We start from the raw sequence: 144,179 nt of genomic DNA, 5'->3' as shown, positions 1-144,179 counted from the left end.
AACAACACACAGTCTTCATGTTTGGCTTGCCTTATAAGCATTCTTGCCACATCAAGTCAAAAGCTCATTTTCCCCCAATATTTCTTCCACAAACATCATCCACTCCATCTCCCCTAAAACTCTGCATCATAATCTTTCATCCCATCATCTGAACCACTACAGAAATGTGTCTCAGAGCCATCCTCAGTGACTCACGTTCCCCACAACAGATTCTCTGTGGGCACTTGACAGTCTCTCCTTTGAAATTGCCTTCCAAAGACTAATTAGCCCTCAGTCTCCCAGGGAACAGTTCTCTCTTCTCTGTCACTCTGTGTGGACTCTCTATTTCCTTCTCTTGTATCTGTCTCTGTCCTTGTAAGGCTTTAAAACCAACCAAGATCCGGGCTGAGGAATGAGGTTAATTACTTGCCTTTAGCATGCCACTTGTTTCATGCAGGCTCAAGGCTAGCCCCCCATTTTTACCAGGCCAAGACATCTCATGATGGCACTGTTCCCCTTCTTGGACCTTCAGGTAATAGCAGCTGTCACCCACCCCAAAGTTAATTTAACTTTTAATTTTAAGCGTGTCTTTCCAGCAATCACACTCTGCTCAAGCCATCTCACTCTCCCCCAGTATGCACATCTGGAACCATTCACAAAGTGGTGGTTGAAATTTCCACTAATTCAAATGGAATGCTAGGGATGGAGGCCACTGGGAGGCCCTCAGCTTCCCCCAGGTCTCAGGCAAGTAGTTTTTCTCTAAGAAATGCACACCTCAATAAACATCCTAGAGCGTGCCCACTGGGGACAGAATCCTGAACCAGGGGCACTGGAGCTCTGTATGTGGTGGCCCAACAGACAGTGCTATGGACTGAACAGTGGTCCCCCAAAAACCCTATGGTGAAACCCTATCCGAGTGTGACTTTATCTAGAGACAGGGTCTTTAAGAAGTAAGGAAGGTGAGGTGGGACCATAAGGGTGGGACCATAAGGCCAACAAGACTATGGCCTGTAAGAAGAGAAAGAAGTCTCCCAATCTCTTCTCTCCTCACCATGTGAGGACATGACCAGAAGGTGGTATCTGCAAGCCAGGAAGAGAATGCCAACCCGAAACCAGTCATGCTGCTACCTTGATCCTGGGCTGCCCAGCACTGAGGACTGTGAAAAATAAATTTCTGTTGTTTAAGCCACCCAGCCTACAGTATTGTGTGGTGGCAGGCTCAGCTGACTAACACGGACAACCAACTCTTACTGTCCACATCCAGTTAATGTGGTTCAAGGGAAAACCAGGAATCCAGAGCTTCTGCTCTCCTCATCTACCTAGTCACTCTGCCCAGGAAGGGTCCAGAAATCAGAGAGGGCAGCAGAAATACCAGGGAGAAACACATATGAAAACAGATTCATTCTTCCATTGATGCACCAATAAGCATTTATGGGATGACTATTACATACAATTATAAATACTTTCAAACACAATATAGTCACATTTGTTTATAAATACATGGAAGAAAGATGTGGAAACACATGTACTAAATGGATATGGGTCACCTTTGGGGTAGAGAATAGAAGTAGGGAAGGGAGAAAAGGGGCGAGGATGGTGAAAAGGCGCTTTTAATGATGTAAAACTGTTAATGTGTTCACCCATAAAATAGAAACATACATGCTTGCAAATACCTGCTGAATGAGAAAGAAAGGCACACTGGATCTGGCTTTCCTGTTCGATAGACCGATAGACAATCCTACTCCCTGAGCCTTTTATCGGGAACCTGTGAACGTAATCATTTTGGGAAGGCACCAAGAGCTTGCCTATCCTGTGAACAGCTGTATCCCTGTACCTAGTAAGGTGACGGGCACAGAGTAAATGCTCATTTACTCACTGGCTGCTTGGATGCATGCATGAATGAATGAGTGCATGAATGAATGAATGGGGCCCAGAGTCTAATGGGAAAATTCTGTAGGAAGGTTTAACCCAGGCCAGGAGATTTAGTTGAAGCCTCAGGAGATAAATCTGAGAGTTTATGGGGCATCTGTATGACTCAGAAGTTGAAATGATTCAAAGGACTCTGGGTGGCACATGCCTCAAAAGAAGGGCCAGTAGACCAGAACTCCAGAACTAGGGTCTAAGTTTCCAGCACTTCCAAGGGACACTTTATCCCCAACAAAAGAGTATGCCTCCTCTGCTACCAGACAACCAGTGCCCACCAGATCCCATGTGGTCCTTGTAGAGACCCTGCTCTCCCCAAAAAGGCAGGAGTCTGGAATAGAAATGACTTGTTGCAATGCCATAGTGACACTTAGCATGAGAGGAAGGTTAAAAGCACAAGCTCTAGCTCCATCACTTAAATGAGTTGTTAACTTCTCTGTGCTAGGTGTTCCCACCTGTGAAATAAGAATGGTCCACTTAGACCTAGGAAAGAGGGGGGAGTTTAATAAAATGTGGATTAATTTGAAGATAGCCAAATAAAACCATGTGACTTCATTCATGCAGAGTTCGTCATTCCAACTGCTAAAAATAAGATGCATTAAGACCTACATTTGATGCATCATTGTGATGGTCTTCAGATAGGTTACCCTGGCTAGACCAAATGACAAGGAAAGAAGAGGGTAGAACTATTTTGTAGCATAAATACACCTTCTACCAGCTAGTCAATCAAACACTTAAATAGGTGCTTCTCTGAAGGGATTTTACAGATGTGATTAAAGGCTCTCATCAGCTGACATCAAACCAGGAAGACTATCTTCAGTGGGTCTAACCTAACCAGGTGAGCCCTTAAAAGAAGCTGAGTTTTTAAAAGAAGCTGCTTTCCCTCCCCTGGACTCCTCTTCCTAACTGCCTGTGGACAACAGTTCCCATAGATTCCAGTTGGCTTGCGATCTTTCCCCTTCCTAATGGGCTGCCCCACAGATTCTGGGCTCACTTAGCCACCCTCCACATTTATGTATGTCAATTCCTTGTAATACATATTTTAAAATAGATACCCCCTGCTGGTTTTGCTTCTCTGGTTGAATCTTGACTGATAGAATCATTTCTCAGGAGGGCTAACATGGGGGTATCACGAAGTCACTTTCCCTTTTCCAGATCAAACACTGTTGCAGATTGAAGGTCTGAACGTGTGTCCCAGAACACAGTCAGTTCTCACTATTCATGGGCTTTTCTTCCATAAAGTGACCACAAACACTGAATTTACAAATAGTGACCTATAGCTCCTAGGCAGAAATACAGGGTTAGGTTCCTGCGAGCCTCTGGCCACATTTTCATCAACTCATCAATGCCTAACTAACTTTGTTTTATGTGTATTTCTACTCAAAGACCTTAATTAATACATATTGTTGATTCATTCGCATTGAACCCATGGTTAGGAGCATTGTTAATGATGCCTGCAGGAAGCTTATCTGACATAAGTATTTTCTCTGTAAGGCACATCACAGCCTTCGTACACTTAGGAATACTAGACAGCCCTTCAGCACTACATCTGGGGGCCATTTCAAATAGTGAATTCACCAACAAAAAAATACAAGAAAAATGTGTCACAAAACTAATAAAAAGGATACTTGCTTGCAGCACACAAGGGCTGAACCTAGAAGGCAGAGCATCCCTTCCATCCACCTCAGCCAAGAAAGCACACATCACAGAACTCAAACTTGTGCCACTCAGGGCATGTCCACACATGACCACAAAAGCATCACCAGTACTGATTTTCAGTTTACAAACAAATTTTAGCAAGTAGGCAAAGTTATAACTATAGAACCTGTGAATAATGAGAATCGACGGTATTTTGTCATCTTTCTCCTTTTCAAACTCTTTTTTTGTTTGTTTGTTTGTTTGTTTAATTCGAGAGAGAGAGAGAGAGAGAGAGAGAGAGGCAGAGACATAGGCAGAGGGAGAAGCAGGCTCCAAGCAGGGAACCCAAGGGGGTACTTGATCCCGGGACTCCAGGATCACACCCTGGGCCAAAGGCAAACACTCAACCACTGAGCCACCCAGGCATTCCTCCTTTTCAAACTTTTTTTTTTTTTTTAATTTTTATTTATTTATGATAGTCACACAGAGAATGAGAGAGAGAGAGGCAGAGACATAGGCAGAGGGAGAAGCAGGCTCCATGCACCGGGAGCCCGACGTGGGATTCGATCCCGGGCCTCCAGGATCGCACCCTGGGCCAAAGGCAGGCGCTAAACCGCTGCGCCACCCAGGGATCCCTTTTTCAAACTCTTAAAGACAGTTTCTTTTCTCTTTCCCATCCAAGGCACGAATACTGTAGGGTGTGAATCTGCCCTCATCTACCTCCCTTACTGTCCCATTTCTTCCTCATTGCCAGGCCTCAGAAACCACACTGGACGCCCTCTGCTTCCTGCCTTGAGAACCTCGATTAAAGATGGGATCTGAGGCTGTGAGTGATCAGAGCAGGAGCCAATGGAACCTGAGGGAAGCCAGCAGCAGAGAAGTCTAGGAGCAACACCAGAGGAGGCAGACCCTTGCTTGGTAAACGCTGGAGGGCTGGGAGTGTAGAAGATGAAACTGAAGCTGACTGAAATTACACATCTCCAGGAAGTAGTGAGGAACTGTGAGTTTCAGAGTAAAATGATGTAGGTATCTGAAGGAAGGTAATGAGTCTTTTTTGGAACCCATTAAGTCTAAAGTGCCCACAACATCCAGATGGTATATATATATATATCAATCGGTGCTCTGAGCGGCAGAGACAAGAAAGCAATTCTGGAGAATTCAAGCAAAGACCTTATTAAAGGATATCTGACAATTCACAGAATTTCTGTAACAGCTAAAGAACCAAGGCCACCACCTCTGCTGCCAGGAACAAGCACCAAATTCATTCTGGATCTAGTCCAGGGAAGGATCCCTTGTTGATACCTCTGGAAATAGACAGTGTAGTTCACAGTTCTGACCCAGGCCTCTGCTTCTAGAAAATGGCTGCTGCCCCACCAAGAAGCCTGGATGTGTCCATCACTACCATCCTTACAAGGATGGATTTTGTATGGGCCCTGCTTCTAATCTGAATCAGGCCACAGGCTCTAGCTGTCAGGTTGGAGATGGCATTGGGGAGGAGTCTCTGCCACTGGCCGTGTGTGGAGTGTGAAATAAGTCCTGCCTCATAAGACAGGGGACATTCAACATAGAGGAATGATGCTTGGATGCTGGGAAGACCGACAGGATAACAAATGTCTGCTACAATATATTCAGAAGGGTTAGAAACAGGACTGGTAATAACAGCTCCTACTTTAAAGCACTTACCATGTGTCAAGCACCATATAATATGGTTAACATGCATTCAGAGTTTGAACTATAAAGTATAAAGTGAGTATTTAGAAAGAAGAGGTGGAGGGAGGGCAGAGCAATTTATGAGGGTAGCCAACCATGCTGGTTTGCCCAGGACTGAGGGGTTTCCTGGTGAGCAGGACTGCCAGTACTAATACCAGGAAAATCTCAGGAAAACAGGGCAGTTGGTCAGTCTAGTCCTATCAGCCTGACCTGGGCCCCAAATCTGGCTTGTGTAAACAGGGTAAAAGTGGCTAAATTTCTTATAACCTCAATTTCCACATTTATAAAATGAATATAACAATTCCCCCAATATCTCCCTCATAGAACTGTTGTGGAAAATTAGAGATGATATGTATGAAGTACTTGTCACATCACCAGGTATATCATAAGAGGACCAAAAAAATGTTAGAAACTATTCCTATTAACTCCCCCAAAACTTGAGTTCCCCCACATCAAAACAAATAGTCGAAATGAGGCTTCTAGCCAGGCCTGAACAACTCCATACTCTGGATGCCTAAGCATTTATTGCATCCCCATCCAGATGGTGGCTCAAGTTAGGGGAGGATGGAAGAAATTAGCACTACTAGCTAACATAACCCTCAAGGCAGGAAAAAGAGGCAGAGGCAGCAAAGAAGAAGAGAAGAAATAGATCACAGATGAAGAAGATATTATTGTGGAAGTAGAATAATTATAAAATCAGGATAGGCAAGTCAGATGCACTGCTACAGACAAACCAGTAGGTTAGAAACACAGTCCACAGTGTAACCAGGGAAAATGAAAAGACCTCCTGATATATGGAGCATCAGGTGGGGCAAGAGGATACTGTTTCAAAACTGAGCCCAAATTAGCTTAAAACAGATACTGCCAACTTTTTCTTAAAGGATCAGACACTACATATTTTAGATTTATAGGCCTTACAGCCTCTGCCACAACTATTCAGGTCTACAGCTGAAACACAAAAGCAGCCACCAACAATATGTAAACAAACGCGAGTGGCTGTGTTCCAGTAAGATTTTATTTCCCAAAACAGGCAGCTGGCCTGTGGGCCACAGTTTGCCAACCCCTGGCTTACACTAAAGCCAGTCTTCTGGACTCACCCTAACAAAGCTGGTGAAGAAGCCTCAAAAGAATCAAACTAATTCCAAGGACCTTAACTGCATCCCAGAGCAACAAAGCCCAACAATATATACAGAATGCAAAGAACTCCATCCAACACTCAACAATATGAAATACACAGTATCTGGAATCCAATCACTAGTCATGCAAAGAAGTGAAAATATACTCCATTATGAGGAAGGGAAAAAAAATCAATCACAAGGAACATCACAGAATCAGAAAAAGCATACAAAACACTCAAACATTATTAACTATGTAAGTTCCAGGAAGTTAAAGGAAAGCCTGAGCATGTTAAGAAGAAACATGAAAGATAGAAAAAGTTAAGCCTAACTTCTAGAAATGAAAAATACAGTATCTGAGATGTGAAACAAACTGGATGGAATCAAGGAGATCAGACATTGAAGGAAAAAAAATAATGAATTTAAAGACAGAGTGATAGAAATCATCCAAAGTGAAATACTGACAGGAAAGAAAAATCCACCAGATACACGCCTGGGTGGCTCAGCAGTTGAGCATCTGCCTTCAACCCAGGGCATGATCCTGGAGTCCCACGTTTGAGTCCCACATTGGGCTCCCTATATGGAGCCTGCTTCTCTCTCTGCCTATGTCTCTGCCTCTCTCTCTCTCTGTGTCTCTCATGAATAAATAAATAAAATCTTAAATATATATATATATATATATATATATATATATATATATATATGTGTGTGTGTGTGTGTGTATTTGAAGAGAGGATGCCTAGCTGGCTCAGTTGTGTAACACACAACTCGATCTCAGAGTTGTGAGTTCAAGCCCCACACATTGGGTGTGGAGCCTACTTTTAAGTATAAATTTTTTAATCTTATAAACATTTTAATAATATTTTATAAATATTTTACATATATATTTGAAGAAATACTGGCCAAGAGGTTTCCAAATTTGATGAAACCTATAAACCTACAGATGCATAAGCTCAGGAAATCTCAAACAGAAGGCATATCAGAATCACATTGCTTATAACTGATGATAAAGAGAAAATTTTTTAAATAGCCAGAGGAAAAAGACAAAAGGGAATAAAGATTGATGGCGGACTTCTTGTCAGAAACAATACAATCCAAAAGATAGTAATACCTCTAAAGTGCTAAATGAAAACAGAACTCTTAACCTAGAATTGTGTACCCAGCAAAAATATTTTACAAAAGCAAAGGTAAAATAAAGACACTTTTGAGCACAGAATGAAAAAAATCATCATAAACAGACCTCTACTATGAGAAATGTTAAAGCAAGTCTTTGAGACTAAAGATTAGTGATAAGAAATGGAAATGTGAGGTCTACACAAAGGAACAAGAACACCACACATAAAATGTATATGGGTAAATATACTTTCTTATTACTTAAAAAAAAAAATCTCTCAAGGTGCCTGGGTGGCTCAGTCGGTTAAACGTCTGCCTTTGGCTCAGGTCATGATCCCAGTGTCCTAGTATGGAGTCCCAAGAAGGGCTCCGAGAAGAGTCTGCTTCTCCTTCTCCCTCTGTCCCTTCCCACCACTCATGCTCTCTTGGTCTCTCTCTCTCTAATAAATAAATAAACTCTCTCATATGGGGAATTTAAAAAACAAAACAATGGAGCAAAGGGACAAAAAAATAGATGGGCGTTGGGGGGCCGGGGGGGTGGGAACCAAGAAACAGACTCATAACTATAGAGAACAAACTGATGGTTACCAGACAGGAGGTGGAGGGGATGGGTGAAAAAGGTGATGAGGATGAAGGAGGGCACTTGTCATGATGAGCACTGGGTGACGTATGGAAGTACTGAGTCACTAGAGTCACTATACTGTACACCTGAAACTAATATAACACTGTATGCTAACTAGATTTAAAATAAAAACTTTAAAAAAATCTCTTTTAAGAAGTGACTGTTCAAAGGAAAAAATATCAAGAATGCTTTTGAGGGGTTGGTTCATAGCACATGGAGAAACAAATGAGTAACAAGAGCACAAAAAGGGAAGGAAGAGAGGAAGGGGTGGAAATATACTTTCATATGACTCTTATACTAAATGTATATTACTTGAAGAAAGACTGTAGTAAGTTAGAGGTGGATTTAGTAAACCCTACAGGTATCTCTAAGAAAATAAAAACAAATACAGCTGATTAAACCAGTAAAGGAGATAAAAAAGGAATTATATTGATTGCAAATAGGCACAAGAGATCCTTTTGGGGTGTCAGAGATATTTTAGAACTAGATTGTAGTGATGGTTGTATAACTCTAAGTTCTCTAAAACTCTGAGGCACCTGTCTGGCTCAGTTGGTGGAGTGTGCAACTCTTGATCTCCACTCAGGTTTTGATCTCAGGGCCATGAGTCCAAGGGTCTCCACGCTGGGTGTGGTGCCTACTTAAAAAAAAGGACTGACAGTATCAAGTGTTGACAAGGATATGCAAGCAACTAAGTGTCTCATACCTTGCTAATCAGGATGAAAAATGGTACAGCCACTTTACAAAATTTGACAGTTTCTTATAAAGTTAAGCATACACTTAGCAGACAACCCAGGAATTCTACTCCTTCATATTTATCCAAGAAAAACCAAAACAAGTATCTAAATAAACACTTAACATGTCAATTCTCATAGCAGCTTTAGCCTTCATAGCCAAACACTAGAGACCATTTAAGTGCCCATCAACAGGTAAATGGATAAACACATTGTGGTATTCATATAGTGGTAACTACTTAGCCATTAAAATGAATCAACTACCGGGTCACCTAGCTGGCTCAGTCGGAGGAGCATGCAACTCTTGATCTTTAGGTCATGAGTTTGAGCCCCATGTTGGGTGTAGAGATGACTCAATAAATAGATATTTTTAAAAATGTGAACATAAAAATAAATAAAGAAAGAAAATGAATGACCTGCCAACACTTGCAGCAGCATGGCTGAATCTCAAAAGCATCAGGGCAAATATAAGGAGCCGGATATGCAGAAAACTACCTACTATGCAATTTAACTTATATGAAATTCTAGAAAGGGCAAAATTCGGGCAATAAAAAGCAGATCAGTGGTTGCCAGGAGCCAGGGTAACAGGGAAAGGAGAAACTAAGAAAGAGGAATATGGAATCTTTCTGAGGTGGTATAATATTTTGTATTATGAATGGGCTAGTGGTTTTAAGACTGCATACACTTACCTAAACTCACTGAATTTGGGCATCCCTGGGTGGCTCAGCAGTTTAGCTCCTGCCTTCGGCCCATTCATGACCCTGGAGTCCCCAGATCGAGTCCCACTTCGGGCTTCCTGCATGGAGCCTGCTTCTCCCTCTGCCTGTGTCTCTGCCTCTGTGTGTGTATGAGTCTCTCATGAATAAATAAATAAAATCTTTTAAAAAATAAACTCACTGAATTTACATGAGTTGTACACTTAAAATTCATCTTATTTACTTATTTATACCTCAATAAAGTTGACAACAAAATCAAATAAAATACACTGGAATCAGTAATGAGACCAAAGCATGCAGGAGACTATCCTCTTAGGGAAAATATTTGACCTTCTACATTTAAATCATCTTTTAAGTCATTTGTTTTGATTTATATTTTATAGTATATATGTTTTATACTAGCATATGTATATAATTTATAAATGAATATTCATACACTGAGACACATACTCAATTTTTTTTTTCATTGATAGGGATTAACCATTTAAAACATTTGGAAAGAGGTGCCTGGATGGCTTTGTCAGTTAAGCTTCCGACTCTCGATGTCAGCTCAGGTCTTAATCTCAGGGTCACGAGTTCAAGTTCCATGTTGGGCTCCAAACTGGAGCAACCTACTACTACTACTATTACTAGTACTACTACTACTAATAATAATAAAAACATTTGGAGACCTTTGAGTTGTTGTAAACCTAGAAGGGCAATTTCAGTAATGCGGTAGAAACAGAAACCAAATTGTAACTGCTGTTGAAAAGTGGGGATTAAAAAAAAAAAAAAGAAAAGAAAAGTGGGGATAGGTTGGGCAGCCTGGGTAGCTCAGCAGTTTAGTGCCGCCTTCAGCCCAGACATAATCCTGGAGACCTGGGATCAAGTCCCACGTCAGGCTTCCTGCATGGAGCCTGCTTCTCCCTCTGCCTGTGTCTCTACCTCTCTGTCTCTCTGTTTCTCATGAATAAATAAATAAAATCTTTAAAAAAAAAAAAAAAAAGAAAGCTGGGGATAATAAGCAGATTTCTCTTTCGAGAGATTTGGTGGAAAGGGTATAGCCACAGGCATAGTAGAGAGTTAGAGAAGGTGATTATTTGTAGAATGAGTCATTTCAACATAGGTTTAACGAAAGAAGTCAGAAAAAATAAATCAATAATATAGTAGGGGGAGAGAGAGAAGAAAAAATTGTGGATAAAATAACCACAGTTTGCAGAAAGAGATGGTTCTGGGACCTCTGGGCAGAACAGAGGGACAGGAAGGTTATCAACTTGATGGTCTCATTCATTAATAAACTATTAAGCAAGGTCATCAATGCATGGAAGAATCTGGGATAGGAGTCTTTAGAAGAACCAGCACGGCCAATAATATGTAAACTGACGCGATCCATACACATGTGTAGATAATTAGTTGTAAGAAAGCAGCTGAGCTTCTATCATGAAGTTGTTTTTATGGCAATGGTAATCTACCACACACTCACATTTCCAAGCTAACTCTGAAATGGTTCCCTGGAGTTAGTGGCTCAAACTTGGCCACTCAAAGAAAAGTCTCTTAATGTCTACTGTAGACAAGAGATGGCCCAGGAGGTGGAATGTGGTAGGGACCTAAACGGAAACTGGTAAACTGGTATCCATGCCCCTGGGTCCCTTTGTAATTTATCTACCACCCACAGGACCTTAGACCAAGATTCGCATTTTGCCTCAGATGCTAATTTTGGTCCTACTGGTCAGTGCTAACCTGGGTGTGGTGGTTGTGTGGGTGGGACCACCGGGAAGTGGAGGAAGTGGGACTGGTGAATCAGGCAGGGGCCCCACTACAGCATGGCCTGACTCACCCAGGACCATGGGAATGGGTACTTCGGGTTGGTGGCGCCATCTCTGAGCAGTACCAGGGCCTTGAGGGGCATCATTAGTGGTTGTGAATGCTTGCTTAGCACTTCTCACAAGGTGGCCTCAGGGCCTGCCCACATGCCATCTGGATAATTACGTCCTATTTACCTTCCTGTAGATCCAGAAGAACTAGTACTTGACTTCCGGACTTAACCTCTCTTACTGTTGCCCTGAATGCTAGTGAGTGCCTTAAAGATGGTGCCTTCCAAAACTATTCATCCCTCTTCCCTTACTATTCCATGCTAAAGGATTCAATAGGACTTAGGGGTGGGGCCTCTGACCACCTTCTCATTTCTTTTATCAGTTGCAATGTTCTTCTTCCCAAGCAATCCAGATAGCTTCTACTGCCAGTATGGACACTCAATGTCGTTTCTCTATTACTTTGAGTAACTCTACTTTTTTGCTCTGAAGAAACCACCTTCCTTCACTTTTCAGTTGATATGGTTCAGGCAGTGCCAACTCTACTTCTAGCCCCAGGGTAGACACATATGAACCTGCCTGGCTTGTCGGAACATCACCATCTCTTGGCCACCATAACTGGTTTGACAATGGATATGTGAACTGAAAAGAATCAACAAGACCCAATTCTGAGAGTTCTGTGGGACTCCTAGGAGAATCATTCTCTGCTGGGGTTACTGAGAACACTGTATAGAGGCCTAAAGTTACTGGCAGCTGTTTTCTAAGTTAAATAACTCTAAGTGCCAAGAACTGTTTTAAGTGTCTCTCTATATATATTATTACCTCATTTAATTCCTACATCAGTCCCTGGAGTTGCAAGTTCTATTATATGAGGAGCACAGTTTGGAGGTCAATAGTAATGCACTTGAATTCTGGCTACATCATGTATTAGTTGTGTAATAGGCAAGTTATTTAAACCTTCTATACCTCAGTTTCCCCATCTATATAATGGGGCTAATAACAGTACCTACATCTCATAGGTTGTTGTAAAGATTAGTCAATTTATCTCTTTGCAGTCTTTAGAAGAATACCAGGCACACACCAAGGGTTCGTAAATTTTAACTATGACTACCACCATCACCATCATCATCTCCAGCATAAAGACGAGGAAAACAAGGCACAGAGATGTTAAGAAACTAATCTAAGGTTGTACAGCTAGTAAGTGATGGACTGGGGATTTGAATCAAGGCTGCTTCTGGCTCTGAGACTGTATTTTAAACCGTGAAACAATACTTCCTATGCTCCAGCACCTTAGGGAAGAGTCTGGCCAAAAACAAAGAACATGCACAAAGCAGACCTGAGAGTTGGACAGGTTAGAACAGAGTCCTGGAGACACTGTCAGAGCCCTTGAATCCGCTTAGTCCGTTCTTGCTGCTATGACAAAAACACCATAAACTGAGTGGCATATAACCAACAGAAATTTATTTCTCACAGCTCTGAGGATGGGAAGTCCAGGATCAAGGTGCTGGCAAATTTAATGTCTGGTGAGGGTTTCCTAGTCTACTAACAGCCATCTTCTCCCTGTAACCTCCAAGGGCAGAAGGGACTAGAAAGGTCCCTGGGTAACAGTATTAATCCCATTCAGAAGGGTTCCACCCTCATGACCTAATCACATCCCAAAGGGCCCGTCTCCTAATACCATCACACTGAGTGTTAGGATTGTTGTCATGTATGAATTTTACAGGGACACATTTAGTCTATTTCATCAGTCAAACCAGAAGTCAAATCTACCTTTGAAGTTTTGAATACTTTCATCAACAAAATTCCTTCTATCTCAGTCCAGTTTGAGTTGAGGTATCTGTCTCTTGAGATGAAATCCCTTCCAGACTCAAAGGCTTGCCTAACATAGCAATTCAGATCTTATCCTAAAGACTATCCTCATATTCTGGACATCAATGGCCCAAGGACAACAACAGGAAACATTCTCATAAAGGAATCTACTCTAGGGTTACAAAACAAAGCTGTTCATCTGTTCCATCATTCATTCATTTCATCCAAGCATCTGCCATGTGCCAGGCACTAGTTAGTTGTCCAAACACTCTGGGTGGACTGGGCATAAAGCATTCTAAAGTATCAAAGTATCAATTGTGTTTCCATGAGTATATCAATTAGGTCCCACTCCCACCTCGAATGGAATCTCTGTTCGGTCAGAACAGAAGTCTCTGGGATCTTATGATCTATGCCACATCTTTTCTGAGCTCTGTACATCCACTGCTACAAGTGAACTCTTATTTGTCTTTAAATGGAAAAGGTAATGGGGGACTTCTGCACAGACTAAATTATTCATCTCCATCGAACCACATAAGCAGCATTCAATCTCCATCTCTGGACACAGTCTTCCCAGATCAAAATATTCGATCGAGGTCCAAATAGGAAATGCAGATGCAAACGTGTGACTTAGGATGCCAGAGTAAAGCCTTCTACCAGCAAGATGAGTTTTCTCCTTCTTTGCATCAGATGTACACACACACACACACACACACACAGCCCTTGAGAGCTGAGATTACATTTGATTTTTACATCACAAGCGTCACAGAAAATATACAATGAAAAACCCAGTGATCCCTTGGAGAGTTCATCACTCTCCCCCATCGTCTTTGATTCCCCTGCCTCCTCTCCACATCCTTTGAACTTCTAAAAAGACACTTTGAAGGCACGTCATAAAGCAGTTTTTCATTCATGCTCTTTTCTTTGATGATCTTGCTGTTTGTCTGAACTGCAGCGTCCACAGGATGTCAGGCAGGCGAGCTGAAAGCCAACACTGATGAGGAAGGGCCGAGTGAGGATGAGCCCAAGGTGCATTTGTCAATAACAAGAAAGGAGAATGAAGGAAAGAATGAAACCAGAAGGGACCAAGCAGAATTTCTGGTCTTGCCTGTATGCCCTACCCTTCAAAGGTGTCCACCTGTGAGAAAGGTCAAGGTACCACAGCCCAGTAACAGTTCACAGCCTGCAAAATGTTTTGTTCGGAGGCTTCCCTCCAGCTCTGGCCTCAAACACAAGAGCTCTCTGCTAACCCCAGGACTGCAATAACCCAGCTTCCCCTAGATGAAAAGTACTATCAGTTTTTATTTTTCCCAACTTTTCCCATTTTCCCTATCAAAAGATTCATTCATTTCAATGCTAACAAGATACCATGAGGCAGGGAAAGGAAGGAGAGAGAGAAAAAGCAAACAAGCAGGCCCACAGGCATGTCTTTCTTTTCCTTGCCCATGAAATTAATGGTTGAGAACTAAGACTCTATAGGACTCTCGAGAACCCTAAAATACTCAGGAAATAGCCATGGCCCTCAAAGCAGCAGCCCTGACTCCCCAGACCTGGGGTAGGGTAACTATGGTGAAGGCAGACAAGAACTTTCCCTGAACCTGAGTGTTCCTAGATCCAAAGGGAAAATAAACCGCTCTCTGCCATGATGCAGTGAGTCTGAGTTGTGCCAAAGAAGAAGTTATGAGGGTCAGGGTGAAAAGAAAAGCCTTCATCCACTTATAAATACTAAACACGTTAGAACCTATCACTCTGGAGGATTCTACTGTCATGGGGAGGGTGAAGAACTCACTCACTCATTCATAAATGTTAGCGACGGCCTGATAAGCTCTGGGAGCGGGAGTGCAAGAGTGAGCAAAAGCGATGGGGTCTCTGCCCTCGTGCAGCTAACAGTTTAATGAGAGGTCAGACCTTGAACAGTTCCACCTATTTATGTGTAATTATAAATTAGGGCATATGCCTTGAAGGAAGAGTATAAATAGGGTGTTATGAGAACATTTAGCAGAGAGACAGCATGTGGACATGGGGGTTAGGTTCCACAGAGATCTGGGAAGGCCTGTCTAAAGGAGTGACATCTAAGCTGAGACCTGAAGGGGACAGTAAGCTCAGCAGGGAAAGAGCAGGGAACACTATGCTATGCAGTTGGAACTGCATTTAATGCAAAAGCATATGAGAAGGTCTAGGTCAAGGGGAAACAGGAAGGGTCAACAGCAGAAGCCAGGGACCAGTTAGGAGTAAGGATTGAACAAATGTGTAATACACCTCCCAACATGCCAGATGCTCTTCTCAGAAATGGGAACATAGCACCAAACACCATTCACAAAGTCCTTGTCCTCCTAGAGTTTTCCTCCCAGATGTTACCTCTTCAGAAACCAGATTCTAGCAGAGTTCCCACTAATTCAGGCTACATGGCCATGAGGAGGGAAAGGACAGGGCTACTTCATATGTTACAGGGTTTTCTCATTTGAAAGGCTCACAGCGTGTGCCTCCAAACTTAAAAGGAACAGCTACTCTCATTCCTCACCTGCTCAGAGGTACACCAGACCAAGATCACCAAGGAATGCAGTAGGCTACAGGGCAACCAAAGCAGACATGGGCATCATCTACCCTCTGTGCTGGTAGTAATTCTGGCTCACCATGGCAAGGGGCCTGGCATGATTCTGAGCTTCTCCATTGACCAGTTCTAAGTTCTGCAGATCATTCTCATACAGAGCATCATGATTGGCAGCGTGGCATTTTTGAGTCAAGCAGTCCTGGCTTCTTGTCTCAACTCTGCCACTTGCCAGCTGGGCCCAGAACTTAACCTCTGTGATCCTGATCCTTGATCTATAAAAGAGAGTTAATTGGACCTTGACTACAGGGTAGTTGTTAGGATTAAAAGAGTGAGGGCATGTGAAGTGCTGAGCACTCTGTGCAGCACATGGCAAATGCTCACTCAGCATCACGACCATGGTTATTATGACTGTGATATATCCTGCTTGCCTGACTCAAGGCGCCTGGCTTAGTGTAATTTTTATGTATCACAGAATTACAGCACAGGCAATTAAACGCAATGCACAGCCCTCTCCCCTTGATTCACTCATTGCCAGGGAAACCAAGGCAGAGTTCAGCCTCTAGCCCGGCATAACCCCAGGACTTCAAAGTCAGGAATGTTCATTTCTGAGAACAGTGAAGCAACCACAGGAAGCATGCTGCAGAAGGAACAACTGGCTGAATTAGTCCCATGGGAATGACTCGGAAATATCTTCCATTCAAAAAGACTTTGTGAATTTTCCATTGCAAATATTTAATATTGAACTGGGTTCTCTCTTCCTCCTTTGTCAGTGGAGCGCTCAAAATAATTTTAGTATTAGCCTAAGCCTAGTAAAATTAGCAAGATAAATCTACAGCACTTCCTTTCCCTTCTCCCTCTCTCTACCTGCCCACAATGGATTTCAAAGACAAACTTGAAGGACATGAAGTCTTCCACAGCTCAGTAGCACTGCAGTGAAGCAGTTGTTTTTACAACAGATGACACGGCTTGAACATTGGCCCTGCTACTTATGTGTTTTATGATTTATGTGAATAACTTGTGCTCTTCAAGACTGTTTCTTTTTTTTTAAATTTAAATTCAATTTGCCAACATATAGTATAACACCCAGTGCTTATCCCATCAAGTGCCCTCCTTAGCGCCCGTCACCCAGTGACCCCATCCCCTCACCTACCTCCCCTTCCGCAACCTTTTGTTTTTTCCCAAAGTTGGGAGTCTCTCATGGTTTGTCTCTCTCTCTAATTTTTCCCACTCAGTTCCCCTCCTTTCCCTTATAATCCCTTTAATTATTTCTTATATTCCACATATGAGTGAAAACATATGAGGATTGTCATTCTCTGATTGACTTACTTCACTCAGCATAATACCCTCCAGTTCCATCTATGTCAAAGCAAATGTGGGTATTCATCCTTTTTAATGGCTGAGTAATATTCCATTGTCTATATAGACCACATCTTCTTTATTCATTCATCTGTCGAAGGACATAGTGGCTCCTTCCACAGTTTAGCTATTGTGGACATTGCTGCTATAAACATTGGGGTGCAGGTGTCCCGGTGTTTCACTACATCAGTATCTTTGGGGTAAATACCCAGTAGTACAATTGCTGAGTTGTAGGGTAGCTCTATTTTTAACTCTTTGAGGAACCTCCACAGTTTTCCAGAGTGGCTGTACCAGCTTGCATTCCCACCAATGGTGCAAGAGGGTTCCCCTTCTCCACATCCTCTCCAACATTTGTTGTTTCCTGTCTTGTTAATTTTCACCATTCTGGGCAGCCCCAGTGGTGCAGCAGTTTGGCACCGCCTGCAGCCTGGGGTGTGATCCTGGAGACCCAAGATCGGGTCCCGCATCGGGCTCCCTACATGGAGCCTGCTTCTCCCTCTGCCTGTGTCTCTGCCTCTCTCTCTGTGTGTCTATGAATAAATAAAATCTTTAAAAAAAATTTTTTTCACCATTCTCACTGGTGTGAGGTGGTATCTCATTGTAGTTTTTATTTGTAATTCCCTGATGGCAAGTGATGCGGAGCATTTTTTCATATGCTTGTTGGCCATCTGTAGGTCTTCTTTGGAGAAACGTATGTTCATGTCTTCTGCTCATTTCATGACTGGATTGTTTCTTAGGTATCGAGTTTGATAAGTTCTTTATAGATCTTGGATACTAGCACTTTACCTGATATGTTATTTGCAAATATCTTCTCCCATTCTGTAGGTTATGTTTTAGTTTTGTTGACTTTCTTTTGCTGTGTAGAAACTTTTTATCTCAAGTCTCAATAGTTCATTTTTGCCTTTGTTTCCCTTGCCATATGTATCTTGCAAGAAGTTGCTGTGGCCAAGTTCAAAACGGTTGTTGCCTATGTTCTCCTCTAGGATTTTGATGGATTCTTGTCTTACATTTAGATCTTTCAACCATTTTGAGTTTATCTTTGTGTATGGTGTAAGAGAATGGTCTAATCTCATTCTTCTGCATGTGGCTGTCCAATTTTCCCAACACCATTTATTGAAGAGACTGTCCTTTTTCTAGTGGATATTTTTTCCTCCTTTGTCTAAGATGAGTTGACCATGGAGTTGAGGGTCCATTTCTGGGTTCTCAATTCTGTTCCATTGATCTATATGCCTGTTTTTGTGCCAGTACCATACTGTCTTGATGATCACAGCTTTGTAATACAGCTTGAAACCCGGCATTGTGATGCCCCCAGCATTGGTTTTCTTCTTCAATATTCCTCTGGCTATCCAGGGTAAGCCTCAGTTTCTTCCTCTGTAGAATGGGGGCAATAAGAGCACTCACAGAGTTACTGGCACATGGAAAAAGGGTTGCAGATGAATGCTGGTTGCTATTTCTACTATTGTTCTGTCCCCACCCTGATCCAGGTTATCCAGAGATGAGCTGGGTACAGCCAGGCCAGCAGGCTCCGAGTGGTGACCAGCTGCCCAAGGAGAAACACATCCTCTACTGGAATTAGAATGGGATGAAAAGGCTCTGTCTCCTTCTTGGAGATTGATAGGCCACACAGATGGAAAGTTCTGTGTGAAATTAAGAGACTCCATTCATGACCAAGTCAAACCACACTGATACAGAGAGAGCAGCCTGCCTCAATTTCTGACAGTTTCCAACTCACAATCAGATGTGAAACCTGATTAAAATCCTCAACTTAAAAAAAAAAAATTTATTTATTTAATCATGAAAGACAGAGAGAGAAAGAGAGAGAGAGAGAGGCACAGGTAGAGGGAGAAGCAGGCTCATGCAGGGAGCCCAACGTGGGACTCAATCCCGGGTCTCCATAATCATGCCCCGAGCCGAAGGCGGCACTAAATCTCTGAGCCACGGGGGCTGCCCATAAAATCCTCAACTTTTAACCGGGTTTTCTTTTACCCCTCTCCCTAAAGAGGACCATACAAAAATCTCTGACTTCATGGAACTTCCAGTCTAGGAAGGAAGAAAACAGACCATACATAATGTGAGGAGTGATGGAAAACAAACCAAGGGACAGCATGGAGAAGGAGTAAGGATGGAGAAGCACCTCAGATAGGATGGTCAAGGAAGCTGCCCCCAAGAAGTGACAGATGGCCCCAGCCTGCACCAGTCATGATCAATAGGTTATCTTGCTAATGCTTTATTTTCAAGGTCAAAAAATAGGCCCACAAGAGTAAGTAAAGCATTAGAACCAGGTAAGAGGAGAAGTACTGAACCAAATGTCTTTCCTTGTAATGCTCCCTTGCCACCACTAACTCACGTAACAGTGCAGGAATGTCTACTTCTCCCCACAGATAGCCCAACAGCATTACCAGAAACACAGGTCTCTCAAATTTGTGCCAGATCCACCACGAGACTAATAATAATCATGACAGCAATGATCCTTCCCTGAGTAGCACTCTATGTTTCCTGTATATTCCCTCACTGCATCTCCCTACAAAGGATTTGAATGGGGATGAGGGTATTACCATCACCACCCACATTTTACTTAAAGGGACATCCAAGCTTAGGGAGGTTACTTGGCTCAGGGGAACACAGCTAATACAAGGTGAGGCAGGGATGATGCCAAATAGATACTATCTATTACCAGCCCCATTTTACAGTTGAAGAAATGAAGAATACAAAGAAGTAAAGTGACCTGTTCAACATGGTACAGCCCATAATGGGTAGAGAGAGGATTTAAACAAGGTAGACAATGCCAGAGTCCATGCATTTAAAGACTCTAATGTGTGTGCATGGACCAGTGAGCCATTCCATTTCTCTGCAGCAGCTCAAGTAGTGAAGAGGCTACAGTCATTCGGTAAACATGAAACATACACAGAACAGCCAGGCCTGGTACCATCTTTTTTTTTTTTTTTTTTTTTTTTTTTTGCCTGGTACCATCTTCCCAGCACTTTAGTGCAAAAAGAAAGCCAGAAACGGACACACACACAAATAATTCATTATTGCTGGAGTAAAAGCGAAAAGTTTTAGGTGCAATAAGCAGATAAGGGGTTGATTAGAGAAATCTCAATTGAGGCAGAAACATTTAAGGGTTAGCTGAGTGAAGAAAAGGGACACCAACATGCCAAGTATCAGGATCCTGGAAAGAACATGGCAGACATGAGGAAGTGAAAGAGACCAAAGGGGCCTGGGGCAGTACATGAGAGGAGGGAAGCAGGGATAAGAGGAGAGGAGTCTGGACAGGCTGGTGAGAAGATGAAGCAAGTGATGCAGCCAGGTTGTGGGGAGCTCCTAAGGCCAGTCTAGGAAACCTCTACCCATTGGTCATGGGGAACTAAAGACTTCCATCATAAGCAGAGCTACACCTTAGGAAGGTGGTCTGGAGACCTTCGTCAGGTAATTCAGGAGGAAGCAGGACTGGTGGTATAGAAACACATAATCCAGGTAAAAGGTAATGAGTACCTCAAGGGAATGATGGCAGGAAATGTAAAGAGGAGGGAAGGAATTTAAGGGATAGTGGTAAAATGGGGGACAGGACCTGGACAAGGCCTAGAGGTCAAGGAAGAAGGCAGAGTCAAATCTGGTGACTAGGAGTGTGGGGATGTTGAACAACCAGCAGGAAGACTGGGCGCCACGACCAGTTCTGTTTGATCATGTTGCAGGTGAGGCCTGCTGGAGTGACAGCCACTGGGCACTATGCAGGGCACCTTGATGGGCTCTAAGAAACAAATGTCACCTTCTCATTTCCCACTTTGGAAAGGTGAGATTCAAGGAGGTGGAGTGGCTGGGCAATTCACACACTCGTGCATGGCACCACTTGGCCAAAGTCCATCTCCCTCTACAACCCCATGCAGCTTCCCTGCAGCTTTTTGGCTAAAATCCTTCACTCATTTATATCCATTTGCTTGTATTCTGCTATCTGAAGAAGTGGCGCCTTTCCAATGACTCACCCTGCCCTGGCCCAGGGACTGCTAACTCTTGGGCAAAACCTAACTCCCAGATAAGTTCTTTTTGAACCACACAGAGTATTTCACACCACGGGTTTGTTGTCAACACTTAAAAATTAGAAAATTGTATTTTTATTTTTTAAATATTTTATTTATTTATTCATGAGAATACACAGTGAAGAGAGAGAGAGAGGCAGAGACACAGGCAGAGGGAGAAGCAGGCTCCATGCAGGGAGCCCAACGTGGGACTTGATCCCGGGGCCTCCAGGATCACTCCCTCGGCTGAAGGCGGCGCTAAACCACTGAGCCACCTGGGCTGCCCCAAATTAGAAAATTTTATATACAAATCCAGATATCAAGTTTTTCTGAAAACCTAAATCATCTGGTGACATGGGTCCCTAATCTCAGCTGAAAAGCGGCAGCCCTCTTGAGTAACCACAAGCTTTCTAGTTCACCATAGTTTCCACCCCAAACATCTAACAACCAAAATAGAAACTGAGATGTGTGACCACCTAAGAAGTTGGTTCCTTCGAAACAGGCAGTCATTTTTAATCTTAGGGACAAACGGGAGTAGGGGCGTGGAAGGGGGGGTCTGCTGAACAGGAGAATACACTCTTCACCTGCAGGAGAGCTCTATCTACCTTAGTCCTTATAGTCATTTGAGTCTCTGACTGAGCCTGTGCACTGTTGATAATTTATTTGTATTAGATGGTAAAGGAGAAGGGCCAGTTGGGCCCGTGCTTGACACCCAGCTTGCTTGGGACCACTCAGCAACAGTCTCTTTTTCCGTGTTACAATCACCCTATCTCCACCCAATTCCTGAGTTATTCGCCTGCTGCCACACAGATTCTAAGACTTAATTCAAAATGTTCAAAAGGACATCCCAGGGCAGTGGGGTCACAGAAGTGTATTTGCCCAGAACCATTTGGGAATAAATACAATTCAAAGGCTCATGCTGAAGCTCGCTTGGGTATTCAATGAAATGGGACATTCTTTCAGAGCAGTATCCTAACAAAAGAGCCAAGGAGAGAGAACACCATCTGATTACAGAGCTTCCTTCCCCTCGCTGAGACTTGGCATGGAGCAGAAAAGTGAAGCATGCCCCTTGCTCCTCCCTAGAAAATCCTACTATGGGCAAGGGGAGCCAACACGTAGAAGGTGATGGGGTTGAGACATCAGTGAAACAAAGTGCCTTGTGGCCTTCTCTGAAGGTAAATGGGTAGCTACTATTTCGGGGGGCCTGAGTTCTTGCTGTTTAGAGAGTCAGGAAATGCCCAATGTCTGCCAACACTTTCTCCTGTTCAGCGTTTCAGCCCTCTCTCATTTCCATCGGACTGGATTCTTTCATATCTGCAGAGGTTGTGACAACAGAGTCGCTCATACTGGTTGAACAGAGAGCCCTGCCCTGCAGCCCTCAGGAGCTGCCCACTGTGCACACAATCCCTAAGCATCCGCATAAGCACCAGCAACTAGCAACTCCCCGGAGAGCTCAATCACTAAAGGGTTAAGCATGGGTTACACTGGGGTTACATGATGAGCAACCATAGACATGTTCCTGCCACAGTCAGAGTTTATAGTCAAGTAGGAAACACAAATTTTTTCATTACTATGAAATAATTACACGCATATATGCATGTGTTATTCAAAACAGAACTATGGAGGCACCTGGCTGGCTCACTTGTTAGAGCATGCAACTCTTGTTCTCGGGGTCCTGAGCTAAGACCCACATTGGGCACAGATTACTTTAAAAATAAAATAAAGGGGATCCCTGGGTGGCTCGGCAGTTTAGCGCCTGCCTTCGGCCCAGGGAATGATCCTGGAGTCCCGGGATCGAGTCCCACGTCAGGCTCCCTGCATGGAGCCTGTTTCTCCCTCTGCCTGTGTCTCTGCCTCTCCCTCATGAATAAATAATTTATAAATAAATAAATAAATAAATAAATAAATAAATAAAATGGGCACCTGGGTGGTTCAGTGATTGAACTTCTGCCTTTGGGTTGGATCATGATCCTGGGGTCCTGGGATCGAGTCCCACATTGGGCTCCCTGCAGGGAGTCTGCTTCTCCCTTTGTCTATGTCTCTGCCTCTCTGTGCCTCTCATGAATAAATAAATAAAATATTTAAAAAATAAATAAAAATAAAAATTAAATAAAACAAACCAAACAGAACAATGTACTCTGAAGTAAACAGTCCCATGCACGCATATGATCAATCCATCAGACATAGGGTGGTCAGAAAAGGAAGGCTTCCCAGGGTAGGAGTTGGCTGGTTGAAGGGGTGGGGCAGAAAAGTATTCTAGCAGTGGGAAGAGCAGGTGCCAAGAGTCTAAATAAGTAGGGAGCATGGAATGTTCCAAGACCTGAGATATGACTACTACAGTTGAGTGTGGCTATGGGAGGTGGGGGAGCCCTTCATCTGACAAGCCAGGGGGTAGGTTCTACAGCTGATAGACCCCTCCCTGCCTACAATTCAACTTTAGCTGTTCTAACCAGCCCCAGATTCTGAGTTAATGCTCATTCTTCAGTGACCTCCCCGAGCTCCTAACACAGTCCTCAGTCCAGAGTAGGGATAAGCAGAATGAGTATAGAAAATCAACACTGAGGACAGACTTTGTGGAGGGCACATGAGGAGAGGAATTAATGCACATCTGTGAATTAAATATCCAGCATAAAACTGGATATCCAGCATAAAGCCAGTATGAGCGGCTCTCTGTCTTATGTCAGGAGCTGATGGTAAAGGTAACTTTAACTTCAGTGCGACTAAACTCCGGAGACCATCTTCTACAGAGAAGGATTCTTTTCTCTCTGTCTCTGAAGCTTTGAGCTGGTTGCCAGGTTCTTGTGGCTCCTGGCACCTGGCACCACTGACTTGGAGCTTCTGGCTGCTCTGGGCCTGCCCAAGAACAGGTGGGTACCTTGCTGTTGGGTTTCTTCTGAAGCTTTGCTCCAGTTCCAGTGTGATCAACTTGAAGGAACTGAGAAAACATGGGTGGGGGGAGAGCCAGTGGGAGGCAGGGGCCTCATAGACAAGGGTGGCAGGACTCCCCAGAGATGCTAGCCCACCACCAAATTACAAGGTACCTAGCAGGTGACAGGACCACTAGGTTGTTTCTAGAGCATAATAATGTTGGCTCTATTAACCGACAAACCAAAGGCAAATAAGGAAATAAGACATGGCTCCACCAACCTCTCCAAAAGGCCAAGTGCATGCCTAATTATAATTTCAATTATAAAAATAAATTTTAAATTTAAATCTTCCTTTGTGATACCTCTAAGTACTTGCAAACAATACCCTGAATGTATAATACCCTCATTAACTTGTAGAAGAGATTTTATCCCAACCTGGCAGCAACCCTTGAGGTGCTTCAAAAGCAGAATACTTTAGGGCACCTGAGTGGCTCAGATAATTAAGCATCTGTCTTCCGCTCAAGTTATGATCTCTGGGTCCTGGGATAGAGCCCCACATCAGGCTCCTGGCTCAGCAGGGAGTCTGCTTCTCCCTCTACCTCTCCCATGTGCTCATGCACTCACTCTCCCTCCCTCTCTCTGTACCAAATGAATAAATAAAATCTTTAAAAAAAACAAAGAAGGAAAGAATACTTCATTTCAGGATGCTCCTCTGTTATCAACTCTCCAGGGACTTCCCATAGCATCTAAATTTAGCCCCACCAGCCCCTACCCACAGGGTCAACCCCATGTCATAACTCCTTCCCCCTGCTCACCACTCTGCAGGTAAAATGCTTCTTCTAAGTTCCTCAACCAAGCCACACACTTCTCAGCTGCCAGGCCTTTGCACATGCTGTTCCCTCTTCCAGGCAGCATGTCACCAACACTCTACACCTTCTTCTTCATTGGTACCTCCTCATCCTTCAGCTCTCAACTTAAATATCACCACCTCAAAGAGATGCCCTCCCTCCATCATTCATCAACATTCTTTCTTCTCTGTCTTATGTCAGGTCTATTTTATTTCTTCATTTTTTAGAACAGATAGTCTAACCAGGAACTCTTCTTAGTCCCTCACAGCACTTTTCACTTTTCTGTAACTTGCTTGTGTATCATCAGGCTCTCCCACTAAACTGTGAGCTCCAAAAGGGAAATGACCATATCCACCTTGTTCACAATATTGTCCTATCCCCAGCACTGGCCCCCACGTGGTGTGCAATCACTGCTAACCTCAATGAATAAGCTGGATCATCTGCAAGATGTCTGGCTTGGGCTCCTCAAAAACGTCGGCTCATGAAGGAAGGAAGAAGGCTAGGGACCCACTCTTCATGAAAGGACACCAAAGAAGGATGACAATTTAATGCAGTAAGTGTCCTTGAATGGATGATTGGAAATAAAAAATACTAATAATAAAGGACGTGACTGAGACAGTAGAACCATTTGAATCTGAACTGTATGTGAGAGAAGAGTATCAGAGCTAGATTTCCTGAGTTTGATGATTCCGCCACTGTTAGAGAAGACACAAAGATGTGTATTACAGTACGTTAGGATGGAAATGTCATGCTATCTGCAGCTTACTCTCACACTGTTCAGCAAAAATCAGTGTGTGTGTGTGTGTCTGTGTCTACATATACCTACATATGATATTGTTCTAGTCTTATGGTTTTCCCCACAGGTTTTAGATTTTTTTTTTAATTTTTATTTATTTATGATAGACACACAGAGAGAGAGAGGAGAGAGGCAGAGACACAGGCAGAGGGAGAAGCAGGCTCCACGCACCGGGAGCCTGACATGGGATTCGATCCCGGGTCTCCAGGATCGCGCCCTGGGCCAAAGGCAGGCGCTAAACCGCTGCGGCACCCAGGGATCCCCAGATTTTTTAAAAAATAAAAAGTTAGGGCCATGAAGGCAAATAATAGACAGCTTAAATAAGCAAAAAAAGTTCTACTTATTTTTCATTGAAGGGCTGTGATATATCCAAGATCATGTGGATAACCTTTGGCAATGGAAACAATAACCAATATTCCAAAGTCCCAGACTTTTTGAATTTTCATTACATAAAATGACTCACCTGGTGGACTTCTGACAATTTCAAAAAAGTAACTTTCAGGGCCCTGAATTATATTACTAGTTAGATATGCACAATCAACTTAAAAAAAATCAAAACAATCCTAGGTAATTTTAATCTGGAACTTTTTTTAAGAAAAAAGATTTTATTTATTTATCTGAGAAAGAACAAGAGAGGGAAAGAATGCAGAGGGAGAAGGAGAAGCAGACTCTGCTGAGCAGAGAGCCTGATGAGAGGCTCGGACCCAGGACCATAAGATCATGAGATCATGACTTGAGCTAAAGGCAGAAGCAAGCTTAACCGATTGAGCCCTCCAGGAGCCCCTGGGACTTTGACTTCCAGGCATTTCACCTTACAAGATAAAAGCTTTCTGGTGTGCATACATCTAGACCTGAGACAACCAAATATCAGCACTTTCCACCTGAATCCACCACATGCTCTATGAATAACTCTATCAATAGGGATCTAGAGAATTATGGGGAGCAGGAAGGGAGTCTAGTACCAAAGTTTTAATTTTCCATTTTTATCAAAATATTAAGCTTAAATTTCCATTTTCTTTTCAACCTAGACATTTGGAGCCTGTGTGTGGTTCAACTCCTATTCATCCTTCAAGTCCCAGCCTAGATTCTGCTTCCTCCAGGAAGCCTTCCTGGACGTTTCCAGGACAGTTTAGGAGCATTTCACCTCGGCTTCCTCAACCCCTCTCTGTTCTCTAGAAAAAACTAAATCTCATCACACTTATTTTTATTGTCTGCTTGCTTATCCAACTTCATCCCTGGACCATAGCCTTCACAAGGGCAGGAGTTGGGATGTCTGCCAAGCCTGTGCCCAACCCATACAGAACACCTGATAATCCACTGAGCTGAACTCTACTGCAACAGTTGGCCCAACCCGCTGCTGACCAGATCTTAGCTGACTTGCGGAGGGCAGGCTGCGGCCAGCTCTCCCAAAACAGCTCTAGTGAAGTTTTCCTTTTGCCTGTTGTTTCAGGTGTCCTGTATCACACATCCCCTTTGGGACAGGAAGTGTCCTGTGTCACTGTTTTCTCCTCTTGTTCTGATATCAAAGGCTGGACCAGGGAGTTCCTGAGTGAAGATCAGGGGGCTTGGGTCCAGTTACCCACCACCTGCTAGAACAGCAACTTGGCCGCAATGCCAAGCAGAGAACAACACACGCTTTATTAAATAATAACAACACAATACACACTGCTCAGTCTATTCAGTCATTTCAGCCCAAGGGTCGTATCTGGAGTCTCACCAGGGTGGGACAAACAGAATGGGCTTCATGGGCTGAGGTAGGGGCATAAGATTTGCAGGATGCAAATTATTTGGATTTTGTGGATTTGACTGAGGAGTGATTTTTCACTGTCTATCCCTTCCCACAAGGACTCCACACAAGAACTCTCCCCTGTAGGTGGTACACAGGGTGAGGGCAGAGGCTGCATATCTTTTTCTCATCCCCCTCCTCCTTCCTGGGTCCCAGGTTTTCACAAGCCCAGCAGCTGACAAGGTGATGCTCTTCCCTCAAGGTCCCAGCAAGTTGAAAGGACTGATTTTTTGCCTATCACTGTCTGTTTAGAAACACACACACCAGCATACATCAGCAACCCAGAATTTAGCCCCTAGGGCTTTGTGTTTCTGTTTAAGGAAATGTTTGCCTACATGAGGCTCTCTTGGTTCCTGAACCGAACTCAGAACTCAGGACACATCAGAGTGAGAGTGGGTGGGTCGAGTCAATGCCAAGGTCATGGAATAGTGCCTATGTCCCCAGTGTTCCAGCATCCCTGAAAGTCCACCTCCCATGGGATCTGTCCCCCATGGAGCCTTTCTCCATCAAGCACTTCTCTCATCAATCCCCTCCTTTCCACACCAACCACCACAGCCCTACTGTTTGCCCTCATTATCTTTCATCTAGATGGGAGCAACAGCCTCCTGACAGTCTTCCTTTGTGTGGCATGCCATTACCCCACCCCCCACCCCAGATCAGACCACAGAACTCCCTTGCTGAAATCCTTCAGTGATCCCCACGGCCCACAGGCTCCATCCCACACTCCCCAGGAAGGCAAACCAGCCCTGTCTCATTCTGCAGTTTCAGCCCCCACATGGTACATTCCTCCCTCATATCAAACTGCTTGTGGTTCCCCCACTCCCAAGCCCTTAGTAACTCTTCCTCCCTCCTGGAAAGTTCTTCCCATCCTTGGTTAATTCTTATTATCTTCACGAGTCATTCAGGCATCACTGCCTCTAGAATATTCTCTCTGAAGCCCCAGTTTGAGCTATGACCCTTCCTCTGGTCTCATAGAACCCAGCTTAACTACATTAAAGTGGAGTTGTGGTTACCTCAGCCTGAGTCCTCAACTAGACGGTTCCTTCCCTGGGGGAATGAGTGGGCTGATCCTGTATGGCTCCCCAACACCTAGCACAGTGCCTAAACATTGGAGATGTCCAATAAATATTTGCTGTATTGAAACAAACTTCAATCCCCAAAGAGAACCACAATGGGGAGTTCAGCTGAGAGCCCACTCCATCTAAGGAAAGAAAAAAACAGAAAGTTTCCCAGTTGTTGGAGCCCACATGTGGCCCTAGGGTTCCCTGGGCCTAGAAGTTCAGAGCAACAGGAGGATATCCAAGTATCACCTGATGGGGAAACCACTTTTATTCATGAACCTGCCCCAAGCCTGGTCAGCTGTCCCAGCCACTCTAGCCAGGGACTATCCATCTCAAAATGGCATTTGCACAATCAATTTAATACTTTAAAATTTCCTTTAAATAGCTAACGTTTACTGAGTATTGACTATATTCCAGGCTTCTGCACATGTCCTTAAAGCCACTTTATAGAAAAAGACAATGGAGTTAGGTCTACATTTTGTATGCTTTTTGGAAAATACAAGACTTCAACATTCAAACCTTGCTTACCCTTCCAAACTCTTCTCCACCTCCCTCTCTACTCTACTCTGGATTCCTCTGTTTCTGGAAAGTGCCAAGCTCATTTCTGCCAAGGAAACTCCACACATACACACCCCTCTACTGACAATGCTCTACAGACCCTGCCAGCTCTCCAGTTGGCAGCTCCTTACCCTTCCCATCTGGGCTTACACATCACTATTTCCGGTGGGCCTGGCCTGGCAACCCTCTTGGGGTCTCCCTTTGCTTCTCTGTCCCAGCAACTCCACCATTCTATCCACGGCAGGATTCTCAGTGGTTGGGTTGCTTTCCACATCTTGATTGTCTGTCTCCCTGATGGCACAGTAAGCATCATGAAGGCAGGAAGTGTTCTGTTTTGTTCACTCAGCATTTGGCAATGAAGTGTCCAAGAAATACCTATTAAATAAAGAAACAAATGGATGAATTAAAGAATGAACTAATTAACCAAAGAAAGGAAGGGAAGAATTGCCACCTTGGGCTTTTCAACTCTGGGAGAGATAGATTCATTAAAATAGTGGCATTTTGGTAGAACAATTATTTTTAATAAAGATTTTCATTTATTTATTCATGAGACAAGGAGAGAGAGAGAGAGAGAGAGAGAGAGAGATTGGCAGAGACACAGGCAGAGGGAGAAGCAGGCTCCATGCAGGGAGCCCAAAGTGGGACTCGATCCCAGGTCTCCAGGATCACGACCCGGGCTGAAGGTGGCACTAAACCGCTGAGCCACCCGGGCTGCCCTTGGTAGAACAATTTGAGACTAAAATTCAGGATTATGAATCCATTGTTTTGGAAGAAGTGACATAGGGAGAACTCTCTCCAGTTCATCTGTTCTGGGGGTTTGTGCAAACATGAACTTTGCATTCTGCAGAGACACAATCCTTAGGATCATGGAGTTTCCCGGGCCTCCAAAGATGACCTTGTATGGCCTCAGGCAAGGCTCAACAGGCAAGCATCCCCACTGTTGCTTGAAACATGTAATCCAACTCCACAGGGTCGGAAGGGTCTAGAATCTCTAGATCAACTCCCATGAGAATGAGCTCACAGAATCACCATTAACCCTCAAACCTAACTTATGAGCGTGTACCATCCAAACCCAAGGCTACAGTTCACGGTGCAAAAAGGAGGTCACAGTGCAGAAATCTGGAGGCTGCCACCCCCCCTCACCCCCAGGAAAGAGCCCACGGAGGGAGGGGGGTTGGGTGGCTCAAGCCTCAAACAGAGCTAACCTTTCCAAGACATAATGGGCACACCTGAAGCTTTTCCACCCAGCCTTAGGAAAATGTTTATGAAGAGCAGCAGAGGGGAAGGGGGTGGGATACAAATTGTTATTAAAAAGACAACTAGAGCCACAGGAGAGGAAATGTCTCTGCTATTACTCCCAGCAGGTCACTATTGTGGAAGAGAAGTAATACCATTTTAAAAGTGCCAAACAGGAAGGAAGAGCCTGGGGGATGGGGGGCAGGGGGAGGAGATAAATGAGATCAGAGCAGGTAAAAAAAAAAATTAAAGAAATAAACTCCTCTGGGAGCAAAAATTGTTCTGTGTGGAGACACACCCCTTGGCAAGTGAGTCTCCCTCTGTTTTAAAGAATTTTTTTTCCTGGTGTACTTACTGTGTTTGTATTTGTAAAAAAAATTTTCCCCCAGGGAAAGATGGTCTTTCTTGGTTTTTCTCCCCCTTTCTTTTCCCTCTTTTCTTTTTGGCTCCCTGACCAGGCCTCCTACACCTTCTGGGTTCCAAGAGCATCCTGAAGATATTTACTAACAGGAAGCCAGACAAGAAGGGAATTGACACAGTCATTAGGTGACATAAGCCTACTGACAAGCTGCCAACTCAGCCTATTGAAGATATAACTGAAAAGCCAGCATTTCACTCAAACTAGGTCACCTCCAAGTGCTGTGAATGTCAGCTGGGAATTTGCACAGACCAAGAACCGAGAGGCCAAGAGGTCAGTGGTTTCCCCTGGGGATAAGCAGAGGTCAAGGGGACAAGGGGAAGATGAAGACCAAGAAGGGAATTTGTGACAACGGGTAAAGGAGAAGAATGGCAGGGAGACATTCATGGGCAAGTGGATTTCCAAAAGCAAGCTGTAGAGATCTGGCTGTCAGGGTCTGAGCAGGCCACTAATGTGGCAGCTGGCATTCTACTTTCAAGCATTGGCTTTCATTTGCCTAGTAAGTATTCTGTTCATTAAAGTGCAAAACCTCCCCCAAATAAAGTGTCACTCCCTTAAAGGAATGGACTATGACTTCAATTTCACCAAATACGATGCTGTAACAAAGTCAACATTTAATAAACTACATAATTATGAAAAAAAACAAAACAGTGAATGGTTGAGCACACAGACTCTCTGGGGTCAGTCAATGGTGGGTTTGATGCCCAGCTCCGTCTCTCGTTTGCTGTGTCCACATTAATAAGTCTTCCATGCTCTTGATGGTTTAGACCCTTCATTCATAAAATAGGGACAACAGTATTTCCCAACTCACATATGGTTCCTATGAGGAAAAAGCAAGGTATGACCTAAGAAGCACCAAGTGATGTGCTTGCTGGGCACAAAGTAAATGTTCAGAACTGTGAGTTATTATTACTAGTCTTTTCAATCACTTATTGTGAATGATGATAGACTATCTTCCCCCTGGCTTTGGGTTTCCCAGAGCACCCTCAAGTACATCTGGATTCTGCTTTTACCAAAATACCTGAAAAATACCCATTCAAGGCACTCAGGTTTCACTTCATCTATTTAGGATGAGGGCAGCCCCCGGGGGAAACAGTGTTCAGTTGAGAATAATCTCCCTTCTGAATGGGTGATAGACCGTCAAGATCAACTAGTTTTCAGCAAGGCTACTTACGACGTCTTTCATTTTAACCTTGTGGTCAACAATGAATGGAAGGATCTGGGCCAGATGATAAAACAAATAACTGATCATTGGAATATCTACATGAACGTTTGACTGTGCTCTCTAGAACATACGTTTACAATTACTAGAAGTAACATAGCAGGGCAGGGGAGGAGAATTTCACGGTCACATATAGTTGGAAAACTATTTCTAACACTCTCTTCCATCAGAATTTTTAATATACTGCTAAGCATCGTGGGTCCTTGAGAAAGGTATGTAGCATATCCAAATCTGATTGATTATAGGAGTCCATTTTTGAGGGCCATCCTACAGACTAGATTCCCTCAGAATGCACTCTGAGATATGCTCATCCACATTCAAAGGTATATAACATCAACACTGGCAGGAGCATCTGGGGGGCATGTTGTGGCCCTGGCCTTGAACTTAATCTGGTTCAACATCCTTAATTTGGTGGCACACTGATCAGATTTGAAGATGATCCTAAACAGGACTCGGAGACTGAGGAGGAGACGGTACAATCAGGACTATGGTCTTTTTTTTTTTTTAAGATTATTTATTTATTTGACAGAGAGAAAGAGAGAGTAAGCAGGGGGGCGCTACAGGCAGAGGGAGAGGGAGAAGCAGGCTCCACACCAAGCAGGGAGCCGGATGTAGGGCTCATCCCGGGATTTCGGGATCATGACCTGAGCCAAAGACAGACGTTCAATGATTGAGCCACCCAGGTGCCACAAGTAAAACACATTTAAAAAGAGACAAGAGATATGGAGACTGAAGGTCTAGCCTTCCAAACAGATTCGTGAGAGATACAACATTCTATGAAAAAGAATCCAATGATTCTTAATCTTCTAGAGAGAACAAACAGACACCCTTGAAATACCACTGAAAACTATGGAAACTCTCCCCAGGAAAATGTACATGCAAACAAAATTCTATAGATATTCTCAGGCGGGTGCTGCCCTGACCTCCCACCGCCCTGTGGAAGCCCATCCGTGACTTCCCCCATAGAAGACAAAACCAGGTTAAAAGCCTCCTCAGGATTAGGCATTATCTGTGTCATGTCCCCACCCCTACTGCTGTCAAAGTAATGAATGAGGATCAATGGATGGCTCTATCAGCCCAGTAAAAGATACACATTCTCATCACGCCTGCCATCTGGATACAGAAAGAGCTTGTCATCTTTAGAAGTATTCAAGCAGGAATTGAATGAGCAGTTTCACCAAAATGCTGTAGAGAGGTTGCAACCATGCTACAGGACTTGAGAACTCAGGCCTTTGCAACTTAAAATGTGGTCTGAGGGCCAGCAACATCACCTGGGAACTTGTTAGAAATGCAGAATCTCAGGTGACTCATATGCACGTCAGTGTTTAAGAAATATTGCTCTAGGATTTCTAAGATTCTCTAAGGTGCAAAAAATAAACTATTCTGATGCTTCAGCAGCAGTCTTCCACTCAAGTCTTCGGACAATTGATCTTCTATGGTTTTTAAGTAAGTATGGGTTTTGAGGGCAGAGTCAAAGGCCTTTCTCTAAGTCCTCATCCCTCCCCCTACTGCACTGCATGAGTTATTTATCTTCTCAAAGACTGAGATGAGAATCAAGGGAGAAGAATGGAATAATTCCTACTTTGTCTTTAGTCCAGGTCCAGAATTCAGAGAAGGAAAAAGCCATTTAAAATATTTATCTTCAGGGCAGTCCGGGTGGCTCAGCGGTTTAGCGCCCCCTTCAGCCCAGGGCGTGATCCTGGAGACCCGGGATTGGGTCCCACATCAGGCTCCCTGCATGGAGCCTGCTTCTCCCTCTGCCTGTGTCTCTGCCTCTCTCTGTCTCTGTGTCTCTCATGAATAAATAAATAAAATATTTTAAAATAAAATAAAATATTTATCTTCATGATCATCTCCTTTAATAATACAAGATTTGATTTACTGTGCACTCGCATGCGCCATATACACTAAGTGGTTTCTTATCCTCCATCTTACTTAGTTTTCACAATAATCCTATAGGTACTATCATCTTTTTTCTCCCCATTTTATGGGTGATTTCTGAGGCTCAGAAAGGGTAAGTGACTTACTCAAAACCCACACAGCTAAGTAAATGGAGGAGCCTGGTCTTGACACTGACGTTCAAGTCCTTAACCACTAAGCCACACACCTATCTACTTTAGAGAAGATCTCTTGCCATCTACTCTTTTCAGTAAGCTCTAAATGTGCCCTGAGGCTGCTGGGTTCCCACAGAGCTTATTCAAGTTATGCAAAGATGCAGCCAGGCTGGGGAGCTATAGACACAGGTGCGCCCGGGTCTCAGATCTCAGCCCTCCATTATACTCTGTTCATTACACAGGAAGACTTGGAGGTCACGCTTTCAAACCCTGGCCCTTCCTCATTATCTGTTCCAGCATCAGAGTTCTCCCGGTCCTGTATTGACTTGCTCTATCTCCTGGCTGCTGTCCCATCTCCATTAGATCCCAGGCATTTAAGCAAAGTACACAGCTATCCAGTTCTGGCTGAACAGAACTAACTCGCCATTCCTTCTCTATAATTTTGGGCATAGTCTGAGAGGATTTAGAAGGTGTCATTGACTTGGAATTACAGTTCTTTGTTACAGAATGAATTTCCGGACCTCGCTAGAGAGACAAGCACTCCCCCTTACGCTTACACAGGCAGCTTTGTTCCCCCTCGAAGTGCCCCTCTAACTGCACTGCACACACTCCTTCTGGGCTGTGCTGCTGCTCACGGAGGGACCTTAGCAGAGAGAACTCAGACCTCCGGCACTCCACACCGGCAGCCTTCCTTTGGAAATGAATCGTGGCTGCATGCTCTCCCTTCTACTTACCCTTACTACGTTTTATTTTACTTTCTGTGGCTGTCATACTTTTTGTATGCTTTTGTCTGACATGTCCAGCCAGGTTCCCTAAGGTAGGCGCCACATTTCGATTATCTTTCTGCTGCATACTCTAGCACACTGCCTGGCCTGTATTAGATGCTCAATGACCACATAATTGATTGATAACCAACTGATTGCATTTTACATATTACCAGGCACATCTGTTGTTATGTCCAAAGTGAATTCACTCTTCCAGATACTGAACTTATTTGGAGAGAAGGACTCGGGGGGGGACAAAAAAAAACTCTAAGTAAGCATGTTGAGATCCTGAAGCAGATGGTGCTGTGTAAAAAACCATAGCATTATGGTTTCAGCCTTATAAGAGGTAATAATAAAACTTGCTCCCATGAGGTGGGACTAAGCCACTAATCCCCTGGTACAGCTGGAAACACAAAAGCTTCTTAAAGTTCAAGGACCCCAGCCCACCTGGTTAGACAATAACCAGGCCAAAACCTCATTTCTCAGCTGTGCTTGCTATCACTAGCTCCAAACTTCAAACCACTTAAAGAGAATTCTGGGAACTTTAAAATAAACTTTCCTAGAAATGGGCCAGGATTGTATCATTTTCTTACAAAAAAAAAAAAAAAAAAAAATTCCTCAGTGATACCTGGCTAGAAAAAGGCCATTTCGTCCCATAATAAAGGTGAAGGGAAAAGGTTCGGTAAATTAAAATTTTTTAAACATATACTAGGGGCCAATTCATTTCTCGAACTGTTCTCAGATTTCTCTCTTCAAGAATAATTCTTTCTGGAGTGCCTGGCTGGCTCCAGTCAGGGCAGTGTGTAATTCTTGATCTCGGGGTTTTCAGTTCTAGCCACACATTGGACATACAGTTTACTTAAATAAACCAACTCTCTTTGGTCTATTTTCCAGCCCATACATAGGTCTAGAGAAATGATTATGCTCGATAGCTATCCACTCTGTGTACAGACAGAAACAGACATGGGCTGTTAGGTTGACTTTTTCATACTTGGTTTCTATAGTACCACAATTTCTTCTGCTCTGATTACCAACTTTACCCCAGAATTTCTAACATAGGGGGAGAAACCCCCAGACCTTAAGGGAACAAGGCTTAATACAGTTACCAAAGCACAGACTCTGAGTCAAGGCAAAGCTCAAACTCTGTCTGCACTATTTCACATGAGTATTTGCCCTCTCCATGCTGCTAGGACCCTGCACAGAAAACGAGGATGAAAACGGTCCCTATCTTGGAGGAAAAATGCTTGACATTTTTATAAAGGTCCCCATCTGTGAATACTACACAACCTTAACGCAGGGCTTGAAAATGAAAGTATCTGCAAGTATGCCAATACAAATAAGGATGGGAACTGGGTTAAGAGAACAGGACTCAGAGTTGGGCAGGCGCAAACAGGGGTAAAGCAGAGACCACATAAGAGGCAAACGTGACTGGTTACCAGTCAGCTGTTACCACAGGGGATGCAGCCCTGTATCCCCAGTTCTTCATTCTATAGAAGTCAGCTCTCTAGATTTTGATATGAAATTTCCCAGTTTTGAAATATTGGCCCAAACAAATTAAGCTGCAACAGAGTATTAAGAGGAGCTTGGGGTCTTGAGCCAGAGCAGCTGTATTTTGAGTCCCAATTCTGCCATTTACCTGCATGTGACCTTGGACAACTTACTAATAAGCCTCTTCATGCCTCATGCTCTCCAATTGAAAAACCGCTACCATGAGAGATAATACTAGTGCCTATTTCATAGGGCTAGTGTGAGGAATAAAAGATATATTTGAATTTTAATATATAATTTATGTAATATACAGCAATTCTATGTATAGCTACATAAAATTCACATGTAATTATAATAGTGCCTGGTGTACAGTAAGCAATATGTAAAGTTTAGCTATTGCCATGATCATCACTTTTGCAAACTTGACCTATAACAAACTAAACATTTCTCTTAAGAGGGTCCTCTATTAGCCAACACCTTGCTGGTCCCTACGTTGTGTAGCCACACATCTCAGCCTCACATGGTTGTAAAGGTTGGGTTAGAAGGCCCCGTGCTTGCACCTGCCAGCCCAAGAGACTCAGGGATACCACACAGCAAGACCCAAAGACTACTGGGGGTACTGACACATTAATGGCATGTCAACTGCCTCTCCTTAGTCATCTCCTCTATCCCCACAGTGACAGCAGGCTGAGATGGCTCTGCCAGGCAGACAGAGTAGCTGAGGACCATTTCGCAGAAGCACTTGGAGTCACAGAGATGTTTTGGGTACCCAAAGGAGATGTTTTGGGTACTGGAAAGCTTGACCCTGCCTGGGAATTCATGGAGCTTTTAGCCCCAGGTCTAATGCACCAGTCTCACTAATAAAATTTTTGCTGACCAGTCACCCCACTGGGTGTACAGGAGTGGATCTGGCTTTCTGGGTTACTGCAGCACTGCAAAAGAGGGTTTCCAAGCCTCTTGGCCTATAAATGCTTTTCAGCAGTCCATGCAATTCTCTCAACCTAGCTCACAGTACAAAATATTTGCTTCAGGCCTTCCTACAATTCCTACTGAGCTAGTAGTGATGCATCTGCTAGCACTTAGCAAAGGCTTAATTTTTATTTTATTTTTTTATTTTTAAAAAATATTATTTATTTGAGAGAAAGCAAGGGGTGGGGGGAGAGAGAGAGAGAGAACACAAGAGAGGGAGAAGCAGACTCCCCGCTGAGCAGAGAGCCCCAACTGGGGCTCAATCCCAGGGCTCTGAGATCATGACCTCAGCCAAAGGCAGATGCTTAAACAACTGAGGCACCTAGGCACCCCGCGAAGGCTTAATTTTTACAAAGGAAGGCAGGGAAGAATAACAGAAATCAAGTTCTATTTTCAACCCATATTAAAAATTATCTTTTTGGGGTACCTGGGTGGTTCAGTGGGTTAAGCAGCTGACTCCTGATTTTGGCCCAGACCATGACCTCGGGGTCCTGGGATCGAGCCCCCAAAAGACTGCACTCAGCCTCTCATCCTGCTGCCTCTCCCTCTCTCCCTGTGACCCTCACTCTGCTCACACTTACACACACACTCTGAAGTAAATACATAAAATACTCTTCCAAAAAAATTGTCCTTTTTTGGGTGCTTGGGTGGTGGCGCTCAGTTGGTTAAGCCTTTGGCTCATGTCCTGATCCCAGGGTCCTGGGATGAGTCCTGTGTCGAGCTCCCTGCTCTGCGCGGAGCCTGCTTCTTCTATCTCTGCCTCTCTCTCTCATGAATAAGTAAATATAATCTTTTTTTTTTAATTGTCCTTTTTTTTTGTCACCTGTTTTCCTTTAATCTGGCCTCATTTCTCTCAGGCAATAGATTTTCCTTCATACAATAACCAGACTAACAAAAGCAAACCTTTGTTGAGTTTGTTTGTGACACTTTGCACCCAAGCCTCACCACCACCCTAGGACACATATACCACCAGCATCCTGATGCTGAAGACCAGGAAACCAAACTCAAAGCTGTTAAGATGCTCAGTCAAAGTCACATAGCTAATAGGCACCAAAAGTAGAGGTCAAAAAAGATCTGTGACCGCAAAGCCCGATCCAAGGAATTCAATCTCTCTATTTAATCCAGGTGGTAGCTAAGCTTTCCTAAAAAGCATACTGGGCTAGGAGCAGAAGGAAACTGTGGTCCACACTCCGGCTGGATCCACCCTTCCCACATGGGAGTTCCCTCCTCTCTCCACCTCCCCAAAGACATCTGAAGTTGAAAATAAGATCACAAGGTAATACACCTTGCAATTTAGGAAGATGCTATGTAAATCTAAAATGTTAGAATTATCCTAAGAGTTAATGTTTGGAGGTATGTGAAATAAATTCCTAACAGTAAGTATTACTAGTCAGGTATATGTTTTTAATCTGTGTGGGCATTTTTTTTTTTAATTTTTATTTATTTATGATAGTCACACACAGAGAAAGAGAGAGAGAGAGGCAGAGACACAGGCAGAGGGAGAAGCAGGCTCCATGCACCGGGAGCCCGACGTGGGATTCGATCCCAGGTCTCCAGGATCGTGCCCTGGGCCAAAGGCAGGCGCTAAACCGCTGCGCCACCCAGGGTTCCCTGTGTGGGCTTTTTAATTATTAAAACAAACCATGCTCATAATACATTCAAATACTGAAGCATATAAAGTTAAAGGGGGATTGTTTTCCTATCATGTCCCAACTCTCTGAGTGAATATCTTTCCAGGTTTTTTTTTTTTTTAAGATTTTATTTATTTATTCATGAGAGACTCAGAGAGAGAGGCAGAGACACAGGCAGAGGGAGAAACAGGCTCCATGCAGGGAGCCTGACAGGGGATTCGATCCAGGGACTCCAGGATCATGCCTTGGGCTGAAGGCAGCGCTAAACCGCTGAGCCACCCAGGCTACCCTATCTTTCCAGGTTTTGCTAAGAACATACTAACATGGTATATATATAGATCTATGTGCATATACAGTTTTCTTTCTCAAAATCAGGATCCTATCCTACAGTTTTGAAACTTTTTATTCAAAATTGTACTTATTTACATATCTCCACATTTGTTTGAAAAGACCTGAGTTGTTTTTTTTTTTTAAACCAACACTAAGAACTGCATTATATGAAACTGAGATTTATTTAATCAGTTCCTTGTTGAAGAATATTTGGGTTGTTATTATTTATGGTGCTGCAACAGTCATGCTCATTTTAAGAGTCTCTGGTCGATGGTACATGTCCTAGTGACCTATGAGATGATTAGGGTTACAACTTTGGTATTGGTGGGGAAATGGAGCTTCCCTTCAGTTAAAGGAAAGATACCACTCACCATGTAAAACCATCCCAGCTGCTGAGATTACTATTTTCTTTTTTTTTTTTTTTTTAAGATTTTATTATTTATTTATTTATGAGAGACAGAAAGAGAGAGGCAGAGACACAGGCAGAGGGAGAAGCATGTTCCATGCAGGGAGCCCGACGTGGGACTCGGTCCCGGGTCTCCAGGATCATACCCTGGGCCGAAGGCAGAGCTAAACCGCTGAGCCACCCGGGCTGCCCGAGATTACTATTTTCAATAGTAAAAGCAGAACTGAACACCAATTCATTCTTTTACTCATTCACTCATTCATTCAAGCATTTGTGGTCTACCAAGCTCTGTACTAAGTGCCAAGGATGAAAAAAAACAAACGACTAAGTCTCATTTCCTGGCCTTGAGGAAATGACAATTCAGGGGGCAGACGTACTCATAAATGAATTCTATAACTTCTTTAGGAGTCCTGCTAGGTTTACAAGGAGCATCTAACTCTGGAGGATATAAACGTGCCTTCAGGAGGGGTCTGACAGGATAAGAAAGCCAAAATAGGGGCGCCTGCCTAGTTCACTCAGTGGAACATGTGACTCTTGATCTTGGGGTCGTGAGATGAAGTCCCATATGGCGCGTAGACATTACATACATACATACATAAACTGAAAGAAAGAAATGAAGAACCCCAAAATAAAGGACAGTACAGCCAAGACATAATAGCTACAGTTGCAAAGCTTCATCTTTAACGGCATACAGAGTATGTAGAGCACGTAGAGGGCTCAATGTACAGGGTATAGAGGAGGGGAACATCCGGAGAAAAGGTGGAAAGGAAATCGATGTTGAAGGGCCTCAATCATGAAGGTCAGAAATTTGGACTTTAGGTTGTCAGAGGGGAAACACCCCTACCAGGGGAATTCTGGATATATTACAATGTGTTTATCCCACCAACTGTAAAAGTTAAGAAGACCATAAGGGGAAACACATTTACCTCACTAGACTGTATTTTATTGCAATACAGTATCTTTAAAAGTTCATGTTTAATTAACCCATGTTAATTTAATATAAAAATTCATATTTAATACAATATCTTAAAAAATCCATGTCTAGGGACACCCAGGTGGCCCAGTGGTTGAGTGTCTGCCTTTGGTTCAGGTTGTGATCCTGGGATCAAGTCCTGCATTGGGCTCCCCACAGGGAGCCTGCTTTTCCCTCTGCCTGTGTCTCTGCCTCTCTGTGTCTCTCATGAATAAATTTTAAAAAATCTTTTAAAAAATCCTTGTCTAGTTGGACCTGTGCAGTTCAAGGGTCAACTATATTACAAATAATCATGCTATGAATATTGGTATACAAGTCAGCTTACTTTTCTTTTCTCTTGGGTGAATACCTAGGAGAACAATGGATAGATCACATAGGAGATATATGCCTAGCTTTTTAAAAAACTACCAAACTGTATTCCAAAGTGGCTGTGCCCGTTTACCATCTCAATAACAGTGCGTCAGAGTTCTGGAACCCACACCTTGGCCAACACTTGGTATGTGGTCAGTCTTCCTAACTATAGAAATTACAACAGGTGCTGCTGGTATCTCACTGTAGTTTTATTTTGCATTTTCTTAGTGACTAATGCTGTTTAACATCTTCTCATGTGCTTATTTGCTTCCCATACATCTTTGATGAAATATCTTTTCATGTCATTTCATCATTTTTAAAAATTGGGTAGTTTTCTTATTACTTGGTTTTAAGAGTTCTTTATATATTCTAGATGTAAGTCCTTTACCAGAAATATGCTTTGCAAATATTTTTTCCTACTCTGTGGCTTATCCTTTCCTTCTCTTGACACTGCCTTTTGAGGGGCCCCTGGGTGGCGCAGTGGTTGAGTGTCTGCTTTTGGCTTAGGTCATGGATCCAGGGTCCTTGGATCAAGTCCTGCATCGGGCTCCCCATAGAGAGCCTGCTTCTCCCTCTGCCCATGTCTCTGCCTCTCTCTCTGTGTCTCTCATAAATGAAATCTTTAAAACAAAAACAGAACTGCCTTTTGAAAAGCAAAAGGTTTTAGTTTTGGTGAAGTCCAATTTATCCATTTCTGGTTTTATGACTCATCTTCTAGTGTTGCAGCTAAGATTTTTTTTTTCCTAAACAAAGGTCACAAAGTAATATGTATTTTGAGAAATGTTATGGTTTCAGGCTTTAGATTTAGGACTGTGATCCACTTCCAGGAGGTATTCTGTACACCGGTGGGGGCACTTTTGTATGTCGCAGTTGAGAATGGGACAGGAATAGTAGAGGTCCCACAATGGTCTGGAAACACACACATGCCCCGTAGAACTGTCAAATGTCTTGCTAAACATTCACACGAGAAAACTGTTTGTCACGTGGGTATCTATTTACCTCTTACTTGAAAATGCCAAAAGCTTTACAGAAAGTTTCCACAACAGTACTTAAATCTTTCCTTCTCTTAAATCTAGAGTTTTTCCTTAAAAGTGCATATTTCATTCTGTCTTCTAGCATATCTGTGCCTGTGCATTTACATATCAAATTACATCTTTTATTATACGCTAATTTCCTTTCATTTCTCCTTTTTAATTCAATTATGGCATTAATGTTTTATCTCATGTGTGTAGCTGGTTCTATTGTCATATATTAGCAACAAGAGGAGATTAAAAACATTGAGCTGAGTGAAAAAAATAATCAGAATGACATCTATAACCATACCATTTATATATTAAAATATTAAAATTATAGAATTAAAATTTTGAGAAACTTGCATACAAATTAACTATACACATTTTCTAAGAATGCATAAAAGAGAATATGCATTATACACAGTGGAACACTGTCTAAGGGAAGAAGGAAATGGGTCATTGTAAAGACTTTGGCTTTTACCCTAGTGACATGGTACAGCTTTTGAAGGATTTTGAGCAGAGAGTGGCATGACCTGACTCTACTAGGGAAGGACCATTCTGGCTGCCATGTTGAGAATGGCAGGTAACAGAAGCGCAGTGAGGAGTTGACCACAATGGTCTGGGCAAGAAACAGTGGCGGTTCAGACCACAGGTAGCAATGGTCATGAGAAGTGCAAAGAATGCAGATATATGATGAAGGCTGAGAAGACAGGATTTGCTGAAGCATTGAATGGGAGTGATCAGAGGACAGACGTCAAGGATGATTCCAAGGTTTACAGCTTGAATGCACCTTGGCTTGAATAACTATTTAGTAGAGTGAGGGGGGACTGAGAAGAACAAATTTGGGGGGAGAGGGGGTGGGGAAGAAGCAGGCAAATTTGATTGGGCTTTATTAATTTTACGATGTCTAATGGATATTGAGGGAGGGTGCTAAGCAGGTAGATGGATACACGAATCTGATAGGAGACAGGTCAGAGCTGCAGACGATGAACTCAGAGATGGTATTTACAGCTAGCGTGAGGAAAGAGATAAAAGATCCAAAGACAAAAGCCTGGGATGCCTCAACAGGGAAGCTCAGAACGAAGAGGGACAAGCAAGAGGTCTGAGAAGGAATCATGAGGCAGGCAGGAAGACCACCAGGAAAGCGGTTTCCAGGGAGTCAAGCGAAAAAACCATTTCAAGGAGAAGGATATAATCAGTTGTGCCAAATGCTGCTGATGAGTCAAGTAAGACAAGGTTTGAGAATGACCATTGAATCTGACCACAGAGGCTAGAAGTGGGGAAAGCAGCCAGGCTACGTGGGAGCTGTAAGGCATGGAGACAGGGATCTCTCATGAGCCCAGAAAGCTTTCATCCCTCTCTTTTCCACAAGTTCTCTCAACACCGCACCTTTGCATATGCTGCTGCTTTGCCCCTTTTTGAGTTGAGGTCTACTTAGCATCTTGACCTTGGTTCTTTCTCCTAGGAACCCCTCCCTAACAAGGCCAGATCCCCTCACCATAGACTCTCAAGTAACCTGTCTCCTTCCCAGCATAGGTCCCAAGACCATTTTCCTTTGTTGTGTTTGAGGCAGTGACCAGAGTCTTATTAGTCTACTCACCTGCACTCCAAGGGTGGGGATCATGTCCCTTCACCCATGGCCTTCCTCCATGCACCAAGGGCCGGACCTGGCAAAGAGCAAGCACTCAACAGATAAGTAGGAGATCAGGGACGAGAAAGACTCACAGGCACTAGTGTGATCAGGTATGGCAATAAAGATGGTCAAATGAGATATGTGTCCAATTCGAAAGGGAGAAGGAGATCTGGATTCCAAAGGAAGATAGGAAGGGCATGTAATAAAAGGAAAAGATGTCATTCCTCCAAAGCAAAGAGCTAGGCTAACTCAGGCACCAGAGACCACTCTAGGAGAGAGCTGATTACAGAACCTGGAGGAGCACTGGAGCGCTTTGAAATCCTGTCTGCTTAGTTTAGAATCTTGTCTTAGGCAGAGAAGACAGCATAGGTGGACTCTGTGATGAGAGGCTGGGAAGTCCACTGACCATCACTGCGGTAAGACAAATGTTAGGCTGCTGCACACATAAAGAGGAAAGACAGGTTTTGTCTGGGGACAGAAATGCATCGTGCGTACCGCTGCAAATTAAGAATCAGGAGGGTTAGTAGATCAAATGTTCACCATTGTAGGAAGAATAATAACCTTATCAAGTACCTCTCATATGCTGTCCAGGAGTTATCTCCCGTGATCCTCAACTCCCCGACTGCCCTATGTACCATCACTCTCTCCTATCACCCCATTTATTCCCTGCAAAGCATTTTATCACCATGGTAGTTACCTTATTTGTATGTTTCTTTACTGTTTATCATTCACTCTTCCCACGGAATTTAAGCTCCTCAGGGCAGTTAGCTTGTCTGACCTTACACTACACCCCTCTGTTAGCAGAGCTCCAGGCACACGGTATGTAGCAAAACTTTACCAAGAGAATGAAAAAGTTTTGTAGCCCACAGCCTATATACCTCACTTAGTAAACTGATCACACTGTACTGAAATTATTTTTTATTGAATTCTCTCCTACTCCAACAGAAAGACAAAGAGATTTCATCACACGTGCCAACTCCAATATACAGTTAGTGAAAAATTATTTGATCAATGAGTGAGGTGTTACAGGTGGAAGAATCAGAAGGGGCAGAGCATGTGGACTCTAACAGGCATGTGCAGTACCAGGAGACCTGGAGACAATCTATGCCTGTGACAATCAATGCCAGTTGTGCTTCAGTAAGCTGGGATGAGCCCTGGGACTCTACATTTCTAACAGGTTTTCAGGGGCTGTTGATGCTGCTAGCTCATCCCTTAAGATAGAAATTATCTTATTCACATTTGTATTATACTTTGCATGGTACAAAGTTGGAAGAATGAATCAATATTAAAATGTTGGAATCTGGGGGATCCCTGGGTGGCGCAGCGGTTTGGCACCTGCCTTTGGCCCAGGGCGCGATCCTGGAGACCCGGGATCGAATCCCACATCGGGCTCCTGGTGCATGGAGCCTGCTTCTCCCTCTGCCTGTGTCTCTGCCTCTCTCTCTCTCTCTCTCTGTGACTATCATAAATAAATTAAAAAATTTAAAAAAAAAATAAAATAAAATAAAATGTTGGAATCTACTTTTAAAACTAGGGCAAGTGAAATACCGTTGTTTCTTTTTTTTTTCAGATTTTATTTATTTATTAATGAAAAACACAGAGAGAGGAGAGAGAGAGAGAGAGAGAGAGAGGCAGAGACACAGGCAGAGGGAGAAGCAGGCTCCATGCAGAGAGCCCGACATGGGACTCAATCCCGGGACTCCAGGATCATGTTCTGGGCTGAAGGCGGCACTAAGCCGCTGAGGCACCTGGGCTGCCCAATACCGTTGTTTCTATCATTTAGTTACCCTTCACAAAGACCTTCTCTGGCAGGCACCTGTTGGCCAAGATTGTTCTCTCAGTAGCCCACACCTATGTTTAGGGAGGATAGCTGTTCACTCCTAAATGCCAGAAGTCTCAACTGCAGACTAAGCTTTGGGCAGGTCCGAAGGTGAGGCAAGTTAATCCCCTCTTCCCTCCCTCCTCTCAGGCGGTAGAGGCTTCAGGTGAGGAAACACAGTCTCTTGATATGGTTGTGAAGATGGCAGGGACAGGCCCCAAAACTAATGAAGTTAGGGTAGTGATGCCACTCAGAAAGCCTTGTGTAACTTAAAGACTAGCTTTTGTGGCATTTTCAGACAGCACTCCTGTGAATGCATCCCCTCCCATCCTGGCCCCTAGTTGGTGCAGCCCTGATCCCAGGATCACTTCTCCACCAGATGTGGCCTAAAGCTTCAGCCAGCGAGGGGCTTGGTCCCAACTGCTCAGAAGATTCATGCAGACCACCAGATGCTCTCTCATACCTACGTAGGTTCATGTGCATATGCGCACACACACATGCACACACACACACACACATCAGGTCAACTAAATGTGCAAGGTGCACCTGAGATTTCTGAAGTGGGGTAGGTGGAAGGTCTGGAACAATCCTTTCTGCACTCCCATGGCTCTACCCATAAAATCCAAAAAAGATGGAAGTCAGCAAATGTGGAAATGAGCAACTGGGTTAGAGTTGCAAAGATAACCAACAAAATGACTGGGTTTATGGAAGAATGTGGCCTGTAGCCCTGGGATCTGGGCCAACCTGAGACACAGCACATGGGCCCCCATGCTAGCATGACTGTTCTCTATTAAATGAGGCATTGTGCTAAATGCCCAACTCAAGGTCCTCTTTAGCTCTGGCATTCTCTAGTCTCAGAGAAGGAACTCTGGAGAATGGGAGAAAGAAAAAAATCTGTGCATGTGCATACGCATGCATGGATGCAGGTAAATATACATACTTATACTCAGGGACTTGCCCTGAACAGCAGCAAATCAGAAGAGATGCTGGGAAGTGTGGGGGCTCAAGAGTGGATCTTAAAATCAGAGGGGTTAAGCCTCAGCTATGAAGCTTATTACAGCTGTGTGACTTCATACAAGTGACTTGCCCTCTCTGATCCCCATCCCTGGGATCCCTGGGTGGCGCAGCGGTTTAGCGCCTGCCTTTGGCCCAGGGCGCGATCCTGGGGACCCAGGATTGAATCCCACGTCGGGCTCCTAGTGCATGGAGCCTGCTTCTCCCTCTGCCTGTGTCTCTGCCTCTCTCTCTCTCTCTCTCTCTCTCTGTGTGTGACTATCATAAATAAATAAATTTTTTAAAAAATTTTATCCCCATTCCTTACCTGTTGAGCTAATTACCACTGTTCACCTCTGTGAGCCAGGAGAGAGGCCCCAGCCTTCACCACTTAGAGACTCCTATATATTTAACAACAAAGAACTACCAAACTAGATTATCAAGTATGATGTATTTTGTACTTATTTTTTTTAAAAATTAACTTTAATAACAAACAGAGAACCTGAGCTAATAGAAGATGCTAACATCAACTTCCTGGTTCTGACAGCATATTACAGTTATGGAAGATATTATCATTGGGGGAAGCAGGGTGAAGGATATACAGAAATTCTCTGTACTATTTTTGCAACTTCCTCTGAGTCAAACTATTTTGAAATAAGTTGTTTTTAAAATTAACACTAAAAAATATTATTACTGTATGTATAAATTTATTTGAAGATAAAGTCAAAAATCTAAATTTGAGGGACGCCTAGCTGACTCAGTCAGTGTATGTGACTCATAATCTTGGGGTCTCGAGTTCGAGCCCCATTTTGGGCATGGAGGCTACCTTAAAAAAAAGTCTAAATTTGAGGCTTCATGGAAATGAGATACACCCTGCAAAATCTACCCCTGACCCTTCTTGTTCCCCTGCAAGAAGCCTTAGTTGCATGAGGCTTAAATTAGATAATATACACACAGCTCTTAGTACAGCATGAGGCAGAGCCTTGATGCCTGCTATTTTTATTATTTTAGAGAGGGAGATACAGAGCACATGCTCCAGCAGGTGGAGGGGCAGAGAGAGAGAGAGAGAGAGAGATACAGCATCTAAACAGGCTCCCCCCGCCCCCCCCCCCCAAGCACTGGAGCCAGGGCTTGATCCCACAACTCTGAGATCAGGACCTGAGCCAATGTCAAGAGTTGCACGGTCAATGGACTGAGCTACCCAGGGGCCCTGATGTCAATGTTTATTTATTTATTTAGATTTATTTATTTACTTATTTATGATAGACATAGAGAGAAAGAGAGAGGCAGAGACACAGGAGGAGGGAGAAGCAGGCTCCATGCACCGGGAGCCCAATGTGGGACTCGATCCGGGGACTCCAGGATCGCGCCCTGGGCCAAAGGCAGGCGTTAAACCACTGAGCCACCCAGGGATCCCTTGATATCAATGTTTAAATATGATAATTACTATTACCTAAAATGGCCACATAAGAAAATAGCATTCCGTTTTTGCAATGCATGCTTCACAGCTTGCTCATTTTGTTTTGTTTTTAAATTTTTATTTATGTATTTATTCATGAGAGACACAGAGAGAGAGAGAGGCAGAGACATAGGCAGAGGGAGAAGCAGGTTCCTCACAGGGAACCCAATGTGGGACTTGATCTCCAAACTGGGATCATGCCCTGAGTGAAAGGCAGATGCTCAACCACTGAGCCACCTAGGGGTCCCAGTCTGCTCATTTTGAATGATGCTGTGAACGTAAAGTTATTGACATCAAGGGATCCCTGGGTGGCGCATGGTTTGGCGCCTGCCTTTGGCCCAGGGCGCGATCCTGGAGACCCGGGATCGAATCCCACGTCGGGCTCCCGGTGCATGGAGCCTGCTTCTCCCTCTGCCTGTGTCTCTGCCTCTCTCTCTCTCTCTGTGTGACTATCATAAATAAATAAAAATCTAAAAAAAAATTTTTTAAGATATGTATTTGGTTTCTGTATAATCACCTGAAAGAAAACAGGGAGAAGGAGTCTAGCGAGAACGTCAAGCAGCAGATCGTACCTCACCTCAGGGCCGTCTGGGTTTCCTAGGATCCCAGAGCAGCGATAGAGACGTCTTTTTCACCACACACGTCATCCAGTGTCCAAATATACCTCACACACGTGCACCTATTACCAAAGAGAAGAGATTATAAATGCAGGTTAAAGCCGGTCACGGAAGGGCGGGGCACGCGGCAACCAAAGGCGCAGGGGCCGCGGCGTGGGCGTGGGCGTGGGCGTGGGCGTGGGCAAGGCCTGGGGGTAGCGGTGGGCCTGCCCTCCCGGTGGCCGCCTCCCTCTTCGGCCCCCACCACAGCCGGCCTCCGCTTGGAGGCCCGGCCCACAGGCCCAACGTGGGCGTCCTGAGGAGGCCGCCGCCCGCCCTGGGGCTCCCCGCCGGCGCGGGCCGCCATGGCTGGAGAGCGGCCGCCTCACACGGAGAGAAAACAGAGGCTGTTCGGGGGCGGCCGGCACTTTACTGGGAGGAAGCTATAAAAGCTGCCAACACGGGTTACCTCAAGCATTTTCCTTCTCAAATGCGCCGGGACCGGGGCGCTGCCGTTCCTCTCCTCCGCCGCCTTCCGTGTCTTCGGAAAGGGCTTTCTGGTCCCCACTGCGTTTCCGGGCCCTGCCAGCTGCGCGACAGCGATCGTCCCCGCGTCCGTCAAGGTGGCCCCTGCTCCGACCACCGGCCCGCGCCGAGCGCTCCCAGACCACACGGCCCACTGGCTTCTCAGAGTCTGGCTCGGAAACCAAATAAAAAGCTTTTCATTTACACTCCAGTTTATGTGCAGCAGCTCAAAAGCCTTATTTCCATGTCTTACACTGGTCCCACCTGAATAAATTCGTTTTAAGCGCCACTTCTCCAGTCGTGGATTACAAGGCCGAGAGGGGGTCTAAGGGCTGCCGTGCAGGCCCCAGGGCCAGCTGTCTCCTCCGGGTCCAAGAAGGCCCCTGAGCAGCACACACCAGTCCCCGCGCAGGGCCGTCACAGCCGCACCCCTGACGAAGCCGCTGCACGCAGCCAACCCTCAGGCTTTATCATAGTTGAAAGCCTGGCCCTTCCACTCCTGACTGCAAATCCCAGCTCAGGAGGAACTTGGGGTGTATCCTCTGGGGGTAAAGCTGGGGCAACGCCTGGGGGAGAGGCTACTGATTAAATGGGATGACAAATATTATAAAGCTCTTCCCGCAGTGACTGGCACTGAGAAAACCCTGTCAGATAACACTCCACTTACTCAAATTCATTTTTCACTATGTGAAGTGCACGTTCTACCCTAGGTGTTAGGCATCAGCAAGAGAGACTCGGTTCTCGGCCTGAAGAGCTCATGGCAGGGGATAAAACAGACCGACACTCTTACCCTGTGTGACAACTGCCACAACAGCCACGTGCACATATGATGCGGAGAGCAAAGGAGAGGCTAAATCCTCCCCAAGACCTGGAAATAATGGCTGTTGCAAATGGTGAGAAGGCCAACGTCATCTAGTAGCTCATTTCCCACCTCCCTCGCTCCCTCTCCTACAGCCTACTTGCTGTCCCAGGGTTCGTTCCACCACCGGGCCTCCGCCTTGAATGCCCCCCACAACATGCTCATGACTGGCACCCTTACTTCACTAGGGTCTCTGCTTATCCAGGTCCCCTTCCTGGTCACCCTGAAACACTCCTTCCACTGCTTTTTTGTTCTTCATCCCCCGATACCGCATCCAAGTCTCTGTGCTTACATGTTTCCTGTCTGTCCTCCCTACTAGAATATGACCCCTTGTGAGTGTGTGGATTTTTTTGTTTATCACTGTGACCTTTGAACCCAAAACAGTGCCAGAATCAACCAACTATGAATGAGCTACAGATAGACGGTAGGCATTCCTCACATGCAAAGCGTGAGGAATTGAGCATTATGTCCATCCACACTTGATTCTTGGCACATCCTTATGAGGCAGGTGCTGAGATGATGTCAGCCAGTGGTTTACTGGTAGCACGCAAACATCTCTGGAGGGCAGGGTCTATGAAAATAGGCCCTACTGTAGGTCAAGCTGATATGAAAGGTTCAAGTAGAGACTGACAGGGACACCGACAGTCCCTTCTTGCCCCAGGAGCTCCAGATCCTGCAAACATCTGCCAGGCTGGGTTCCCTCAGGAGGGCCCACTAGGTCCAAATGAGCCCCTATTCCTGTCTCTCCTTTTGGACCATCACTAGGAAAAGCAGAACTGGACCACTCTGGGCACACCTTACCCAGCCACTCTTCTCCTTGTCCTTCCAACCTCCTTGTCCTTCCAACCTGTCCATCAGGTTATGTTTCTGATAAACAGCTCCCAGCAATACATGCCAAGACCGACAAGAATGCCAAAGGTCACTCCTATGCCTGACAGACTTGCTCTCTAGAGTCTACCCTTCCCAAGGACCAAACAAGAAGATCAATGGAAGGGCAGCCCTGGTGGTGCAGTGGTTTAGTGCTGCTTGCAGCCTGGGGTGTGATCCTGGAGAACTGGGATGGAGTCCCGCATCGGGCTCCCTGCATGGAGCCTGCTTTTCCCTCTGCCTGTGTCTCTGCCTCTCTCTCTCTCTCTGTGTCTCTATAAATAAATAAATTTTTTAAAATCTTAAAAAAAAAAAAAAAAAGATCAATGGAATGAGAAAGGGCTCAGCACCCCCCATATAAACCACAGCAGCCAGCAGCCAGCAGCCAGCAGCCAGCCATTGTTGACTGAATGCTCATCACACCCCAGGGCCTGTGCCAAGGTTGGCAGACCTTCTCTCATGACATCCTCACAGCTCCCTCATTTTACAGAGGAAGAACCAAAGATCACAGAGGTTAAGTCATTTCCCACGCTCACACAGCTAAAAGTACAATCATTGTCAGGATTTGAACCCCAGTCTGTCTGATTTCAAAGTCCACACCATTGCCCACAATATTCTCCCTAGCGTGGGTCTGCCTCCCTGGTCATCAATGGTGCCCAAGAGGACAGAAGAACCTGGGCTCTGGGCCAGACTGACCTAGGCTCAAATCCCCACCTTGCCACTTCCTGTGTGGCCGAGCAGGTGGTTACCTTCTTGAAGCTTCAGTTTTATTTGCATAGTAGGATGAAGGATACCTAACTGAGATGGTGAGATGGGGAAAGTGACCAAAACACATAGCAAGTGAGTGCACACGTTCACAAGCTGTGATTTGAGGTCCATAGCATCCGAGGACCAAGCCTCTATTGGCCACAGCTAGCCTTGCACTTCTTCCAGCTGGGTCCTGCCTAGTGGCCACTGAGGCCTAGAACAGAGGCTCCCTTTCTGCCGCACAGGAGGGCCCTCCTCCACCAAAAAGGACACAGTGCACGCACTCCACCAGTACCTACCAAGCACCAAACCCATTTAAGTACATGAGTTCTGATCTCTACTTGCATGTCAGTATCACCTGTGGACAAACTACATGATTTATTAAACCAGTGTGTCCAACGTCTCACAACTGGTGCAGGGATTTGAACCCAGGCCTGCCTGACACCGGGCCACCTTCCATCCTTATGTTTCACCCAATGACCATTGTTAGACCCTGGAGAAATTTTACCTCTCAATAGGAAACTATAGGGTAGCCCCGGTGGTGCAGCGGTTTGGCGCCGCCTGCAGCCTGGGGTGTGATCCTGGGGACCTGGGATCGAGTCCCGCATCGGGCTCCCTGAATGGAGCCTGCTTCTCCCTCTGTCTGTGTCTCTGCCCCTCTCTCTGTGTTTATGAATAAATAAATAAAATCTTTTAAAAAAAAATAGGAAACTATAGCACAGCTCTGTGGGTATCAAATTGTGGTCTGGTTCGCTGTCCTGGAGCTATTTATCATCTCTTGGTAAAATTACTTTTTATGGGGCACCTGGGTGGCTCAGTGGTTGAGCGTTAGCCCTTGGCTAAGGGCGTGATCCCGGGATCAAGTCCCACATCAGGCTCTCCACAGGGAGCCTCCTTCTTCCTCTGTCTCCCTCTGTGTGTCTTTTATGAATAAAGAAAATCTTTTTTAAAAATTACTTTTTACTTTGTTACCTACCTGTCAACTGAACTACATCCTGCCATCTTGCACATTTTCTCACTTCTCACTTCTCATTTCTCACTTCTTACCAAGTTCTCAATTCTTGTTGTTTCCCATTTTTCTCCCACTCTTCTGACCTAGCTTCACTGAGAGAGAACTACCACCTGACTGCTGAGTTGCTCATGAGAACTCTAGGGAGGGTCGTAGCCAGCCTCCTCTGCCAAGATCTAAAGAAGCCTGGCAGGCTGAAGCTGGATGACCTGATAAAAACTTCAAAGGACTCCTCACCACTGCAGATCCCGAGTCCTCTTCCCTCTTCGTTTAAATAGTTTGCACCGTCCAGCAAATGCCTTCTACCACAAGGCCCAACAGATGGCTCTGCTGGTACTCAACGAACAAAAGGCAACAGAACGAGAAATGAACTTAGATCATTTTGAGGAAAACTGAACAGGGTCTCTTTTGTCCTTAAACACAGGAGGGACTGACCAAGACTCTTTCCCTGCCAAACTTGAGTTAGGCTTCTCTGAGTCCTCTTCTCTACCGGACCTCGGTGTTGCCCTCATTCCTCTGGGCCTGCACCACCCAGTTGGCCAGAATCTGCTCCCCTGGTTTAGAGAGAATCCCCTGCCTTCGATGTGTCAGTCTCCCCGATCCTTGAGATCTCCTTTTAGCCATTTTACATCCACTAAGCCTCTCATTCTGCTCCTTGGCCATCAATCCCCACAGGTCCTTGTATTCAGAGCTGAGCCCCATCTCTCTCCCCTAATGCAATACCCCTTTTTGTGAGAGCCCTGAAAAAAATCCGCCTTATTTTAACAAGTGTCAGAATTATTTTAACAATTTGCTTCAAGGAGTAAGGCTTTACCTTCGTGAAAAGTCTCCGTTCCCATCCCAGTCAAATACCACCCTCAGATCTCCTCCAAGAGCCATCGCTCTCTCTACCTGACCGCAAGCAGACCTGTGGCCAGGACTGCATTGGTTTCCTTGCCACCACCCAAGGGATCTTTGCCTCCCATAGGCTGGCTGCCAGCCCGTGACCTGCCCCCTGGCTGTCAGCCTGGCTTCACGACAGTCCATTCATGCAGAGAACACAGCTATGAAAATACAGAAATGCATTTCCCAGCTGGAAATGCCTCAGAGCTAAGTATTATGTAGGATGTGATGGTGTTCGTCTCCCCGCAAAAGAGTGAGGCTAACAGCAACACTGAGACACGAGGAGACTGCTAGGAGAGAGCCAGTGCGTCAGCAAGAGCTAAATTTAGCAACTGAAGCCTCGAACTTCACTCTTTCAGGAAAAAGAGCAGCAGGAGAATGTATGAACATATTTATATGAAGGAACCTTTGAGAGGCAGAGAGAATCCACATCCTAAGTGACCAGCTGCTACCTCACAGAATGAGGGTGGAAAAGGAGCTCTCCTGAGCAGCCCGGCCCCAGGTCAGGGGAAGGGCTCCACCACCCAGCCCACGGAGCTAAATCTCCTGGCAGAAGGTCCCTTTGGACTCAGTCACTGCCCAGTAAGTACAAAGGAAGCTGCAGATTGGGAAATTCAAATGTTAATTGCTGGGGGCAAAGGGAGCAGGTGAATTCTGAAAAACTGGAACTTCTGGAAAAACCTGTAACAGCTTTCAAAAAGATTTTGCTTTCGAATAGAGTGGCTTGTATAGAGACACTCATCATCTGGGCACCAAATGCCTACAGGGAGGGTTTGGAAGCCTGGCAGAAAAGATCCAGAAGCCCAGGCAATGCAAAGTGGTGCTGGAGCTCAGGCCTCAGCTCTGCATGTGGCCAGAGCCTCCTGGGCTTGAGCCAGTTAGCCCTCCAGGCAAAACGAGGCTGTGCTCTAGGACATTTTAACATCCTAAGGTACTATATATTTCTGGATTTATACCACATAGAAAAGGAGGTGGGCAGCATCAGATTTCCCTCTCCCGCCTCGATCAAGCATTCTATCTTGACCTCAATAAAAGATCTATTATTAAAACATTTCACCACACTCTTAAAAATATATCGGTAACCACAAATGGCTAATATTTTTACTATAAACAGAGTTCTTATAAATCAGTAAGAAAAATATGAGCACTCCAACAGGAAAACGAATAAAGGGCTGTAAGGAGCAATTCACGCACACACATACACACACATGCTAAACCAAACACATAAATAGCTATCAATTCTATGAAAAAAAAAAAAAAGTTCAGCCTTACTGTAACCAGAAAAAAGGGCACATTAAAATAAAATTGAAAGAGCTTTTCCCACCTATCAATTGGCAAGTTCCTCAAAATCCAGTAATAATCAGCAAGGGCCAGATTCTGAGAATTCTAAAGCCCTAAACACCACCTAACTTATCAGGGGTAAGCTGGCCAGATAAAGACATAAATTCTTAAGTAGATAACCCATTTGACCTTCCCCGCCACTTTTAAAGCTCTGTCCTACAAAATTATTTAAGGATGAACACAAAGGTATCTGTACAGATCTAACCACAATATTGTTTTATAATACTAAAAAATTAGAAACAGTCTTCTACCTCATAAAAGGAATACATTTAAATGGTGGATTGTAACGCCTAAAAAAAATCAGGCTGTAAAAAAGATGTAAAAATATATAGGAAAATGTTTCTATCATACATTAAGTGAAAAAACACAGAATCTAAACCTATATATACAGTAGAGTCAAATTTTATTTATAGTCTCTCTCTCTCTCATATATTTAAAAATACACACAGCCACACTTAAATCAATATTGGAAAGAAATACACAAAAATGCAACCTGTATTCTCTCTGGAAGTATCATGATCATAGGTGACTGTGTTTCCTTTTGCATACTATGCCATTTTTTAAAAATTCTTAAACAGATAAGTGATTACTTTGTATTCAGAAAAAGTCTACATTATTTTGAAAAAGAAACAGATTTTTGAAAAGGGGAGTCTTTCATTCTTTCCAAAACATGTAAAGGCACTGAACAACTCCAGCTAGAAGCCTGCCCCAGGCCCCTTGCTCAGGTTAGCATTCAGAAATCTTCTTCTACAACCCTATCTCTGACCCCTAAGGAACTCTCAGTCCCTAGGCCCTACTTTTATGCTTCCTTCCCCTCACCCTCTTTTACCCAAGATGATCCGTCATCTGCCATTCATGCAAGTCAGATCAAAGCCCAAAGTCCACAAGAGACACTGAGTGATTCTTCAGTCTTTGCCTTCTACCTTCAAGCAAATGAAGCTATACAGTGCTGATGGTTTTCATAACCGTGTCACCAAAAGGAGGCTGTTACCTCCTTGAGTCTTTCATAACCCTTGAAGTGAGCAGGTCATCAGCACTGAGATTTACCAAGTTGAAGGCAAGAGCCTGGAGCTGGCTTATAGCCCAGGGCTACCCCAATCCCTCTGCCTGCTGATTCCAGGCCCTCCTCAACCAACCAGGGAACCCCTGCTAGGAAGGGATGCCACCCTAGTGTCCCCAGCCCCATTTGGCCAGAGGCATGCTCTGTCTGCTCATTGTTCAGTCTCCCTCATTCATCACCTTCTCAACCTTCTGTCCCCTCTCCTGCTTCCATAATAAAAAAGTTCAGGGAAATTAGAACTTCCTCTCACAACTCATTAATTTAGTTAAAATGGGCTAATCTTCCACTCTCCTATTTCTCATTTTCAACCAGAATACTGTGAGTCTGAACTTGCTCAGCTGTGATCGATAGAAGTCACCAAAGTCAGCCTAGCTTAAGTGGGGGGAAAGTGAAATTTATTAGCTCATGTCATTGGAGAGTCCAGGGTGCATATCTAGCTTCAGGCATGGCTAGATCCAGAAGCTCAAATACTCAGTGTTCTATCTGTCCTGCTTTCTCCATTTGGTGAACAAGATATCCACTAAAAGCCTCACAATCATGTCCTACCAATTTCAGCAAAAATAGACCACCATCTCACTCAAGAGCTCTGGCAGCAAAGTGCCAGAAAGGACTCAAGTGGCTCAGATCATATAAACACTCCTAGGGACACAGGGCAAAGGTCAGCACCACCCAACTACACAGGAAAAGGTGTTCTCTTCCTAGAAGGGAGTGGGAGATCCTGGGAATGAAATCTACAACTGACTTCCACCTAAACAAATCTCTCCCACTTTAAGAACAAGTCAGTTTCTTGGCACAGGCATTTACCAGGAGCAGTAAGCAGGAGTGACACTATACGGCTGGGATCACTTTGCCACCAGACAAAGTCAATTATTAGCTAACTCTCACAAGAAATGCTCAAATACTATAACATAAACCCAGATGAGAACAGGGTATCTTTTAGTTAATACTAAGGTATGATTTACATACAGTAGAATTCATCCTTGTAGTAAAGAGCTAACAATTTTCATAAAGGCACAGAGTTATGGAACCTCCACCACAGTCAAAATAGAGAACATTTCTATCACCCCAAACAGGTACTTTGTGCCAACCCCTCCCTCCATTCTCAGCCGCTGGCAACCTCTGATTTATGTCCTTATAACTGTGCCTTTTCTAGAATATCATGAAGTTATTCAGTGTGTAGCCTTTTGACTCTGGCTTTTTCCACTTATAATGCATTTCAGATTTATTAATGTTGGTGTATATAACATTAGTTCATTCCTTTTATTGTTGAGCACCATTAAGATAGCTAGCTAGCTAGCTAGATATCCCAAGATTTTTAAAAATTCTCCTTTAAAAATACCTTATCTGGGACGCCTGGGTGGCTCAGCTATTGAGCATCTGCCTTCGGCTCAGGGCATGATCCTGGATTCTTGGGATCGAGTTCCATCTCCCACGTCCCACGTCAGGCTCCCTGCATGGAGCCTGCTTCTCCCTCTGCCTGTGTCTCTACCTCTCTCTGTGGGTCTCTCATGAATAAATAAATAAAATCTTTTAAAAATAAATAAATAATAAAAAATAAAAATACTTGATCTAAAATACTGATAAGATGTAGCATTTTATTTATTTATTTTTTAAGATTTATTTATTTACTTATTCATGAGAAACACAGAGAGAGAGAGGGAGAGAGAGGGAGAGACACAGGCAGAGGGAGAAGCAGGCTCCATGCAAGGAGCCTGATGTGGGACTCGATCCCGGGTCTCTAGGATCACACCCTGGGCTGCAGGCAGCGCTAAACCGCTGTGCCACCGGGGCTGCCCAGATATAGCATTTTATATATTACTTCAACAAATGTTTGATTTTTTTTTTTTTTTACGATTTTATTTATTTATTTGACAGAGAGAGCACAAGCAGGAGGATTGGCAGGCAGAGGAAGAAGGAGAAGCAGACTCCCCACTGAACAGGGAGCCTGACTCAGGGCTCGATCCCAGGACTCTGGGATCATGACCCAAGTCAAAAGCAGATACTTAACTGAGCCACCCAGGTGCCCCTCAACAAAGTTTAAGTTTCTTCTGTGTGCCTAGGAACATGGGTTACATCAGTAAGCGAGATAAAGTCTTTACTCCCATGGTGCTTTCATTTTAAAGAAAAGAGACAAAATAAATGTATATCAGGAGGTGAGAAATGATATGAGGCAAAACAGAACAACACAAAAGATGGAGGGGGTGGTACTGTTGTAAAGAAGTGGTCAGGGAAAGCCTCTGAGGGATCCAGAGAGAACAAGGACCATAAGCCTTGAAGTTACTTACACAAAGAACATTCCAGGCAGAAGGAACCATCACAGCAGAGGCCTGGGGCTAACCCAGCTTGGAGTGTTGAGGAGCAGCAAGCTGACCAGAGGCTACAGTGAGCACAGCAAGGGTGGGAAATGAAATGGAAGGGGAGGTAGAGCCTCACAAACCAAGATAAGGCCTTTGGGTTTCACCCAAATGAGATGGGAAATTACGGAGTCTAGAGGCCTTGCACCATTTGCCTCCTCCACACAGACTTTCAGGTGGTTAGAATCTCAGGAAATGGTTACACAGCCTCTAAGTAACATCGACAACACATCCAGTCTCCACCCCACCCCACCACCACTTGGCGCTTCACAGAGAAGACCTCCTGGGACCTGCGACACCACCACTATTATCCTCAGCCTCCCAGCAGGACCAGCCACATAATTTTCACGTAAGGTCACCCAATAAAATATAGTGGAATCTGAATGTCAGATGCACAATGAATAATTTTTTTCTTTTTTTTTTTATAAATTTATTTTTTATTGGTGTTCAATTTGCCAACATATAGAATAACACCCAGTGCTCATCCCATCAAGTGCCCCCCTCAGTGCCCATCACCCAGTCACCCCCACCCCCCGCCCACCTCCCTTTCCACCACCCCTATTTCGTTTCCCAGAGTTAAGAGTCTCTCATGTTCTGTCTCCCTTTCTGATATTTCCCACTCATTTTTTTCTCCTTTCCCTTTTATTCCCTTTCACTATTTTTTATATTCCCCAAATGAATGAGACCATATCATGTTTGTCCTTCTCCAATTGACTTACTTCACTCAGCAAAATACCCTCCAGTTCCATCCATGTTGAAGCAAATGGTGGGTATTTGTCGTTTCTAATGGCTGAGGAATATTCCATTGTATACATTGACCACAGCTTCTTTATCCATTCATCTTTCGATGGACACCGAGGCTCCTTCCACAGTTTGGCTATTGTGGACATTGCTGCTAGAAACATCGGGGTGCAGGTGTCCCGGCGTTTCATTGCATCTGTATCTTTGGGGTAAATCCCCAGCAGTGCAATTGCTGGGTCGTAGGGCAGATCTATTTTTAACTCTTTGAGGAACCTCCACACAGTTTTTCAGAGTGAACTGGTGCAGCCACAATGAATAATTTTTAATGTAAGCATGACCCTAATATTATTACATGGGATATATTTATACAAAAAAATGAAAATGAGGGGCTCTTTATTCAATAATTAAGAACTTCAAGATAGTGGCAGCAGAGCATTAAAGCATGAAATCCTTCCAAGTACAAGGACATGTGTGGCTATGCTGGTTGCACACAATAGAGGAGCTCCCCTTCTTGCTGGTCAGTTCTCTTGTCTTTATGGCAGAAAATTCAGAGCTCAGCCTTCCTAAACATCTGACCTACCGCCTCCTCTTTCCGCTGCCTTACAGAGCAAACCATCCAAATGGAAATTCAAATTCTTGTTCCCACACACTCTCCCACATGGGCATCCTCCTTGCCTCTTCCCCACTTGTTCCAATGGGCAGAGTACCTATCCCATCTGAGCCCTGAATCCCAACCCCTCCTGCCCCCGCAGGTGCTTGCACTATTCATTACCCACCTCCTCTCTGTCTCTGCAGCTTCTGGTCTACCAGAAGGCTACTTCTCACCAGCAGTCAAGATGCCCAAGTCTTCCCCGTTGTGGGTTTTTTTTTTTTTTTTTTTTAACCTTCCTTGGATCCTCCCATCACTCTGTAGTTACCACTACCCTTCCATCCACATCCCCTCTACTCTCCCACATCCCAGTGTCCTGTCAACTTCCTGCTTATCAAGCTGTGGCCTGACACACCCCTCACCACAGTTGTCAATTTCCTCAGTACTCAGGTCTTACCTTATCCTCCTTAAAGCTTCTTTCCTTGGTTTTAATAATACCAAGTTCTCCTGAACTCTTCTATTAGAGGCAACAACTACTCAGTTTCCCCTGTAGACCTGCTTTCCTTATATCCTGGGATTCTGAGGCTTGTCCTAGACTCCCTTTGCACATGTTATACATTCACCCACAGTGGAATCCAAAGGTTATATATGAAGAAGCCCACATCTCTCTAGTATAGCCTTCTATCCTGAGTTGCAGACTCTAAGGTCTACAGGACAGCTCTACTCTATGTCCCCGAACTTAACATGTCCAACATCAGACTTTAAAAAAGGTGGGGGTACTCATTCTCCTCCACACTCTCCCCCAGCACCACCTCCTGTTTTCTGTATCTGAATGGCAGGTCCACCAACCCAGTTCCAAGCCATAAATTCAGGTGTCATCCTTGATTCTTCCTTCTTTTCCACCTTTATATCACCAGACCTTATCAATTCTACTTTCTAAGTATCTTTTGATCGCACACATTACCTCCTCCCTCCCCTGTTTCAGTCACTACTAAGTCTGCCCTACTAGAATCTTTCAACAACCTCCTGGCCCATGTCTGATCCTAATCTTGCCACCTCCTGCCTCCACCCAGCAGCCTTAGCTTTGTCCATTCTCTTGCCTCATCCCCCAGGGCTCCCCTTCACATAATATGCTCAAGGTTCTCATGATATCTTTTAATTCTCAGCTAGACCATACCATCTCTTTCTCCCTCTGGGCTTCCTGCACCTGCTATTTCCTCTGCCTGGAAGGCTCCTTCCAGCCCTCTTTCCTGCCTCACTCGCCAACAAGACTACCTCCTGCTCAAAAGCCACAGGAAGCAGTAAGGACGATGGTCAAGACATATTCCAAGTTAGGCTTCTTGAGTTCCAACCAGAGATCCACCTCTTTCCAGGTGTGACTTTAACCTTTCCAAACTTTGAAGTCCCTTTCAGAAAAATGAGAATAATTGAGGACACATCATTGGCTGAGTACCCAGCTCTCTCTCTTCTGCCCTACCAACAGAACCCCAATTTTGTCCAGAGGCCACATGCTCATTCCAGGGAACTTACCATGATTGGTTTAAGTAAGTTATAGAAACCCACCTTCCTTTTTTTTTTTTTTTTTTTTAATTTTTTTTTCATTTATGATAGTCACACAGAGAGAGAGAGAGAGGCAGAGACACAGGCAGAGGGAGAAGCAGGCTCCATGCACCAGGAGCCTGACGTGGGATTCGATCCCGGGTCTCCAGGATCGCGCCCCAGGCCAAAGGCAGGCGCCAAACCGCTGCGCCACCCAGGGATCCCGAAACCCACCTTCCTTTTGCCAGTGATTAATCCAGGTCAATACAACTTAAAAAGAAGTCAGCTGAGGACTTCTGGAAACACAGCACTACTCTTAGAACCAGGCAAGAGAGCCCTGCGCCCTGTGCTTTAGAGGGTCTCATCTATCATAAAATCACATTTACAAGTTAAAGAAAACATGGGCATCTCTGTCCCTGAGGGTCACACAGAATTACTTATAACCTTCAACATCTGCTGGGATGACTAGCACCATTCAGATGCCACAGCAACACTTCCCCTCCCTTGCCCTACGTCCTCAAAAAAAAAAAGAGGGAGTTACATCCCAAATGAGAGAGTTGTGTATTGTGCTTTGGCTACCATGAGAGACCAACACAGCTCTGAAAGTGAGGAGGACCTGGGTGGCAGGAGCCCTCATGGAAGAGAGAGGACAAATGAGCTTGTTGGGTCCTGCCTCTCAGCACAAAGGCAGTACTTCTTGCCAAAGGAAGGATAGGAACTCAAGAGTCCTGAATATCCATTTTCTTGCTTCTGTTCCTATTCATGGTTCCAGAGGTACTCACAAATCAGAGCTATATTAACACCATTTGCACATAGTGGTTGAAAAACACTTAGCAAAATTACATCCTATTGCTTGTATGTGTATCATACATGCAAATACTCTTCCCACATACCTATGAACAGAGCATGCACGAAGCCTAATACTAATTCTTTATTTTGCAAATGAAATGAAAACTGAGCACTGTAATCACAGATATTAAATTCTTAAAAAAAACCTAATATTTAACTTTCAAACATCCATTCATCTTTTGATGGACACCGAAGCTCCTTCCACAGTTTAGCTATTGTGGACATTGCTGCTATAAACATTGGGGTGCAGGTGTCTCGGCTTTTCACTGCATCTGTATCTTTGGGGTAAATCCCCAGCAGTACAACTGCTGGGTCGTGGGGTAGCTCTATTTTTAACTCTTTGAGGAACCTCCACGCAGTTTTCCAGAGTGGCTGCACCAGTTCACATTCCCACCAACAGTGCAAGAGGGTTCCCCTTTCTCCACATCCTCTCCAACATTTGTATTTCCTGTCTTGTTAATTTTTACCATTCTCACTGGTGTGAGGTGGTATCTCATTTAACACTAATTATAAATTGTATTTTGCTTTTTACTTTTCATCAATAAATGTGAGCATTTTAGAAGAAAAATGGCTTGGTAAAAAAAGATAATTTGAACATTATCTCATTTGAATATAATTGCATAATTTTGCATACCAGTTAAATGCTCTTATGCTTGCATTTAAAACCAGCACTGTACAATATAAACAGTAAAATTCTAGGTAATAATTTAATATTGTTATTTCTTTTTTTAGAATGTTAAGTAGCAAATAAACTGCCATACTCAAAAGAAAGATTACAAAGAAAGTAAAAAGCTTTACATTTTAGTACCTTAAATGGCACTTTTTTCCAGCTTTTTTTTTTTTTTAAGATTTTATTTATTCATTCATGAGCAACACACAGAGAGGGGGCAGTGGGGCAAGAGACACAGGCAGAGGGAGAAGCAGGCTCCATGCAGGGAGCCCGATGCGGGACTCAATCCCGGGACTCCAGGATCACACCCTGGGCTGAAGGCAGGCACTAAACTGCTGAGCCACCTGGCCTGCCAATTTTTCCTGCTTTTTAAACAAGGAATCCCACATTTTCATTTGCACTGGGCCCCATAAATTATATAGCCAACCCTGATGGTGGAGTAGAAAGAGAACAAGAATCTGAGTCCTTGGGACGCCTGGGTGGCTCAGTGGTTGAATGTCTGCCTTTGACTCAGGAGGTGATCCCGGGGTCCCGGAATCAAGTTCCGTATCAGGTTCCCTGCATGGAGCCTCCTTCTCCCTCTGCCCGTGTCTCTGCCTGTGTCTCTGCCTCTCTCGTGAATAAATGAATAAAATCTTAAAAAAAAAAAAAAAAAGAATCTGAGTCTTAATGTCATTGGTGAGCCACTGCCAACCTGCAAACCACCAAAGCCTATATTCTTTGTTTCATCCACAATAAATGCCATTGTGACTACAACCAATGTTACAAAAGGTTTCTCTTATTGCAACCAAAAGCAACCCCTAACCAGTAAACTACTACCCAGTCCAGAGTTGTTATGAGGGTTAAATGAGCTAAGTCAAGTGACCAGGAAATAGGTCATTTTTGAGCACTTACTATTTTTTTTTTAAAGATTTTATTTATTTATTCATGAGACACAGAGAGGGGGGCGGGGGAGACATAGGCAGAGGGAGAAGCAGGATCCATGCAGGGAGCCAACGTGGGACTCGATCCTGGGACTCCAGGATCACGCCCTAGACGGAAGGCAGGCGCTAAACCACTGATCCACCCAGGGATCCCCATTTTTGAGCACTTAGTATGAGCCGGCACTACTCTAGTAGTGGAGCTCTGACAGCCGTGTTGGGCATATAGCAGATTTCCATACGATTCACCATCCCAACACAACACTTCTCAGAATAAAAGAGGGAACAAATAAAAATGATGCCAGGACTAAAGGACTGTACCACGTCAACTAATAAGAGTAAACACTCAACAAATGTTAGGTCTTCTTATTCATGGATTAACTTAAACATCACTTCTCCAGGAGGGCATTCTCAGTTCCCCAAGTCTGCCTGACGGACCTCCAGCCCCTCTTGTGTCCTCTAACAGAGCAATTCCCAGAGTGTAGCTCCAAAGCCTTTGACTAGGCCATCCATCACATGGGACTGTAGTTCCAACAAGGTGGGGACTCTGTCCCATCCTCTGCTGTATCCACAGGGTCTCCCAAATGGCAGGTGCTTGCTTAGTACTTGCTAACTGAAATTATTCAGTCTCCTGTGTATATGCTTGCCTAACCCTGGTGACTCCACCATGAATTATTTTTATTTTATTTTATTTTTATTGGAGTTCAATTTGCCAACATATAGAATAACACGGGGTGCGCATCCCATCAAGTGCCCCCCCTTAGTGCCTGTCACCCAGTCACCCCCACCCCCCACCCCCCTCCCTCCACCGTGAATTAAATACTCTTAAATTTGCATTTGGGTTCTGGGAAAGCAAGACCTATATTTTATGCACTGGTGTGCCCCCTGAAGTCCTAACTGCGGTGCCCAGTAGGCAATGCATGGTGCTCCAGCACCAGGTGCTGCTCTTCCAGCATCCTCTCCAATAGCCAGACTAACAGACAGGGAGGCAGAATCGACTGTTCCCATCGCACATCATCTACCACATTATCTAGTTCTAGAAGTTAAGAATGAAGAATCAAGATGGGAGATCCTATTCTAGGCATGTGGGCCATATTGCTCTCCTGTCAACTGATTTTTAAATTAGGTCTTTCTTGACCTTAGCAAGATGTATCTTAGAGGCAGGGAAGAGAGTCCAAAGCAATAGCTCTCCGTATCCACTAAGAACCTGAGCTTATAGCCATTAGCACCTCCCCCTTCCCCTTCCCGAATCAGCTTGCTGTGGCTGTTGACTCAGTAAACCGACTCTCCAGAACATCCTTCAGAAACGGCATGCCAGAGGCAGGCGGTGGACTAGACCTGGGCACTCACAATCCCACCCAAAGTAAGAGACAGCCCGACATAGGCTCCAGGGAATCAGAAAGGAAGGACAATAAAGGAAAACACAGAGGCCGTGTGCTCTTCCTCCTGCCCTTCCCTTTTCACATGCAACCACCCCCTGTTCCCTTTCGGGAACCGATAAAACAGCAGCAGGCAGTTTGGCTGGCCCACCCTGGCTAATTCCTGCCATCAGACTCCACTGGCAGAGCCCCCTTCAGGGTTCAGGGGAAGGAGAACTGTGCCTTGGACACTCTTAGCAAAAAGGACCGGCTGTGGTTTGGAGACTAACACACACCACGCATCCAGCTGCCCGCAACCATGCCAAGGACCCCACCCCATCAGAGACCCTGCTGCAGCCAGTCATGTGCACCAAGGCCCATGATACCACCACTCTCACCGTCTTCTCTAATGCAATCACTCCAACAGAAGGGGGGCTACAAATTGTTCAAAAACCTGAGCTGCCCCCAAAAAGCACTACCAATTTTGTTTTTCCCACATCGTGTACCCACAATTTCAGAAACATGCCCTTACCTTTCACTACTCAGAAAGCCTCTTTCTCCACCTGGTAAGGGATCCTTTATCTTGCCTTCTCCTTAATGCAGAAGTCACTGGGACAGCGATTAAACCTAAAATGAAATTTTGAGTTCATTATCTATATTTAGACTTTGAAGAAGCCTCTGTGATAAAAAGTAGATTTTTTTTCTGGAACCTTGTGGATTTTTCTCTCCTGACCCCTGACATCTTACTTTCCTACTCTCTCTTTAAAAAAAAAAAAAAAAAAAGACAGTAAGAAAGAAAGAAAAGAAAAAGGAAAAAAAATTAACTTCACTACGAAAAAAATAAATGAACCATTTCTGGTTGTGGGAGGGGGTAGGGGGATATAAGCAAATACAGTGAGGTCCCCGTGGCCCCCATCTGTTCCAAATCTTCTCCTTACAGGATGTAATGTCTGAAAAGGAAGAAAAATATTCCTTCCTCTTCCAACATTCAGCAGGATCTTGCATGCAAAGAGAAGAATGTCTGGTTACTCTGTGGGTTTTCATCTGCTTTTTAACTCACATGTTGCCGAATTACACTGGGCCCTCAATCCCATTTCCCCCACTTCTAAAAGAAAATCAGCGGGATGGCTGGGAGGCGGTAGGGTTCACCACTAGCAAGGAACATCCTGGTTCTGGCAAAGCGCCCTCCCCTCCACCAGCCCCTTTGGCACAAAGGATTAGTTCTAAGTCTGGCCAATGACTTCTGCATATTTCTTAGCTGAAGACTTGCCAGAGGGATGCCTGGGCCCCCAGAGGAAGTGGGGCCTGCCCCAAGGGTAAGAGAGGTGGGCTCAGAATCCTGAACTTCTTGTTCTGCGTGCTCACCCCCTGCTTCCAGGCACTTTGCACGTGGATGTCCACACACAGCCAACTCCTGGACATCTGAACAGGAAGGATGTTCCCCAGTAGCTCCAACAGCCGTCACTGATGCCTTTCCAGGACCAGGAGGGTGATATTTATAGGAACGGCAGCCAACCAAACTAGGCCAGCTCTAACTTTGTTTCAACCAACCCTCCTTTCGTCTTCTGCAGTTCTCGGTCAAGTTAAATGGGGAGGCATTCCTCCCTTTATTGCCTGATTTTTACTCAGGGAAGGAGTCTCTCATTAAAATGACTGAGAAGCCCTGATTGAATAGATGTGAAAGACAGGCATGGTCTGCCCCTTTCCTTCAGCTCTCAGTCTTCCTCACCTCTGCCCCCCAACCATCTCCACCTCCACCTTCTTGGCCTCCCCAGGCACTCTCCTTGGCACATGATCCTTTTTTATGCCAGGGCAACACACGACCCCTTGCAGCCCTCTAGGTGGGCAAAACTCCCTCTTACCTCGGGCGCAGACTATCCCTCTCTCCATTCCCTCACCCCTTCTTACCACATCCTACAAGAACCTTGCAGGGTCTATACACACACCCCTCCCTCCCCAACACCCCCTCACATACACACACACCCCTTCTGATCTTTCCTACCACTTTTCCCCTATAGACTTCTTCTTCCTCATGGTTGCTCAAACACACCAAACCACCTGTCAGGGCCTTCCCACTTGCTGTTTCCTCAACCTGGGACACCTCCTGGAGTTGTCTGAAGGTCTGGCTCCCTGACACCATCTAGATTTCTGCTGGGAAATTACCTTCCTCAAGAGGCCTTGCTAACAGCCTCTAATAAAAAGCAGCCCCCATCTCATTCTAGCTGCTCTCTCCCACACGTTTTATTTTAATTTACAGCACCTTTCAACACCACCGAATACTCTCCTTGACCAAACCTGTGTGAGACGCCTCTGAACCCTTCTCAACTAGGCCTCCACTTGGCCTGTCCTTAACAAAGAGTCCTAAGTCAGCCCCTACTCTTGTGTTATCTGATCAAACTCCTCTACCCCACCTGTGATGTTTAACTGCTTGGCCTGCCTTCTGCAAGAATCCTGATGATTGGGGCAGCTGGGTGCCTGAGTGGTTGAGCTCAGGTTGTGATCCTGGGGTCCTGGGATTGAGTCCTGTATCAGGCTCTTTGCAGGGAGCCTGCTTCTCCCTCTGCCCTTGTCTCTGCTTCCCTCTGTCTCTCATAAATAAATAAAATCATTAAAAAAAAAAAGAATCCTGATGATTTAACAAGAATTCCCACACCCTTGATGTCTCTTCCATCCCCAGACCCCCTTTACTTTGTTTGTTACAGATGTCCAGCTGTCTGCTGTAGTGAGTTGAACTCACTCTCTTTTTCCCACTAAAAAAGTCCTGAATCAAATCTTCCTAAGCATTTTAACCTGTGTCACAGTAATTCTTCTTCAATGCCACCTAACACATTATCTTTTCATTCATCTGTCTCTCCCCATTGGACTGGCAGGGTCTGTATGTGTCCTGCTCTCCACTAGCCTCCTAGCCTCTAGAGCAGTATCTGACATCCAGCAGATGCTCAACAAATATTTGTTGGATGAACAAATCTAGTTCCTTGCACTTGTCTTTTGCAAGAGACACTTGTCCATTTATCTGCCACCTCCTCTGGGAAGTCATTCTGGAATCTTCCAAGGCTTGATCCTGTACTGAATTCACCAAGGATTTATTCTCTGGTTTAATATGTATATTAACATATACATTAATATGTATATTTAATTTGCTTGACCATCTGCCCTCCTTCCCTTCCACATCACCCCACTTCCAGTGTTTGCTCCATATATACAGCCAGACACATAGCTCTGTGTGTGTGTGTGTGCGTGTGTGTGTGTGTCCTCCTCCCAGCACATTTACACTGCTTAACCCCTAGTGAGTTCAAGACCCAGGTTGGGCAGAGAGCTTACTAAATAATTAAAAGGGGGAGGAAGAATAGTAGTAAGGAGCTGAGAGCCAGGTCTCTGCTCTCCAAAACCAAGCCCAGCTTGGCCCCCATCTTCCTGGCTTTCTCCATCCACAGGAGGCAAGATGCAATATTGCTGGCTGCCCTGCAAGAGGGAGGTTAGTCTACCACACTTACAAGGCCAGGAGAGGTCAGAGCAGTGGCCTTAAGCCCACGGCTCAAAGTGGTGCTCCTGAAGGGCATGAGAGTTCATTAGGCCCAGAAAGCCACAGGTGGCCAGAGCCCTGAGGTTGGTAAATTCCAGCCTGCTTGGAATCTCCGAGGTGAGAGAGGGATGAGGAGGGGGCGGTGGTAGCATGGGGGGTGGAACGGGGGGGGGGGGGGGGGGGGGGGGGGGAAGGGCAGCGGCAGGCAGGCGGGGAGTTGATTGTAGAAACCGCCCAAGTAGGTTTCCACATAAAGGAAAAGCAAACAGAGGAAAGCTCTTCCTCAACCCTGTGAGCCTCTCAGAGGAGGGCAAATCTTCAAGTATTTGTTGAAAACCTAATCGGATTAAAAATGCTTTGAAAGGGCTGGAAGAGGAAGTACAGTCTCTGACCCCCTCCACTAGCCTGCAGCCTAAGCACTGTCACTTTCCCTTCCCAAGGCCTCTGTGTCAGGGGTACAGTGCAGAGAAAGACCCAGGCCTAGGAAGCCGCCGGGGGCAGAAGGGGGAACCGACAGCTGTCCTCTGAGGGCTACCAACTCCTTCCTGCCAAGAAAGAGAGCTTCTGGAGAGCAGATCAACCAGCCAGGATTGGAAAAAGGGTGAGCACTATACACAACCTTCACTTCACTTACCGGAGTCTGGGAAGATACTAAAGCTTCTGGGCCCCTGCTTCCTGGGAGGCACTTAATTATCAGCCACCCTACCCCAGGTAGGTGTGTCTCCTTTCTCACAGCCAATTCATCCCAAGAAGTTCCAAGTGAAGTGAGTGTCTAAGTGGGTTTGTCAAACATTAACTAAAGGAAAAGACAATACTTCTCAAATACTCCAGATTTTGGTTCTCTTTCTGTTGGACAACTTTACCATCCTGCTAGGATGACCAAGCATCCCAGGATGGGCAGTTCATCACTACAGCTTTCCCAACCTCCAACCCTATCTGGCATGTCAACAAATACACTGCATAATAAAAGCCAGGTCCAGGTGCCTGGGTGGCTTACTCGTTTAAGTGTCTGCCTTCAGCTCAGGTCATGATCTCAGGATCCAGGAATCAAGCCCCTCATTGGGCTCCTTGGTCAGTGAGGAGTCTGTTTTTCCCTCTACCCTTCCCCATGCTCATGCACACTCTCTCTCTCACTCTCAAATAAATAAAATATTTTATAAATAAATAAATAAATAAATAAATAAATAAATAAATAAATAAATAATCTGGGTCCTTTAGCCCGAATCTCTTCTGTTGCCCTGAAAATAGAAGTGAAGGCTGACTCTACAGGAACCAATTTGGCAGCATAGGTCATTGATACAAGTACAGGCCCTTTGACTTTACAGTCTCCCTTCTAAGACTTTTCCCCAAGGAAATGGTTTTTAACTGGTAGAAGGAGGATAACGCTTTACATCAAAAGTGTTCATACATAGGGTTATATGAAACAAGGAATCTGGAATAATTCCTATGACTAACAATAAAGAAATGGTTGACTAAACTATGGTGTATCTGATATATCCACTCAATTGGATATTATGGAGCCACTAAAATGTATGTTAATGAGTTGAAAACAGCATGGAAAATGCTTGGGCTACCATGTTAAGCATAACAAGCAGGAAATAAAATTATAAGGACAGTGTGATCACAACTATGTAAAAACAAAATACTACTTGCAGGGAAAGGACCAAAAGGAAATGAATGCCATGAAGGAGAACTTGCACTTACTAAGTAAGCATTCTGCTAACAAACGCTTTACATTTCTATCTCACCTAACCATCATGACAAATGAGGCACTATTTTGATCCTCCCTTTAACAATGAGAAACTCCAAGCTCCAAGGAAATAATTAAGCTGCCCAAGAGTTGCCCACACCTAACAGGGAGGAAAAAGGGATCTGAGCTCAGATCTGCTTGATTCGGGGCCTGAGCCCTCATTCTCCACACTATTTCATACCCAGGGGCACACAGTAAGCTTGATTTGCCAGCTGGTAAGCTGCTGGCAACTGTTTCCCTCGATTTTCCATATTATTTTCCAAATTGTCTATCTTAACCATGATGACACTGTTTAAACATTTTTTTTTCCATTTCAAAGGTAATCCAGGCTTATAAGACTTGGTATGTTGTATTACTTTTTTAATGTAGGAAACGATAAACTTAGAATCAAACAACATTTAACAACAAGTCTTGCTTCATCTTAAATTCTCCACAGTTTGGCTCTCGGCTGTCCTTCTGGCCACATTTCCCACACACCTTTTTCATAGTTGTTAAGTCACTAAGCTATTAGGGGACCTGGTCAGATCTACAGTTTGGAAAGAACCACTCTGAGGTGGAAAAAGAGAGGCAGGTGGAAGTGGTAGGGGCATCTCTATGGAGATGACCTGGGACATGGCCAGTGCATAACACACATGTGGAAAGGACATGCCCACAGTGTCCAAGAGAGACAAAGCGTGCATGGAAAAGCTTCAGCGATAAACAAAAGAAATAGCAGGAAGTCCAGGAGCCAGGATCTGATGGGAACCCACCTCCCTACCCCATCCACCTCTGGCCTGCTTGCCACTCTCACTGTTTTAGGACCTCCCGGCTGCTGCTCCAACAAAGCCAGGAGACAGGAAGGCCTTGAACCACCACTCCCTGGGACATCCAGGATATAAGTGGCAAGGACTAATAGGACCACCACCATCCAGATGGCCATTCTGGACCTGGCCTCCCTTGGGATGCTTTTTTTCTAGTTGGAGGGAGAAAGAAGGCTTTTGAGAAAACAAATTACAAGACAGCTTGGCTACAGCAGAGCAGTAGCAACACAAAGTGTGAAAAGTTGCAACAAAGATGCTCATATTTCACTCACTTTTCCCAATCTTTAGCACATTGGAGAGCTTTCCAAGTAAGGAAGCCATAATATTGCTGGAGAAAATAAAATGAAAAGGAAGAAACTTTCAACAGTGTTTCTCAGCCCTTGGGGGGTATGAGAACCGCCTGGGGGAGAGGCTGTTTAAATACTGATTTTTCAGGCTCACCCACAAACATTCTGATTTCATAGATCCCGCTCAAGCCCAAGAGTCTGTCTTTTATTGAGCATTTTCTCCAAGTTGCTATGGGATCCTACCTGCTAAGAAACCCTGACATACAGCATCATGCAGATGTAAGGACTGACATTTGGGGAACATTTCTAATTACTTCAGCTTAAAAAAAAAAAAAAAAAAAAAAAAAAAATATATATATATATATATATATATATATATGGCAAAGACTATACAGGTAATTTTTTGTATTATTTTTGCAACTTTTTTATAACATAAATTATCTTCAGAATAAAAAATTTAAAATATACGTATTACAAAAGGAGTCTGTGCTTATAATGAAATATTTTTAGGGATGCCTGGGTGACTCAGCGGTTGAGCGCCTGCCTTCGGCCCAGGGCGTGATCCCAAAGACCCTGGATTGAGTCCCACATCCAGCTCCCCACAGGGAGCCTGCTTCTACCTCTGCCTATGTCTCTGCTTCTCTCTCTCTCTGTCTCTCAGGAATAAATAAATAAAATCTTTTTTTTTTTTTAAAGAAATATTCTTAATAATCCCACATTAGGTAAAGTAGAAAACACATCTGGGGCACCGTCTGACTCTTGGTTTCTGCCCATGTCATGATCTCAGGGTTGTGAGATCGAACCTGTGTCAGGCTCTGTGCTGAATGGAGTCTGCTTGGATTCCTTCTCTCCCTCTCCATCTAACCCTCTCCCTTACTCACGTCCATACTCTTCCTCTTTCTAAAATAAATAAATAAATCTTAAAAAAACTAAAGAAAGAAAAGAGAACAGACATCCCCCTTCACTGTCCCTCCAGCTCCACCACTGGCCTCATGCTACTTCTCCAGACTAACCAGTGTGAAGGGCCTGGTACATACTAGCAAACAAGTCCAACTTTTTGTCTGTGTGTTTTCGTTTTTTAACAATAACTTATGCCTAACAAGAAGTGAAGAAAATGACCCTCAAAATTATTGATCAAACTGCAAATTAATACAGCCTTTTTTTTTTTTTAATTCATAAGAGAAAGAGAGAGAGAGAGAGAGAGAGAGAGGCAGAGACACAGGCAGAGGGAGAAGCAGGCTTCCATGCAGGGAGCCCGATGTGGGACTCAATTCCAGAACTCCAGGATCACACCCTGGGCCAAAGGCAGGTGCTCAACTGCTAAGCCACCCAGGGATCCCAATATAGCCTTTTTGAAAAGCAATTTAGCAGTGATTATCAAAAATCATAAAAGCATCTGTATTCTAAGACCTATCAATTCCATGTGTAGGAACCCCTCCCAAGAATAGCCCTCTTGTGGAATAGTATCTATGCATCTTTTTTTTTTCTTTTTAAGATTTTATTTATTGATTTGAGAGAGAGAAAGAGAGCATGAGCATAAATGAGGGGAAGGGCAGAGGTGGAAGACAGGGAGAGAGAATCCCAAGTAGACTCCTGGATGAGCGTGGAGTCCAAAGTAGGGCTGGATTTCACCATACTTAACCAACTGAACCATCCAGGTATTCCCCTTTCTTTTTCAACTGTGGTAAGAATACTTAACATCAGATCTATCCTCTTAACAATTTTTTAAGTGTATAATACATTACTGATGACTTATAGGTATAGGTACACTGTTGTATAGCAGATCTCTAGAACTTACTCATCTTGTTTAAGACTTTATGCCCACTGACTAGTAATTCCCATTTCTCCTTCCCTCCACCCCTAATATCACCACTCCACTCTGATTCTATGAAGACTACTCTACATACCTCATAAGTGGAAACATGCACTATTTGTCTTTCTGTGATCAGCTTATTTCACTTAGCATGATGTCCTTAAGGTTCATCCATGTTGTCACATATTGAAGAATGTCCTTCATTTTTAAGGCTCAATAGTATTCCATTACATGTATATGCCAGTTTCTTTATCCATTCATCTGCTGATGGACACTTAGGTTGTTTTCACATCTTGGCTGTTGTGAATAGTGCTACAATGAACACAGGAGTGTTCTCTTTGATATCCTGATTTTAATATTTTTGTGTAAATACCCAGAAGTGGGATTACTAGATCATAGGGTATTTCTATTTTTTTTTTTTAAGAAAATACTGTTTTCCAAAGCAGCTGCACCATTTTGCATTCCTACCAACAGTGTGCAAGGGTTCGAATTTCTCCGTATCTTTGTTAACACTTTTTTTCTTTTATAATAGCCATCTTGACAGGTGTGAGGTGATATCTCATTGCAGTTTGATTTGCATTTCCCTGATAATTAGTGACATAGATCATTTTTTCATATACCTGTCAGCCTCTTTGTCCTCTTTAGAGAAATGTCCTCTTAAGCCCTAGCCCACTTTAATCGGTTAAATTGGGATTTTTACTACTGAGTTTTAAGAAGTATGCAATTATTTAAAATGACACTATGAAGCAACAAGGAAGATAGTTCTGATGATGTTAGTGAAAAAGGAAAACGGTATAAACATTTCACATCTCCTCAAATTACCAACTTTGTATTTTTCTAGTTTAGTTTTTTTTAAATAGATAAAACTAAGGAAATAAAACTCAATTATTAACAGTATGTTACGGAGATGTTATTTAAGTGAAACATCTCTCTCTCTCTCTCTTTTTTGACCTTGCAGGTTTTAAAAATATTTATTTAAAAGAGAGAGAAAGAGAAAGTGGATGTGCACCAGAAAGGGGGGGGGGGGTGGCCAGAAGGGCAATGAAGATTAGCAGACTCCCTGCTGAGAGTGGAGCTCTAAGTGGGGCATGATCCCAGGACCCGAGATCCCAACCTGAGCCAAAATCAAACGTTGGAAGCTTAACCAACTGAGCCTCCCAGGCACCCCTTCAGTGAAACTTTTCTATCATTTCTCTGTTGAGTGCTCAGCACTTGGATTTTGGGGAAGAACGGACAGACCTGGGTGAGAAATCAATCTCCCACTTCCCACACGTACAATAATTGTTTTAAAGTAGGCTCCATGCTCAGTGTGGAGCGCAACCCAGGATTTGAGTTCACAACACTGAGATCAAGACCTGAGCTGAGATGAAGTCAGACATTTAACCAATTGAGCCACCCAAGTGCCCCTCCACATGTACAAATTTGAGGACTTCATGTAACCTCCCTGAACCTCAGTTCCTTATGGGGATAATAGGAGATAAAAATTATCACCTAAACCTAATTCAACAATTAAAATAAAATGCGGGACGGCCCTGGTGGCGCAGCGGTTTAGCGCCGCCTGCAGCCTGGGGTGTGATCCTGGAGACCCGGGATCGAGTCCCACATCGGGCTCCCTGCATGGAGCCTGCTTCTCCCTCTGCCTGTGTCTCTGCCTCTCTCTGTCGCTCATGAATAAATAAATGAAATCTATTAATTAATTAATTAATTAATTAATTAATTAAAACGCGTTAACACTGGGTACATTCCAACCTGACACGATAATTAGAGCTGTTTTGGTTATTTTTCTCTATTCTCTGTGATGGGTCACATTTCACAAATCAATAGTTAAACAATGAGACTTTAAAATGGGGTCAAAATTTTGAGAGCTCTCATGTTTGTCATAAGACCCTCTCCTAAGTCCCTGCTTTACCTCTATAAAAGACATTGTATGAAGTGCATTACAGTGACATGGCACTATGCCCAGTTAATTGAAATAATGAAATGGGAATAAGATTTGCAAATTGCAAAGTATAGAAAAGTGTAATACATCATGAGTGCATTTGGATGGGATGACCCCAAAGGGACAATGATGGAACAAAAGCCCAAATACCTAGAGTATTTATATGAGGTATAATAATGCATTACATGAACACATTAAATCCAGGGGGCAGGAAAGCAAAGATGGAATGCAGAGGGGCTATATGTCAAAAACAATCACCAGAGTCTTCCACTGTCTGGGCAAAGGTTTCCAGGAGAAGGCAAAATTTTGAAGGGTAATGAGAATAAAGATAATTATCTCAGGATGCCTTTCAGCCAATCAGAAGAACAATTCCTTAGACTACCTTCACCTAATTTATCACTAGTCCTATTAGGCTTGGCTCTGCATTTTTTTATTTTGAAGTTAATCACAAGGGTTACTCTGAGCCCACGATTATGGAAAATCTCTTTTTTCTAAGGACTATTTAGAAATAGAAAAACTGGGCAGCCCGGGTAGCTCAGCAGTTTAGTGCCACCTTCAGCCCAGGGTGTGATCCTGGAGACCTGGGATCGAGTCCCACGTCTCCCTCTGCCTGTGTCTCTGCCTCTCTCTCCCTCTGTGTCTCTCATGAATAAATTAATAAAAATTTTTTTTAAATAGAAAAACATAAAGTATGATTATTTTATTATTATTACCTTGATAGCGTGGTCAAGATTACAGTTCCTAAAGCATTTATTCCAGAAAATACAAAACCATATCTAGTTAATAGTAAAAAAAACTTTTAAATGTTTTTTTTTTTTTTTTTTTTTTTTTTTTTTAAAGATTTTAAATCTTTAAATCTCCATGCAGGGAGCCTGACACAGGACTCGATCCTGGGTCTCCAGGATCATGCCCTGGGCCAAAGGCAGGAGCTAAACCGCTGAGCCACCCAGGGATCCCCTAATTTTTAAATCTTCTAAAAAGTCCTCTTTCCACATGCCATCTCCTATCTGTCCTTGCAGGGAACTGCTCCTGGGTATGCATCCTTCCACACCAGAATTTTACATATACATGTGACAGATTCACATATGCACGCATGTGTGTGCACACACAAATTATTTTTATACAAGTAAGATCACACTCTCTACTACTTGAATTTTTCACTTGAGAATAACTCAATGGCATCTTTCTTTATCTAGACTTACAGGCATTTGTGTGGTGATTCTAGACCTTGGAGCCATCCAGCTCCCTCACTTACTAGTTATTGATCTTAGGCAAATTATTTAATATCTTTTTCCCCATTCAAAAAATATTCTAATAGTAACCAAAGGACTACTGTGAAGAATGAATGAGTTGTATTGTAAATATGTAGATATAAAATACATAAAGCACTTAGTATAGTTTATAGAGTAAGTACTATATGTGGGTTGTCTCATTGTAGTAGAGCTGTTTATCCACAGGCAGTACATTCCACGACACCCCATGGATGCTAGAAACCATGGATCATTCCAAGTCCTATATATACCATGTTTTTTCCTACATACATACCTATGATAAATTTTAACTTAAGAATCTGGCACAGGGATCCCTGGGTGGCGCAGCGGTTTGGCGCCTGCCTTTGGCCCAGGGCGCGATCCTGGAGACCCGGGATCGAGTCCCACGTCGGGCTCCCTGTGTGGAGCCTGCTTCTCCCTCTGCCTGTGTCTCCGCCTCTCTCTCTCCCTTTCTCATGAATAAATAAATAAAATCTTTAAAAAAAAAAAAAAAGAATCTGGAACAGTAACAGATTAACAATAGTAACCAATAATAAAATAGAACAATTATAACAATATACTGTAATAAAATTTAGGTGAATGTGTTCTCTTCCTTTCTGTCAAAATATTTTATTTACTGTACTCATCTTCCTTTCTTTGATGAAGTGAGATGATAAAATGCCTCCATGATGAGATGAGGTGAGGTGAACAATACAGGCACCATGGCATAGCGTTAGGCTACTTTGGACCTTCTGCAGATTCTTCAGGAGGGTCATCTGCTGTATCTAGAACTCTGAAAAGGAAAACTTTGAATGGTAGGGGTCGGGGGGATCTACTATATTTGCTTTGTTCTCTTCCTTAATGCTCAGTGTTCCATCATTTGGATGAACTATAATTTATTAAGCCTGTCCCCTGGTGAGAGACACATTGGTGATTTCCTAATTTTTGCATTTCTGAACATAGATCTTTGTATACATGGGTAAACACCACTCTAGGATAGTTTCCAAGGAATGGAATTGCTGCATCAAAGGTCATACTCATCTTTTATGAAAGATGTTGCCAAATTTCTCTCCAAGAGGCTGCACTAATTGACATCATGGCCAATTGTTTATATATGCCTGTCTCTAGGCATCTTCACAACAGTGGCAGCCTGGATCTTTGGCATCCTCATTTCTGCATTCGCCTTTCCTCAATGAAACCTCAATCAAATTCCACAAACAATGCATTTGTTAAAGTCCCCAGGACACCTAATCCCTTTGTCTTTTCTAAAAAGAAATGAAGCGTTTTTGGCTCTGACAGGCCTTCAGTTGCCTGGACACAGTCCTGGGATGATTTTGAAAAACATAAATAAAACGCACTTGCTGTTCCCTAACACCCTCAGAGAAGCTCAAAGGGGCCCACGTGAGGCCCAGTGCTCTGCTCTCTATCACATGCAAAAAAAGATTTTCAATAGCAGCTGGTGTTTTCCTGGGTAGAGATCAGAGCCAGCTTTTGTATATAAATATTATCCAAGGGCTGGAGGGAGAATCGGGCTGGAAGCAGAGGCTGCAACATCCCAGTTGTCTTGTTAATGGGGGGAGGGGTGTATACAAGAGCAGTGAGCACCCTCATCCTTTGTCTGAGCTCCCTATAAAAAGGGGAAGCATCCCAGGCTGGGCCCATACCATCAGGGTAGCTTGTACTACAACAGAGTGGGGGGGGGGGGGGGGGGGGGGCGGGGGGCGCGGGCAACACCTGGGTGGCTCAGTGGTTGAGCATCTGTCTTTGGCTCTGGTTGTGATCCTGGGGTCCTGGGATCAAGTCCCTGTATCAGGCTTCCTGTGAGGTGCCTGCTTCTCCCTCTGCCTGTGTCTCTGCCTCTCTGTGTTTCTCATGAATAAATAAATAAAATCTTTTAAAAATAAAATAAAATAAAATTAAATTAAATTAAATTAAATTAAAACAGAGGTGGGAACTGGTGCAGAGCTTGGCTGGAAATCCATAGCAGGCAGAGAAGTAGGACAAAGAGGTGCAATCCATCTATAGGGCCCAGACTGCAGTTCTGTCACTGGCTCTGCATGTCTGGCAGAGTGACCACCTGCAGCCACCTGGCTCCTTAGACCACAGCTCCAGTCACGTACTGACAAGATGACCACTGACTGATGAGGCCCCCTCTGGCCACATCTCCAATATTTTACGTCACAGGGCGACTTCTGGTTTTGCTCGACCTATCCGAACATAGGGGAGCTGTGCATAGATGGGCTCTGGCCCACGCAGGGCCTCCTGGAGTTCTTAGGCGGGAATGTCAACAATTCTAAGGGTTGCCCCTGCTAAGCTCTGCAAGCCCAAAGCCATTCATCTTCTAAACTTGTTTTTCAGGCTCACTATTTTATGGCTCAAAACCATTCACCTTTGTTCTTTCAACTGTCTGCTTGCTTCCCACCATTTCCAGAGACCCAGGTCAGGTCAGGGAGGAGGAGAAGGCAGGGGAGCCTCTACAACAGTGGATTCTGTGGATCAGAGCAAATTCCAGGGATGAGACCCAGAGACCCTGGCTCATGTCCATAACAGAAGGAACAACTCAGATGACTATCTCAGGCACTCGGAAGTGAGTTAAGCTTCCCTTTCCTATACAGCACATGTGGGAGGGTCAGGGGGAAGAAAGGAGGCCCACAGACCCAGGGTCTCCCTTGGGTCTAACCAGCGGCAGTGCACAGCACAGGAAAGCTCACTGTGCCTCAGTTTCTTTTTCTCTGAGAGCCTGGACCTAAACACCCAACATCCTGCTTTTCACATGACATCCACAAAATAGGTATTTGTTGAGTGTGGGCTGTGTGTTCTAGACACCATGGAGACAGCAATAAACAATCAGACCCATGCCTGCCCTCGTGTTTATGTTCCCAAGAAGTAAATACTAGTAATAGTATCATGCTTACTACTGAGGAACCCAGGTTTATGAAGAGACAAGGTCACACCACTCCTAAATGGCTGCATGGCCCTCTCTAACCACAAATACAAACAACAGCTTAACCAGGTCACTGTGAAGCTCACAGAGCTCAAGCTTCAGAGTCCTTGCTCACAGCAGCCCCTTCCAAGGCCCCGGAAAGAAACATGTGCACATGGTCTTGGGTTTCTCTAAGCTCTGCCAAAGTCAAGTTTCCACCACAAGTGGAAAGAGCACTGTTTCTCCCCATTCCAGTTTCCCTTCTGTTATGCCTGCCCTCCTGCTGTGTGATGTTATAGTGGCCTGGCATTCAGGGAACACCTGAGCAGGAGTCAAACTGGTGAGATGCTGAGTTTCTTTCTTTCTTTCTTTCTTTCTTTCTTTCTTTCTTTCTTTCTTTCTTTCTTTCTTCTTTCTTTCTTCTTTCTTTCTTTCTTTCTCTCTCTCTCTTTCTTTTTTCTTTCTTTCTTTCTTTCTTTCTTTCTTTCTTTCTTTCCTTCCTTCCTTTCCTTTCTTTTTCTTTCTTTCTTCTTTCTTTCTTTCTTCTTTCTTTCTTTCTTTCTTTCTTTTCTTTCTTTCTTTCTTTTCTTTTAGATTTTATGTATTTATGTATTTATTTACGTATTTATTTATTTATTTATTTGAGAGAGAGCGAGAGCATGCAAGAGAGCATGAGTAGATAGGAGAGGGAGAAGCAGGCTCCCAGCTGAGCAGGGAGCCTGATGCAGGGCTCCATTCCAGGACCCTGAGATCATGACTGGAGCCAAAGGCAGACACCCAACCGACTGAACCACTCAGGTGTCCCAGGACACTGAGTTTCTAGCAGGATATATTTATGTGGTTCACAGTCATCCCCACATATGATGAATTACTGCAAACCCTCCAGAACTCCCAAGAATACTCCTATACCCACCTACCAGTTCCCTACACCACCTCAGTAGGTGAGACCACATGAACATGTCCTACATTGCCCAACATTGAAGTATGTGGTAGGGAGGAAAGAGAAAGGTTTAAAATGTACAGAGTCAGACACCAACCTGGGAGAAATGCTTCCAATTAGGAGACCTGTGTTTTTGTAAGTGGAGAATTCAGCTCCCATGGTCAAAGGGGAAATTCTCTTGTCAGAAATATACTTGATCATACAGTTATAATGCCCCCTACTTTCTTTTTTCTTTTCTTTTATTTTTTTAAGATTAATTCATTTATTTTCGAGGGAGAAAGAGAGTATGAGTGGGAGGTTGTAGAGGGAGAAGAGAGAATCTAAGGAGACTCCTCGCTGACCATGGAGCCTGACATAGGGCTCCATCTCACAACCCCAAGACCACAACTCAAGCTAAAACCAAGCATCAGACGCTCAACCAACTGCACTACCCAGGTGCCCCCACCTTTTTCATTTTTGATGGAATCAGACAGTATAGAATTTACCAAAATTCCTCTGTTTATGAGACACGAACATGTAGTAATGCTACAAACAATGTGTGGGTCTATGTGAATTCACCTATTTTCTGCATCTGAACCATTAATAATAAAAGACAAATTTTGGCAGCCATCTCTTACTTGTCATCATGGCCATCTTCAGACCTCTGGTGAAGCCCACGATTGTTAAAAAGAGGACCAAGAAGTTCATCCAGCACCAGTCAGATGTCAAAATGAAGCACAAGTGGTGGAAACCCAGAGGTACTAGCTGTAGGGTGCACAGAAGATTCAAGGGCCAGATCTTGATGCCCAACAGTGGTTACGTGAGCAATAAGAAAGCAAAGTGCATGCTGTCCAGTGGCTTCCAGAAGTTCCTAGTCCATGAGGCCAAGGAGCCTAAAGTGCTGCTCACAATGTCTCTCTCCTCCATGAGCTGCAAAGCCATTGTGGGAGGAACAGCCTAGGTGGCCATCAGATTCACCAATCCTAATGCCAGGCTGCACAGTGAAAAAAATGAATAGACAGCTGATATGCGTGTCATATGTGTGTTAATAAAACCATAAGATTATCAAAAAAAAGACAAATTTTGATCAACCATGCTAGAAAAAAGGATGAATTTTCTTTTATTCTCTCTACAGAAAACTATTTTAGAAAATTATCGTCGGGCAGCCCTGGTGGCGCAGCGGTTTAGTGCCGCCTGCAGCCCAGGGCATGATCCTGGAGACCCTGGATCGAATCCCACATCAGGCTCTCTGTATGATGCCTGCTTCTCCCTCTGCCTGTGTCTCTGCCTCTCTCTCTCTATGAATAAATAAATAAAATCTTAAAAAAAAAAAGAAAGAAAATTATTGTCATATGAAGAAATGATCAAAGAATATGAAGCTAGAAAATGTAGGGATAAAAAGGATAATAGAGGTGTGTCAGGCGGTTGATTAAGAAAAATGTTATTCTTTGGAATTTTTATAGTGTTTGAGGTATTTGTTAGTTTTTAAAATATGTAAAGTATTAGAGCTCTTTATTTTTTCTACTTTTAAAAATTGTAAGCATAGCTGACATACAATACTATATTTTTTCCCTCTAATCATTTACATTCTTTTTTTTTTTTAAAGATTTTATTTATTCATGAGAGACACAGAGAGCGAGGCAGAGACATAGGCAGAGGGATAAGCAGGTTCCTTACAGGGAGCCCAATGCAGGACTCGATCCCCAGACTGGGATCACACCCTGAGCAGAAGGAGAGGCTCAACCACTGAGACACCCAGGTGCTCTAGTCACTTGCATTCTTAATATCGGATTCCTAATTTTTATTTTTCTCCTAAATTTTCTAATTTTTTAAAGATTTTGTTTATTTGAGAGAGAGAGAGAGAGAGAGAGAGAATGAGCAGGAGGAGGGGCAGAGGGAGAAGCAGACTCTCTGCGAAGCAGGGAGCCTGATATGGGTGGGGCTTGATCCCAGGACCCCGGGATCAGGACCTGAGCCAAAGGCAGAGGCTTAACCAACTGAGACATCCAGGAATCCCAAATTTTTTAAAAATATTTTTTATGTGTTTATTTGAGAGAGAGAGAGAGAGAGAAAGAGAATAAGCAAGGGGAGGGGCAGACAGAGGGAGAAGCAGGCTCTCAATTGAGCAGGGAGACTGACATGGGGCTCCATCCTAGGACCCCGAAATTATGACCTGGGCCAAAGGCAGATGCTTAATCGACTGAGCCACCCAGGCGCCTCTATTCTTTCTCTTATTTTTTAAAAAAACATTTTATTTATTTATTTATTCATGATAGAGAGAGAGAGAGAGAGAGGCAGAGACACAGGCAGAGGGAGAAGCAGGCTCCATGCAGGGAGCCCGACGTGGGACTCGATCCCGGGACTCCAGGATCATGCCCTGGGCCAAAGGCAGGTGCTAAACCGCTGAGCCACCCAGGGATCCTCTATTCTTTCTCTTAAAGACAGATTTCAAATCATACAAGCTTTGGACCCCCATAAAACCTTGGCCCTCCCCATCTCCTGAGCAGTTAGGATGTGTCAGGAACTCTGATAAATCCTTCTCTGTGGATTATTTAACTTAATCTTCAATCAACCCACAGAGGTAAACTAAGGCTTAGAGCATTTATTCCAAATAACAGAGCTCATTCTACAGAGTTATAGTGAGGATTCAAAACCACATAGCGTCTGGAGCAGCGCCCCCCACACAGAATAAGAACTTTTATGACCATCTGTGCTTTTCACCATGAGCTCAAGATTTCTCATATTTAAAAATGAAGGGGTAAAAAGAGATTTAAATATCTGTATGTGCACAGAGGACACAGGTTAAGATACCCAGACCACTGGTGATGGTGGCTGCCTCTCTGGAAAAGAACTGGGTGCAGCTTCACATTGTAAGCAACTTAACACATGACAGCACTTATCACAGTGCCCGGTATGTGGTAAGCGCCCAAAAATATTAGCTATTGCCATTAGCTATTGTTAGTGTCAATTACTTAAATAAATCAATTCTAAAAAATTAAAAGGTAGGCCCTGATGCCTAAAGTCCCTTCCAGCCGGATTTGGTGTTTGTTTTAGGTAATAGTTCCTAGCACATTCCAGTGCCAGTGGCTCTTTTTTATTTGTTTGTTTTAAAAGGACCTCCTTTTCATTTTTTTTAAAGGTTTATTTATTTATTCAGAGAGAGAGAGAGAGGAGAGGCAGAGACACAGGCAGAGGGAGAAGCAGGCTCCATACAGGAAGCCTGATGTGGGACTCGATCCCAGGTCTCCAGGATCACACCCCGGACCACAGGCGGCACTAAACCACTGCACCACTGGGGATGCCCAGTGCCAGTGGCTCTAATGCACTATTGTGTTTCATATTCCCTGCCTCTCTGTGAGGTAAGTACTATTCTCATTCCATTCTGCAAATATGGAAACAGAGGCACAGAGGCGTTAAACAATATAACCTAAGTCATATAGCCCATGAAGCACAGGATAGGGTGGTGATTCTAAAGGCCAAACAAGAGAATGTTTTCACTGGTTCCACACCTGGTATAACATGTGGGTGCCCCAGCATCTTTCACTCTTAATAAGCACATCTCCAGTGAAATTCATGTATAGTAGGACAATCATCAAGGAGCCTAGTGTGGGGCATCTGCTGTCACTGCAGATGTGAAGGAGGCAGAAAAGCCCTACAGGGCTTATTAACGGCTAGAAATTCAGAAGGAAGGCAGTCAGAGAAGGATAAGGAAGGAAGGAAATGTAGGAAGCGTCTACACTGAGTCTGACAATGGACTTGACGGTTCTCCAGCCACCATCCCAACACTATGAAAGGGATTCCATATCATCTTCATGCCCATTTCTAAGCTGAGCAGACAAGCTGAGAGTTCAAGAAGTCCCTTGGTAGTGGGGCCTTGGAAAACCCAGGCCCGGGGCCTCATTGCTCTCTAATAGCGAAGGGCATCTCCCAGCTTGCCTTCCTTCCTCTGCTCCTCCAGGCTTTCCTCAGCTTGCACAGCCTAAAGCAAATATTTCTATACAGCACAGATGACCTCAGCAGGCCTCAGTGGTTTCTACCCTGTTGGAAAACCTCTGGGGATAGGAGATCCTATGAGTCGGCTTGCCAAAGCAGGGAGTCTGCCATAAGGAAAGAGGTGGGTGAGCCCATGAGTTCTGCTGCATATAAGGCAATGGACCCAGGAGCCTCCAGGCACCTTGCAGGGATAAAGCTCTTTTGGAATCTCTACACCATTCGGGAGCACTGGGCACATACCGTCCAAACACTTGCCACCTTGGTCTTTGTCTGATCTTTAAGTGCAGCTCTGAGCTTCGCCTGCCTTGCACGTAGGAATGTAATGGTCTACATAAGGGATGACTTATGACTTCTGGCTACACAAGTTATAAGTCTGGATGACTGTGGACTTCTGGCTACAATCACCTAATAAAAGTCTTGTCACATCATAGCCGTGTGACCTTGAGCAAGTCATTTGACCTCTTGGATTCAGTTTCCTTATCTGTATAATGAAGATTACAAATGAACAAATGTTTCCATACAATGAAGGCTGACCCTTAGCCCACCCAAGACCGCAAGTGCCTTGAAGATCTTCTGATTCACCTTGGCATTTCCTTCCAGGTGCCTTCCTAACAAGGCACCTTACTCCACAGAAGGGGCTCAGCACAGTTTGCTAATTTAAGGCAGAACTGGGTAGTGCAAAACAGTATGGGTTAGGAGCCATTCAGAGCTGGATTCAAATCCTACCTCTGCCACTAACTTCCTATTAGGAGGCTTTCAGAGCTTGGTCATCACTCATAACTGCAGCTCTGGGGCCCGTATGTTGCAAAACTCTAGTTTCTCATAGTGTTTTCACTGAGCGAAGCACACAGGAACCCTGGCTACTTCAAAGACGGGTGGGGGATGGGATTCAAGGCCATAGTGAATGGAAAGAGGGGTAGCATAGGCTTGGCTCAGAGTGAGGGCAGATCAACATGGTCTAGGAAAAGGATAAACAAAAAGAGGATGCTTGGGGCACTTGGGTGGCTCAGTAGGTTGAGTGTCTTCCTTCAGCTCATGTCCTGACTGGAGGACCCTGGGACTGAGCCCCCATGGATCTGCTAGCTCAGCAGGAAGTCTGCTTCTCCCTCTGCCTTTCCTCCTCACACTCATGCCCTCTCTCTAGCTCTGCTCTCTCTCTCTCTCAAATAAATAAATAAAATCTTTAAAAATGCACCCACAAAAATGAAGATGCTAAACTAATGTAACAGCCAGACTAGATCCACAACATGCTATTTGAAAGCTCGAAGAATTTTGCTAAAGGCAAAGATAATACCACAAATTTGTATTTTCACAGATTCACTCCTTCTCTGATTGTTACAGGAAAGATTTTATGAGCCTTGTTTTTTTTTTCCCTCCATGATAAGTGTGGAAATGATTCCATTAGCAAAGATATATGAATTTTTAACAATCCCCCCACCAAAAATATGGTCTCTTCACATAAATGAATCTTCATCTTCATTTCATATTGATAAGCTGCAGAGCTGACATAAACAGTGGGTTTTGTTTTTCCCTTAAAACTGTCTTGTTATTCTAAGGACTCAATGCTATCTGCAAACACTTTTAAGAGACTCAGGGCTTTCTACTGTGAAAGAAAAATGTGCAGTGATCATTGCTTGGACTTAAAAAAGGTGTTTCTGGCAGCACAACACTTCTCTGAACAGAGGCTGAATGGCTGCATTAAATCCCAAAGATTTACAGGAGGAACTTGAGCCAACATCTCCATCCTGGGCCAACAAGACAAAACAAAAACAAAAACAAAAAAACAAAACAAACAAAAACAAAAACCAAAAAAAAAAAAAAAACCCACACCTTGTACCTGGGAAGGTTTTTTTTTTTTTTTTTTAAGATTGATTTATTTATTTTAGAAAGAGAAAGAGACAGAGCATGAGTGGGAGGGGCAGAGAGAGAGGGAGAGAAAATCTCAAGCAGAGTTCCTGCTGAGCACAGAGTCCAAAAGGGGGCTCAATCTCAAGACCCTGAGATCACGACCTGAGTGGAAACCAAGAGTCAGATGCCCAACCAACTGCACTACCCTAAGAGACCCCATACCTGGGTAGTTTTTAAGGAACAATTTCCTGGTTTTCCTGCCAGCAACTCTGTCCTTCTTTAGAAATCATTTTCTCCATGGGCACCTCGGTGGCTCAATGGTTGAGTGTCTGCCTTAGGCTCAAGTCGTGATCCCAGAGTCCTGGGATCAAGTTCAGCATCAGGCTCCTTGCGCAAGGAGTCTGTTTCTCCTTCTGCCTACGTCTCTGCCCCTCCCTGTGTGTCTCTCATGAATAAATAAATAAAATCCTTTTTTAAAAAAAGAAATTCTACCCATTTATTCATGAGAGAGAGAGAGAGAGAGAGAGAGGCAGAGACACAGGCAGAGGGAGAAGCAGGCTCCATGCAGGGAGCCCAATGTGGGACTCGATCCCGGGTCTCCAGGATCAGGCTGAAGGCGGCACAAAACCGCTGAGCCACCCGGGCTGCCCAATAAATAAAATCTTAAAAAAAAAGAAAAAGAAAGAAATCATTTCCTCCGTGGGGCTAGCCCTGTAGTACCAACTGTGGCTACCCTGGATGTGCATATGTAGGTTTTCTCGGGGAGGAACCCCTGTATCAGGAAGAAAGGTAGTCTGGAGGAGACAGCCAGAGGAGGAAAAACCAACATCAGGCTGATGGAGGGGAAAGGCACAGGAGTCAGAATGCCAACACTCTGTTCTGCATCTTGCTACTTCAGAGCTATGCTTTGGCAAGTCCTTTGACATCTGTGAGACGCAGATTCCTTTTCTGTAAAATGCGGATAGAAACTCCTCTTCCACCTACCTCAAGAGGATGGCTCCTTCCCTACCACCCTCACCTGAGCAGACAGCTGCCGCCACCCTGACTCAGTCCCCGCACCAATTCATGTGGCTAAAATGGAGAGCGAGTAATGCAGGGACTGCTGACCCAAGTGTCCAGCATGAGAGCGAGTGGAGTTCCGTGTGCTCCCCCCACCTGCCCCCTGCTGCAGTCTGTTCCTGCTTCCCACAGCCCAGTCCTCCGCCCTCCACACTGTGCCCTTTACTACTACAGCTGTGCAGCAGCCCTTAGCTGATGCTCTTGCCCACAAATGCCCAAAAGGAGAAAATGGTCCCACCGTGCTACAGCAGGAAATCTTAGGTTCCTATTTTAATCAGTAATTAGGAAGACTATAAAGGAACTTTGGGAGGGGCACCCGGGTGGCTCAGTCGGTTGAGTGTCTGCCTTCGGCTCAGGTCCTAGTCTCGGGGTCCTGGCATGGAACCCCCCCCATCAGGCTCCCTGCTCACTAGGGAGTCTGCTTCTCCCTCTCCCTGCCACTCCCCCTGTTTATGCTCTCTCAAATAAATAAATAAAATATTTTTTAAAAAAAGGAACTTGGGGAAATGTCTATAATGTGGAATGGAAAACACAATAATTTGGTGGAAAATATGTAAGCATTTAGCACAATCCTGGTCCCAGAGAGCCAATTCACAGTATGTGCATATGTGCATATGTGCAAGGATAAAAAGGAGAATGCATAGCAGGCAAAAGGGCAGGGTCCTTCTAGAGATAAGACAGGGTGGTGGTGGTGGCGGTGTTTTCACTTAAGACTGTGATAGTATCTTAACAAAATATACAAACATAAATGGGGCTTTGGACTAGAATAATACATCAACAACCCTGCCCTTCTCACTCTTGCTGGGTAGTACAGCTCCTCTGAGGTCTGCTTTTGGAACTATTTACATAAAAATCAGAAAAATCCAAAGCTTTAGTAGCTTCCCCACCCCAAGCTCAGGCAACTCTTCAGCCCCCTCTGTTATCTGTTTTCTAGAAATCTTCTACATCCAGTGGGACAGGGAGTGATAAGGAAGCTAGGCTGGAGGCTGAAGGGCAGATGCATAATTGGAGAACACTGTAATTAGGGCTTTGGATAAATGCTTAGAGGTATTCTCAGAACTTTTGCACCTTCGTCCCAGAACCCCCAGACACCCTTCAGCAAACTATGAAGCTGTCCAGTAGGGTACATCTAGCACTGCATCTAGCACTGCAGCCTGGGTTTAAGACCGTTTGCAGTAGGCGGGGTGTGTTCAATCAGAGGCGGATGACTGGGGCCAGCTTGATTTGTTCCTAGACAGTCATCGGTGGAGACAGGCTCAATTATTTTCATTATATGGAGTCAACAGCAACAGGACGAATAATGGGTCTGAGCCAGAGAAGCAAAGGTTAAAGGGAGGGGAAGAGAGTGAACCAAGGGGGGCCCCTGTGAGGCCCGCCGTGCCCAGTGAACCATGACGCGGGGAGGGGTGAGCAACGGCGGCAGGAAGACATCAGATACTTGGCTGGCCCTGCTCTGCTGGTCCCAGCACAAACTCCTAGAAGGCCAAGATGGCATCCTACTGGGTGACTGACTCCAGAAGCCTTGGGTGGAAGGAACTTCAGCAAGACCTCATGGAAGTGGTCCAGCATTGACAGATGCACAACCTGGGCACCCTCTCACCCCCTCACCCTTACCCAGCTGTTCCCTTTTCCGCTGCGGTGATGACAACTCACTTTTCCGAGAGCCTCCAGCCGCCAGGCACTGGCCTAAACGCTTGGCACACACCATCTAATTTCACTTTCCAACAACCCATGAGTTATGGACTGATACATATGAGGAAACTAAGGGTTACGGGGGGTCATGTGCCTTGCCCAAGCTGGTTAAGTGGCAGAACCACCAAACCCAGACCTGTCTGACCCCAGGACCCAAGCTCTCAACCCCCACACACTTTCTTCTCCTTTTTTCTCCTCTTTATGTCAAGGGCCTTCTACCCTCTCCTTCACCCCATATCATACACTGTATCTTCTGGAGGTTTGGGGGCTCCTCAGTAGGCTAACGTCAGAAGAATAAAGCCCCTCAGGTGGAGTTACTGTTTCTGAGATTTCTCAAGAACAGGAAACTTCCCGGGCTGCCTGCAATAAATCCAAGCCTTCCTTCCTTTGTGATTTCACCCCGGGAACAACACTCCAGGATGACTCATCTCCAGGCGGCAGGAGATCTCCTCTGGAGACTGGAGGTGACCTTGGCCAGGCACTCACATCCTGTGCCTGTTTTCCCGTTTGTCAAGCGGGCAGCCCCTGCCCCCCTGCCCAACTTATTGTGGTGAATCGGGGTTAACACCAAGCATGTGGAAAATAATTTTTAAGACAGAAGGCAAAAATCGACCAGCCTCAAACTCCCATCTACACTCCACATACCAAACCCCGACCTAAACCCTCTGTGGTCCTAATTCTGCCACAAGAGCTCACCTGCACTTTTGCATTCCTGGTGGATGGGCAAATCGTGATTCCTGGAAGAGGGGAGCGGGACACAGATAATAACTCTTCCCTTTCACTGTCCCTTCAGCTCCCCGTCACCTTATCATAAGCAAGTAGTGCTGAAAAGAGCAAGCACTCACAGAGCCCTAATTAGGTATGTGTTTCATATATTTTTTATAATTTATTATGTTATTTATTTATTATGTATTTATTATTTACATGCGTATGGTTTTTGCCTCATTTAATCCCTTTAAGAGTATCTATGACTAGCCCTACTATGCAGATGAGAAAAATAAGTTTCAGACCAGCTGATTACAGAAACATAAAGGGCCGCCTTCTTCTTCAGGTTTTAATTTTTTTTTAAGATTTTATTTATTTATTCATGAGAGACACAGAGAGAGAGGCAGAGACACAGGCAGAGGGAGAAGCAGGATCCATGCAGGGAGCCCGATGTGGGACTCCAACCTGGGACTCCAGGATCACACCCTGAGCGGAAGGTAGACACTCAACTGCTGAGCCACCCAGGCGTCCCACCTCTTCAGGTTTTAAAAATGACCAGCCCCAGCATTCTCCTAGCCACCTTCCCCACTTAATTTTTCTTCCAAGTTCTTACGCTCTTCAGTGACAAATTCACCACCCTGCCAGTCCCCCACCCCCAGTGCTGCTAAATTCACATGGATGGAGATTTTTTTCAGGATGCTGTGCCACTATTGTGTCCCATAACCGCCTACAACAAGGCCTGACACACACTAGATAGTCAATAAATACTAATCAAACATATGAACTTGGCCAAAAATTCTCATCAGTGATTTTCAACTCTTCTTTCTACTAGATTGTAAACTCAGACAGCATTTTGTCCATCGTAGTCCTGCCTACTCCTCACCCCCATCAGTCTATGATGACACTTTAAAGGGAGTAAAATATTCAATAACAATTTGGGAACACGATTTAACCCTATTGGTTTTGAAATGGAATGTGTTGGGGGTGGTCTGCTATTTGGGGAATTTGTTCTGTTCCTCACAAGAAAGAAGATGCTTCATGGAAAGCTGAGCAGGACTGTAAGAAGCGTGGTACTTCCACTCGGTGGCCCCTGCGCCAGGATGCTGATGGACAGGTGGGTTCCACAGCCAGATGGCAAGATACCCTCCTTGGTTCTTCTTTGCCTCATTCCAGACTCAACTTCCCCAGGCTGTGGAAAAGGGTTCAGTATATGGCTTCCTAAACTCTGCTGAGCAGCAAGCTAAGCGGGTGTTGGAAATGATACAGAAAAAAAAAAAAGAATCTAATTAAGCAGAGTAGGTGATAGTGTCAGGAAGAAAAAGCAAGCAAGTGGCAATTTGGATATCTGCCTGCAAATAAAAGACATGACTGTCGTTTCTCCTCTGGCTCCTGTTTGCCCTATAAATCTCAACTCACTAATCCAAGTGTTTTAATTATCGCTGTATAATACAACATGCTGCGTTGAGCCCATCATGGGGAAATTAAAACGAAGGAGGGGGGTGGAGGGATCCAGGCTACCCCATTCTCCCATTTCTCTTGTTTACGCTAATCTGGAGGTGTTTTTCCCCCTTCTGCCATAAACACTACATGGGGTTTTCCAGCATCAAACATATTGCCTTCCCCTCACAAAAAAGGAACTTCAGGCCCTCAGCTCTTTCCCCAACAACAGGCAGCCTAGGGGCCAGGGGTCATGGCCACTGTTGACACTTAATCCCCAAGAAATCACAACACCTAGGTCATCAATTAAACACGAGCTCCAAAAGAAGGGTCCCTGAGTGGGAAGCAGCATGAAGGTTAAGACCAGCATTTGAATTTCACCTTCACTACCTACTAGCTGTGTGGCCGTGGGCAAGTCACCAAACCTCTCTGAGTCTCAGCTTCTTCAAATAAGATACAGCAAGAACAGGATAAAATAACACAATGCATTTATCACAGGGCCTGACACATGGTAAGTGCTATGCAACACATGCCCATCTCCTGGTCCTTATCTTTGCCAGTCCAACCACCTATAGCAAACTTCACAAGGCAGTGTGGCTCACTCTCTCCCTTCCTTCTCAAGTGCCACTTTATCAGTGGGCCTTCCCTTACGACCCTAAATAAAACACTACCCCTCATATACTCACGGCATTCTCCCCTAATGTTCTTTATTTTATTTACCACAAAGTGGTATGACACTAGCTGACATTTTACATATCCATGTGTTTAATATTTTTTGTTCTCCACCTAAAAGGTAAATCCCAAGAAGACAGAGCTTTTGTTTCGTTCTTTGCAGTATCTCCAGCCATATAGCAGAGGTGCCTGGCATATAGTAGATGTTTAATAAATATTAACTGAATGAGTAAACAGAAACTATTCTTTGGATGAGGACGACTGGAAGAGCCTCAGAGACAAGTAGGCCAAAGTTTTGCACAGCCTAGGAAACAGAGGCCAAGAGGCATCAGGTGACCTACCCTCTGGCTCCTGCTTCTCCAGAATTGAGTGATGGGTAGAGGCTGAAGGCCCTGACTACTGTTGCCCTGCTCTGCTTTAAGCCAGCCTGCCCAGAACAACAACTCGGCATGTTGGTGCCCTGTGTTTCTCATCTAGGGAATGGAAATAATTAAGCAGATGGCTCTCCCTCCCAAGTGCTCAGGACCCGGATGCCCCTGTGACTGGCAATCTATAAAAGCAAAAAAGACAGGTGGAGATGCTGCAGCGACACTGGAAATCCATCAACAAATGTGCTCAGAGTTGAATAACTGCAAGACAGCTGCAGCACAGAGGAGCCAAAGGCCACTGCATTTCCCTCTCAAAATCACCTTGGCTTTCTGCACTGACTGAAGGAAAGCACTGTAGTCCCATTTCTGGGGCGCCAGATAACTGATGCTTCCTCTGGCACAGACACAAGAGACCCTGTGCAGAGGGATGCGAAACCCAGCTACCTACCATTCCTAGGTGTACAGCCTCTCTGGTACTGACTTTCCATCCACTAGGACCTTTTTAGGATCAAATGAGAAAGCACATAGATAGCCCCTGGAACAGTCCGTGGGCACATAGCAGGCCCATGATAACATTATAGTTACGTGACATTGATGATACCTGGAGTCAAACTCAACTTTCTATCACCCCATCCCCATCCACCCCACCACCCCTTAGAGCTTAGAATTAAGGGTCTTGCACATGAAGGCGGCTATTCAGCCTTAGGAATCCAGTACTAGATTTTTTTCTTTTTTTTTTAAGTTTCCGTGTTCCTGGTCAGGTAGAACGGAAAAAACTCAGACTCCATAAGTCCCCCTCTTCATCTAAGCACTCAGGATTTCATCAGACCCCAAAAGGGAAGATTCCAGCCCGAGAGTGAGTCACTCAGGTGCTCCTTCAGCAGAGGGTGAGATTTGGCCTAGAGTTCCCAGGGGAAGTTGAGGTGACAAAGGATCCAACAAGAGCATCCTGCGCTCCCATCCCTACCCGTTCTCCTAACCAAATAATCAATTTTCAAGTACTAAAGAAAGACACCACCAGTAATCAGATAGTGGTCACTGAATAAGTCCTGTCACTGCTGGTCCAACTCCTCAACCTCTCTGAACCTCAGCATCCTCATCTGTACTAAGGGAGCAGCAAGGTCTATGGGGTTACTGTAAGGATGAAAGGAGAGAATGCACAGGCCTGGGGTATTAACTGCTGCTTTGAATATTCAAGCCAAGAACCCCAGTGCAGCCAATGCTGAATCGGAAACATTAATTGCTCCAAAAGAACATTCTGTACAGCAAAAGAAGCCTTCCAAAGCACCACAGACCAGATTTGACCACTCCACCATGGACTGCAGTTTGGAAGCAAACATTAACTGCACCAGAGGCTTTCAAAAATCATTGAAAACAACGAGAAGCAGGCCAGGGGAGGTAAAGGTGCATCAAAGCACATAAAGGCACAGGTGGAACCCAGACCCAAACAGCTCCTTAAAGATGGGTGCCCAGCTGGACGTGGTGGGGATGCCCCTCCTGAAATAACGCGGTCTGAAGTCTTGGTTGCTTTTGAACTTGCCCGGAGAAGCTGCCACACTTGATGAACGGGAATTTCTATGGCAGATTGGCCACAAACTCCAGCTCGGAGGAGAACCAAACCGAGATTGGGTGTTCCAAGAGCCCTCAAGAGGTTTCAGGAGCTGGTGCCTTTCGGCTACTCAGGGAAGCCCCCTGGGCCTCAGTTTCCCCCAGGGGCACCGTAACTAATGGTTACTGCGTCTGCAGGGCGGTCGTAAGGCTAAACAGGATGGCCGCACGCTAAGGTGCTTCCAGGCCACGGCCCTTTCTCTGCCGCAGCTGTTGAAAAAAAAAAAAAAAAAAAAAAAATCCGAGGAAAGCAACTGGGAGGCGCGCGGGGGCGGGGCGGGGCGGGCCGGGGCGGGGGGCTCCTCCCGCGGGCGCCCGGAGCCGGCCACGGCCTGGGGCCTCCGGGAGGCCGGGCGCGGGCGCCCCGCGGGAGCGCCGAGGCCCCGCTGCGCCGGGCCGGGCGGGGGCGGCGGAGGAGGAAGCGGGGGCGGCCGGAGCGCGGTGGGGATGTTTAAAGGAAATTTACAATCATTTCCTCTCTGTGGTTTGGTGACAAATCAACAACATCCTGTTCTTTTGTGAGGCTCCGGGCGCCTGCGAGGCGGGGGCAGCGCTCCGGCTCTTAAAGGGACACACACAGGGCCCCTCCCCCTCCCCCTCGGCTCCCCCCACAGCCTCCCCGAGGCGCCACCTCCGGGGGCGCGCGGCCGCCTCGCGGGGCTGCTGGCCGAGCCGCCCCCGGCCGCGACCCGCCCGCCGGCCCTCCCCGCTGCGGCCCCCTCCCCCCCCCCCCCGCGGCGGCCCCCTCCCCCCCCCCCCCGCGGCCCCGAGACGGCGGCGGCGCGCCCCGCGCTGGAGGCTGCGGCCCGGGGCCACCCCCCGCGGAGGGCGCAGGCAGGGGCGGAGGCGCGGCCGCCCGGCGGCCCCCGCCCACCCCGGGCCCGGCTCGGACCTCCGCGTAGTCCTGACCCCCTCCCCCAAACCCTTCGCCTCGAATTTTCCAGCCCCCAAACTCTGGATTTATGGTTAAAATGTCGACGTACGCACACGAGGTTTATAAAACGCCAAAGCGCAGAGAGGCTTCCCGAGCTGTAGGAGTAATGAGAATCAGATGGCTAGTACCAGAAAAATAAAAAAAACTCAACTACCCTCCCGGGATTTCCCTCATCCAGTCATCTAATGGGAATTATTAATTATTATTATTATTATTATTATTATTATTATTATTTATTATTAAGCCAAGTGCTGGTCACCATCCTAGGCCTGGTACCCCGAGAACAGGACACACATCGCCCCTGCCCCCAGGGGGCTTAGATTCTTAAAATGAATGGATGGATGGATGCACGGGATTATTTCAAACGCTGTAAATGCTTTAATAAAAGAGGGTTGTATTCTAGAACTGTGGCTTCCTATAGGGAGACCTCCTCGAGTTTGTGACCAAATAATGGGTTGAGGGGTCCAGCAATATTACCCGGAAAGAGACCAGAAGCAGGGGCAGCACCCCGGATCATACCCAAGACTGCCCGAAGGGCATCCCAGGGACAGATCTCCCTCCCTGGGAGGGAAAGCCTTTGGAGGTTGGTGTCCAGACTGAGAAAGACAAGTCCCTTCCCAGATCCAGGCCTCACAGTTGCTTCACCTAGAAACAGAATACTGAACTAACTTCAGTACTCTAACCCTAGCTGCAAACAAGAATTCTCCAGGGTGATTTTCAAAAGCAGTGATCCCCCTGATTCCACATGAGAGAGAATCAGAATCTCTGCCAATGAAGCCTGAGCACTGGCATTTTTTTAAGGTTCCGCGGCTGACTTGGCTAACTTCACTGCGCAGCCAGGGTCAAGAGCCAGTGACCTAGATGATCTCGAAAGTCTAGGTTTAAAGGGCAGTGAGGAAAAAAAAAAAAGTGCAGTGAGGGATATCTGGATTTAGGGTATAATCACTCACAGCGTTGAGTGCTTGCCATATACCATATAATATGACAAATATGCCATGTGTATATTTTATTTAAGTTACAGATGAAAAACTCTACCAATTAGATAGATACTATTCTTTTTTTTTTTTTTTTAAAGATTTTATTTATTTATTCATGATAGCCACACAGAGAGAGACAGAGAGGCAGAGACACAGGCAGAGGGAGAAGCAGGCTCCATGCAGGGAGCCCGACGTGGGATTCGATCCCGGGTCTCCAGGATCGCGCCCCGGGCCAAAGGCAGGCGCCAAACCGCTGTGCCACCCAGGGATCCCATAGATACTATTCTTATACCCATTTTACAAACAAGGAAACTGAGGTACAGAGAGCAAATCTGGTCAAGAGCTTGGATTCTCTAAGCTAGAGCACCTTTCCGGTGACAAGAAGCAAATTTCTACCTAATGGAGTTGTTGCTCACACAGGAGAGCCACCAAGAGAGAACATGGGGGGCTTCAAGCAAACATATCTTGGATGGAGGCAGGGGATTGGCCTGGAAGGCCTCTGGTCATTCTGGTAGACCCCTGTGTGCATGCCCAGAGTGCAGGTCCCAAATGATACAGTGTAACTCTAAGAAAACACCCTTCTGATTCTCCCCATTGATTTTGGTCATTTTCAAAGATGATTCCCATAAAATCATCCATTTTATAAAATGTGCAGTTTGACCTTAGGCAGAGCAGGGAACCATTTGGCAGGGTGGGGAGAAAGAATTTCCTATGTACCCCAGTATGGCTGGCTGGAATACACTTGCCCGGCCCCATTCCCCCCTGCCACTGCCCTTCCCACCTTTTGACTGCCTTCCCATTTGTGCAGCAACCTGAGGCAGGACCCAGAGTTGGGCTTGTTAACAGGGAGCTGAGGTTCCCAAGGAAATGAAAGATCTGTTAAAGCAGAGAAATTAGGAAAAAGGGAAGACTGTCCTTTTTTTTTTTTTTAAGATTTTATTTATTCATTAGAGACAGAGAGAGAGGCAGAGACACAGGCAGAGAAGCAGGCTCCTTGCAGGGAGCCCAATGAGGGACTCGATTCCGAGACCCTGGGATCACACCCTGAGCCAAAGGCAGACGCTCAACCTCCTGAGCCACCCAGGTGTCCCAAGATTGTCTATTCTTACAATGGACTACTGCACTGCTGTTAAAACGGGGAGAGCTATACCATGGACTCAGAAGATGCTCATGGTACATGAGGTACAGAATAGGATCTTCTCACTGATGCTTATGTGAATCTCTCTCTCTTTCTCTCTCTCATGCACACACACACACACAGGAAACTAACAGAACCATCTGGAAGGGCAGATTCCAAACTGTTACCAGGGGTGATTAGGCAGATGCATAGGGTTGGAGGTGTGGGGCAGGGAAGTGCGTTGTATTATTAATGGCATCCTTGTACTTTCTCTGTTAATCACCATATTATTTAAATTGTTCACAACAACTGGGATTAATTTTTTTTGATAAAGGGACTTCTGTTTATAAATATAAATATTTTTAAAAGGAAGCATAAAAGCCTACCCTAGGCCCTGGGAATTCCATCCAGGATCGTCCCCCAGCAAGGTCACCTTTGGTAATTTTCCAGCTGGTGGTAGCACTCCCATTGCTCTCCCACAGTTGCTCTCTCCTCAGCATGCTATTCCAATGGCAGTCTCTGACCTGGTCAGCTGCTTCCTGCCCAGTTAGGGAATGCCCCATGGGATTTGGGGGTTACAGAAGATGGATTTGAAAGCTAGCAGCCCGAGTTGATATAAGAGATGACAAAGCTTATTTGGGAGAGAAAAATTGCCCAAAGTGCTACTTGCCCATAAACATAGGTGAAGGAAGTAGCATGATGTTAAAGGCTCTGACTGGGGGCACCTGGCTCAGTGGCTGAGCATCGGCCTTTGGCTCAAGTCCTGGATCAAGTACCACATCGGGCTCCCTGCAGGGAGCCTGCTTCTCTCTCTGCCTGTGTCTCTGCCTCTCTCTCTGTGTCTCTCATAAATAAATAAATAAATAAATAAATAAATAAATAAATAAATAAATAAATAAATAAAGGCTCTGATTGCCCTGTGCATCTGTGTGTTGTTCTGGAAACTGAGAAATGGAATCTGACAGACCAAGACCTGAAGAGAATAGTGTTCTGTGGTCAGAACCTTATTCCAGAAATCCAAAAGGCTAGGGGCAAGTGTCTGCTTATAATATTATATGCAGGCTTGAACCCTCCAACGAGGACCTGATAACTTGGCAACTTCCTGGCCTACATGAATGGCACAAGGTGAACTGTCATGTACCAGAGGGGAATAGTTTAGCCACTCTCCGCTTCAACTTTAGGTTTCCTTAGATCTTTGTAGTTTATAAACAGCATAAAGTTGTGGTTAAGAGCATGAGCTAAGGGGATCCCTGGGTTGCTCAGCGGTTTAGCACCTGCCTTCGGCCCAGGGCGTGATCCTAGAGTCCTGGGATCAAGTCCCACATCGGGCTCCCTGCGTGGAGCCTGCTTCTCCCTCTGCCTGTGTCTCTGCCTCTCTCTCTCTCTGTGTCTCTCATGAATAAATAAAATCTTTAAAAAAATTATCACTTTCCTTTAAAGTCATTCAATAAGATCCTAATTTACATTTGCCTTTACATCGGCTAGGTGCTGTACAGACTGATCAAAACAAATGAAATTCCTTCCTTCCATTCAATCAGGCCTGACCATCTTGGAATCTTCCCAAGGCCCTTAGAAATAGGAATCCTTTCTTTCTTTCATTTTTTTTTTTTTTTAAATCTCTGTTCCCTCTTCAGTCTAGTTAGAAAGAAAGTTTCTGGGGGTAGGACGTTTAAACTGATGGGCCATTAACACGATAAAAAAGCAAAAGAAATTTTCCAGGTCACCAGCCAACAACTTTAGAGTGGTATTTAAAATTCACTTGCTTAGGAGTAGGGAAAGAGGTTGGTCATGAGAGGGTGGATAAGGATTTCTCCTAGCTGATGGGGAACTCAGGAATACCCTTTGTATGGATAGCAAAACCATTACAAGTGGCTTGGTTTGTGGGCTGATCTTTTAACATAGTACTTAAGAAGCAGATATCGAAGAAAATCCAGAAAGAAAAGGTTCTCCTTGGCTTCAGATTTAGGGAATACCTGGATCCCTGTTACAACATATCCACAAATTTCTTCGAGGCCACTGAAGATACACACACACACATACACCACTCCCTCTCATACATACCCTGCCTTATTCCAGCTGTGATAAAGTTCAGTAGGAGAAGAGTCATGGTCATGCTGTGTTTCCCCCACCCCAAGTTTATATTTTTAAAATTTATTTGTTGGCAGTCTGGAAGTCACTGGGGAAGGCAGCTTCAGCACTTAAATGGTAAACAAAAGTATTCGAGGGATCACCTTTGCTGCTGAAGGAAGAATGACCAGCAAAGAGTCCTCCTGAAATTTGGTAGCTGTGCCTTATCACCTCCCTGTACCACTCTCTCCTCTCCCACACTGCTCTGCTCTAGAAACCTGCACAGCCCTGGGAGCTTCTGGAAGCCCTGCCAAATTGCACAAGGCAGCTTAAGTAGTAGCTATATACAGTTTTAGGTTTTAATAGTACAATAGTTTCCAAACTCTTTAAAACTCAGCAGAATACTTTCCAAAAGGACACAAAGTTAAAATAGATGAAAACTATAGCTTTAGGGAATCCCTGGGTGGCTCAGCAGTTTTTCGCCTGCCTTCAGCCCAGGGTGTGATCCTGGAGTCCCAGCATCAAGTCTCACATCAGGCTTCCTGCACGGAGCCTGCTTCTCCCTCTGCCTGTGTCTCTGCCTCTCCCTCTGTATGTGTGTGTGATGAATAAATAAATAAAAATCTTAAAAAAAAAAAAAACTATCGATTTAATATGGTAGGAGCCAATCACAAGGTTGCTCAAATGGGTCCTTGGGATTAAAAAAACAAACAAACAAACAAACAATTTTTTAATATCACTCTACTAGTAGGTAATTTTGTCATTACAATCATGTCCAGAGTCCTCATTATGCCTTTAGAACCCTTTTCTGATGTAGCCCCTACCTACCTGAGCTTCATGCAGTTATTCACATGTTGTTTGCTCTCTTGATTTACTCCTTGATTTTGGTGATGCAGGTCCTCAACTAGCTTCCTGGGAAGAGATGCACGGCAGGTAAATTTTTTGAAACCTTGCATTTCAGCATCTGTCTTGCCTTTCGTTCCCTCTTCACATTTTTACCGGTAGTTTTGCTAGGTATAAAAATCTAGGTTGTAAATCATTCCCCAACAAGCCTAGGCCTCTGCAGCATCCAGGTGTTTGAACTAGAAGATCCTCTTGCATAGAACATACACCCCATGCCCTTGTGTGACTAATACTTGATTGTTCTTTTTTCTTTTAAAGAATTTATTATTATTATTATTTTAAGTAATGTCTACACCCAAAATAGGGCACGGAGCCTATAATCCTGAGATCAAGAGTCACATGCTCCACCAACTGAGCCAGATGGGTGCCTCACATCTCATTATTCTTGTCAGGGAAACTTATCTGCCCAGACACATATCCCTCTTAGTTGCTCCCACAACCTGGTACTTACTCCTTGGTACAATTCTTACAACATATTATCACTACCTGCTTACTTATCTGTGTCCTCCACTAGTTTGTGAGCATGAGGGCTAAAAACACAAAGCCACAGTGCCACTCAATAAATATTTGTTGAGGGGATCCCTGGGTGGCGCAGCGGTTTGGCGCCTGCCTTTGGCCCAGGGCGCGATCCTGGAGACCCGGGATCGAATCCCACGTCGGGCTCCCGGTGCATGGAGCCTGCTTCTCCCTCTGCCTGTGTCTCTGCCTCTCTCTCTCTCTCTCTCTCTGTGTGACTATCATAAATAAATAAAAATTTTAAAAAAATAAAAAAATAAATAAATAAATATTTGTTGAAAAGAAAAAAATGAATGGTTGTGATATTTTTTTTTAAGATTGATTGAGTGATTGATTGATTTGATGGAGGGAGATGCAAGCACACATGGGAGGGGCAGAAGGAGAAGGGGAATCTCAAGAAGACTCTATGCTGAGCACACAGCCCAGCATGGGATTCAATCCCAGGACCTGAAATCACAAACTGAGCCAAAACCAAGAGTCAGACACTCAACCAACTGCACCATCCAGGCGCCCCAGATGATATTTTTTTATTACAAGACACGATGTACAGTAAAATGTTTCACAAATGCCCTTACCAGCTGGTGTATGCTGGGGGAGTAGGGAGGAGGACTGGTCTAGGAGAAGAAATGCCACCTTGATACTAAGGGCATAGTAAGAACACTTATAATTTCTTGTTCAGTATCTGCGTTTCATGAGGACAGGGACCAGATCTGACTTCTCAATGCTGTGTTCCCAACAATCATACCATAATGACAGCTTAATAAAGAACTGCTGAATGAATGAACTGGTCCAAACAAAGGAAGTCCTATGCATCACACGATCAAGAAAACAGAAAAAGTCCCTACACTGTCTTACAGTCATAGGGAAAACAGAGGTCTCTAATGAAGACACAATTCACCATCTGTCTCCACCTTGCCTCCAACAGCAAACCCTCTTCCAATTCCCTGTTCCAGATATAGGCTTTCCCTTCTTTGGACACATGGATTTGAAGTCCCACAATTATCTGGTTTGGACCCCTGATTTTATAGTCTGTTTATTTTCAATCAGCAAGTTCTATTGCCTCCTCTACCTCTCTCCCTTTACAGCAGCTCTCACCCTGAACCTCTTGCTTCATTCCTATAGTACCCACTGACACCTCCGTCACCCCACACCTATGTTTTCCCATGGCTCTGTCCTTCATTCCAAGTCATTTTGACACCTCTGTCGGATTAATCTCTCTGAAGCATCACTTTTCAGTGTCTCCTCACTGCCCAAAAATACCTTCAGAGGCTCTTGACTTCCTCCTGTGTTAAGTCACAACTCTTCTACAAGTTTTCACCCTTCAGAATGACTTCTGATGCTCTGTTTTCCCTCCTCACACACACTGCCCACTTATCACCCATACACAACTCTCACTGATTAGGCAAGATGCTTCACTGTCTCAGAAACAACAGAACAGACTTCTGCACGACTTATGCATTCTCTTCTCTGGAATGTTCTCCTCACCCCTCTCTTAATTCAATCCATCCTTCCCAGACCTGATTTACATCTTTCCTCCTCCAAGATGCCTTTATGTACAACTTCAGGCCTTGCAGATCTCCCTAAATTTAAGATCCAAATAGCATTTATCATCTTTGCAGACCAGGTTTATCCGGATGTGTGCCATATATAAAATATATAGTCCAGGGCAGCCCAGGTGGCTCAGTAGTTTAGCGCTGCCTTCAGCCCAGGGCATGATCCTGGAGACCTGGGATCAAGTCCCATGTCAGGCTCCCTGCATGGAGCCTGCTTCTCCCTCTGCCTATGTCTCTGCCTCTGTGTGTGTGTGTGTGTGTGTGTGTCTCATGAATAAATAAAGAAAATCTTTATAGTCCACATGCATAAATGTCATCTAGCCTGGCTGCTCCTTGATGGTAAGGATGTCCTGTTCTTGGATCTCAGGGCCTTAGATTTCAACACAGAGTAATATTCAGGAGGTAGTAAGAGAGCTGCCTTCAGAAACAGACAAACCAGGGTTATCCCAATCCTACCAATTCGAATTGTGTGTTTTTGGACCCTCTGAGCCTCAATATTCTCATCTACAAAATTGGGATAATAGTGCTATCTCATAGGTTTGTTGTGAAAATTTAAATGAGATAATGCTAAGTAAAGCAATTTGCACATTGTTTTGATACAGGATAAGTACTCAGTATGTGTCAGCTATTGTTATTAGAGACTCCAATCCCTGTTCTTGGAGTTGAACTTTGGCCTTGATTTTGCTTTAGACTTTCTGTCACTGAGCCAGCCTTGCAAATAGTGATTTCCTGCCAGTTCCTGCCTCTGTGTCCAGCCTTGGCTGGTCAAAGCATTTTCTGCAAGCAGTGGCTAAGAGAAAGTTCCATCGTGCAAAGTCATCTCAGGCCCCACATGGTGGTTCCTCCTGCCCTCAGCACTACTGAATTCAGTGCTGAATTGTTCAATACCTTTGGGTTTTCAACCTTTTTAAAAAATACATATATATTTCTTTATTTTTTTAAGATTTTATTTATTTATTCATGAGACACACACAGAGAGAGAGGGAGAGAGAGAGAGAGGCAGAGACACAGGCAGAGGGAGAAGCAGGCTCCATGCAGGGAGCCTGATGTGGGACTCAATCCCAGGACTCCAGGATCAGGCCCAGGGCTGAAGGCGGCACTAAACCGCTGAGCCACCTGGGCTGCCCTGGATTGTCAATCTTAAGCATTTCTTTTTTCCACTTTATCACTATTGTCGTATTACAAAAACAATACATGCTCGTTATCTGAAAAAAAAAAAAAAGTACATAAGAATATAAAGAGCTAAAGTCTCACTCCTCACTCAAACCTCCATTCATACTCTTCAGAAGTAACCAGTTAGGAGTTTTTCATGTGTATTTCCAGAAAACATCCATGGCTATAGAAACATACACACATACACTTTTCTGTGGCTTGCTTTATTCACTTAATTATCAGTCTTGAACACCTTTCTCTACCTATACCTGATAGCTTCACCACACACTGTTCAATGGCAACTTAGACTTCTTTTTAAAAAATTTTTCTTTATTTGAGAGAGAGAGAGAGAGAGAGAGTGAGCTGGAAGGAGGAATGGGGAGGCAGAAAGAATCTGAAGCAGACTCTGCATTGAGCGCAGAGCCTTACATGGAGCTCAGTCCCACAAATAGAAGTTCACAACCTGAGCCAAAACCATGCCCAACCAACTGCACCACCCAGCCACCCCTTAGATTTCTTTTGTGAACAACTAAAGTTGATTTTATTAATCCTCTACACATGGGCATGTAGGTTGCTACTACTAAAACAACGTGATGAACATCCTTGTATAAACATCTCTGTGTACTCCTTAAGTCTTCAGGCTTCTCTGATTTCCAGATTAGATTGGTCAGGGGGGTGATTCATCAAATTTCATTCTATCTCCTGACTCTCCACCCAAATATGGTATTCAGTCCCTATACCCACTGACTCACTGGTCAGTAGTGTGGCCATCTTCCTCTTCACTTCAAAATAGAAGAAAGAGATCACTGGACTGTTTCGTCACGATCCCACTCAAAAAGAGTTCACAGAACCCATGCTTCTCCCTTTATCTGGAACCAGAGGGGCATCCCAGGCATTGGAGAATAAGATTTCAGAATCCAGCTGTATTCTCTGAGGTAGCCCCAAAGAAGGAAGGAAACACATCTTTGGCTCATGAGCCACAATTCATGAGCTGTTGTCAGTGGAGCTGAGAGGGATGTGAGTGTAACAACAAGGATAGTAGCTGAGACAGGCTTCAGGTGGTGGCTGGGGGGAGGTGAACACACAAGGCTTTCATCAGCAGTGACTTGGCGTTATTATCCTAGCCCACATCCGTCCCTTTACATAGTGTCCTTGCTCAGGCCAAGGACAGGATGGAACAGCAGGAACTTTGATTGCTTATCCCCAGTTCAGCCTGACTCACGCAGGACCCCAAGCCAGCCCCTTACTGTACCCTGGGGGGAGCTCCAGGAGCCTAGGTGAAACTAAGGCTGGAAAAAGTTGCCCCTGGGATGTATCCAAGTTGCTTACTTATAACTCTATGACCCACAGTGAGCCATCAAACCATCTTAAGCTTCAGTTAGCCTATCCTCCATCTGTAAAAAAAGTAAATGAAACACCAACAGTCCCTGGGTTACATTGTCCTTGAAGGCAGGAGGTATACCAAGTGCTTAACAAGAACATGGCATTACATAAGCAGTCAATAAATCTTTGATACTTGCTTCACTGATATCTCCCTCTTGCCTAGCTCAGTGCCCAATTCAGAGTAGGTGCTTAATTAAAATTTTTTTTCGATGAATGAATGAACAACCTCTTCATTTCTGAAGGGCAGACAGGAAAATTGCAAAATAACCCTGAAGACCTCTCCAACCTCATGTCACCCTATTCTCTTCTTCACGATATGGAAGTTTACTGATAATGCAGTTTGGTTTGGTTCACTCAATTCATTTTCTCTCTCTCTCTCTCTCTTTCTCGTGCTCTCTCTCTCTCCCTTCCTCCTTCCCTCCCTCAGAGAAAAGATGTTCTATTCTCCTTGGCCTGTCCCCAAGATCCAGCCACATCAAAGAATAAGCTCAGGGCCAAGGTCTTGGAATGCAGCATTACCTCAGGATTTCTTTCTTTTTTTTTTTCTTTTTTTAATTTACCCTTCATTTATTTATTTTTAAGATTTTATTTATTTATTCATGAGAGACACACAGAGAGAGAGAGGCAGAGACACAGGCAGAGGGAGAAGCAGGCTCCAGGCAGGGAGCCTGATGTGGGACTCAATCCCGGGACTCCAGGATCACACCCTAGGCCAAAGGCAGGGGCTAAACCGCTGAGCCACCCAGGAATCCCCAACCTCAGGATTTCTAAAGAGAAACTAATCTTAGGATCACGGAGTATCAGAGGAGGGAGGAAAGAAAGTCTATTTTATTCATTCAATAATTATATATTTGGAATATCTATTGTGTCTAGAAGTGAAACCAAAAGCTTGCTGCTTGGCCTTGCCTCTACTCTCTTGCCATGCTGGCATCTGCCTCAAACCCTCAAAGCCTGATCTCCCACCTCCCTTTCCTGTAGGTAGTCCTCAGGTACTCCCACTGTTAATCCAGGTGCCCTTCTGGACTACTCCCAGGGTAGTACCTACCTCTCTCCCAGCACCTTTCTCCTCCTTTGGTTTCTCTGGGTGACCTACCTCTCTCCCAGCACCTTTCTCCTCCTTTGGTTTCTCTGGGTGACCATATTCTTCCATTGTCCTCCCTTCTCCCTCCTCTGCCCCTGATTCTTGCCTTGTGTTGTGAGTGTAACTGCATCTCTCCAAAATCCATTATGTTATAGTCCCAACACCCTGAACCTCAGAATGTGACTGTATCTGGAGACAGGGTCTTTTTTTTTTTTTTTTAAGAATTTTTTTTCTTTTTAAGATTTTATTTACTTATTTATGAGAGACACAGAGAGAGGCAGAGACACAGGCGGAGGCAGAAGCAGGCTCCATGCAGGGAGCCCGATGCGGGACTCGATCCCGGGACCCCGGGGTCACACCCTGGGCCCAAGGCGGGCACTCAACCTCTGAGCCACCCAGGCATCCCTGGAGATAGGGTCTTATAAACATTTTATTTTCTACTTGAGAAAGAGAGTAAGAAAGTGAATGAGTACGAGTGAGGGAAGAGCCAGAAGGGGAGGGAAAGAGTCTTGAGGAGACTCTGGGCTGAGCACAGAGCCTGATGCAGGGCTCAATCTCATGACCCCGAGATCATGACCTGAGCTGAAATCAAGAGTCAGATACTCAAGTAACTGAGCCATTCAGGTGTCCCTAGAGACAGGGTCTTTAAAAAGTAATTAATGAGGGACGCCTGGGTGGCTCAGCAGTTGGGCGCCTGCCTTCAGCTGAGGTTGTGTTCTTGGGATCTGGGATCGAGTCCCGCATTGGGCTCTCTGCAAGGAGCCTGCTTCTCCCTCTGCCTATATCTCTGCCTCTCTCTCTCTCTTTGTCTGTCATGGATAAATAAATAAATCTAAAAAAAAAGTAATTAAAGGTCATTAGGTGGTCCTAATCTACTACGACTGGTGGATTTATCAGGACATAGGAAGAGGGAATATCATGTGAAGATAGGGAGAAGACGGCCATCTACAAGCAAAGGAAAGAGGCCTAAGAAGAAAACAATCCTTTTGCCATTTTGATCTCCAACTTCTAGCCTCCAGAACTGTGAACTCCAGAATTGTGAGCTAATAATTTTATATCATTTAAGCTACCTCATCTGTGGTACTTTGTTACAGCAGCCCTAGCAAACTAATACACCCCCTGTAGTGTATGTCACAATCATCACCCCCAAAGATCCCATCCTCCTCTATTAACCTACCTCTATGGCCTCAACTATCATCCCTCCCTTTCCCAATGTCTCACTCAGGTCAACATATCCATTCACTGAAACTTGAACTTCCATCCAGATCCCAGCCCCAAATTCCAGCTGACTACCAGACAATTATTCCTGAATTGTTTTGCCAATCCTGAAGCCTCAAGGGTAGTCTAAAACCACAAAATCCTTTTAGGTCAGTCCAACCACATATCTTTACACATGAAGAAACTAAGGCACAAAACAAAAACAAACTTGGCTCTTTCCGACTTCCCTATTCCTAAAGGTACCATCCATCAGATCACTAAAAAATGTGGAATCATCTTTTACTCTGCCCCTTTTCCTCCCTCATAGCCAATCAAGGAACATGATCCCAAAATCATGATGTCTGTTATCTAGTGTTTTAGCTCCTTTTTTTTTTTTTTTAATTAAGCTCTATGTTCAATATAGGGCTTAATCTTACAATCCCAAGATCCAGAATCACATGCTCTACCAACTAAAGAAGCCAGCACCCTAGCTCTATCTTGTTTATCTTTGTTATCTCTGTCCCCCCAACAGATAAACTATTTCAGTGCACTTATATTTAGATAAGTATTGAATTTTTAGGACTCAGTGGCCTGTTGTGTTAGAAAGACAGAATATCACTGAAGGTAAAAGCATAAGCTCCAGTCTCTTACATGGGTTTGGTTCCTGGTTCTATCCTATGGCTTTCGATATGTCTTTTTGTTTTTTTTTGTTTGTTTGTTTTTGTTTTTTTTCGATATGTCTTTTTGACTATAAAATGAAGACAACAATGATAACTACCTCACAGGGTTCTTGTAAGAATTTTTTTTTTTTTTTTAAGTAAACTCTACAACACACAGGGGGCTTGAACTCATGACCCTGAGATCAAGAGTTGCTTGCTCTACTAACTGAGCCAGCAGGCACCTTGATCTTGTAAGAATTAAATGTGGATTTGAACTCCGTATGATCTGGCCTTCAAACTGTTCATACTATACCACTCTACCTCTTTCTCTGGGAACGTAAAAGAATTGCTTCACTTTCTTATAGTATGATAGTCAAAATACCCTGGATGGCTTTCCCAATGAAAACAATTCCAAATGGTGAATAAAATATGTAATTTTTTCAAAAATACATTGTTGAATTGGAATAAAAAAAAAAAAGGTAAAATATGCAGAGGCCAAAAAGAAAAGTAAGGAAAAGAAAAAAAGAGAGGAACTCTGGAACACAAGTGCACAAGACAGCTTTACACTAACTCTATTGGCAAAATCCTGGTGACATGAAGCTCCCATCCTGATTAATACAAGGAATGAGGAAGAGAGAAGATACAAGGTAAGAAGGAAACAAAGGTAAGTAGAAGGTAATACCTCACAAGGTAAGAAGTGTAATAGAAGCCCCTCAAAAAAGGGACGCCTGGGTGGCTCAGCGGTTGAACATCTGCCTTCGGCCTAGGGCATGATCCTTGGAATCCCGGGATGGAGTCCCACGTCCGGCTCAGGGTGCCTGCTTCTCCCTCTGCCTATGTCTCTGCCTCTGTTTGTGTGTCTCTCGTGAATAAGTAAATAAAATCTTTAAAAAAAAGGAGGAGGGGGATCCGTAAAGAGTCATAACCTCAGGGTAAGCGTGAATGAGAAATATATCTAAAGTACAGAAGGGGCCTCAAGGAAATCTGTTTGGCAAACACTAATATTGGATGAGCAAAGAAAACTAAAATCTCCCATGAAAATTCATACCTACAAACCTGCCTTCACATGAGTTTATACACTGAATTCATGCTACCTATTTGCTCTGTATTTGAAAACCTCAAGCAGAACATTTAAGTAGCTCCAGGTAGAAATAAACTTCAGGAATGGTTAAAAACAAATATAAATTCTCTCTAAAGGACTACACTACAATTTCATCCAATGTATTCTGGAATGCCCATAAAGTTCCAAGAAACTGGGCCTAAGGCTAAAAATCACAAATCACACAAGGACATAAGCCACCATAAGTGAGAATCTGCTTGAACAACAGACCTGCATAATCCACAAAAATATGACATAGAACATTTTATTTATTTATTTATTCATGATAAACAGAGAGAGAGAGAGAGAGGCAGAGACACAGGAGGAGGGAGAAGCAGGCTCCACACCGGGAGCCCGGGATTCCAGGATCGCGCCCTGGGCCAAAGGCAGGCACTAAACCGCTGAGCCACCCAGGGATCCCCAGAGAGAGCAAATCTTAAGCAGGTTCCATGCTCAGTGCAAAGCCTAACTTGGGGCTCAATCTCACAACCCTGAGATCATGACCGGAGCTGAAGTCAAGAGTTGGACACTTAACTGAATAAGCCTCCCAGGTGGCCTTATTTCAAGAAATAAATGTGAGCCTTAAATAGATGGACTAGGGATAAAAGACTATAAAAAGTAACCAAGCCAATTTTGAACAACAACAACAAAAAATTAAAACTAAGATAAATTAGTTTTATCTAATAAGATATTGTTAAAGGCAGAATTCATTTACTAGAAAATGGATCTGAAGAAATCTAAAAATCCAAAGATATAAAGAGATGAAGAATACAAAAACTGTGTATGTGACACTGGAGGTTAGAATAAGATGGTCTAATATATATTTAATTGTATTTACCAAAGAAAATAAAGGAAAGAATAAGGAATAGGAGTGTTTGTAGAGTCAGGACCAGAATTAGAGTGAAGTGAGTGAGGAACCTACGGGATAAAATTTATTTTAGACACTCAGTCTCAGGGCCAATTCTCCATTTACACAAATATAAATTTAAAAAATAATAAAATAAAAATTAAGGGCCTCCTTAAATTTGGTGCCCTAGGCACTTCACTGGCTTCACAATGGTGCCGGCCATGCTGAGAATTTTTCCAAATTGTTGTAAGACAGCAAATTCCGGACCCAGAAATCCCAAGAAGGGTAAAGAAAAATATATTCACAACTACTTACATCATAGTGAAACTGCAGAGGACCTGGGACTAATATAGATCGATGACAAAGAAACTGAAGTTAGAGGGGCCACAGGCTTCTCAGTAGCCACAATGGAAACCAGAAGGTTATCTTCAATGTGCTGAGACAAAGTAACAGTTGTTCAAGAATTTATCCAAGAATTCAAATATGAGGGGAAAGAAAGTAAATTTCAAACCGATGAAAACAGAATTTACTACCAACAGGCACTGAAGGAAACTCTGAGGGATGAAGTTCAGGCAGAAGGAAAGCAATCTCAGACACTTATAAAAAGGAACAGTGAACAAAGAGATGAGTGGTTCTGTAAGCCACCAATAAACAGTATTTGACCACATAAAGAAACAACAATGTCTCTTCTGAAAAATAAATAAATAATTAACTAATTAAATAAATACAGAATGAACACATTGAAATAGCAGAATATAAAGGGGGGGAGGAAGGGAGGTGGAAAGTTAAGGATTTAAGTTAATTTAAGGTCCTTGTATTGTGTTGCTTAAGAGGTCAAAAATTGTGATTGATATTTAAGTATCTCGGACACTATAACCTTCACAGCAACCAGTGGGAAAGAATGGGATGTTTAAAAAAAACAAAACACTTCAGTCCACAGGATGAGAAAGTAGAAGGAAAAACAAAAATAAAAACCAGCACACAAGGAGGCTGTGCATGTGGCTCTGTGGGTTAAACACCTGCCTTCTAGTCAGGTCATGGTCCTAGGGTCCTGGGATGGAGGCCCATATGGAGCCCCTGCATCAGGCTCCCTGCTCAGTGGGGTATTTGCTTCTCCCTCTCCCTTGGCCCCTCTCCCTGCTGGTGCTCTTTCTCTCTCACCCACTTTCACTCTCTCACGAATAAATAAAAATCTTTTTAAAAAATCTAAAAACTGCTCTAAAAGGTAATCTCAACATATACATATGCAATACAAAAAGCCCTAAAAATAAGACAGAAAGAACTCTAACTAATTCAGTAATTTTCAGTTCTCATATAAATACATGAAAAACTGAAATGTACCGCTCTGCATTGAAAAGACAGAGCTTGTCAGACTGGCTAGAAACCAAAATCCAGTAATGCGTGCTTGTTACAAGTAAAACAAAGGAGTGAGTTTAAGTAACTGGTGAAGTTTCCTCCTGCTTCATCCAGCCAATGCGATTTCTCTGTAAAGTCAAACAGAAGAAATTCAGTCATCTGAGGAGAGTTTGATAAAGGAACTATTTGCAAACATGTGGCCAGACTTCAAGGAAGCCACAAGGATAGTGCGACACCCTGGAACTGGGAAAAACTACTCTGTTATCACCTCTAGGATGGAATGACATATTCCCTAACACTCACACTCACACTCCTACACCCATAGCTTCAAGACTTTTAATAGTATCCTGTGGTCCTTGAGAAGGATAAAACTGCACATCTTTCCATAGCCTCCAAAGCCTTCTATGATCTGTCCCCTCGCCCCTATCTCTAGCTATTTCTGGGCCTAGAGTCTACTGGATTTTCAATCCTTTAGTCACAGTGGCTTTCTCTTTCATCCTCAGGTTCATCATGCCTGCTCCCTCCCACCTCAGGACCTTTGTGTGTGCCGTTCTTGGCCTGGAATACTTCTCACTCCACCCTCTAAACCCACTTATCATCAGTGATCCTTTTGGGCTCAGCTCAGGTATCATTACATACTAGAGGAACTTTCCCAAAGCCCCAGCCTTCATTTTATTCCTGCAGAGCACCGATCACTGCCGTCATTTTATGTTTATATTGGTGCAGTTGTTTGGTGAATGTATGTCTCACTAAACTGGAAACTCTGTAAGGGTAAGAATGGCACTCTTTATATCACATCTACGCAGTGCCTGGCACCTGGCACCCAGCACAAGCTCAAATAATACTGATGAGTAAAGGGTTGAAAACATCCTTACTAAGAGAAGGGCACTTTGCCCAGAAACAAGTGTTCCACACCCTAAGAAACTTTCCCTGGTTTCATCACACAATTCGCGTTCATTCAGAGAAAATTAAACACAGCTACCTTCAAAGGCCGGCAATTGGACAGCATCTCAGCAAACCTCCACCCAAGGTGGAGGGCAGGGAATACCCTCCCCATTCTTGATCCATCAGACCCGGGGCAGAGGCAGATGGATTAATGATTAATCATGAGCCTTTCCAAGCCCTAAATGGTGGATGGGGCCACAGCCAATGGCACCCAAGTGACTGAACACTGGGCATTTTGGCAGAATGGGACTGAAAGAGTTGAGTTTGGTTGGCTTCAAACAATTGCTGACCACAAAGAAAATCCTCTGCCTTAAAATTCCCATTTGGAAAAGAGACGATGAAAAGCAGTTCCTTTGATTAATGAAATTTATATCCTCTTCTCCGATTGGATTGAATTTACACATGGATGGCAATGGCTCTATGCCTTGGCTTCCTGATCCTCAGTGAGGATGAAAATTTTTAGATTCTTTAAGAGCATCAATAATAATAACAGCAGGGGATCCCTGGGTGGCGCAGCGGTTTGGCGCCTGCCTTTGGCCCATGGCGCGATCCTGGAGATCCGGAATCGAATCCTACGTCGGGCTCTCGGTGCATGGAGCCTGCTTCTCCTTCTGCCTATGTCTCTGCCTCTCTCTCTCTCTCTGTGTGACTATCATGGGTGAATAAAAATTAAAAAAATAAAAATAAAAAAAATAATAACAGCAGTAGCAGCTACTGACATTTACAAAACATCACTCCATGCCAGATTCTGTGTTAAGTTTTATTTTTATATATATAAAATCTCTTTTAATCTTCACATAAAGTAGCTCATGGTGGTCCCATTTAAGACTCTTCAATGACTTCCACTGATACTAAAATAAAATATGGAGTGCCTGGCTGGCTCAGCAAAGTGTGCAACTCTTGTTCTCGGGGTTGTGAGTTTGAGCCCCATGTTGGGTATAGAGATTATTTAAAAATAAAACCTTAAGATACATTTTAAAAAGTAAGAGGCGACTGGGTAGCTCAGTCAATTAAGTATCTGACTCTTGATTTTGGCTCGGGTTAAGATGTCAGAATTATAAGATCAAGCCCTGCATTGCAAGAGGCTCTATGTTCAGCAGGGAGTGTGCTTGGGATCTCCTCTCTCCCTCCCCATTACCTCTCTCTCTCTCAAATAAATAAGTAAATAAATAAATCCTTTTAAAAATAATTTAAAAATTTAAATAAATAAAATGCAAACTCCTTACCACAGCCTTCAAGGCCCTGCATGACCTGGCCCCTGCCTATTTCTGCTGTTGTATCCCAAAGAGCCCACCCATTAGTCAGTTAGTTCCTGCAAGATCAACCTTCATTCTGCAACTCACATACACCAAACCTGTCCCTACCTCATGTCCTTTGCACCAGCTGGCCCTTCTGCGCAGTGTTCTTCCCTCGGATCCACCTACAGCTGCCTTCTGATCATCGATCTCAGCTCAATCACTACCATCCTGACTCTGCTTCTATGCTTCCCCCATTGCTTGGTCATAGCACCCTGTTTTATTGCCTCCATTGACTGTATCACTATCTGAAATTACCTTAATTATTTGTTTGTTCCATTATTATCTGCATCTTCTAACTAGAACATACATGCATTCCATGAGAGCAAATCCTCATCTATCTTTTCGCCCCTGAATTCTCAGTGTCCAAAACAGAGCAGCACACAGTAGGCATTCCACAAACGTTTTTCAAGTAAAGGAATGAGTAAAAGACTCTGAGATAAGAACTACCGTGCTTAACCAATTTTACAGGTAAAGAACTTATGGCTTAGTGATGTTGGGTGACTTGCCCAAGATCACAGAGATGGTAGGTAAATAGAAGCACTGAGTAACAATTCAATCCACTTGTGCTCTTAATCACTACACAAATAGAGACTCATTTCATGAATCATGTCATGATTATCTCCTCTCTATTCATTCATTCATTTTTTTTTTTTAAGATTTATTTATTTTAGGGAGAGTGAGCGAGAACAGGAGTGGGAGGGGCAGGGCAGCCTGGGTGGCTCCGTGGTTTGGCGCCGCCTTCAGCCCAGGGCGTTATCCTGGGGACCCGGTATCCAGTCCCACGTTGGGCTCTCTGCGTGGAGCCTGCTTCTCCCTCTGCCTGTCTCTCTGCCTCTCTCTCTCTCTCTTTCTCTCTGTGTCTCTCATGAATAAATAAATAAAATCTTTTTTTTTTTTTTAAGGGATTGGGAGGGGCAGGAGAGAGAATCTCAAGCAGACTTTGCCCTGAGCACAAAGCCCAGTGTGGGGCTTGATCTCACAGCCCTGAGATCATAATGTGAACTGAAACCAAGAGTCAGACTCTTAACTGTGCCACCCAGACACCTCTCCCCTCTATTCATTTTTTTTAAGATTTTATTTATTTATTCATGAGAGACACAGAGAGAGAGGCAGAGACACAGGCAGAGGGAGAAGCAGGCTCCCTGCAGGGAGCTCGATGTGGGACTCCATCCTGGAGCTGCGGGATCACAAAGGCAGATGCTCAACCTCTGAGCCACCCAGGCAACCGCCTCTATTCATTCTTTACATAGAACCTGGCCCAAGACCTAGGCAGCAAGGAAACATAATAAAGAAGTACAGAGAGTGTGAATTACTACAACCACTTGTGATAACTGAAATACTCACTAAAGCTAAACCAGTCCTCTGGTTTACTTTATTGTACATCCATAGATAAACAAACATGTCTTCAACATAAGTCATGTAGGACTATTAACAGAAGCAATACTCTTTTTTTGTTTTGTTTTAAAGATTTTATTTTGGGGACAGGTGGGTGGCTCAATGGTTGAGCATCTTCCCTTCACCTCAGGGCATGATCCTGGGTCCTGGGATCAGGTCCCTTGTTCCACAAAGGAAGCCTGCTTCTCCCTCTGCCTGTGTCTCTGCCTCTCTGTCTCTCATGAATAAATTAATAAAATCTTAAAAAAAAAAAAAAAGATTTTATTTTTAAGTAATCTCTACACCCAACATGGTGCTTGAACTCACAACCCCAAGATCATGAGTCACATGCTCCACCTACTGAGCTAGGCAGCCCTAAAAGCAGTATTATTATTTTTAAATTTTTATTTATTTATTCTTTTTAAGTAGAGTCCATGCCCAATGCAGGTTTGTTTGTTTTTTTTTTTCCAATGCAGGTTTTGAATTCAGGACTCTGAGATCAAGAGTCACATGCTCTACCCACTGAGCCAGCAGTGGCCCTGTAGAAGCAATATTCTTAAAAGTAAACACTGGTGGGGTGTCGGGTGGCTTAGTTGGTTAAGTATCTGACTTCAGCTCAGGTCATTATCTCAGGGTCCTGAGATTGAGCCCCAGGATCAAGCCCCACATCAGGCTCCTCACTCAGGAGGGAGTCTGCTTGTCCCTCTCTCTCTACCCCTACCCCAAGCTTGTACTCTGTCTCTGTCTCAAATAAATAAAATCTTAAAAAAAAAAAACACTGGAAACTATATATTCATCAAAAATAGTATGAACAAATATACTACAGTACAATTATACAACAGAATAGTATATAGCAATAAAACAGAAACTACAACTACAGGAAACCACATGGATGAATCTCATACAAAAAAAGTATCTACTATGTATTTCCACTTATAGAAAGATAAAAAAAATAGACCTTAATCTATGGTGCTAAAAGTCAAGATCGTGAATATTGTTGTGGGTTATGGTGGTGGTTAGAGATGGGAAGGGCATGAACGTGGCTTCCAGAATGCTGGTAGTATTTTCTTTTTTTGACCTGTCCACTAGTTCCATAGTTGTGTTCACTTTGGGAAAATTCACTGAGTTGTACACTTGATTTATGCAGTTCTATGAATGTTGAATCACATGAAATCTATGTTGAATTGCATGAAATTGCCATCTTTATACATGAGAAGTGGTTGAATGTCGGCAATTTCATGTGGTTCAACTAATATGTTATACTTTAAAAAGAGATTACCTAAGGAAAAAAAAATCCTATCCGGTTGAATTGGTTTGTACACAGCTCTGTAAAAACTGGTTTTGAGAAAGAGCCTGTGCCTTCCAAGGGCTCCTTGGCAGGTGGTAAACAGGCTCAGGATGGTTGTAAATTCTTTCCCAGGGCCTGAGGCTGGTGCACTTGGCTGTGTACTCCAGAGTCCAGAGCCTGGGCCAGCCCCAGTGTGATGCAAGTCAGCTGGAGGAGGCCAGAAATGTCCTCCAGCAGAGATGAACAACCCCAGCCTCGGGCCCAAGGTGTTAGGATTCCTAGAACACATCAGTTCTTGACTGCCCTAGTCTCTGCACTCAAGGTGCCCTCCTCCTTCCTGGGCATTTCCATGGCTCCTGCTCCTTAGCCTTCAGCCTGCCCAGAGAGGCTTTCCCCAACTTCCCTGAAGGGGCCAGCTCCGTCCCCAATTGCTGTCACATCCCTTTGTAATTCCCTATATAGATATTACCAACGTCTAAAATTGTTATTATTTGGGGGGACTTTAGTAGCTCAGTAGTTGAGCATCTGCCTTTGGTTCAGGTCGTGATCCTGGGACCTGGGATCTGGCAATGGGCTTCCTACAGGGAGCCTGCTTCTCTGTGTCTTTGCCTCTGTGTGTCTCTCATGAATAAATAAAATCTTTTAAAAATAAATAAATAAATTGTTATCATTTGGGTGTTGACTTTGGATTATCTGCTCCCACCATTAGACTAAGCTGCATTAGAACAGGGGATTCCTAGAACTTAGGAATACTAAGTATACTGTTGTATCCTCAGGGCCTGGCATGGCACCTGGTACCTAGAAAGTGTTTCAATATTGGTTGAATGAGTGAATTAGTGAACAAATAAATGATCAAAAGAAGTGGCATCAGTAGGGGGCAGGGGAGAAAAGGTGGCCCAAAGCACAACTGCCAAGTTAGAAAAAAGGACACAGCCCCCCCATCACCCTCATGACACAATATTGGGTCTCCAAAAAAGTTGCTGACCCCCCAAGTCTAGACAGTTATTCCTTATCCTCACGTTTTCCCAGGGTCCCCGTTCTGTTGTATGAAGGACATAGGCATTTATGAGGTATTTACTGAACCACTCTACAGAGTAGGAATGAATCATTGTGCCCATTATACAGATAAGACTGAGGGTCTAAAGATTAGTAACTCACCTGAGATCCATCAACAATTAGGTGGCAGTACTTTGGACAAAGTCTAAGTCTGTTTATTCCAGAATTTGCCAACCACCTATTACTTGATTTTTCAATGTTACTAGGGAATTTCTGTGTTTTGTAAGCAAAAATTAAGGGAGCTACCCTTGGCTATTTTTTTCCTTCTCTTTCTATTCACTGCTCTCAGTGATTGCTTTAGATTTAGCTCCCACACCTGAAATGAACGGTGTGCTTGCATTTTATGTGAATTTGAACTAAAGCAAATCTGAAGTGTGCCACAGAAATATATTCACAGAAATCTTGACTCAGTAGCCAAAACTGATAGCATGCAAATCTGACTTCACAGTCAGCTACGAAGAAATTATTCTTGAATTATGTGAGGTCTTCTGGAATGCATCTTTTTCATACCATTCTACTGCCCTGCTCAGCAAACAGTGAAAACCAAGGGTCTTGACAGAAAAATGGGGCAAAGGAAGCTAGCGACCTATATTATCACAACCAAGTTAAAATCTTTGAAATATTCCTGTTACACAGATTAATTCAAGTACCACAAAAATATCTGTGCATTTGGTTTTGAGCTAAGTTATTTGAAAAACATCATGTCCTTCAGCGCTCACAACTCTCTGAAGCAGATACCATGACTATCACCCCTTTTTCACAAGAGGTTTGAAGAGATTAAGAACTATGGGAAGTAAAAAAAAAAAAAAAAAAAAAAAAATTAAAGAATTATGCAAAGTCATCCAAGTGCTTAATACAACAGAATCATCACTCAGCACACATTCAGCATTATATCACACATGTGCTACCACTGAAATTCAAGCATCTATATTGGCCATGGTTAAAATCAACTCTTTGGTGAACTATTTAAGATACCGAGCCACACAACTGAAAACACCATAACTTTCATCCTGCAAGAATTGTACTAGTTAAAGCAGTGATGACAGCCACAGTATTATTGCTTTAACTATTCATTGACAATGAAAACCCTATTTACATTTAGATTACTTGTCTCTTTCTGAGGTTTTGATACACCCAAGAAATGGACTCCTCTTAAAATTCTAACTCATTCCCTGCATCAAAATGGCCATATGTTGAATAATCACCTAAATGTATATTTGGCACTTACAATTTGCCAAATGCTGTTCTAAGTGTTTTGTGTGCATTTTTCCATTCAAGTTCCACTCAACCCTCTGTGGTAAGTACTACTATTAGTTTTCATATTACAGAGGAGGAAACTGAGGTACATGAAGTTTGGATAACTTGTCCAAGGCTATGGAATTTGTGAGGGTAGGATTGAACCTCAGCAGTCTGCGGTCAATGTCTGCACATCTGTCTTTCGAGGTCCCCAGCCCTCAAAGTTGAAACAAATGAACACACTGAGTCACAAAGCCTAGGAGCAAGGGCCAGAACACAGTTCTAACTCAGGTATGACATACCCTCCTTTCCTCAAAGGATTAGGGTACCCCTGGCTATCGTCAGTTGCTCTAACACTCCTTGAGACTCCCTTCTGCTTCTGAGCCTTCTGCCGCTGAGCCCAGCTTGGCAGAGACTGCATTCTGCAGATCTGAGCTGCAGGGAAGCTTCTCCAGGGCCTGTAGGCAGTGTCCCTCTACTTTGCTCTCTGCAGTTTCTATTGCATCACTGGTATTAACTGTAATTAAATCAGTCTTCGATCAATTGTTTGTTTAATGTCTTATGTCCCCTACTTGGCTACAGGTGGAGGCAGGTAATCTGTTTGAATTGAGGGGGCTGGCTTCCAGTGTTTAGTATGTGCAATAAGGTTGAGAAATGTCAAGTGAATATAGAAATGAATGAAGGCGCTGATCTTTCCCCTGATGAAGATTACAGGGGAAAGCACATCCCCCCCCAACCCTGCCTCGGCCCCCGTACCACTGACTGAGAGCTCTAAAAAGGCAAAAATCGTGTCTCTCTCTTTTATCACTATAACCCTGACACCTGGCACTGTGCCTGACTCACAGGAAGTGCATAATAATTTTTGGTGGAATTAATAAATAATTAAAAACATGGCTTCTGACTTTTTATCTGACGAAAAGGGAGAGTAAGACTCAGAACACAGCTTTTTAAAGCAACAGTGCATATGAAAACATACTGAGCACAGGCACGGCACACAGTAAGCGTTCCATGAATGTCTGTCAGTGAATTGGAATTCCTGCCTCTCCCAATTCACACTAACTCAGCTTCCAGGTCTTGGGAAGGCCAGGAGCTTTACTAACAGGGCCAAGCCCAGAAGAAGTGAACCCACTCTCCTCCCCTGGCCATGATCTGGTAAGGGTGAAGGTGTTTACACTGACGTTGGAGTGATGGAACTGTAATTAGCACAAGCAGAAACGCAGGGCTGTAAGGATCTGACTCTAGCAGAAAAGTTACACCCGGGCAGGGGATAACCCCTTAGGAGTAAACAAAGTCAGATGAAGTAGAAAGAAAAAAAAGCACAGGCCTACTGCTCACCCAATCCAAAAGAACAAATATGGCACCTTCAGCCTGTCAGGGAGCAAACATTCTGCATTCCCTGTCACCTTTCACTCTGTCCCCTCACCCCCAGCCACCAGCCTCTAGGCTGCTACAGAGGTTTAGAACACAAACCAGAATGTGTCACAAGCTGCTTAAAACCCTTAAGAGAGGGACGCCTGGGTGGCTCAGCAGTTGAGCGGCTGCCTTCAGCTCAGGGCGTGGTCCCAGAGTCCGGGGATCGAGTCCTACATGGGGCTCCACTTGAGGAGCCTGTTCTCCCTCTGCCTGTGTTTCTGCCCCGCCCCCCCCCCCCCCCCCGTGTGTCTCTCATGAATGAATAAATAAAATCTTAAAAAAAAAAATCCTTAAGAGGATAATATCTGACCTCCTCACCAGGCCAACTTCTACCTTGTTTGCCAAGCTGTGGCTGCAGAGGCCTACCATCAGCACTTCCACGTCAGGCCTTTCCCACACAGGGCTTCCACCCAGGCTCCTTCTGTCCCATCTGTCTCAACCTCCCTCAGCCTTACCGCTTCTCAGATTTCAGGTCTCAACTCAGACCCCTCCTAGCACTTATCACAGCCTCAAATTGCATGGTCTGTCTGTCTCCTCAAAAGATCGTGAGCTTCACAAGGGCAGGGAACAAGAAGGCTGTCTGCCTCTCACCATCCAGTCTCCAGAATCAGGGCAGGCTTCCACACAGAACAGTATGTGAATACGTGCACACATTTCTCATAGCACTTGCCCAAACTTCTCTTTAGGTTCCAAGTAGAAACATAATATAATCCTCACTTACCTCCCAGACACTCTGAATCGCATTCTGCTTACAAATCAGGGGCTGTGGTTTCTTCACCTCATCCTTCAGTAAAGCTCAGAAAAGACCCGGAATGGAACCCCATCTGTCTCTTGGCTAATTCCTCTAAATCAAGGAAACAGGACAGCAAACAACACACTACCACCACCATCTTGCTTTCCTTTGATAGTTTAGAAAGGATGTATTTACTGCCATCCTTTTAATTGTTCAAGCAAGTCCCAGAGTGAGTGCTGGCTGCAAAATCACTACTCCAACTTCCCTTGTTTAATGTGCTTAAATGACTTAACAAAAAAAAACAGGTTTTTAAGTCTGTGATGCTGAGAAAGGGTGGTAGCAAAGTAGAGAGAGCTTGGCTGCAAAGATCTGGAAAATCAGCTCTACATTTACTAGATCTTCCACTGAGCAAGGTATAGGACCCTTGCCCTCAATTTCTTTCTACATCTGACAAATGGGAATAATGATACTGAACTTCAGTACCAGCAAAGGTGAGACCTGAACAACTACTATCCTTATCAACTTATCTATACAAAGAGTTTTTCTTTTGGCTTAAGTAAGGTCTTAGCTCCGGAAAGACTGTGGTCCTCTAGAAGAGGGGGGCTCTGCCTCCCCGAGCTAAGTAAGTAAATCACACTGCAAAGTTACCTCTGAGTAGCACGAAGACATTTTAGACCGAGACTCTGTGACTTTGGGTTCTGGTCTGGGTTTGCAAAATGTCCCTTCACTGCCCATCTCCAGAGCCCCAGTCCCAGCTCCAGCCCAAGGCCAGACCTCTGACCTGGACTGGAAGCCTTTCATTGGCTCCTCTGACAACAGCCAAGCGCAGTCCTTTGGTGGCGTAGAAAGAAAAAGACAGCTCACAACCTCGCGGTCAAGCCAGAACACCAGCAAGACAAACTTAACGGGCAATTCAGGCCCTGGCCTAGCTCTCATCCCAGCATCAAAGCCACCCTCCACCCCCCTCCACTTCCCATCCCTCCACCCCCCACCCCTGCCCCAGGCTACAGTCTCCTCGGTTCCTGGGCGGAGCTGGGCCTGCTGCTGTTATGAGGGCTCCCCGCCTTCCCAGAGTCAGGCCTAATGGCGGGGGCTTTTCTTTTCAAGGGCCTGGGCTGATGCGATACCCCCCACCTGACAGAGCATCATTAACTGCAAAGAAAGGATCCCTGGCTACTTCCATTTCTTTCGCGGCTCAAGAACCCTGTTGTTCTTTAATCCTATGGCCACTCCGGCAGCATCCTCTGCTCGGCCGGCTCCACCCATCCACCTGGCCAATTCTGGGCTGTTCCCGCTTTCTCGGAGGGGAGGTGATGGGGGTGAATGGGGAAAGGCTCCCACTGCAGCAAAAGGCCGTAGCCTTTGGTGTACAGAGGCTCCTCAGGCCCACGTCCCTTGAGAGTTGGGAAACGCAAAGGGGTGGAGAGGGGAGCTGCTTGTCAGGGCAGTCTAGGGCGGGTAGGCGCCAGGGCACTGAGGACATGACACCGGGGTATGGCAGGCGGCGGGGCTGGGTGGGGGGCTGGCGCTGCAAGGCTAGAGCCGGGCCTCAAGCCGAATAGCCAGCGTCCGCCGGGGGGCAGGGTGGGGGGCTACTGGAGATGAAGAGGCCTCGGCCCTGTCGCTGTCCACACCCAAGAAATGGTGGAGTGGGGGTGGGTGGCCTGTACTCACTCAAGGAAGACTCAGTCTTAGGAATGGAACCAGATTCACTCAAGCAACCCCCACAATGCCCCTCCTTGCTATGGATATTTGACATTTCCTGAATTTTTCGTAAGCGCAGCTTCAAGACCCCTCCCCCCAGGCCCCTAGGCTAGAGAAAGATAAGGCCCCCCAGCAGGAGTCTTCCCGTCTCCCGCCCCGCCTCCCCCCCCCCCTGCGGCGGGAGGAGATCCCTAGATCTTGATGAGTTCTCCCCACCCAGCACTCGGCCCGGGATTCAGAGGCCGCAGTGCCCCCCCCCTCCGCCCCCCAACGACACTGACGGTTCCTGCCGAGGCCCGCAGTGGCGTGAAGGTGGCCTTTACCTCCTCTCGCAGGCTGGGAGGGGGCACAGCCCGCGCAGCTGAGCCAGCTGCTGCAGTCGCCACCGCCCTCCATTCATTAAAAAGAAAAAAAGGCAACAACAACCTCCACCCCTTTTTGTAAAAGAACGACGGCCTCTGGAGGAGCTAGAATCAGCCCCAGCAATCAGGGGTTAAGTTCTTTTCCGGCCCCCCATTCATAAAAAAAGGAGCGCGGCGCATGCGCGCGCGGGGTCTCTTGTGCCCACCCATTCATAGAATCGCGAATGCAGCGCGTGCGCACTGGAGCTCCCTTCCCTCCCATTCATAAAAAAGCCATTTTCCCAGGCAGTGGTTGCAACACCGCCGCGGAGGCAGCGAGAGGAGCTGACAGCGCGGAGCTGGCGCGCGGAGCGCAAGGAGTCCTATCGGTTCCTCCCGCCGACGTCTGCGTGAACAGCGGCGTCTGACCCTCCCGGCTTCGGGGATTTACACAGGCGTGGAGCAATGCTTGTGGTTCTGCGGCTCCTCAAAGTAAGTCCCTGGCCGGTTTCGGGATCCGAAAGTACCCCCTCTGAGTCGCGACACGACTCCCCCGCCGGCTGGGGCAAATGGTGCACTATTTCTAGGCGCGCCTCAGTGTTCCTTCCCTCTCCCTGCGCCTCCTCGAGCCGCTGCGGTGCGCCGCAGCTCCCCAACGCCCTCGGCTGGGCCGGCTCGGCGCCGGGGGTGTTCACAGCCTGGCATCGGACTTTCCGACCCCGGGGCATTGCCAAGCCCGGCTTCCCCACTCCGAGACTCCGAAAGCCCCGTGCGTGTCCCGGGAGTTTGCCTCTGGCCTGGTTTCTTCCCTCCTGCCTCGAGCGCTGGAATGGGAGGCTCTGGGCTCGGTCAGGAGCCACCTCTTGGGTCCGGCGGGCGCTCTTGCCTTGGGCGGCTTGCCCACCCCGGGCTCCGTGCCCACGGTGCCAGCTCTGCCCAGATCTCCCCAGCCCACTGCAGCGGCCTATGCTCGACGTAGGTTTTTCTTTTCCCTTCGGAGCCGTGAAGGACTGGGTTTTCTACCCTTCTGCCTCCCCCTCGATGGTCACACGGGGATGGCCCGGGACTGGGCATTTCTGCTCCCTCTCTGGCGAGGCGGTTCCTCGCCGTCTGACCTTTGCTCTGCTGCTGCATTTTATGCTGTGCAACTACCTTGCAGTTGCCTTCCCCTTCCCCGGCCTCTGCAGGGCCAGACGCTCCTCGGCCTCCTCGTGCCTCCCTTCTCCGGGCACCGAGCTGTGCCAGGCCCCGGGGCCTGGCCGCGCTGGGGCTGTGGTGGGGGCTGAAGGTGCGTTTACATAACGCCGGGCCTGTGGGAGCTGGAGAAAGAGGTTACATGCGTAGGAGAGATAAGGTTCCCGCTTTCCCTCCTTCTTGGTGGTACCAGGCTTGACATCACCGAGCAGAGAGAAGGATAGAGACGGTACGTTCTGAAAATTCTGAATCTCCAAGGCCACAGGGGTAAAGAAGGGGGGCAAAGGCGGGTTTGGGCAGCCAGGGCAGCTGGAGCTTGGCTTCATCACTGGGGCCAGGGCTGTGCCCAGTTCCCCCTCCATGAAGATGATCAAAAAGCATTTAGACAGTAGCAGCTCTTGTGCAAGAAGACAGTTTCTCAATTCTCTTTGATTGGGGCTGGGGGTTGTGGGCAGAGAAGGCAAGGGAGGCGAAAATGGTTGCTCGGCTTGACGGCTGAGTGATGGACGGAGAAGCAAACTGGGCTGCAGGGGCTGGATGGTGGTGATTAGAGGGGAGAGCTGCTGGCTGCCTCATTCACCAGCTGCTGGATGGGCATCCATATTGCCAAGGCTCGGTGAGGGCAGGAGGCTGCGTTCTGGCCCATTGAGGCTCCAGGAACCCCCAGGCATGGTTAGCGTTGAGAGGAAAGGTGTGGGTTCAGTGGGGTGCCCAGATCAATGGGAACCCCCACTTTCCTGCCTCCAAATTAATGGCGTGATTCTCCAGTTTGGGGAGGGGCGGGAGCAAGTGCATGCCTGTCTGGTTAGCTGACCAAGGCTCTCCAATCTTTCTGACGAGCCTCTCGGGGCTACAAAAGCTGGAAGGTGAAGGCCTAGAGCATTTGAAAGAAATATGGCCTTATCAATCTTAGTAAAGCTCACTCTGGCCTGAGGCCCTACCCAATATTGCACTGCTGATTTCACAATGTTTAGATTTTTCTGGATCTCACATGAATGGAGCATAAACATCTGAAATCTTCAGTTTTTTTCCTTTAGTCTGTGAGTGTAGGGTGGACTAGGAAAGGGAATGCTGCAGTTGACCCTTTCAGCTCTGTTTCAGCAGAAGGGTTGAAAAGATGTAGACTTGTCTACAGTGAAATCTATAGTCCTCTTTGCCAGCCCTTGGGAGCAACCTCATTTGCCAGCAGGCTTCAGACAAATCCATTAATGTGAGCCATGCACACGGTGATCAACCAAGATGCTGCATTTGGCCAGTACCTGGTAGGAGGCATTTTGATGGCATATTTCTGAAATCTTGATGGACAAATGTTGCCCAGTTAGGGTGAGGAAGACTCCTAAGACCTCTCTTATTCCTTTTTTAGATTCTGAACTCAGAAGTCATTCCTCTTTGTGGAATGGTAATCCTCCTCATTCCCACGACCTTTTCCAGATTACCATCATTTTGAAATGACAACATTTCCTTAAAGCTTTGGTTAGGCTTGATGGGAGGAGACCGAACACAGAAACTAGAATGATTCCTGGCTAAAGCAGAACAGAAACTAGGAACTGGTGATCATTGGGAGCTTACAGGTGCCATTTTTGTTTTAATCCTGCCAGAATAGGTGGAGAGGTGAGGCTCTTTGGAATTCCACACTCTGTGCGGCATATTCTTGGACCCACTTCTCCATCTCCATCCCCATGTCCCTTTCCCACTCTGGTAAGCCTGACTGACAGTAGCCTCTGCCTAGAGGTTTGGCTGACTTGAATAACCAATGAAGGCAGCTTTCCAAAGCAAAATTTGAAAGTAAGTGATTTAAAAAGAAAGGGGGGGAAAGGCACCCATTAACACCTTCAAAAGTGGCCCTTGAGACATACTGTACCCTACAATTTAATAGTTTGGGATAACACATGGGGACTTCTCATCCAGTTCCTGATGCTAAACCCCTTGGTGTGACATCTAACCCCAAGCTTGGGGCCCCCAGAGCATTTTTCTTTCCTTAGGCCATCCTCTTGGGTAGGACCCAGATGCGTGTACCAAGGAAGTTTGGAAAGGAGCCCACTTTCTTTAGTCAAAAAAGTTAACTGTTCTTAGAGAGCCAAGGCATTTAATCTGGTTCTGAATCCAGAGTGCCTGTCATGTTGGTCCTACAGTGCTGGAAGTTCCTTTGTGAGGAGAACTTAGAGGAGGAGTCTTACACAAACCTGGACGTAGGGATACAGTTGAAAAATTTGGATTTGGGATTGTAACTATGAAAGCCTTCTTAAGGAAGGGGGGAAGAGCAAGAGTGGAAAGTTTCCATCTCATGGCATACCTTGATTCCCCCTGATAGAAGGGATAGCAGTGACCCACTGGGATATATTTTCGGTCTTTAAAAAGAGCTGGAGAAAGGAGGCGGTGATGAGAAGAGCAACATACAGAAAACTGTATTACTCCTTTCAGACCACACTAGAGGCCAGGTCAGAGCAGATGAGGAGCTAGGAAACCTGCTAGGCTTGGACCTTAGTCTCTTACACTGCAGAGTTGGGGAGGGGTAGGGTGGGTAGAGGCTTCCCAAGAGGGCTGTGCTGTGCTGGGCACCTCATCCAAGGACCTAGTACTAAGGGAGCCACTTCCTACACAGGAGGTGTGGGGTGTTACATGATGTAAGAGGCGGGGTATTCTTGGCTCTCAGGGGTCTGGGGCTACCCTGCAGATCCGCACAGCTGACAAGGCTGGGGATATATCCGGGATATGTGGCTGGGTTTAAGAGGCTCCACCATTCAGCTGTGATCATGATTGTTCTTTCCAAGGACAGTCCGTGGAGGAAGCAAGGGCACTGGGGAGGGAGCACAGATGTCCTGGATCTAGTAGAGAAGGGAAGAGGCTGTTCTGGGGCAGGTGGCCATTTGCGAAAGAGTGCTGCTTTCCCTTGTCCAGTAGTCTTTCTTTTTCTGGTTAGGAGAAGGAGGAGAGAGTGGTCATCTGCCCCATCCCAGAAGTAAGCTAAAATCTATTATTTGGAATCTATGGTGGAGGGTGGTGAGATAAATGGTCTTGGTGTGAGAGGGGGCCCTCCCCTGGGGGGTCTAGGTTTCTGGTCCCCTCCAAACTTTACTGTGGACAAACCGTGCTGGTGACTAACAGGCTTCATCTAGCCCTGTTCTTTCCTCACTCTTGACCTCTAGTATCTCTTTAAGGGGATCTTGAAACCAACTTTTAAAGCCGGTTAGAACAGCCCAGAGCCAAGTGCAGCAAGACCTCTCAGACTCCTCCCTGCTTGTGCTGGGGCTTTGCTGCTCAGCTGACTGGTTGTGGGTGAGAATAGGAGTGAGTTGGGAACTGCTAGATTGTGACGGGACAAAGGGACGAAAAGCAGCTGTTTTCTTTGGTGATCTCTAACGGATTATGGCCAGAGGTGAGCTCCTTAGGGCTGGGGGAGCCACAAGGATTCTCAGACAAATCCAGCTGCGGCAGTGCTTTGTTTTCCACAGGGGCTGTTCTCTGAAGAGATGCAGAGTTGGTCTTCCTCAGTGGGGTGTAAGGAAGGCAGGTCCCTGGTTTTCCTCACCACCACCCTACCTCCCCACACACACCTTTTAAGGTCTTTTTGAAGCAATACGTCCTGATTTGGTTGGAGTTTAATTAACTAACCCGGGATGGTGTCACAAAGAATCAAGTGGTAGTGGTGGGTGGGGTCCCTGACAGCCTAGAGGCCTTTTCTTCTGAACTGATAAAGGGTTAAGCAACCTTGCTGGAAGGACCTGCCTGCCTGCCGACACTGAATGGAGCAGTGCGAAATGACCCATTCATTCAGAGCCTTTTGCCGGTCTGTCATGTGCTGTCCTATAGTTTTGAAAGCACAATTGTCAGGTTTTCCACGTATTTCCTAACTCCTCTTCCCAGGGTAAGTTAAGGGGAAGTGGTGGGTGGGTGGCATGAGCCTTTCACACGTCCCTTTATTCCTTTCAGCCAGCCTGTCTTGTGAGGTCTGCATCCAGATGCTAAGCCCCTCCCACAGGTACGAACACCACAGACCCGCCAGGCGGCCAAGACAGGACTGTGTGCTCTGGGCTTTTTAATATCCTGCTGATTCAGTATTCCGGGGCTGTCCTCTGGCTTCCTCGTACTCAGGCCCCTCCCTCCCTTCCCCACAGACCTCGGACAGAAAGCCCATCTGAGAATGTGCCCTGGGGACCCTTACGTTCAGCTTTGTAGGAGAAGGAGGGAACTCCCTCCCGTTCCAGCGCTTCCTTTTAGAGACTGCTTTGTGGTGAGATCCTACAAGTGAGACTTTTAAAAAAAACTGAAAATGAACACACGTAGTAACATAGCAGTGTATGAGGTGACAGAAGGGATGGCAAAGAAAACTGAAATGGAAGCAAAGGTAACTTGAGCTCTGGGCCTATCTGTGATGACCGATTTCAAACCCCCAGCCTCCAAGCCAGTCTGCTGTAACCCCTGCTGGTTTGGTTAAGAGCCGCGCGAACGGCCTGAAGAGGCTCCCTGAGGGCTGGTGGCAGACTGGGGAGACTAGTAGAGTTCATGGCTGTGAATGTGATTGGTGCTTTTCCTGCTTTCACATGAATACCCACGGGGTACTGTAAGGGCTGGGAGGTTGAGGCTGCAGGCTCTGGAGCCTTTGCTGTCTGGGTTAGAATCTTGTCCTGATCACTTACGTGCAGGGATGACCCTTTGTTCTTCTTTTCTTCCTTGCATAATAATGGTGTTATTCTCCAAGGTGAGATGGGGTGAGGATTAAATGAGAAAATCACTGAGGGCTTAACACAGGCCGCCTGATTTGAAGATATGTTTCATAAATATTCGCTGCTTCCACAACTATTACTATTTATTATGAGAAGTTGGGAGTGGAGGTAAAAGTTTCCTTTCCTCCTGCTAATCCATAATAATGCCACCTAAAACTTGATAGAGGTGCTTCTCTAAGTGGAGTGCTGGCTTTGTTTCTCTGGCCACAGTCTTCCAAATTGGCTATCAGTCTTCCAGAAAGCCTAAATGAGGCAAAGCCTCCTCTCCTATTTATATTATAAATCTCTTCCTTCCTTGCAGGGGAAGCAGAGAGTACATATTAAACTGCACTTAAGTTCATCAGCACTGCTTAAGACTGGAAGCTGGGTGTGTCCCAGTGAGTAGAGATTGATCTTCTAAACCAACTGAGGGTTGGGGTTTTTTTGTTGTTGTTGTTGTTGCTGTTGTTTTGAGACTTCATTTAGCTATGTGAGGGGTTATCAAACAGGCTGCCCGGGAAGTAGTTTTTCTTTGTTAGCCAAATGAATTCAACCCTCCTCTAGAAATCCCTGCTAATGGGGAAGTAAGGCAATGAGGCTTGAGGAGGGTTTTGAGCACTGCCGCTCTGAGGCAGCCATGGGTTTTTGCTGAGCTGGTGTCCAGAAGGAATCAGACATCAGGGTTATGATAGGGAAGATGCATTTTGGAATATGCCTGCTAGAGCCATCTTGGGTGCATGTCCCAAGAGAGCTAAGTCATCGTGGACCAAGTTCCCACCTCCATGTCTGGCCCCAACTGCAAGCCCAGATGTTGACACCTACTTCTGGAGGGTGATGGGAACCTGCTAAGGCCAACATCCCATTATTGCCTGCAGCTGCTGCACCCACCCTGGCATCCTGGTGGGACTTTTCCATTAATGTGCCTTCTGATTCTAGGGCATATTAAAATCCTTGAGCATTGCCCATGCCCTTTTTCTTTTCTTTTTTTTTTTTTTTAAGATTTTATTTATTTATTCATGAGTGACAGAGAGAGAATGGCAGAGACAAAGGCAAAGGGAGAAGCAAGCTCCATGCAGGGCACCTGACGTGGGACTCAATCCTGGGACTCCAGGATCACGCCCTGGGCTGGAGGCGGCGCTAAACCGCTGAGTCACCGGGCTGCCCATCCTTTTTGTTTTATCTACAAAAAATATGTGGCTGTTTTTTAAGAATTCCAGGAATACAACTGGGGAGCAGATAATTCTCTTCTTTCCCCTTACTCTTTCCAACAGCATGGTAGGTCCCAATCCTAGTCTGAAGAGACAAAAGCCCAACTACGTGGGGCAATACTGCCACTGACAGTTCTGTTGACAGGACCCTGAGCATTCATGACCCAAGCTTCTGGAAAAGAGAATCATGTTGTCTTTGTCCAGGGTGGGGATTCTGGCTGAGGTGCCAGAGAGTCTTCTATGCTTCCATCAGCATTTTGCATTCTTATGCCCAGTCACACCTTTTCCTCTAGGCAAAGTCCCCATGGCAGGGAACTGGAGCCCCCAACCCTTGTCTGTCGACCCTAAACCCATTTCTAGAAGCAAAGCTTTGGAGTCCCTGCAAAGAATAAATGGGCTAAGGTAGCATTCCTTGAAGTTATGCCCAGTGCATGGTTGCCTGGATTCTTGAAACAACTCCTCTCCATAGATGAATATTTCATATCCCCCCATCCAGCCCTGGATCCTGACCACAAGGTCTCCACAGGAGAATGCCTTGGGAAATGGCCATTCTTGGTGGTAGAAATGCCAGACACTTAAAGCTAACCCTGCACAGGGAAGTCTCCCACTTGAAAAAGATGCTCTCCTTTCACCTGGAGGGAATGTGGAGACAGGAGACAGGTGGTGCCATTAAACAGACTTTCTCCAACATGGAAAAAACTGCATAGAAGTCCCAGCATCTTTTAAGTAGGTAGAGCCATGGGAGCAAAGCCAATAGCACTTGCCCTATGCATATGGGAAATAACAGTTGACTGAGCAATGAGCTTTATGGAAAAGACTTGATGCTTTCTTGCATTAGAAGCCCTTCCCCAACAATTTTATCACTTCTGATCAAATACTGTTTCCAAGTAAGGGAGTATAAAATTGAGTTGCCCTAAATGCCTTTTTCCACCTGCCTCTTCATTCCTCAGTGTAGACATTGATAAGTATGGATGACTCACCTGGGGCAAGGTGTCCTTCCCCTATTTTAAGACCATTATCTTTCCCTTCTGTTCACACCTTGTTCTGTCTCACACCCCACCCCCTAGTGGACTCTTCCCAGAGTCTAATTTTTCTCTTGGGTTCCAAATTGTGTCCCCTTGGGCAGAGGTCTTGGCCCTCTGCTGCTATTTCTTTAAATTGATCTCCAGCCGAATTCCGAATGTAAAGGTCAGCAGGCGAGGAAATGGCACTTCTAATAGAAAACAATGTGCACTTTCTAAATTTGAACCAAGTCGTTTCCGCTCTTTGATTTAAGTGACTTCCTGGGGTTCCGTGTCAGGCATTGCAGTTGAATCTCTGGCGGGATTCCAACTTAAAATTGCACTCTCTCGGTGAAATTAGAAACTGATCCAGAGTTGGCTTAGCTATTCTAGTAAATAGCATTTAGGCTGAAGGTTCAGCTCAGCACTTGGAAATGGGTGATGTGAGTGCCCCTCAAGAGGATTTCCCATCCAAGTTGTCAGAAGTGCACCTAGCCAGGGGTTATTAGCCACTGGAGGTTGCTGCCCTTAGAAGTGGTAGTAATAAGTTAATATCCTGGATGTGCAGGCATCACATACAGCCCTTCCTTCTCTTGTGACTATCTGAAATAAACTCTTTTGTTTATCAAGCTGAAATACTCTGTGGGAGCTTATAGGGGCGATCTGTCACGGTCACTTCATCCTCAGCACAATGCCTGACACAGTCCTTTCGGTGTTCAGGAAAAAAAAAAGCTGATGCACTCTAGAACAATGACAGATTACTGGCAGGCATGATGCTAGGTAATGGGTAGCATTTTCTCATTTAATCCTCACAAGAACCCATTTTAAGGATGACAAAACTAAGGCACACTGCCAGGCAGCAGTGAGAATTCAAACTTGGATCTGATTCCAGAGCCTGTGTTTATAACCACTGAGCTATCTATCTTAAAAATAGAGTATATTTCACAGCCCTCACAAGAATGGGTTTTAACGGGCTAGGCTTGAACTCCTGCTGATTTCTGTTGACTTTTGTGTGCCTTTGGACAAGTTACTTTGAACATTCCTTTTCTGTAACTAGAGGAGGGATAATAATAGTAGTTACATTTTAGAGTGAAGAGTCAATGACGTAATATATATGGTGCTTAGCAGAGTACATGGCTCATTAAGTGCTAAATAAGTCTTATTTCTACCACTCTCTATTAATTGTTATTATTAATCATCTAAGCCTCGATGCTGGAGAGTTCACGGAGAGAATCCAGTTCTCATTTCATTTGGACCCCCCAGGACCTGATGGGGGGTGGGCGTGTTAACAGGCCAAGTACTGATGCCTGGAATCCACTCTTTCTTCCTTTTCCCCACCTCCTCCCCCCCCCCAGGGCCCCTAGAAGCCTGTTCCTCTGCACAGTCCAGGACCTCCAGCCCCATGGAGCCCCCGATCCCACAGAGCGTCCCCTTGACTCCCAGCTCAGTCATGGTCCAGCCCCTACTTGACAGCCGTATGCCCCACGGCCGCCTCCAACACCCACTCACCATCCTCCCCATCGACCAGATGAAGACCAGCCACGTGGAGAATGACTACATAGACAACCCCGGCCTGGTGCCCCCCATTGGCCCTAAGAGGACCCGGGGTGGAGCCCTAGAGTTGGCCCCGACGCCTGCCCGCTGCGACCAGGACATCACCCACCACTGGATCTCCTTCAGCGGGCGCCCCAGCTCTGTGAGCAGCAGCAGCAGCACATCCTCCGACCAGCGGCTCTTGGACCACATGGCACCACCACCTGTGGCCGATCAGGCCTCCCCAAGGGCTGTGCGCATCCAGCCCAAGGTGGTCCACTGCAAGCCACTGGACCTCAAGGGCCCGACGGCGCCACCTGAGCTGGACAAGCACTTCTTGCTGTGTGAGGCCTGTGGGAAGTGTAAGTGCAAGGAGTGCGCATCCCCCCGGACACTGCCCTCCTGCTGGGTCTGCAACCAGGAATGCCTGTGCTCAGCCCAGACCCTGGTCAACTACGGCACCTGCATGTGCCTGGTGCAAGGCGTCTTCTACCACTGTACCAACGAGGACGATGAGGGTTCCTGCGCGGACCACCCCTGCTCCTGCTCCCGCTCAAACTGCTGCGCCCGCTGGTCCTTCATGGGCGCCCTCTCCCTGGTGCTGCCGTGCCTGCTCTGCTACCTGCCTGCCACCGGCTGCGTGAAGCTGGCCCAGCGTGGCTACGACCGCCTGCGCCGCCCCGGCTGCCGCTGCAAGCACACGAACAGCGTCATCTGCAAGGCAGCTGCTGGGGATGCCACGGCCGGCAGACCCGACAAGCTCTTCTGACGCTGTGGGCTGAAGCCCCCGCGCTCCCCCTGAAAACCTGGTTCCCTCTGACACCTGAGAAGACCAGGGCCAGGCGAGGCCAGAGGTTTCAGTGTCCTGGGGCTGCTTGCTGGTCTGCCCACTCCCACCCTCAGCTTCTGAAGATACGGAGACCACCACTGCCCACCCACTCTTCCCCAAGAGGATGAAGAAGCACTTTGGGTTTTGTTTTTTTGTTTTTTCAGGGTCCTGGAACTTTATGGCAGACAGACAGTGGCAGGGGCGTGGAGTGGTTAGCGGGGGGAGGGAGGGGATTTTTCTTTTTCAGAAGACGGAACACAGATGTGGACACATATCCGGAAGTTGCAGCTGCTTGAATGCCTTCCCAGTCCCTCCTTCCCCCTCTCTCCCTATCTTCCATTCTCTTTGGCTGCCTGGGAAGAATCACTAACTGAGTGACCAAGGGACCTTTTTTGAAGAAGACCCTTGAAACCCTGACGTGTATACTTTTCCTCCTCCCCCAGCCCCCCAGGTTGCCCCAATAGCTTGGGGAAGGCGAAGACCATGGCAATCCCTGTTGTATATACTTGGGACACTCCCCCACCCCCCTGCCAAGAGCAGAGGCCGGCCAGTGTGTCTAGGCCTCCTTCCCCACTCCGCCTCCCTGAAGCCGCAAATGGATTTAGGAGCCACTACACAGTGCATTTCTCCCTTCCAACTTCATCACTAACTCTTGGGGGTGTTCAGCTCATAACACCGTCCTTCGGTTCTTACCGAGTCACAGACTCACCTGCCACTATGTGTCCCAAGTTCTCTTTACCCAGATCCTTTCCAGAAATTTTGTGGGTAGAGAAGACTGGGACGGCACATGCGAGACCAAATATCTTTTGCCAATGAGTCTGAGGCTGTGGTCTCTGGATCCAGTCATTATGTTTTTATAGAACAATTAAACCAGATGCTATAACGGTGTTTTAAAAGAAACAATAACGAAACATTTGCTTCCTTTTGGGCCACCCCCAGGAAGGGCTGATTTCAAAATCTGGGGGGCAAACAACCTCAAGGAACACAGTCCCCCTTCCCACCAAGAAGAGGATTTTAACAGCAAAGAAGAGAGGCAACACCTCCCACTGGCAGAGCGACGGTAGAGCCAAGCTGGGTGTGGGTTCCTTCTCTTCTGATTCTGCTGCTTGCTGTCATAGCCTTTTGTGTACAGTGATGTGTCTGTATCTTTAATGTAAATAGACAGATGATAAAAAAAGAGTCTATTTTAGTGTTAGGAAGCCCTGGCGGGGGAGGAAGAAGAGCAAGGGAGGTGGGAGATTCTCCAGGGGCTTTTTGGGATTGAGCCCTGCTTCTGTGCGTGGCCACACCACCCCTCCCAACAGCCCCCAAAGACGTAGCAACTCTCTCTCAAGGTGCTAAAGGACTCAAAAGTGCAGCACGTCCAGTGGGTAGGTACTTGTTGCATGCAAAAGCTGTATTGTGTCTGGTCCTTCCTCCCCAGCCATTGCGCAGGGGTTTTTGCTTCCTGTGATATTTTGTGTGTCGCCCCACCCCTGTGAGAGGAAGTGGCCTGGGTCTATAAAGCTACCCCAGGTGAACCTGGAATTGCGGAAGGCAGACCATGTGTAGCATTTCCAGTTTGTTCTGTAGGAACAGAACCGCCTCCAGGAAGGAGGCAAGGAGGCAGGTAGCTGTGATTGGCATGCACCCAATGCTTCTCAAGGACTTTTTTTTTCCTTCTTGAAGACTCTTAGTAACATCTTATGATTTAGAATAAGTTAATCGTAACCGTAGGTATTTATTGATTGGAGGAAAGGAGGGGAGGGTCTTATTATTTTAGGCTTTATTTATGTAACATTTGCTAGCTTGTAAAAAGTATGAAATATTGCATCTGCGTTTCCTAAGGCTGATTCATGTAGCTACCCTTGCCACAGTCATGATGGATGTATAGATGTTCTTGCACAAATAGGAGGGAATGGTAGGGAAAACATTTGGCCAACCACTTTTGCTAATTGAATGTATCAGATGCGTACTGAAGGGACTGGAGACGTTTTCCTCAGAACAGGTGTGCAGAGGTCACCCCCAAAACGGAAGGGCACGCGTCCACTCTTGGCAAGGCCTCAGAAGTTTTCCCACGGCCCCTCTCAAATGTCTCCATGGGAAACTTGACCCAGTGGCAAGTTGCACTTTGGTGATCTTGGTGTTCTACACACCCATTCTGTGGAGAATTGATTTACATAAGCTGTGTATACACACACACACAAACTACACACCGACCCCACCGACCCTCTATCTACACAGACCCTGTTTCCTGGCAAACAGCCTCCCGACCCCTGATGAACCCTGACTTTTGTGTACATAGTTGTAAACACAGATTTTTCTGGTTTGGGTTTTCTTTTTTCTTTTTTTCTTTCCCCTGTTCTGGCTTGTTCTTTTTGGTTTGCATTTAACCTGCTAGATGGATGTGTGCCGAGCTCCTGGTGCCCCCTGTGTTCAGTGGTAAGGGAAGCAGTGAAGCAGCTTTGGTTCTCCCAGCTCTGTTGCAGGGCAAGCCCTCAGCATGTTCTTCTTGGCTTCTTGGCAAAAAAACAAGACTGGCTTGCCCGTGGGCCCTGGGGGCCAGGCAAGGGCCACTGAGGGACTGAACGCTCAGAAACCTGACACATTTCTCTGGGTGCTTCTGGCTGATTGTGTGTTTGTCAGCAGCGGCTTGCTTGGCTGGATTATGTCTCGTTTTAACCTTTTTTGAAAAGAGCCAGCTGGTTCCCACTTCATTCAACCTGGGATGGGTGGTGGTGGTTCTGCCTGGAACAGAGGGTAAGGTCCACAAGCCTGGGTCCAGGACAGGGCCGTGGCTGCTCCCACCCTGAGGGTGGGTCTGTGAAGGCCCAACACTCCCAAGAAGTACCCTGAGAACTGGCTCTAGGGTAGCCAAGACCTTCCAGATAGATGTTGGAGTGCAACCAAGGCTTCTCATAGTCCCTGGCTGGAAGGAGGTGAAGACCAATCCCTGCTGCTCGCGTGGGCCCCTTGATAGCCAACAGAAGTGGAAGACCTTCACGTGATACGTCTAGATATTTCAGCATTGTGAAGTCTGTGCGTCCCCAAGTGTACGCCAAGTGGGGCCCGGTTAGATAAAGACTGGCCCAAGGTTGCACAACACAGAAGGTACTGGTCAGAACCAAGCATCCAGATTCCATCGTCTCGAAGCTTCGTAGTCTCCCACGCTGCCCCGGGAGATGGCTGATGGAGGCCGGGCAGCACGACTTTGCACTGCACCAGTTCACTAGGGCATCTCCCAAGCTTCACCGGCCTTCTGGTTCATGCCTTCGGTAAGCACTTCCATGCCCTCTGCTTACTGTGACAGTTGATGACAAATCTTGCGCTGCCATTTTTGCTGTGGGTAAGTCTGTGTGGTGTCTTCTCTTGCTTTCCTTCTTACCACCCCACAGTCTGGTTTCGTGTTACAAACAGAAAAGCTGTTCCGAGGTTCCCACCTCACCACATTTCCTACTTCTTCTGGTCCCTCTTCATGTAGCCCCTTCTCATCCCACAACAAAAGTTACCACAGAAGGTTTCCTTTGTATAGAATATTTATTTTGAAGCTCTATTTTAATAGTATTTATTTTAGAAAGTCTACTATTGTAAGAGTTCTTCTGTTTGTGAAGAAAAAAACAAGTTAAAAACTGAATGTACTGATCTAGAAAATATATATAAATATATATTGTTAAATATACACAGGACTGCTGTTTCTCGTGTGTTTGTGTTCACATCCCCAACATCCTCCCCCAGCAAGACTCCGCATGAGTTTGTCAAAGAACACACATCAAGGGGAAATGCGGCCCTGGCTCTGGCAGGACAAGGGGGAAGAGAGGGGGCCTCCTGCCACAGTGGTCCCTCGGTCTGCCTCTGGGACGCCCTCCTACCCACTAGAGGAAAGCCTCACTTTCTTGTATAGATGACTTCTGCCACAGGCTGCTAAATCTTCCTCGCCTACACAGGAGTGTCTTTGTAACAGACAGATGACAAAACTCAAACAGGGAAAGTGGGAGGCAGAGAAGGTACCTGCTCAGGTTAGAAAAATTCTGCAACTCCTCTTGGTAAGCCCTGGTGCCCCCAAAGCAGATTTCAGCACACACAGACACACAGGTGCTTTAAGAAGGCAAACAGAAAGCCCTTGATGGGTTCCTTATTTTTATCAGGTTAGTGGATATTGTACAAAAGCAGTTCCTTTGACTTGTGAAGTCTTCCATCCATTTAGTGCCTTACCTTTGCCCTTCTAATGGACCTTCCGTGAGTTTCCTCTGCCCCTACCCTGACCCCTCAAAAATAACTGGTAAAGACCTGGCCACTTTTCAGTTTATGTACCTGGGGGAACTTTATTTTGAACATGTGAACACATGCCTCTTGTTTTCTGAAAGAAAAGGAATTGAGTGATTACTGAATTTTTTTATTTTTTTATTTTTTTTTTGTCTGCTGCCATTAAGCATGGGCACACAAGCAACAGTGATGGCAGAAAGGGAGATGGAGGGGAAAATGAGGAGCCCTGGCTCCAGTTCTTGCTTTTTCTGGAGTCTAATTCTGGCCTCTTCCAATTCTTAGTTAAAGCCTCAGGCTCCTCTTTGAGAGAGCCAGACCCATTCCCAGGATCCCCCCAGTCAATGCCTGAGAAGGCACAAAGGATGTTCATCCTCAGTGTTGTCCTGTCTGCTCTCTAATAACTTAAAAGATAGGTTCCAGCCTCCTTGGCCAGACCACATAACCTGTCCCATTCCCAAATGATGGGTGAAGAGTAATGTGTGCTCCAAAGTTTCCCTGTGCTGACAAGGTAAGTGTCACACTGAAGGTACTTTTTTAATCCTCTCAGTCCTGATTGCTGTATATCAGGTTTGATTCGGTCTTGGGTTTTCCTGATGTTGGACCTGCCCTTGGTTTTACTTCATCTCTTGGGTTTGGAGAATAAAGACAACAAAAACCTATGCAGGGTGTTGGGTGCTTAGGATCTCACTAATCCAAATGCTGTTTGAAGGAACATGCACTTGTTTTTTTTTAAATTTGATGTCCAGAGAAAAGGTTCCACACTAGCCTCCCTGACTGGCCCTTTGTCCCCTGGGCTCCCAGTAATGAAGTGGCTTTAGGTAATAATAAGGGTTAGCATTTGCTGAATTGAACTCTATGTGGCAGACACAGGTTCAGAGATGTGCCTGCATGCCCAGTACATGGTTGGGAGTGGGTGGGGAAAACCGAATTGAAGACTTCTAGCTCACTTTGGGTTAGAAGCAGAAGATAGAGTAAAAAGGCTCCCAAGTGATTGAGTTTTTAAATGAGGAACAAGCAGGGATCCCTGGGTGGCGCAGCGGTTTGGCGCCTGCCTTTGGCCCAGGGCGCGATCCTGGAGACCCGGGATCGAATCCCACATCAGGCTCCCGGTGCACAGAGCCTGCTTCTCCCTCTGCCTGTGTCTTTGCCTCTCTCTCTCTGTGACTATCATAAATAAAAAAAAAAAAATTAAAAAAAAAATAAATAAATGAGGAACAAGCAGAATTTCTCCTCCACGCTGATAATCACACACTCCTAAGAGGGCACCACCATCCTGGTGCTCCTGCCACAAAGAAAGGCGGAGGGTTGGTATCCCTGCTCAGGGGGACGTGGGGGCAAACCTCAAGATACCCCCTTGGCAACTCTGTTGTATGGCCAGGAAACCCCAAGCTGACCCCTCCGGCCTGCTGAACCCAGAGCTTGGAATAGAAATAAGCCCCATTTTCCAAAGTATGTTTGTGAGGTAATCAAACGAACCCAGGCATACAGCTCCATGCTGGAGGTGTGTGCTAGATGAAAGCCGAGAGGACATTTTTAAGAGCCTGAAGTTTATTCATCGGAACTTTAATAAAACAATATGTCCATGGCCTGGGGCAGGTATAATTTTCATAATTTATGGGTCTCTAAGACAGGAAGAGAGCTCAGGGTTTTATTGTGTTTTGCACGATAAATGGCATTCCAATTGTCTACATGATGTTCCTTAAGGACTCTTGTCTGGCAGGAACACAGGCCTTCTGGAGCCCACCTGGGCCTCAAGGCCCGAGGCAAGGGATAATTATGAATACATCTGTATCTGTTAAGCAGGAGATGATTGACAAACTCCCTCGTTTCCTTCTGTCATTAGAAGACACTTCCTATGCCGACACCTACATTAACATTTAACTGTTGCAAGGTTTGGAACCCTCCGGTGTTCCCTTCCTCTCTACCTTCTCCCTTGGGTCTGGCCTTTTTCCTTTCTCTAGGCGAAGAGACTCAGGTAAACCTAGGACTGGCTCCCCTTCCTGGGGAATGGTGAGGGAAGGAGTGGTCAGAAAAATTTGCCATCCAGAAAGCAAGATAATGGAGCTCCAGATGATACTCTGAGATCAGTAGTTGGAATACCTGCAGTCTTCTGGTAAGCTTTCAACAGGGTAACAAGAGTTAAGTGACCTTATGAAATCATTACAAAAGATACTGCATCGGAGCAAAGATGCTGCGTTATCGTCTACAGTCTTAAAGATAGTCAAGTTAGGTGACACAATCAGTCTTGTAGATGAGAACACTGAAGCTCAGAGAGGTTAAGACATTTGCCCAAGGCTACACAGCTGATAAGTGGTGGGCCCATCTTATTCTAACTTCCAAATGCAACCCAAGTATCCTCTCCTCTAGGATGCTTCCCTATGTCCCCAGAAAGATTTCTTCCACTGGTGCTTCTGTACAAGGTGGCAAAGTAGGTAATCTTTAACCAAGATTACATAGACTAATTAAAAGATGAATTCTGGTCTAACTACCTCACCACAGCATGATACTTCAATTTTGAGGCCACTTCTCCAGACTGATCTCAGGAGGGATCCTCCTTCCCACATGACCTTACAAGAACCCTCCCAACATGGCCCCTGGCTAGCCTTCCTGATTTCTTCTGCCATTAAAAGAGGAAATACTTACCCAGACTATGGAATTATTTGGGCTGTAGCGGCCAGGCATGAGACTCTTACAGGGGAAAGAGGAAGATAGAAGTTGCCCCATGTAATTCACAAATGTGTTCTGCTGGCTTCATGGGTGGTGCGGCCACAGCAGCTGCATGGGGAGAGATGCCTACACAGGTAAGGGCATAGGCCAGCCCTTTCTGCACATCTCAGCAAAGTCACATGCTTTGTGCCAGTCCTGGAGTAAAGAGAGGGGGCACAGATTAGGGAGCCAAAGCAGTCAGGGTGGACAAGGGTAGAAGGAGCCCATGTTAGAAGCAGTGTTCCTCCCAACCCTCCCCCGCTATTGCTTGGTTGGTTTCCAGGCAGTGCTCCAGCCAGCCCCAGATTACTAAAGCTCTTGGAGATGCCAGGTCTAATCTGATTAGAGAACAGGTATCTATTCAGGCAGGGCTAGTCCCCAGAGTGGGCACAAGGCTTGGGGTTCTCTGATAGTGATTACCACTTCCACAGGCCACTCTTACTGTGATGTGGTGAGAAGAGCACTGAGCCATAGGGTCCCTACTGCTCAGGTCTCTGTTCTGTCATCTTTACTAGTGTGACCTTGAGAGAATGCCTGCCCTGCCAGTAGCAGTTGGAGGATGAGATAGTGGATGTGCACAACCTCGATAAATGATAAATGCTGTTACTACTATCGGAGACGAAAACGGAGCTCATGTGGGAGGACACGGAATAGAGGAATTTAGGTATCTATTCTTAAGCCTCAGTTTCTCCATCTTACCAGCAGCCTGGACCATAGAGGGAGGAAATCACAAACTGCTCGTCCAAGTCTTTTCAATAACTGTTGGCTATCACTTGAAAAATAAGGTCTCCAAACTCAGATATAAGACTTCTCTAGAAAAATAAAAATAATTGGTGCCTCTGAGCCTCCCTCCCCATATGGTACAACTGGCTGGAACTGAAAGGTAACTGCCCTTTCCAAACTGGGCAGGGTCCCCTTACTTTTCCCACAGCATCCCCTCCCATTCTACTGCCCAGTTCCCGTTGGTTTAAGTGCCCACTGGAATGGGTCATGTTTGTACCATGGTGTCCCTTAGTCCAGCCTGCTTTTCTCTCTCTTTTTTTAAATACTACTTGCCTGGCTGTCCACTCCTGAAGCTGGCTGGTGTCAAGTCTGATTGGCCTCCTTGGCACTTTAACCCAAATCATATCCCAAACCACATCTAGAGGGCTTCCTAAGGCTGCCCACCCTGCAGGCATGTCACTCAGACACAGGTAACAGAGTCAATCCCAGAAAGGACATCTAGGCTCATGGAGCATAGGATTTGGGGAGTTTAAAGGGAGCCCGTTGACATTGTTAGACAAATTTCTCTATGTTTGTGCTTTTTTGTCTGAGAGACACTTAGTCTCTCAGAGGGGCATGTGCCCCTCCTAAAATGTGAAGAATCCCTGGTTCAAGCCACCCATCTCTGATAAATAGATGGGAATGGGAGACCCTGAGTGGCTTATCCAAGGTCACCCAACAGGTTAGCTATAAAACGAATAGGAACTGGGTTTTCTCTCTGAGGAACAGTTTATTGTTTTCAAGTATTTATGAGCCAATCTATAGTGTCTCCCACAAAAAATTCCCCAAAAGTGGCCTTGACTGTAATGATACCCTCAGTAAGCAGCCCACTTTGTCCTACCCTGACTCTCTTTCTCTGATCTTTACTTAGTTCTTCCTGCCACTTCTGCAGTATGCAGCGACCTGACCACCTGTCTATTTGTTTATGACATGTCTCATCCCCACTAGAGGACGTGTTCTGTGAGGGTGATAAACTTGGCCTCTTGTTTTCGTGACTTCCGTGCTACCTGGTCTTTGTCACAGCACACACAGAAATGGTCCACTCAGGTAAACCAATGAGGTATCTTGCCAGTGATGGGCAGCAGCACTCCAGCATCCAGGGGCTCTCTCCTCTCAAGCTGCACCCACTGCCCTGAGCATCCAGCGGATCAATTTTTCAATATATCCCACATCCTCTGGGAAGCTTCCAGCACAGCATCTGGCACACGAGGGGCAGTCAATAAATATTTGTCAAGTGTAGTAATAAATTAATGATACCCTGAGAGGACGGTTAAAAAGGAATGAACAAGGGGCGCCTAGATGGCTCAGTCAGCTAAGCATCCCTCTTGATCTCAGCTCAGTCTTGATCTCAGGGTTGTGAGTTCTAGCCCCAGGCTGGGCTCCACCAGAGTGGAACGTACTTAAAAAGGGGGGGGAGGGGATGAACAATGGCCTCAGACTTTCTGTCCTAAAGCTAGCTATGTGAGAGGTTGTACCATCTCATAATCATAATGATATGAATAAGACCAGTTTCCATCTTAATACAGTTGACATTCTAGTATTTATCACATGCCTAGCACCATACCAATCAAGTGCTTTTTTACCCATTTTTCCTGTAATCCTTACTCCAAATTAGTACTTTTATTTCCCCCATTTTACAGATGAAGAAACTGAGGCTCAAGAAGTTAAAGTCATGTGCCCAAGGTCACATAGGCCTGACTCCTGAACTCCTGCCTTCCTACCTGTGTGCCCACCCATGGACACTGGGAAGAGGCATCAACATGGTATCTAGGCAGCCAACTGGGCGTGGTTGAAGAGGAGAATGGGGGAGGCCTGAGCCCTAGCTGTGAACTAAGACGGCCTGGCTATACTGCTGTAGAATCACTCATGGACTGTGAAGGTATCTGGGGCTAGTAATTTGCAAAAACGAATCTGGTAAATTCCTAGCCCTGAGCTCCCTTCACCATTTGCCTGAGACGGGATATCTCCAAAGGGAAAAAGAAGAAGCCAGTTTAGGAACTTATGCCACTTGGTTCTTCTGGCCTTTCTAGAACAGGTATGGTTACCAGAAGTGTTTGTTAACAGTCAATAGCGAACATAAACTACTTAGACCAGGCCAGCATAAGAAAAATTATTATTGAATAGCTTCAGGAACAAGAATCAAGGCGGCACTTAATTTTTCAAAAATATTTTAAAGAGTCGAATATATTTTTAAAAAATAACATGACATTTGCCAAAAGGAAAACAACAGAAAAAAAAATCCCCTACCATATTCCCAGCTTCGGTTTGACATTTTGGAGTATACCATTCATTTGTTCAACAATGAGGGTGCAGAGACTATCCTTCCAACTTTCAAGCCGTATGTGGGATCACACTGCAGAAAACTCTTCCACACAGCACACATGGATGGACTTCCTTCCACATCTCTACAGCTCCACACTCTTGTGTTTAATAGGTGGTGTTGCATGGCATTTCATTTTACAGCCTTACCATTCCTGTTCCCACCTCCCCTTGTGATAGCTCTGCTTTCCACATCCAGCCACAAACCTCACCTGGACCACAGGACACACACCCTCTGCTGGCCCTGCCCAAGGAGGCCAGTGGTCAAGAACAGGAGCCCTGCTGGCCTGTGAGTGTGTGTATGGTGGGTGCAAGGAGTGGGGCTGCACACAGGGCAGCCTGCTGATGCTTTTCCTCGGGTACAGGAAGTTCCTCTTTTCCCAGAAGACTTGCCATGTCGCACATCTCTGAGTAAGGACAAAATCCTAGATGGTATGACATTCTCCTTAAAGATGACCACAAAAGTAAACAGGAGAGGACCTGAAAGCCTGCTGTCTTTAACATACACAGCTTTCGCTGAGCCATCAGCTCCAGGTCTGTACTATTTAGAGAAATGTATTCCACAATAACCATCATTTATTTATCCAATCCCTTCTTATTTCAGAGAGACAGAGAAGAAAGAGAGATCATGAGCATTGGGGGAGGGTAGAGGGTAGAGGGAGAAGCAGATTCCCCACTGAACAGGGAGCCCCATGCAGGACTCGATCCCAGGACTCTGGGATCATGACCCGAGCCAAAGGCAGACACCTAACTGACCGAGCCATCCAGTTGCCCCTGTCACTGCCCTTCTTAAAACCCTCCAGTTTCTCGCCACCCTTGAATGTGGGCTGGACTTAGTGGCTTGCCTCCCAAGAACAGAGCATGGAAAGAGAACAACAATAACATCACAGCGGAGAAAAATCTGGCAGATGCCACCTTGACCGAGTGATCAAAGTTAACCATCAACAGTAATAAGTTACACTGATGTCATATACTCCCTGTAATCATGTGACAACAAGGGCACCTCACCTCTCCTATTCTTCCCCCAAATCCATAGCCTAGTGGAATCACGAGAAAACAGCAGACAAACCCAAATTGAGAGACATGCTTCAAAATACCTGACTCGTGTTCTTTTAAAAGTGTCAAGGCAATGAAAAGCAAGACTGAAAAATTGCAGAGACATGAGAACTAAATACAACATGGCGGAAAAAAGGAAAAATTAAATAAAATTTATATAGTATTGTACCAATGTTTATTTCCCAGTTTTGATCAGTATACTATGGTTGAGAAAGATGCTAACATTAGGGGATGCTAGGTGAAGAATACAGGGAATTTTCTGTACTATTCTTGCAACTCTTCCATAGAGCTAAAATTGTTTCAAAATAAAAAGTCTTTTAATACATAATTTTCTTAAATCTTTAGTTTCTTCCCATTGTACTCAATGCAAGTCCAACTCTTTACCAAAGACTATAAGACCCTGCCTGACCTGCCCCAGGTTTCTTCCAGAGTCCATCCCTTCACTGTTTGACTAAGGGAAAAGTAATTCTAGTCACAGATAAACCCTAAGAAGTATAATCAAATCATGTTGGCCTCAGTCCCCTTGCCAGTGACTGATTCTGCATGGACACAGATTACAGTGACAACTAATGATAGGCAAGGGAAAAATCTAGGAGTTTCTAGGAAGTTTCTTCACCCATAAAATGAGAAACAAGGAAGAAAGGAACACACTGTAGTGTCTTTGGGACACTGAACTGCAATCTTAGTACCATGAAGGCAGCCGATCTGAGGGTAAGAGCCCAAAGCCGGATGGCAGAGAGAAGATCGAGAGAGACCCAGGAAACTGTGACATCACTGGGCTGCCTAATTAGCCAGTCCTGAGGCCACTATACGTGGAGACTTCTTTCACATAATGGAACACATCTTTCTTATAATTAAAGCCAGTTTGAGCTGGATAATTTTCATGACTTATAGTCGAAGGCATCCTAGCTGACAGAGTTCATACATTCTATACTTCTTGAGAAGATTGGCATTTAGAAAGATCTGAAGTTTGGGAGAGGCCTTAAGTCATCTTAACTATAAATCCTCTGAACAACTGTAAGTACAAGAAGTCATCATTTTCAAGTCTGAGATGTTCCTTGGAACTAATGCTACCATGTCATGTCTTTTATTTTCCTGTCTTTTTTTTAAACATTTATTTATTTATATGTATTTTTAAAGATTTTATTTGAGAGAGAGAGAAAAAAA

At 45.2% G+C, this 144,179-nt stretch overlaps 2 protein-coding genes and 1 long non-coding RNA gene across 6 annotated transcripts; 2 read left to right on the top strand and 1 right to left on the bottom strand.

Moving 5' to 3' along the window:
- Positions 1-28,069: 28,069 nt before the first annotated feature.
- LOC102153902 lies at positions 28,070-121,722 on the bottom strand. 4 transcript variants are annotated; one of them, XR_005355478.1, is made up of 6 exons: positions 121,442-121,722; positions 99,154-99,237; positions 65,177-65,271; positions 48,804-49,028; positions 48,316-48,417; positions 28,070-29,354 (listed from the first exon to the last, which is right to left on the bottom strand). It is a non-coding gene; the product is annotated as an uncharacterized LOC102153902 (long non-coding RNA). The 4 variants fall into 4 exon arrangements; XR_005355475.1 differs by having other exon boundaries at positions 48,311-48,417; positions 121,442-121,721; XR_005355476.1 differs by lacking the exons at positions 99,154-99,237; positions 121,442-121,722 and adding an exon at positions 66,010-66,103 and having other exon boundaries at positions 48,311-48,417.
- Positions 80,494-80,809, top strand: LOC119870219 (putative 60S ribosomal protein L32'). Its single transcript, XM_038530478.1, has one exon. It carries the CDS (start codon positions 80,495-80,497, stop codon positions 80,807-80,809), a length of 315 nt encoding a protein of 104 aa, XP_038386406.1. The 5' UTR covers position 80,494.
- Positions 121,723-121,725: 3 nt separating the features above from the next.
- Positions 121,726-135,592, top strand: SPRY4 (sprouty RTK signaling antagonist 4). Its single transcript, XM_038530477.1, has 2 exons — positions 121,726-121,951; positions 130,921-135,592. The coding sequence occupies exon 2, from the start codon at positions 130,968-130,970 to the stop codon at positions 131,865-131,867; it is 900 nt and encodes a 299-aa protein (XP_038386405.1). The 5' UTR covers positions 121,726-121,951; positions 130,921-130,967; the 3' UTR covers positions 131,868-135,592.
- Positions 135,593-144,179: the final 8,587 nt, after the last annotated feature.

This window comes from Canis lupus, chromosome 2 (assembly GCF_011100685.1).
Source record: "Canis lupus familiaris isolate Mischka breed German Shepherd chromosome 2, alternate assembly UU_Cfam_GSD_1.0, whole genome shotgun sequence".
Lineage (NCBI taxonomy): Eukaryota > Metazoa > Chordata > Mammalia > Carnivora > Canidae > Canis > Canis lupus.
This window is presented reverse-complemented; position numbering and strand designations above follow the sequence as displayed.

What these genes read in the sequence shown, in the direction of transcription:
- LOC119870219 (XM_038530478.1), top strand. Translation starts at nt 80,495, where the DNA reads ATGGCCATCTTCAGACCTCTGGTGAAGCCCACGATTGTTAAAAAGAGG.
- SPRY4 (XM_038530477.1), top strand. Translation starts at nt 130,968, where the DNA reads ATGGAGCCCCCGATCCCACAGAGCGTCCCCTTGACTCCCAGCTCAGTC.